This window comes from Crinia signifera, chromosome 19 (genome assembly GCF_055691185.1).
Source record: "Crinia signifera chromosome 19, ASM5569118v1, whole genome shotgun sequence".
Taxonomy (NCBI): Eukaryota; Metazoa; Chordata; class Amphibia; order Anura; family Myobatrachidae; genus Crinia; species Crinia signifera.
This window is the reverse complement of record NC_139226.1, coordinates 21,759,170-21,903,348: the sequence shown is the minus strand read 5'-3', so window position 1 is coordinate 21,903,348 and position 144,179 is coordinate 21,759,170. Positions and strand designations below refer to the sequence as shown.

The window sequence follows — 144,179 nt, the reverse complement described above, 5'->3', positions numbered from 1 at the left end:
GGGTTGGGTTCGGAGCGTCATCCTCATGAAGGAGGGGGCAATGATGTAAATTCCAGAACACTCCCACCCCTTGGTTCAACCCCCTGAGATCGGAAAAATAAAGTGAGCAATTAGTGAAGCATAACTTTAAATGTATAAAATATCTGTGAAAAAAACGTGAAAAAAGTGCACTCATGAATAATTAAAAAGCATGAAGAATAGTACATCCTAACAGTATTTAGCATTCAATAATTCTCTGTATGCCAATATATCTCAACCAATGTCTGTATTATTGTCTGGTATGGTTCCTCAAATAAATACATTACAAGAGAATTTTTCATTTAGTCCCTTCGGTGCTACAGTATTTAACAAGTATATCCATTTGGACTCTGTTTTTGTCAACTGGCGGTGTCGATCACCCCCCCACGAGGAGGTGTCGGCACATGATCGATTATTTTGCACCGGAGACTGGTTAGGGAATGTCCACATAGTTTAAAATGTTTCGCCACGGGTTGTTCCATCGGTTTACCCTCGATTGCGGCTTTTATTGCTGATCGGTGTAAAGCCAGACGTGTACGTAAGTCTCTGATTGTCTGGCCAACATACACTAGCCCACACGGGCAGATAATTGTATATATAATGAAGGTAGTTGTACAAGATAGATGGTGACGGATTTTATATTTCTTTCCAGAGTGTGGATTTTTGAAATAGGTTCCTGGTTCCAGGTAATTACATGTTGTGCATGATATGCATTTATAGCATCCCGCTGTTTTTTTTGTTGATAATTCAAGTCTGGGGGATACATTGGTTTTTACCAGAATGTGACAAACTACTGCCATTCAAACACTCTGAAATTTTACCAAGCTTCAAACGTGGTCGCAGCTTAAAGGACATTCTGGTAAAAACTAGAGTGAGCACCTTGGTCATCTAGGACTATTTTTTGGTTGACCCTTGATGTTAACACCATTTTACAAAAGGTGTGGAGATACAGAATTTCTGGAGATTTGCCATTGTTTATCTATTTCCATCTACATTTTTGAATGGTTTGGCGATATATATGCATCTGTACAATTCTTGTTTGTGATGTTCTGACAATTACCGCTTGTTGGGGACATTCTAACATTTACCGCTCCAAGAAGTGCTTTCCGCACGAGTTTTCAATCAAGATATCAAAACGCCCCTGATGAAGTCACATGGTTGACGAAACGCGTTGGGCCTTTCTTCAGATTGTAAAACTGATTGTGATATCATAGTGTAACTTTGCATGATATTTACCTTTAGCCATTGTTTGGCATTTTTATATTAAATATTTGTACCTCTGAATCATTACCAGTTGTATGATTTACCTTAGCGCACCCTGATTCTTTGTATTTATATATATATATATATATATATATATATATATATATACATACAGATGGAGCCATCCTCATCTAGCCCTTTAATAGGATTAAGTGAGTAATGGGATTACTCTGCTTATCCCCTACTCTATTGTTCTATGTATTGTATTGCAGCTGAGAACAATAGGCCTTGGTTCACCATGGCTATCCAGATACAGCTAGATGAGGCTGGCTCCATCTGTATATATAATAACTGTATTCCGTGTATTTAGTTGCCAGCATATAACTTACTTGTTATTGTTATTGCTGTATGAACAACCAAAGATTATTCATTCTGAATTGTAACATATTTTTTCTATCATTTTTAATACTGTTTTTTGCATCTCTTGAACAGCGCTCTGTGAGACATGGAAGGTGCGTCATTTCCTATAAACGTCACAGACAATATCACAGATGACAGCGACCAGTATGGAGAATATGATCATAGCGAGTATTTTTACTTAACTGAAATTATACAAATCTTTAATATAACCTGCTACAGTGTAATCTTCATCCTGGGGAGTATTGGGAACGGACTGGTCATCTGGATCGCTGGGTTTAAGGTCAAGAAGACAGTTACTATTGTTTGGTTTCTCAACCTGGCCATAGCTGACTTTGTATTCGATATCCTCTTCCTGCTCCTAATTACAGAGAAGGTTATGGATGGACATTGGCCATTTGGACGAATAATGTGCAAAATCATCTACACTGTCCTATTTCTCAACATGTCGGTCAGCACCTCTTTCCTCACGGTTATCAGTATTGACCGGTGCACATCCGTCATGTGTCCCGTGTGGTCAAGAAACCACAAGACCCTTACATTAGCTTTAACAATCTCAGTAATTATCTGGTTATCCTGCTTTATGCTCAGTGCCCCGTATCTGGCTTTCTATGAAATTGATCATGACCCAGACAGCAACATCTCATACTGCAGTCTCATATATGGCGAAGATTATCATACATACAGGATGAGGGAAAAAGCTTTGGTCATTGCCACATTCGTCTTCCTGTTCCTAATCCCATTCTCTGTGATAATAGTGTGTTACAGCCTCATCACATATCGTTTGAGAAGAAACAGAAGTCTCTCTGGATCAGGTCGTCCTTTGAAAGTCATTATTACCATTGTACTTTGTTACTTCTGCCTTTGGTTCCCGTCCCATCTCTGGTCCTTCTTTTTCTACATGGATATTGGCATTGATATTTATGTATACATTGTCATACATAACATTGTTAATTGTCTAGGTTTCTTTAACAGCTGCATAAACCCCATTGTCTATGCCTTTGTCGGGAGAGATTTAAAGGAGAGTTTACGTCAGTCCATTCAGTTTCTTCTGAAGAGCACATTCAGGGAGAGGTATGAGATGGATGCAGACAACCAATGTGGTCAGGTTATGGTGGAAACCTAAAGGGAGACTTATCGTTCATAATTCTTGGGTGGGAGAGATTAATATTCATCTCCATATTCCTCATTTCCATTAATGCAACAAAGTCGTGTACAGTATTTTACAGATTGTACCCGACTAGTATCACAACCACAAAAGTTCTATTATTTGTCTCTTTATTAGTTGTACACATCATAGTACTGCTGCAGTGTCCACGGAACGGGTGGGATATTATACACATTATACTAAGGAGCACAGGTGACATTATGTTGTGGGGGGGTTATGTTGTTGTATACAATATATCATGTGGGTTTTATTTCTGTTCTTGATCAGTTTCTACAGAAGTACATTTATGATAAGAGGCAGCATGTTGGCTAGAAGCCCTATTCCCTGATACATGAGAAGATGACAGCTGTATTATCATATTCTAAACTGAGATATTACTGTATCGTGATTTCCTGCTACACCATCAATAACTAACTGTCACAATTTTAAACCTGCTGCATTTATTCCTACTATAGATCCACCAGTTGCTTGATATACATGAACCGGTGCCAGACATTGGAGCGCCCCAGGCTGGGTGCTCCGGCGCTCACCTGCTCTTCCGCCTTCCGCTCCCAGGGGGGGGGTGTCCGGGGATTGCGGCAGATAAGCTGTTCCACAGGGGGGTGCCAGCGCTCACCTGCTCCCCCGGGCATTGACCAGCCGCTCCACAGGGACGGTGCCAGCTCTCACCTGCTCCCCCAGGCATTGAGGTGGCAGACCAGCCGCTCCACGGGGGGGGGGGGTTGCCGGGTCCTGGGTATTTGGTCCCTCCACACGGGGGGGTGGGTCCAGGTATTGCGGCGGCAGGCCGGCCGCTCCACACCGCGGGGGTGCCGGGATGCCGCTGCGCCGTTCCACATCCAACGGGTCCAGGGTGGGGGGCATGCTGCAAATTGCCACCCTCCAGTGACCGGCGCCCTAGGCAAATGCCTAAGGCTGCCTAGTGGTACAGTGCATGTACTGTTGGTAGATCTTGAGAACAGGTTGTTCTCAAGATCTACTAAAGACCTACTATTGTAAAGCGCAACGGAATCTGCTGCGCTATATAAGAAACTGTAAATAAATAAATAATAAATAAATAAATAACAGGTTTGGCCAACCGTGATATAAAGGCTATCACAAAGCAAAATATTAAGAGATTGTTTAAGCTGTTTGTAACTACACATGTACTTAAGTGTTATATGGTTTGAAGTAAAGGTTATATGTTTTCATAAACCCTACAGTGATGTTTTCTTTATTGAGTATATAGACGTGTCACATTTGTGGTGTTGTTGATCCCTGAGGATGGGCCACACAGCCCGAAACATGTCGGATTGAAATAAAAGATTTTTTTGCACTTTTAAAAAAAATCCTGGAGTGCCGCCTGCTTCTCTACTTTAGTATATACAAGGACCACACGGCCCATACGGGAAGGCGCCGAGTCAGCTATTGAGTATTTCACCTTGGGAGTGCCGGCTCACACATTGCATATGAAGGTATTAGATGCTGTGAGTAATCCAGGCTGGGGTTAAAGTGAGGGAGAACAGGATGGAACTGAGTTCCACCACCTCAAACGGTGAGGTGGAAAACATTTTAACCTCCACATTGGCCCAGAACAGTAATTCTCACAGAAAAGCATTCTAGTTTTAAGGGGGATGTCAAAAACCCTACCACTGGCCCTAATGGGGGGTAGGGGAGGGGGTTTAATCAGGTGGCATAGAGAAATGAGTTTCCCCACCTCTGCATGACCACTTTGAGCCCTGAATCCAGCAACCTTTTCCAGCATGGCACCCTATTGAAAACCTACACTCCTCTACAAAGGGAGAACCTTGCCCCATCTATCTGCAGCATACAGTGGTGGGAAGTGAACGTCTGACTAAGTGAAGTCTGCTGAACTTTGCTATTATGGAACACAGTTTTCCAGGTGTCAGTTTTACACAAATAGACACCCTCGAATGTTTCAGCTATTCTGACAGTGGTGCAGACAATATTTTGCAAGTGGTTTTTGCACAGTCTCAAGTACCAGCAATTGAGAACGAGGACTTATACAAAGACTGGTATTTCCTTAAAAAACGGGAAGTCGATTATATGCTCCAGGCGTCCACCCTGGCAGAGTATTATAAAGATAAGCAAATCCCACGTGGTTCAGGGCTCCGCAATGTCCCCATCATAGGGAGACAGAACGTGGCTTTCTGTAAACGTTGGGTGAGCATATTAAATAAATGCTCGATGGATTTACTACTGCTAGTGGTGTACGAATCATCCAAGGAACTAACAGCCTTGAGAAGCAAGATCGACACATTTGAGTCGACACATATGTCAACACTCGTGGTTGATACCCAAACCCATTGGAGCACCAAGTTAAAAACTCAAATAGAGCATTACCGCAAAGAACTCATCAAATTAAAAAGTGAGAAACGCAGAAAAGTACAGGCTGACTATGAGGCCAACCATGTATACCATTGGCTGAGTACGGCTGTTCCACAAACAAATCCTCATGCTCTGACCAGACAACATCAACAGAAACTGAGATATAATGAGGAAGATGGCACAAGTACATTTGCAAGTGACAGTGACAACTAGCGACTACATTCTCCCTTTATAGGTTCGGGTTTAGGGGTTCGGACCAGGGCAGGTCTAAAACCACCCACGCGGTCGGCAGGCTGAAAGGCAGAGCAAGCCGCAAAGGCAACTGCAAGTAAAAGACCCATTTTAAATTTGTCTAATACACCGCTTAGCAAAGACGAGACCTCAGTGTTATATAAGCGATTTCTTATTTGTCCCTAGTCACATGTCTAATAAGTTTGAGTGGACACTTGACTGCTGCAAGCTTGAACAAACCTTGCGTTTAAGGGAACATTACAGTGACAGACCTACAATGGGCCTTTAAGGGGAAGATATACCATCACAAGTTAGAAAACTACAACCAAAGTCAACTTTCGACCTCCAGATCACAAATCACTCAATTAAGGCGTTTGTCCGCATGATGGAATCAGCAAGTCCCCTAGGACCCTACAATAATTTACAAACACAGGAATGTGACTAAAGCTCTGAACGATGCCCTACGTGGGTTGCAGAGGAGGACGGACATAGTTATCCACAAAGCAGATAAAGGAGGGTCGGTCGTTGTACAGGACCTATTGGACTATCTATCTGAATGCATGCGACAGCTAATAGATGCGCAAGTGTATGAGATACTGCAACAAGATCCCACAATGGACTTTTTGCTGACAGCAGTGGTCCACAGTAATACAATCTCTGAGGATCTGAGTAAAGCACTGCGCACTGAATACACCATTACACCTTTATTTTATACGCTGCTGAAAGTGCACAAGGCCCCTGGCAGACCTATTATATCTGCCAGGAGTTCCCTCTACCAAACAGTATCCACTTTATTGGATGCATTATTGAACCTTGTGTGCAAACGACCAGATCCTATCTGAAAGATACTAATAATCTCCTGGAACACCTTAATGCCCTGGGCACTGTCCCAGACAATGTGTAGTGCAGACGTGGTGGGTCTGTATATCTGCATCCCACATGTGGAGGGGATGCAGGCAGTGGAGAATTTGATAGGGTCCCGTCTGGCATATAAGGGTCCTTCTGTTTCCTCTTTATGGATCTTCTGTCGTTGGTGCTGAATCATAATTATTTTTTCTTCAGTGGTACTATGTATCACCAGCAGCTAGGCATAGCAATGGGGTCAAATATGGGCCCATCCTATGCCAATGCCTATATGAAAGAAGTAGACCAACAACTAATTTATTCAGCACCACATGCGGAGAAGGTGTTACTCTAACTAAGGTATATAGACAATTTACTCATTTTTTGGAAAGGCAGTTCAATGGAATTGAGTAGCATTGCTGTTGAGGATCACTGTTGGATGTATATATATGTAGGGCTGCCATCAGGCATATTGGGGCCCGGGACTAATTTCCAGTCCAGTCCCCCCCCCCCCTCCTCAAATGACTTACTGTAAGCTGGCTCCTGCGCACCCATCTCCGCTTCCGCTGAGCTGCAGCCCAGAGGTCCCGGAGCGTATGCTTCTTCAACTCAGGATGCCGGCGGCCAATTAAAATGCAGCACCATCTGGTGAGCTAATCAGAGCTCGCATACCGGCAGCCACTCTGATTTCCTGCCAGTACACGAGCTCTGATTGGCTCAAAGGCCGGTGCAGCATTTTAATTGGCCTCCAGCATCCTGGATGGAATAAACCTGCGTTCCGGGACCTGCTTTGTTCAGCATACTGAGCGCAGCAGAGGCAGTTGGGAGGGTTGTGGTGGGCAAAATGAGCTACTCGAGCCCTTACAGAACCCAGCTGTACTCACAGTATCCCCAATTGGCAGCCCTGTATATACGTGTCATCTTACATATGCCATGTAGTGCTGATGCTTGATATGCATGCTGTAATACTGTAAGTCGCACCGTAACGTACTGAGACACTGGAAAGCCGGGGGTTATAATACAACTTTTTATCCACCAGATGCTGCTTTTCCTAAGCTACACTGCACATACATTAAATATAGAACAAAGGTGAACTAAAGAAGAGTGCAAGTGGCTTAGACATGCAGCTATCCGAGACACTTAGGGGCACATTTATCAAGTAATATTTGTGGCTAAAGCCCCGAAAACACCCGTTTTCGGGGGTTAACCGCAAATATTAAGTATCAACTAAATGTATTAAAGGGGGACCGCAGCAGGAATCTCCGATCTCTACTGCGATCCCCCTGTGCAGCGCCGCCGGCCGCATTCCCCATAGGTTTCTATGGAGGATGCGAGGCTGCCCAATGTATCAACATCGGGCAGCCTGGCTTCGCACCCTACTGTGTCCAGTACCCAAATGGGTGATATGCTTTAAAAACTTTTTACTATGTGAGTGCACTGAACAAATTGTTTTCCTAGCTTCATAAAAATGGTATTTGCACTATATGTATCTCTGTTGAGCCCAATATAGGAAGCAAGGAGCCGGTTCCAATATTGTAGGGAAGATTCCTGTCATTTGTGATATAAGCACTAACTCCTATCCTTTTGTGAGTGGAATGCAAAAAATAAATATATTTGTTTAATATCTTACAATATTGCACTATGGATTTTTGTGTTTAAACTCTTTTCAGAGAGAAAAAAATCTCATTTATTCTATGCTGTAAAGACCACAAATGTTCAGCAAATTAATTGTGTAAGAGACTGCATGTTATATAATCTTTCGCCAGGTGGTGTCACTATATTTCTGGTTTTCTACATTGCATTAGAGCTTATTTGGTGAAGGCTCTTTCTGTGCCACCCTGGGCAGAATAATTATAAAAAAGCGCTCTAAGCATCCCCCGCCGGGTTACCACGACGGGGGGCATCGACAGAAAAATCTGGTGATGCCCCAAAGAAGCCTATGGGCCTCTAATGCGACCCACCGTCACCCCTGTGTTCTGGCAGCACAGAGCTGTTCTGCACGGAACTGTGACCTTCTCCTCCCTGCACTATGATCCTCTTCTGGGTGCAGGGAGGAGGAGAGCCCAGCGCAGCAGCAGGGGCGCCGGGTAAGGGAGGGAGAGGAGAGCCGCCGGGACCAGCTGGGACCCGCTGATTCTCACAGCAAAGGACAGCTCTTAACGCAAGAGCTGTCCTTTGCCATAATTATCGCATATGTTAGAGCATATGCGATAATTATGTATGCGATGAGCGGCGAAGGGGGCGGAGCTGGGCTGCAGATGTTTGAACATCCTGCCCATAATGTGTTTAGTTGAGGTTCCGGTCTAGTGTTTTTGACAGTTGGATTTGGCGGAGACCAGATAGAAGCTGGGATGGTTGATAGTTCTTCCTCATATGTCAGAGCAGAATAGGTTTATCAAAGTGGAATATACAAAATAGTGGCGCTCGTTTGATGAAAAAAGATCAAATGGCTTTATTACCAACAATTAATACATACAATTACAAGATAATAGAAATAAAGATAAAGCGGTATCTCCCTAAGCAGCGAAACGCATCAGTAGTCTATCTGGACCGGACCCCAAAGCTCTTTTATTCACTTGCAAGTATTTTTGTGACCCTTCTCACTGTTGGTGTGCCATTTTCCTTTATCTCTGCTGCTGACCTCAATCGCTCACCAGCATAGTGGTATGGTCTAAAGCAGTGGTAGCCAACCCTAGCCCTCGAGAGCTACCAACAGTTCACATTTTCCAGACAACCTAGCTGCTGCACAGCTGCACTCATTAATCACTGACACATTTTAAAAGATCCACAGATGGAGCTAATTAGCTCACTTGTGATTCTGTGAGGAGACCTGCAAAACATGCACTGTTTGGTAGCTCTCGAGGACTAGGGTTGGCTACCCCAGGTCTAAAGAAGCCGTTTTTCCCAGTTACCTTTTTGGATTACAAAATCTATCCATGGATCCGTACCGCCTATCATTCTGAGGACACTTGCTGCAATGCTATCCTGAGGGAATGGAATCCTCTAGCGGCGCTGGGTAACTATTAACTATTAGCCCAACTGGGCACCATCAATGCTATAACTTTCGTTACGCACCTTAAAGAACAACAGTTGAGACGGGACACTTACCTAAAAATCATCTTCCCTTGCAATTCTTGGTCCGGGTCCAATTATTACAGTGTTTTACATTTTTAAGCTTTATTTTTATTTCTATTGTCTTGAAATTAATTAATTAATAAACACATTTGATTTTTTTTTTCATCAAACGAGCACCACTTTTTTTGTATATTCTATTGTCTGTATATTGGAATGACAATCCCACCTCTCAGTGGCAGCTATTAGCAGAACACCCATGGTAGTGCCAGCCCACGCTACTTAGGTAGAATACCCGTTTCAAGGTTGACATGTCTGAAGGTCGACATGGGGTTGAGTCAACAGGGTCATTAGGTCGACACTTACATTAGGTCAACATGGGTTAGGTTGACAATCAAAAGGTTGACATGGGGTTCTAGCAGACATGTTAGGCATGAAACACCACCTCTCCTAACATGTCTGCTAGAACCCCATGTCAACCTTTTGCCTATGCCTAAGTCGCACATATATTCATGCTGCATATCATTTTAATCATCGGAAGCTCATTGTGTGTCCTGGCCACATAACAATGCAAATAAGACAAATTTTCAGCAAAAAAGGCACCCAACGTTAGCAGAACTGGCCAGGAGCTGCATGGCCTATTGAGGCAAGATGTATGAGGAAACATCTGTATCCAAGCAGAGGCAGAGGTCACAGTGTTAGCGGCTGTGCGAGTGCTGTCTGCGGGTGGGTTGGTTGTGCAATAGTGTTCGGCATATGTTTAAGGGGCATTATGTGTGTCATGTATAAATGCATTAATAATGTGCAACATATGTGTAATGGGCATTATGTGTGTCATGTGTATAAGGGCATTAATAATGTGCAACATATGTTTAGGGGGCATTATGTATGTCTTTATGTGTATGAAGGGCATTAATAAAGGATGGCATAATGTGTACGGGGCATTATGGTTATAAGGACATTAATAATGTGTGTTATGTGTAAGGGGCATTACTGTGTAGTATTATCAGGGGTGCCTAGAGAAAGGGGTAGGGGGTACAAATTACCCAGTCTGATGGAAGGGCCCAGTGGGGGCCCCTGGGCCCCCTCCCCTTAAGTGACAGCAGCAGCTGCAGCTCTTCTCCTCTGCCCAACACACACTGCTTTGTGCTGGGTTGCAGTGTCGCCATGAAGGTGCTTAAAATACAATATTTTCTCAGGATTTTTTTCTAAGGGTATAATGTGAATAATGTGAGGAGTAATGTACATAAGGTAAAGTGGTACTACTGTGTGATGTAACATGAATAAGGGACACCATCGCATGATATAATGTGAATAAAGTGGCACTACTTTGTGGCATAATTTGAATTGGGGGTACTATTGGGTGGCCATGCCCCTTCCCAGCAAGAACACACCCCTGTTTGGGCAGCGCATGTGTGCACTGTTTCTATTTCAAATATTGCTGGTAGGAGCACCAAAATGATGACTGCTATGATGAGGGTTGATGGTGCTGGAAAAGGGGAGAAGGGTCATAGACGGAACTGGTGGCGGTGCCAAAATTTTGCCTAGGGCATCATTTAGGCTAGGGCCGGCTCTGCATGCCTTACCATCCACTAGGGTGTGGAGAGAGAATAAAATCATGTGCCGAACGTAGCGAGCCATGAGAGGGGACACGGTGCACTTTTTTAGTGTCCGTCAACTGTTTCGACATTCTGGATAAAAAAAAGTAAAAAAAAACATGTCGATCTTTTGACTGTCGACTTAACACATGTGTTGACATAATGACCTATCGACCTGACCCCACGTCGACATTCAGATATGTCAACCTTGATGAACGTTGACCTATAGTGGTTGACTGAATGCATGTTGACCTTTGTGCTTTCGACCCTATGACCCATACCCGCTGGTAGTATGCAGGTTCATAGATGTGACAACACAAGATAAGTCACTGGTAGGACAACCCCGGAGCTAGGGAGAACTGGCATAACTGGTAGCTGGGTAGCTAATGACTAAACACCACAGATCCAAAATAGCTGGACACTGGGATTGAACTGGAATGCAGGAGATATGGGGCTGGAAGCAGAAAGGCAGGAGCAGGGCCGGATAAAGGGTTCCAGCCGCCCCAGGCTAATACAGAAGAGGCCAGATAATTATCTATAGCATATCAATTGAGCTAGAGACACACATTTACATGGGGGGGGGGGGGGGGGGTCAAGTTCAGAGATACAGTATAAGGTGCCAGAGATATACTGTACTGTAATTACATGTAAATATACAATAATTCTTGTTTCAAGGTGCCCCGTCTTGTCTGGTGGCATAATCAATACTAATAAATTAGGAAATTGCAAAACAAAAAAATCATATTCAGGATACATTGATAACAGTTCTAAAACTGACCACAAGATGGCACTAGAGAACATATAATAGCGGCGCTTGGCTCCTCAAACTAAACTTCTTCAAAACTTTTGAATGGAAATAGTTAAGACTTTTTGATTTCTGGATCATTATCTAAGAGATTTTGTTTTGGTTTGATTTTTCACAGAGAAATAATTTTATACATATTTGAAGCATACAGCCCCTGTCATCTTTGCTCGGCGCCAGCCAGAACACCCCCTCTGATTTTGGCAAAACCAAACCCAATGTCAGCATTCTGCTCTGATATTTTGCAAAATTCCTGCCAACCCCTTTCTTCTGACAATTTTTTCCACCATGTCACTAACTTTGTGGGTAATTCAGACCTGCTCGCTAAGCAGTGTATATTTGGAGGTTTGTGCATGGGCAAACCCACGCCATTGGCCTGGGGGAGCGAAATCGGACCCTGTGGGTAAAGGGGGTTATTCAAACTGACCGCTGCTGTGCAGATTTGCATGGCGGCCAATTATCGAAAGACTGCACATGTGTACGTATCGTACCACACAGCAGGAGGCCTATTAAACTCATTCTGAAACTCATTCTGAAAAGCTTGTTAGCCTGATATTCCAAATGTGATATTGACTGTTCATATAGCACTGTATTATAAGATTCCCAAAGCACTAACAAAATAATTAGGCTTTAAAGGGAAATAGAGGAAGAGGTATAAAGGTGTGCGGAATCAGAGGCAGAACTCTGGGAGGCAATGGAGTCATCTGCCGCCAGGCTCCTGCCCTCAAGGGGGCACCTCTCCACCACTGCGCGTTTAAATCCATTAATTGAAAGCCATCAAAGTTGTTTCTGTGGCTGAGTTCTGAAATATATATGTGTTCTCCCTCTCTTTTTGTGTATATATACAGTATATAATATATATTACATAACAGACTATATATTTTGAATAACGTTGGTTGTTTGTGTGTGTGTGTGTGTGTGTGTGTGTGTGTGTGTGTGTGTGTGTGTGTGTGTGTGTGTGTGCGCGCGTGTGTGGGGGGCACCAATATTCATCTTGCCTCTGGGACAAATTTACACCACTGTACGGAATTAGTCACACCCTAAGAGAAAGATAGGAAAAGATATATAAATCCTGTGAATATATGTATTATATGCCCTCCTAGATACATGTAATACAACAGTGCTACACAGATACCCCTTGATTACTATATAAGTGATCCCGCTCATTGTTGTATAAGTGATACAAATTGAATGTAATATACTCAATAACCAGCAGATACTCCTCTGAGACTGCTACATAAATGATAAAAACTGAAGGCAATACACTCAATAAACCAGCAGATAGTACAAAGAGATTGCTGTATAGATGATAAAAACGGAGTGTAATTCATTCAATAAACCAGCAGAGGGTACTAAAGGACTGCTGTACAAGTGATAAAAATTGAATGCAATTTACTTAACAGACCAGCAAATGGTATAGAAGTTTCCTCACATATACCAATAAGACAGAGGAATTATATCTGATGTGTTCCTTTGTTTCGTGGGGGTGCCGAGGCCAGAGGCTGCATCTTCCAACATTATAGGACAGTGGAGATGATGCAAGCCAGATAAATCACTGTGAAAGTTCCACCAGGGCCACAATTGTTGGGACTCCGATAAAAGGCGCAACCAGGGTTATTCCCAGGTCTGTCCTGGGTTGCCTGCAGCATGGAAAGTGCATCCTGAGATTTCAGACCCTGGTTAGCTTTCAAAGCTGTTGATTGGCTCTGCACTCTTGTCCCAGTGCACTCCATCCCTGGGGGGTGATGGGATGCTGTTGAGCGCTTTCTATGGCTACGGTCATCGAGATCCCAGATGCAGATCCTCCTGAACCAACAGTGCTGACATTCCACCCTCCCATCCTATCTGTGCTGAGGAACTTCACTCTAAACTGACTTTTATTAGAGAATGGCAGAAAAACCATTTGATGGTGAGCGAGCACATGCTAGCGAGGGGATTCATGTGTCATGGGGTTGATAGTGTTTACCTGTTTGCTAGGCTGCAAACACACGCAGCCTAGAAACCAGGTCTAAATCAGGCCCTTTCTATCCTTAGTGTGTAATGCTGGATCAAATAGCTCATGAGAAAGGTATTTGATTGGAATGCAAAAGGTTATGGATTCGAATCCTGTGTGTGGCAGTATATTGAAATTTGTTATTAACTAAAGGGTATTTAACTGAATAAACTATTGTCAATTTGTTTCGTGACAGATTTAGCTACCTTCTAATAAAGTAAAAGTCAATTAACGTTTTTTTAACTTTTTGAGTCTATTGTAAGTATAACAGAATGCAAAATAATTAAAAATAATATTTAGCTTTTGTTTCCCTTTTCCAGAGGCTCAGTTAACAATAACATACAGTAGTTAACTGATAATAAACAAGCAGCAATGACATACTGTACTACAGACGTTATTAATGACCAGACTAGCAAGAAACATGTTGTGATGTTTTCTGATGGGACAAATCAATAGCCTGGAATATGCGATTCTTCTCTATTCTCTTGGTATATCCCATTACAGTATAATCACAATGGGTCAGTGGCGTAGCTACAGGGGTCGCAGCGGTCGCACCTGCGACCGGGCCCCTGAGCCAGGGGGGCCCAACCCCCGCCACTGTCAGAGGCGTAGGGACGGCGGAGCCGCGCACCGCAATGGCATCCCTGCCCTCCCTGTGTGCCGTACGCCTTAACTCCGCTCTGAGCCTGGGGAGAGCAGCGGCATAAGTTAGTGGACCTGCTGCCGCTCTGTGCTAGCGGCGGCAGCAGGGAGAGAGAGGAGAGCGCTGCTGCCGTAATGGATAGGAACAGAGGGGGGCTATTAATCACCTCCGCCGTTCAGCGCAGTTACTGGCAGCGCCGCAGCCACAGCAGCATGCAGAGGAGCTGTGCCGCTGGGAGGCGAGCCCGCCCCTCTCACTGGCTCCCATCCGACCCCTGGTAGTGCGCTTGGGATCCATGAGCTTTGGGGGTCCGTGAGCCCAGCCTACAACCCCCTGCACATTAACAGGAAACAGGATGGTGCCGACTGCCGACCCTCCCCCTCTTCACCAACCAGCCAGCGGCAGTAACGGGATGCACGGGAGCTGGGGTGGAAAAGCACATGGTGCAATTATAGAAGATGAGGAGTAGCTGTACCTGGGGAGACAGCAGTGTGATGCCATTACAGCTTACAGGTGAGAACTTGCTTCCGCAGGGCTCCTGTGCTGTATGTGGGCAGAATGGGGTGTGTGTGGTGGGGATTGAGGGTTATTGGGGGGATTGTTGGGGGACGAGAGCTGAAGTGCAGGATGTGTTTGGGGTAGTGGTATATGGAGTGTTTGTAGGAGATTAGGGTGAGTAGGGTATGTTGGGGGTAGAGGGTATGGGGTGTATTTGGGAACACATGGGAAATAGGTTATGTAAGGATATGGGGCGTATGTGAGTGGACAGGGGGAGTAGTGTGTGTGGTGGGTATAGGGGTATGGAGACAGAATTCATTTACAGGTATGAGGAATCAGCCATATTTTGAAGCGAAATACATATGGGAGATTACAAATAGAGTATTGAAATATAAACAGACAGAGATTTTAATTTTGTTGTATGTAGGGGGGCCCCAAGCTGACCTTTCGCACCAGGGCCCATGAACCCTTAGCTACGCCCCTGCAATGGGTCGTCTATAATACAAGATATTACATTGTCACAATCTATTCTCCGCAAATTGTATGGATTACAGTACAATCATCCTTTGGCATAAAGAGAATATCTTATTATCCCAATTGGTTCTTATTGCTTAGTTCTCAGGAGATATTCTGCTCTAATAAACTACTTAATCTATCCATGATTTGTTATTGCAGTAACAGTTAGAACCGGCTTCAGCGCTTGTAGAGATTAATGTTATTGAGAGTCATTTTAGCTATTGCTATTCTTGATGTTATCTCTTTGGTGTATAGCAAATGTACTTCCTGGCACATATTCATATATGAAGTATATATTTCTTTGTTATTACTATATAGTCAGAATATATATACATAGCTTATAGAAGTGTTTTTCTTTCTACTCAGTTATATAACTGCCTTCCTCTGTGCTAATTTGTCTCCATTTTTATACAGAAAGTATTCATATATTCTTGCAGGCTAATTTCCAATTTAAGCTTACCCTCTTCCTACTTCAGGAACGCAGCTGGGGGTGGAGCTCCTCTGATGCTGCATCTCCCTTTCTCCTCCTGACACTGTCTCTCTCTCTCTCTCTATCTCTTCCTGTCCGACACTGTCTCTCACTCCCAATGTCTATTTCTTTCTGTCACTTTCTCCCCCTCTATCTCTTTGATACTTTCCCACTCTTTATCTCTCTCCCTGACACTGTCCCCCCCAACGCTGTCTCTCCCTCTCTCTCTCTCTCCCATTCTGACATTAATACTGTCTCTCTGACGCTGTTTCTCTCTCCCCAACACTGTCTGTTGCTCTAACACTGTCTCTCTTTCTCTCTCTATCCCCCTCCCTGACACTCTATCTCACACCCCTCTCTTTCTCTCTCACTTTGTCCTCCCCTGTCTGTCTACCTCTCTCTGGCCCTTATTCTGGTTGGTGCGGTAATATCCGCGTGCGTTCGTGCCGCCGATGTTTTGTGTCTGCGCATGTGTAGAGGCATCTCTGCGCATGTGCGAGCCGGACGCATGGCAACATTCCGCATGAAATGTGTACACTACGAACAGGGGGTGGAGAGGGGCGTGAAGGGCAGTTTGGGCTCATTACCATATGTTTACACCCCGCGTTTCATGGGCGTTCCCATGAAAACGCTGGGCGTACGTGTGGGGGGCGGACATATGACATTGCCGGATGTCAGCTGCCCGCCCAGATCCCTGCTTTTGCACGGAAAAATGTCCATGTGGTCTGAGGTTGCGGGAGCTGGTGGACCACTCGGTCCTGCATTCGATGGTCTGCGACCATCGAATGATGGGGGAGGTTCCCTGAGATGGAGGAGGCGTATTCCGTGAAAAATACACATGCGGTCCGTTCGGCCAGCTTCTTACCGCATACGGACGGAGTTGGTGATCCGTATGGAAGGCGGGGTTTCGCACGCACGGTCCTGGCCGCATATTCGGATCTGGCCGCACCGATCAGAATAAGGGCCTCTATGACACCCCTATCTCTCCATGATGCCCTCACTCTCTCCCCCCTCTCATTGCTTTTTTTCTTTCTCCCTGACACGTTCTCTCTCTCTTTCCCCTCTCTCATTTTAACTTTTTTTTATGAAACTCTCTCTCCAATAAGATAAAATGTATCTAGTAAATGATATAATGATATCTAGAAGTTGGTTGGTTGCTGTGGGCAACGTTACCACTTGGTGTTTTTAGAAGGTTTGATATGTGTACCTCCTAGACTTGAAGCGGTAAATTTACTAAGATGTGAGTTCTATTGCAGATGGGATGTTACCCATAGCAACTGAACAGATTCTATCTATAATCTTCTAGAAGTTGTTAAAAAAAATACAACATCCTATCTACAATAAAACCTCCCATCTTAGTAAATTTCCCCCGAAGCATTTGACAATAACACCACATGATATTTCAATGAAATGTTTAAAAAAATGTAATTGTTTAATTCAAATAACAAATCTGTTATAATTTATTTATGGTTATGTCTGTTAATGAAAGCACACATTGTACCATCCTTCTGTGAGGTCGGAATAAGGACTGGGATCGGTAAAAACTATTCTGGCAACCATTAATATACGGAGAACTCAGTAACGTGCCGTTAGGTTCTGAAATCCCTTCTAGAAAAATTTAGCTTCATTATCTTTTACAGAGCAAAAACTAATTATAAAACATCCTCACTCATTTGTTCAACTGGATCAGTTTATGACATTTATGATTAGTGATCATAGTATATTTTATAGATGGAATAATGGTGTCTACAGTATATTAAGTATAGCCATGTCATTTAATAATCTTAATCATTTTATAGAGATTGACTTTGGTTTTTGGATATTTAGGGTGAGATTTAATAGGATGAGAGATTCAAAAAGTGAGAGATTTGGTAAGAAATCTCCAGTTTTTTTTAAAGCGGCAATCATTTACACTGCAAAAGTGTAAATGATTGCCGCTTTAAAAAAACTGGAGATTTCTTACCAAATCTCCCACTTTTTGAATCTCTCATCCTATTAAATCTCACCCAGAGTGTTTTGTTTCTAAAGTTACAAGCTGAAACAAGAATGTGGATGTGCAAATTATTGTCATGTCGGAACTGTTGACATGTCAACATTGACAATAATGACTTGATTAGTATGTTGATAAAACATTACTGATAGTCTAGTACAGGTAAAACTACCTGTACTAGATCTACCAACAAGATCTACCAACAGTCCACGTTACAACTTCTTTCTTGTGTTTTTTCGACAATTACCCTAAGATGGATAGGATAGCACCCCCGCTACTGAAATAATTTTACTGCAGTCTTGTTACCCCTCCCCCCCCCCCACAATATGGGGCATTAATATAGTTGTGTGCAGATCTCAAATAACCCTGTCTTTGTATCCAAATCCTCACCCTCAGATGCCGCATTATAATGTTAGCTGTCCAGGCAGAATGTCCCATGTTCACAATTCGCAGATGTGAAAAGTTGCATCTCACTATTTCAATAATTTCTGACATCACAACTGTAAACATTGCATTGTTGACATTGTAAATGCTGTCTTATATCATGATACAGGATTTACAAAAAAATTTAACATCATTCTGGGTAATCCTGTAGCTTTTTTTATTTATATGTGTATATATATATATATATATATATATATATATATATATATATATATATATATATATATATATATACAGAAACTTCTGTGAGGGAAAACAGCACTCACCAGACTTCAAAGCATCAGAGATTCTCAGGGGCACGATGTCCCGTTTTAATGGGTCAAATATGGAGCCTGCCAATGTTTCAGTCTTACAGGACCATTCTCAAGGCAGTGAGGTATCCAACAGGTACTGTAAAACGGTCATCACAGCAATAAAGGTAACAGGGACTGTTACCGTGTTGAACGTGTTACCTGTTGGATACCTCACTGCCTTGAGAATGGTTCTGTAGGACCAAAATGTCGGCAGGCTCCATATTTGGTAAAGAAAAGGGGAGGGTGAAACTGCGCTAAAACTGAAATATGCAACAGGTGTAAGTAAAAGTACCATCATCTAATCCCAGGTAGAGCACCTACCTAACATCAAGGAGCTCCCTGGAGTGGAGATACTATTCTCCTAATCAAGTGAATCGGGACAATACTACAGAGGCAATCTAGGAACGGACTCAGGACTGTGCAGCACATTGTGGGTGACTATAATCTCACACATTACGCATATGGTACTCATGCTTTTATGGGATATGTAATCCCGCTTTATATATGTTTTATATTCAATATTTTATATTAATAAATATTTGTACTTTTACTTACACCTGTTGCATATTTCAGTTTTAGCGCAGTTTCACCCTCCCCTTTTCTTTACCATTGTTGTTTGGGACTGACATCCCATTTTCGAAACTGCAGCTTCTGCGACACAACTCCTCCAGGCGCACTCTAAGGCCACAGTAGTGACCGATTTTTCTTCCATTACATATTTTGTCACAAGATAGCAGCCAGAATGAGTTGTTTCGCTAGCTATGAAAATAGGCTGAATAGGAGACAAAACTATTTCTCCACCTGGGATGATCCAGGTATGGAGACCAATATGGATAAAATTGGGTTGAAAGAGGAATTTGTAAAATTGGAGAATTTACTAAGAATTGAACTAAAGCATTGGCTTGATAGCACCAACCTACAAAAGTACTGGGACAAAAAAATGATATCCAGGGGACTGAGGCTGTTCAAACCTTCAATTTTTCCGCCTGATACCGAATACCAAAAAGAATGGGAAGAGACACTTGACAAGTGCTCATTAGAATTAATGAAAATTGTGATAAGGTATAGAAGGATTCAGGCGGAAAAAACGGAAGTGGAGATAGAATCTTTAAAACAAAAGCTGGAAACAGATAGAAACACATCCGAATTTAAAGAGAGAGACATACAGGTTAATGAGAAAATTTGTAAATTTGAGCAATCAGTGATAGAAATGAAATGCAAAAAATACCAAAGGGATCTAGATGATTACAAAAATGGAACAGTTAGAACATACAGAAATAACAACAGAAACAAAAGGAAGGATACTAATACTAGGAGTGAAAAGAGAGACTATGAGAAAATAAAAACCCCTTACAAACAAAATAAAGGTTACTATAGGAAACCAAGTGGGAATTTTAAAGAAACACCAAAGAGGAGGAATTACAATGAGGACAATGCCAGTGGACGTGCGGAGAGACGGAGGGACCACTCCGATCCCCGCATTACCCAGAGACCTTGTCCCGACAGAAGTCCCCCACCTGACCATAGGAACCAGACAACTCCTAAAATATTAGGGGCCCGTCCGAAAGATAGGGACCCCTCCACCAAATCCTTAAAAGATCAGAGACCTAGACACTCAGAGGTTTTTTTAGAGAAAAGACCCTATATAAGAAAGAAATCCAAAATTTACCACCACAAGGATCACGAGACAGCAAAAAGAGGGAGAAGTATAGATTCCGAGGAAGAAGAGGGGGGAAAAAGACGAAACAGAAGAGATTAAAGAAAACCAAAAAGATCAGTCAGGAGGATACAAAACAAACAGTATACAACTTGTCGTCGAAAGAGTTATCCCATGCTGATATGTCCCTCCTAAATAAGGGGCTTAAATATGCACCGGTTACCACTCCCAATATTTTTAATTTGTTTGTTGAGTTAAACCGTTTTATTAGGAGCCTATGTCGCAAGAGGTACTTTGCTAAACAAATTCTTAACAAAAACAGGGATGAGGCAGCCGCCATCATTCTGGATCAGGGTGACCTTCCAGCTCTAAACGCTCTTACCGAGCTCCTGGAAGAGTTTGAGATGGAAACCCCTGAACCCAGAAAGATTTTTGACATTTCACGTGACAAATTCCGTGCCAGATCAGACTTCTTTCCCATTAAATCAAAAGGGTCCAGTGTGGAAACTTTTTATAAGACCACCCTTGATGATTTTAAGAATCTTTGGAAAAAAATTGAACAAAATTCCTGTTCTCAAAAAAAGAAGTCTAATTTGAATAAAAAAGAAATACAGGCCTTGCAAAGACTAACCAAGGATACTTCCTTGGTCATTAAGGAGGCAGATAAAGGAGGGGGGATTGTCGTCCAGGACAGATCAGAATACGTGAAGGAGGCATTTCGCCAATTAAAAGATCCACGTTTCTATACGGTCCTGGACGGCAACCCCACCCAAAAGTTTGGCCTCAATCTGCTAAAGTTATTGAAAGAAGCTGAACTGGACGGGGTCATATCCAGGGAGGAACTCCGTTTCCTGTACAACGAGCACCCCACCACACCGATTTATTATCATTTGCCCAAAATACACAAAATTCGGTACTTGTTTCCTAGCACGGCCACAATCGGGAGTGGTCGTGGCTCTTATTTAGTGCACTTTAAGGGCCGCGATCACCCCCGACGGACGCGATTCTCTTGATTTTTTGTAATCGTGTGTATCGTGTACCATGCTTCAATTACCGCGACACGACCGACGCGATAATTGAAGAATTTCCCGAAATCGGGTGGATTACCAGATATCGGTCCCATCGGGAGCACTAAATGCCAGTATTCATTGTCCCCGACGCGACCGACGCGATAATTGAAGAAATCACCGATATCGGGTGTATTACCATATATCGGTCCCATCGGGAGCACTAAATGTCAGTATTCAATGCCCCCGACGCGAGCGACGCAATGTTTTTTATTGCAAGCACCCATTTCATGGTTTCACATGGCTGCTTCCAATTGAACCTCACATTTACACCCACAAATACAGTTTGCACCCTATTTCTAAGTACACCTGAACTATCGGTCCCATCGGGAGCACTGAATGTCAGTATTCAATGCCCCTGACGTGAGCGACGCAATGTTTTTTATTGCAAGCACCCATTTCATGGTTTCACATGGCTGCTTCCAATTGAACCCCATATTTACACCCACAAATACAGTTTGCACCCTATTTCTAAGTACACCTGAACTATCGGTCCCATCGGGAGCACTGAATGTCAGTATTCAATGCCCCTGACGTGAGCGACGCAATGTTTTTTATTGCAAGCACCCATTTCATGGTTTCACATGGCTGCTTCCAATTGAACCTCACATTTACACCCACAAATACAGTTTGCACCCTATTTCTACGTACACCTGAACTATCGGTCCCATCGGGAGCACTGAATGTCAGTATTCAATGCCCCTGACGTGAGCGACGCAATGTTTTTTATTGCAAGCACCCATTTCATGGTTTCACATGGCTGCTTCCAATTGAACCCCATATTTACACCCACAAATACAGTTTGCACCCTATTTCTAAGTACACCTGAACTATCGGTCCCATCGGGAGCACTGAATGTCATTATTCAATGCCCCTGACGCGAGCGACGCAATGTTTTTTATTGCAAGCACCCATTTCATGGTTTCACATGGCTGCTTCCAATTGAACCCCATATTTACACCCACAAATACAGTTTGCACCCTATTTCTAAGTACACCTGAACTATCGGTCCCATCGGGAGCACTGAATGTCAGTATTCAATGCCCCTGACGCGAGCGACGCAATGTTTTTTATTGCAAGCACCCATTTACACTTTACACCCTATTTATAACTACACCTGAACTATCGGTCCCATCGGGAGCACTGAAGCACCCATCTCATGGTTTCACATGGCTGCTTCAAATTTAACCCCACATTTACACCTGAAATAATAAATAACACGACACATGATAATAGATTTAACCACTTTTATTGAAAAACTTTTTTTTTTTTAAGTTTATTTTTTTTTTTACTTATTGAAAACCTTTTTTTTTTTTTACGTTAATTTTTTTGTTACGGCAACATTTTTACCATTTCTTTAATTTTGACCATTACATACAAAAAAATATACATTAAATACAGCTTTATTTTAAGCAATAAATAGAAATATTATGTTTTTTTTCTTTTTTCTTTTTTTTTTCTTTTTTAACAATATAAATGTCATTTTTTTTATATCTTTTTTCTTTTTTTTTTTTTTTTTTAACAATATGAATATCATTTTTTTTTTTTTTTTTTTTACTTTTTCACATTTTTTTCAATTAAACACACACAATACAAACTCAGAAGAAGTTGATCGATCAGTACAAAGAGAATAGATGCCTGGCTATCACAACCAGGCAAATTGAAATGAGGCATGGGAAGATCACGGCACACTACAAAACTGTGCCCACTAATGCAAACAATCACATGAATCCGAAAGAAGTTACAAATATGCAGAACAGTGGTTAGTGAAGGAGCAAAACTAGTACAGCCATCGCAAAATTCAGGAAGACCGCACTGCAACGTTCACCAACCAAAATTGTAGTACATGACTAAAAACTGATTATTATAGAGAACTCAGAAAGGAAGAGAAACAAGAACATTGCTGCCAAATCATAAATTAAAAGTCAAATTAGCCAAATTAATAATTTAAATAACGCTCTTCGCCTGGGGTGGGGGTCTGCACATTCCGCAATGCGGAGTACACAGTCCCAGGCAAAGTCGAGGGATCAGTGGGAGGTGGCATAGGGGGTCCCGGCGCATAGTAAGGGGCAGGCGGAGGAGCAACCGGCGCACTGAACATGGGGGGGTGATGTGGGTGTGGGCATGGTGGCTGTCTGTGCGCATTGCGGCATGACGTTCCGTTGCAGTCAGCACAGATATCATCCTCTGCTGCCTGCAACATCAGGCCATACAGCACACGCTTAAAGTGGTGTTGTGTTGAACCCTTCCACTTTCGCATTTCTGCGCACACATGATTGGTAAACATTTTGCAATCATCTGGGGGATTGTTTACTGCTTCCTCCTTGTAGGGGCAGCAATATTCTTGGCCGGTAGCAGCAGGTCTTGTCGCCTGTCTCCTTCTACGCCTCCTGGGGGGAGCTGATGACGTGCTCGCCACCACAGGAGGCGCCACCTCCGACGACGACTCACCCTGCTGCGTTGACTCAGAGGGAACTACCTAAAACGAAAAAAAAAAAAAAAAAAAAAAGTTAAAACATTGCATTTCACTTACATTTACATGCAGAACATTTTTGAACTAGATACTTACTACGTCAGCACTCTCCTGTGCACTGGATGAAGAGTCTTCATCCGTAGCAGCTCCCTCTGTTTCCCTCCTTCCTTGATCCTCCACAATAAAGAGCATACGGTCATAGTACCACAACTTTGGCTGGTACACATCTGCAGGGTCAGTTCCTGAAGATCGCGACTGCTGGACCCGATTGTGCTCCTTCACCAGCACTGTCCGCATATTAGTAAACTTCTTTCGGACCCACGTGACGTCTGCATTAGGGACACGTCTCATAGCGTAGGCCGAGATCTTCCCAAAGGCCTCATTCCTCTTTGCCTGGTTGTGAAAATCTATGTGATCTTGTCGCCACAGACATCTATTCTCTTTGTAGAGATCGATCAACTTCTTCATGAGGTGTTTATCGACCTGACGGGCCATTCTGTAAAAAAAAAAAAAAAAAAAATTAACGCACTGCACTGTTATTCATTAACACACTACAAAAAAACGACTAATATTTACCTCAGTCAGTAGCAGGTGTAAAAAAATGAAGAGAGTTTCAAACGAATTCCCTTAAAGGGCCAAAAAATCACAATCAAACTGAAATAGAATCCGAGAAAAAAACAAAGCTTTTATCTGAGATATTGATAGCATATGATATAATAAATGCAATTTACACCACATTTGACAACAGAAGTAATTATATATTTGTGTCCCTCCACTATCCACACGCACCTGAAGCGTTGCAAGCGCAGTGAGCCCCGCGAGGGGACGCAAATACCTTCACAGGTAAGCGCGTCCCCTCGCGGGCTTCACAGGTGTCCACATCACCACGGACACCTGTGAAGCCCGCGAGGGGACGCGGATATCTTCACAGGTAAACGCGTCCCTTCGCGGGCTTCACAAGTGTCCACATCACCACGGACACCTGTGAAGCCCGCGAGGGGACGCGCTTACCTGTGAAGGTATCCGCGTCCCCTCGCGGGGCTCGCTGCGCTCGCCACGCTTCGGGCTCGGTGGCTCGCTGCGCTCGCCACACTATTCTGTTCTCAACTCCACGCCGACGTGGATAGTAGGGCATGAAAAGGTCGGAGGACGCGTACCGCCGCCCCTCGCGGGGCTCGCTGCGCTCGCCACGCTTCGGGTTCACGTGGATAGTGGGGGTGGTACACTGAAAAAAAAGGCATTTTGAGGAACATTAACAAATTAATTAGAAGCACAATTTAAGCACAACTTACATTATTCGGTGCAGAACTGGAGATATATATATTTATTTTTTTTGGGGAGTCAATTCACCAATAACAGCAACTGCAATTCCACATAAAAAATAAAAAAAACAGCATTAATCAAAATCCAATGACATACAAATCCACCCCCACTATCCACGTGCACCCGAAGCGTGGCGAGCGCAGCGAGCCCCGCGAGGGGCGGCGGTACGCGTCCTCCGACCTTTTCATGCCCTACTATCCACGTCGGCGTGGAGTTGAGAATAGAATAGTGTGGCGAGCGCAGCGAGCCACCGAGCCCGAAGCGTGGCGAGCGCAGCGAGCCCCGCGAGGGGACGCGGATACCTTCACAGGTAAGCGCGTCCCCTCGCGGGCTTCACAGGTGTCCACATCACCACGGACACCTGTGAAGCCCGTGAGGGGACGCGTATACCTGTGAAGGTATCCGCGTCCCCTCGCGGGGCTCGCTGCGCTCGCCACGCTTTGGGCCTCGGTGGCTCGCTGCGCTCGCCACACTATTATATTCTCAACTCCACGCCGACGTGGATAGTAGGGCATGAAAAGGTCGGAGGACGCGTACCGCTGCGCTCGCCACGCTTCGGGTGCACGTGGATAGTGGGGGTGGTGTTAACAATTGTGGGGGCCATTTCACACTTCGATTACCAACCACTTTACATGCACATTACTATAAAGTAGACACAGCATACTGCCTGCTGCACCATTTCAATAACAAGCACAAGACACGTCAAACTGCTCTATTTTACAAATATGTACCAAGAAATCATTACAGTCTATGTCACCATGCATTACTATCAGAAACAACAGACTATTCTGTATGTATTATAACACACAGTACATCATTTCCAGGCACATGATATCCTCTGCACATAAACCTGTTTTATCCAGATTATCATTATTGCCATGACACTAAAGTCATACACTTCCTAAACTACTGCACATAAGCACTTTCTAGCTATTTAGATAAGCACTACCCCTTGAACATAAGCATTATCCACTCTATACAGCCAATGCTAACCCCCTAATCCTCAAAAAAATGATATATGAACAGGGGTTAAAGTGGGCCGGAACGCACCAGAACTGAGTTCCGGCAGTTCAAATTGAAGCCGGAACTCAGTTCCGCCTCCTTCGCCCACCCAGCCTGCTGCTGCTGCCGCCCTGCCGAGAATCCATATGGATCTCTCAATGCGCGGGGACGGGACACGCCGATGTGGGTGCTAGTGCTACTGCTGCGGCTGCCGTGACTGTGTCTATGTGCACCGCTTGGCGCTCACAGTCACAGCCGCCTGTCACAATAGAGACTCTATTGAGTGACAGGCGGCTGTGACTATGAGCGCCGAGCGGTACACAGCGCCGGGCGGGGACTGACCTGACTGCCTCCCCCTCCTGCTGTTCGGATTGGCCACCAAGGGGGGACAGAGGAGGGACCTGCGCTTATGCGCAGGCTGTCACGGCTGCAAGCTCGAGCGTAGTGGACGCTGTGTAGCCTCGGTTCCAGCGCTTACCACACGCTGCCTCCGCTACTAGTAGCCCCCGCCAGGAGACATCATACATGTTGGACAAGTTGTTCAACTATATTACCCCCCCAACAAGTAAGTCTGTGCTTTTGGCTTCTGTGGGGAGGTGGGTGGGGGACGCGGAGGGATTGAGTTAGGGAGGGGGGGGGGGGGTGGCGTTGGCGGGCCTTTTCTCTGGCCTCGGCGCCATTTTCCATTTTACTGCGCAGTGCGCACTCAGTCTGCTTCTCCTCCACCTCCTGCTCCAGCCTCAGGCTCTGTGACCATTACCATTTTGTTGGTGAGTTAGTGTACAGTACACTAACTCACCAACAAAATGGTAATGGTCACAGAGCCTGAGGCTGTGTACTACTGACTGCACAGCTGTTATCTCAATGATGTGGGGCCTGGGGGAGCAGCAGTATGTCCAGATCAGTGCAGGCCAAAGCAGCGGAGAGAGCAGGAAAAAGATCAAGGTGAGGGGCCCTGTGCTGGCCATGACATCATTGGTTTTATAATTCTGTCACTTTAACACATGTGCCAATGTTGTATATGATGTCCTTATTCTGCAAATGATGTCATGTTGGGGTGTGATGCAGGGTATGTGACATGCGGCATGATGTAGGGAACGGAACCTTGCAGCATGGTGTGGGGTTGTGCAGTGTGATTTAGGGGATGGAGATGTATTGCGTGATGCATGGGGTTGGAGATGTGTGGCGTGATGTACTGTAGGTGACAGGGACATGCAGTGTTATGTAGGCGGTGAGATGTAGAGTACATAGACTTGCAGTGTGATGTAGGGTACAGGGATGTGCAGCGTGATGTAGGGTACAGGAATGTGCAGCATGATGTAGGGAATGGGGATGGGCAGCGTGATGTGGGAGACTCGGACGTGCGGTGTTATGTAGGCGGTGTAATGTAGATGTGCAGTATGTAATGGCTATTACGGTGTGCATAATCCCCATGTTCCACAAAGCCATGCCCTAAATTTTTCAGCGCGCCTACGGCGCGCATTGTTATGGTTCTTACTTTTTTGGGGCTTGTTTGCCACTTTTCACCATAATTTCAATTAGAGGTGGCATTATGTGCCCCACATGATTCTATTCATGGGTGTGTGTATGATAGACCAGAAATGTAAAGCTTGTAGGGTGGCGCTAACACCCTAGCACCCATCCTGGCTGTGACATATATTGTTGGGGGGGCGCGAATGGCAGCAAAGGTGAGTTCCACCACCTCCCCTGGACCACTTTAAGCACTGTATATGAAGGACACATGTATAACCACAGTAAGCGCCCCCACCCCTCCAAATCCCCCCCCCCACCCCCTCCCACCCTCCCAAGCCTGTATATATTCCTCACAAACCCAAAGGCCCACCTATGCTCAGTAATTCTCAAAATCTACTTACTGTTTTGTGCAGGGGCAGGGAGCCAGACACAGCTGCTGCGTATTCTGACTGATTACCATCAAAATGGCTGCTGATGTCCTTCCCCAGAGTGCTTTTGGCGCGTTTTTTCCGGCAGGCAGAAATATCGCGTCGGTCGGGGGGTGATGTTACGCTCACGACAATGCATAAGACCGACCGACGCGATATTTCTTTGTATATTGACGGTGTAGCGCGTAATACGGGGAGTTACTTCGAAATTGATCGGTCGCGTCGGTCGGAGCCATTGCAAAATGCTCCCGACGCGACGGACATGTTAAGAACAGTATTAAGCACTGTATAGTGCTTATACTGATCGATCGCGTCGGTCGGAGCCATTGTAAAATGCTCCCGACGCGACGTACATGTTAAGAACAGTATTAAGCACTGTATAGTGCTTATACTGATCGATCGCGTCGGTCGGAGCCATTGTAAAATGCTCCCGACGCGACGGACATGTTAAGAACAGTATTAAGCACTGTATAGTGCTTATACTGATCGATCGCGTCGGTCGGAGCCGTTGTAAAATGGCCCCGACGCGACGGACATGTTAAGATCAGTATTAAGCACTATATAGTGCTTATACAAGTACATGTCGGTCGGCAGCATTGAGCTGTTAAGCTCACAGTACATTGCGGCCGACGCGATATGCTTTTAAACATGTCAACATGTGTATCATGTCGACATGTCGACTAAACATGTCAACTTCAAGTTGATCATGCTTAGTATGCTTAAAAAAAGTGGGTCTCTGTGTCCAAACCATGGTGAGGGCCACAAGCCCCAGAAGCCTATGCAAATTATAATGTTAATAACCCACACACGCTTCTTGGGGTTTGCTGCGCTTACCACGATTTTGACTTAGTGGTCCACTACACTCACCCATAGCATTCATCCATCACAAATCATTCACCTGAGACAAGAAACACAAGTGTTTTAAAAGCATTTGTGAAATTTTACTTTTCAAATGAAAATAGAAAAACTGTATATAAGTCATTGCAAACAAAACATATTACATGAGCATTAATGGGGGAAAAAGAAATGGGGGTAATATCAAGAGTCCTTGGGCAATAAAGTCAAGGCAAATAGTATGCGGGCAAAAGGGTTATCTTGTCCCAGGCTCTTCCGCCACATGAATTCTTCAAGATAGCTCTGGAGCATATGCCTGGCGGTGCCCCTGTGGCGTTTATTCCGCCACTTGCATGCCCCCCACATCCTTTCCACATTCTGGGTGTGAACCCCTGTTGTAGGGTCGACAAAGTTATACCGGTGGTTCACCTGGGCATGCTCATATCCTGCAGCATTCAGCTGGGCCGTGCTGTACGCTCTCCAGCAATCAGTGTACACATGAGACCCCGGCTCCACAAACTGCAGGATAGCTTCCATGAGGGTGTTGGCGTCCCGAGTGGCAACCTTGGTGGCGAAACACTGCCCTGTTTCTCTGCATATGCCACCAAATACCCATTGCTGAGGCAAAACTCGGCCAACATTTGCCTGCCTTTTCACGAAGAGGGTCTCATCCACCTCAACGATCATGCCGGGACCTCCAATCCGGCGCTGCGGCTGCGCCATGAGGTCCAGCAGGCAGGCCTCCCTCATGTACTTATTGTACAGGACAGCCGTCTTCTTAGAGAGGGACAAATTCTTCTCGCAGTAGTCAATGCTGGTAAATTCCTGCACCCAGGAAAATATGAAGCGGACCAGCGTTAAGAAAGGCAAACGACAGCCAGGAAAGAACAGTCCTGCTCTCAGACTCCTCTTCAAACGGCAGTCCCTCACATTACAGCGCCACATGGTCTCCTTCAAATTCAGCCGCATCGGATGACCATTGTCGCACGTAGCCTCTGATGGCAGCAGATGATGGCGCTGCAGAAACGCCACTGCCTCCTCCTCACTTGTAGGCAGTGAGAACATATTCACTTCAGCCATCTCAGAGGTCACGAAATCACCCACAGAGCACTCCACAGCAGACCAATCCACAGCTCAGGACTAAAGATCAGCACGGCTCAGGGTCAGAATCAGCAGAAATCAATCGCAGAATAATCAGGATCAGCAATAATCCACTCGATCAGCAGCAATCCGCAGCACAAGGCTCAGGAACAACAGCAAATAGTATTCAAAGCACAAGATCAATCAGGGAGATATCACCAGCAAAGGATCAATCAGCCAAGAAATCACCAGCAACTGAATACACGTCTCACTCCTACCGAGACAAACCCACAAAGGCAGTAGGGGAAAATAAAACAGAAGGGGCTGTCAAAGTAAGGGGCCGGACTATCACAATAAATATTGACATTGATGCTGTAACTGAGCAGATTACAGAGGGAAGATTTCATATTGACATAGAAACACACATTCCAACACATTAAAACATATGGTACTAGGGAGATTTTATAGGGGGTTGGACTATATAGATTAATTGGGCCTATTAAAAAGGGCCTAAACAGCGGGAAAATCGTTGGGCCAATGGGACAGATGAAAATCGTGTGCATCGTGAGCATCGGGGGGTTTTCCTTAAACATGCGACGCGACCGACGCGATTTAATAGAAAGATCGTGAAAGATCGTGAGAAAAGAAGTAAATCGGTAGTATCGCGTCGGTCGGGGGTACACAATTGAAAGGGCCCCGACTCAATCAACAAGATGCCGATATGAATACCGACGCGAAAAAAAGACATCGTGAGCACATAAGTATATCGGGGGTATCTTATCGGTCGGGAGCATCGTAACCATACAAAAAAACCACCGATGCGACGCGATGCTCAAGACTGTCAAGATTGATATCGGTGTGGCCGTGCTAGGAAACAAGTACCCAAAATTCTCACTTCACCCCCTGGGCGTCCTATAATTTCTGGAATTCAATCACTTTCATCCAATTTATCATTTTATGTCGACTCACATCTTCAACCACGTGTCTCTACCCTCAGGTCCCACATAAAAGACACTATACATTTTTTACAGTTAATTAAAGACATCCAATGGAAGGATACTTACAGATGGGTCTTTTCCCATCTTGGCAGGGGATGGCGCTGGCGTCGCCAGCCGCCATCCCCCGCCAGCGCCATGGCGATCGTGAGAAGGGGACGCGCGCGCACGAGAGGCGCGCGCGTCCCCTTCCGACGGCGCTTCCATACGTTTCCCCAGGTCCCCGCCGGCTTGCCGGCGGTAACCCGGGGTCCCCGCCCCCTGCCCGCACCCCCCCTAACCCCCCCCCTAACCCTGTCCGTCTCCCTGAGGCGGAGACGGACAGGGTTTCCGTCGCGCTAGCGACGGAGACTGAGACGCGCGTGCACGTGAGATGCACGCGCGTCTCAGTCTCTTCGCTGGCGTGGCTGCTGGCGGGTCGCCAGCGCGTACGTTCTGGCGACCCGCCAGCAAGGATGGGACCTGCCCCATCTGTATTCCTTTCTAACTTTGGATGTCACCAGTCTTTACTCTAATATTCCACATGAAACAGGACTACAAGTTATCACCCGGAGATTATCCGAAGATGGGGACCTGGGGGAGAGACACCAAAAATTCATAGTAGACTCAATTGCATATATATTACGGCACAATTATTTTTTGTTTCAAGACACTTTTTATTTACAGGTGATGGGGACGGCCATGGGGACCAGGTTTGCCCCGAGCTACGCTAACCTATATATGGGGGAGGTGGAGCAGCGGTACATCTGGGGTGGCGAGTTCGGGGCGAATCTGGTCCTCTAAGGCCGTTATATCGACGATTTATTCATCATCTGGGACGGGGATCACACTCAGGCACTTTCTTTTGTTGATCACTTAAATTCCAACCCTTATAATTTACAGTTCACGCATCACTTGGACAGGAAACGGACTACCTTCCTGGATCTGACTATTGAGACACAAGGCCCCAACATAATTCCATCTAACTTCATCAAAGAAGTGGGCACAAATGCCTATCTTCATTTTGATAGTGCACACTATCCTCCTTGGAAAAAGGGGATCCCCAAAGGGCAGATGATGCGGCTATATCGTAACTGCACCAGCAAAGAGACGTTCGAGAAACAGGCAAAGGAAATGCTAATCTCCTTTACACAGAGGGGATATCCTGAAAAATTTACAAAAAAAGCATATGAGGAGGTACTATCTTTGGATAGAGCAACACTTCTCCAAACCAAACCTAAACAACCCGTAGAAAAGAACCAACAAATAACTTATGTATCCACATTCAATAGTCATTCGGACGAAATTAGAAAAATAATAGGAAGAAACTATAGAATACTAAAACAGGACCATCTTTTGGCAGACGTCATCCCCCCCAAACCATTGTTTGTATTTAAGAAAAATAAATCCATTAAAAGTTCCCTGGCCCCCAGTTTTCTTAAACCCATTTCACCAGCACAAGATGTAGAGGGTCCCACTACCTGGCTTGGAAACCAACCTAAAGGTTTCTTTAGATGTGGTACATCAAGATGCACCACCTGTGAATACATCGAACACAGGAATTGCCATGACGAAAAAGATAGAGAGGGCAATAATGTCAAAATTGACAGCTTCATAAATTGCAACACCAGCTATACCATCTATATGTTGAGCTGTGAGTGCAAACTCCTCTATGTAGGACGAACTACAAGGAAGATCAAGGTTCGGTTCCTAGAACATAGGCGTAATATTATGAAACATGTACTAACACATAGTGTGTCCCGACACTTCCATGAACATCATGCAGGGGACCCAAAAAGCCTAAGACTAGTGGGCCTAGAACACATTAGGAGGACCCTGAGAGGGGGAGACCGTTACAAAACATTATGCAGGCAAGAGGTGTATTGGATGTACAGGATGGACTCCATATATCCAGGGGGACTGAATGAGGCCGTGGAGTTAAACACAGTAATCTAGACATCCTGCACAAACAATATACCCAGATTAATAGATACAGAGTACATCTAAGACCAATGTGTACATCATCCGTATGTATCTCCCGCCCACCCCTACCCCATTTGTCCATAGACTGATTTGTGTACAAAAATTCCCCCCACTTACCATGTGCCCCCCCCCCCTTTATATTAGTATTTTTTGGTGTTCTATAGTGTCTTTCCAGTTTCTTAGTATCCTTCTAGTTCTCTGTATATGTCCGTGTACATATCATCCCTAGATTGTAATCTAACCAAAAAGAATATCCCTTCTGTATGAGGATATAGTCTTAATTTTGACCATTTAAAATCATATTAGGTCTAAAATATATTCTAACGGTATAGAATCATACAGGTCAGAAATATATGCTATCGAACTATATATATGCCCATTTACACAGTACTAACCAAAATATTATATCATCATAGACATATTCAGTCCACTTTCTAATTATTCATTTTTTGATTATATATAAGTACAGCCTTTTGTACCTAATCTGTCTTTTGACTGTAATATCGTGTATGTCCATGAATATCATCTAAGACACGCAAATAATATGCAGATAGCTAATATAGCGAATGAACAAATCCCTAATTTCTGATATAAACTTAATATCCTCTATAACTGTTATGCTTAATACTATGTTATATATGTATGCTATGCTGAGTGGATCTAGGTACTAATAATCCACAAGTATCCCGAATGTAACTATGTACAACTGCACATGCGCTCCCCGAGTGGAGAGACACTGCAGATAGGAACATAAAGTTCCCTTCCATCCGTTCCCCGCAAAAGGAGGACAGATTACTGGGCAACACGCAGTATAAGCTCAATAAATCCGGGAAGGAGCATATCGCGCTGTGTAGCACCCGGAAGTGCGCTCCGCGCCATCTTTGTTAAGGGCACAATAGGCTGTAATAGCAGCTAGAACGCTCAGGACTGGTGGAACGCATGTGCGGTTCACCTGACCCGGAAATGAGGTATCCGGATATCCGGAAACGGGTCTGATGTATAGAAATAAATGAACTTCATTTTTATGTACTTTATAACGCTCGTTTTTGCACAAAAAGGTTATCAATAGTTATAGTTTTGTCTCCTATTCTTCATGATAACTCTAGATGTGGAAAATGTTTATGAGATTAGCTCTCAGTAATTAACATGCAACAGGTGGTAATTACTATCTCTATTAGAGAGGGTATATAAACACTACTCCATGATACCAGAAGCATCACCTTGATAAAGCTTATACAGCGAAACGCGTCGGTGAATGAGACCCTAGGACACCCACAGCTGATTTGCAGTCATCACCTCCATCCTGTGACCGAACCAGCCTTGGAACTTCTTCCCAACAGTTTGCAATTGGGGCCATAACATCCATCACCAGGTAGAGCATCTAATAACAACATCTGGCGCTCCCTGGTCCCCACCAGCATCCACCTATATTTTGGGGCTACAACATCTACAACCGGGTAGAGCACCTAACAACATCTAGTGCTCCCTGGTCCCCATCATCTAATCCCAGGTAGAGCACCTACCTAACATCAAGGAGCTCCCTGGAGTGGAGATACTATTCTCCTAATCAAGTGAATCGGGACAATACTACAGAGGCAATCTAGGAACGGACTCAGGACTGTGCAGCACATTGTGGGTGACTATAATCTCACACAAAACGCATATGGTACTCATGCTTTTATGGGATATGTAATCCCGCTTTATATATGTTTTATATTCAATATTTTATATTAATAAATATTTGTACTTTTACTTACACCTGTTGCATATTTCAGTTTTAGCGCAGTTTCACCCTCCCCTTTTCTTTACCATTGTTGTTTGGGACTGACATCCCATTTTCGAAACTGCAGCTTCTGCGACACAACTCCTCCAGGCGCACTCTAAGGCCACAGTAGTGACCGATTTTTCTTCCTTTAGGCTCCATATTTGACCCATTAAAATGGGACATCTTGCCCCGGAGAATCTCTGAGGGACACACCCGCGTCATGGCCTCCTCAGCATGAGAACGCCCAGCGTTCTCATGGGAACGCCCATGAAACACTGAGTGTTCCCATATGCTAATTGAGATGCCCGCCGACCTACACCCCGCTTTGTCCCCCACCCGTTGTCCTGGGTGCGTGCACACAGTGAACAGTCTACTCACCGTGGGTGCACACACGCTACGTATGCACATGCGCAGAAATGCGCACAGCTCCACCATCAGTCCCCGTGCGAACGTATTTTTGTTGCGAATAAGGCCCCAAATCTCCTGCTCCCACTATGGTGGAAAGATAAAGTATAGCAGCCAATCATTGGTTGCCATCAGTGGCGGTTTTTACCTATGGGCTGCAGGGCTGCAGCACCCCAAGGTAAAATCTGCCACTGTCTCTGCCTAAAGTGAAGCCAAATGCAGTCTGTGAGACTGCTCTGGCTTCAATGTGACTGGCAGTGACTCAAGGCAGTCACATTGGGAGGTGTTCCCTCCCCCCGGGATGCCTCTCTGTGCACAAATGCACGGCAGCCCCCAAAACGGGTTCTGTGCATGCGCAGTACAGCAGAAAATACTCCGGTGCGCCGAATCTGGGAACCTGATTAAGCCTCCGGCGCTGCTGCAAAGGCAGCCCAAGGAGGCTTGGGCTAGATCATGCGCATTATGTATGAATTTACTGGTGGCCGGACCAGGGAGTGCAGCGGCAGCGGTGGGGGGGGGGGGGGGGGATTTGGGTGCATTGCGGCAGCCCCCCTCCTCCAAAAGGGTAAGAGCCACCACTGGTTGCCATAGGCAACTTTTCCACTGTATCTTTCTCTAATCTTTATCTATCTCTGAGGTACTGAAAAGCTCATTTATTTTTACAAGTTTAATCTGGATTTTCCTGTCTTTGCTCCCTCATATTATATTGGATGTGCTGCAGCTGTCCGCTGCACTGTATATTGGATCTGAGCGGTGTTCATGTTACCTGTTCTGTTGGTAATACAAACACTTCCATCCACATAATCTGTGTTGTAATACCAGGGATTTAGAGTTGAAGAGAGAGATGCAAAATAAAATTGCTGATACAAAATCCTGTCAAGAGCAAAACATCTAATTGGAAAAGATGTGAATTTTCTCTCCACGGTCTCACTAATCCTGGATCCAGTTACCCATCTCAACTAAATCCAGGCTCTAGAGAACACAAACATTGGCACCAGTTTTATCTTTTAACATGTTCACTGCCTGATTCCATAAAAAGGCCTGATATTTAGTCAATGCCTGCTCTCATAAGAAGAACCAGGGATGTGGTCACTGCCTGCTCCTATAAGAAGACCTGATATTTAGTCACTGCCTGGTTCCATAAGAAGACCTGTGATGTGGTCACTGTCTGTTCCCGTAAGAAGGACCTATGATGTGGTCACTGCCTGCTCCCATAAGAAAAGCCTGTGTTGTGGTCACTTCCTGGTTCCATAAGAAGAGCCTGTGATGTGGTCACTGCCTGGTTCCATAAGAAGGCCTGAGATTTAGTCACTGTCTGGCCCCATAAGAAGGGTCTGTTAATTGGTCACTGCCTGCTCCCATAAGAGCCTATGATGTGGTCACTGCCTGCTCTCATAAGAAGGACCTGTGATGTGGTCACTGCCTGCTCCCATAAAAAGGACCTGTGATGAGGTCACTGCATGCTCCCGTAAGAAGGACCTGTGATGTGGTCACTGCATGCTCCCATAAGAAGGACCTGTGATGTGGTCACTGCCTGCTCCCATAAAAAGGACCTGTGATGTGGTCACTGCATGCTCCCATAAGAAGGACCTGTGATGAGGTCACTGCATGCTCCCGTAAGAAGGACCTGTGATGTGGTCACTGCATGCTCCCATAAGAAGGACCTGTGATGAGGTCACTGCATGCTCCCGTAAGAAGAACCTGTGATGTGGTCACTGCCTGCTCCCATAAGAAGGACCTGTGATGAGGTCACTGCATGCTCCCGTAAGAAGGACCTGTGATGTTGTCACTGCCTGCTCCCGTAAGAAATGCCTGCGATGTGGTCACTGCATGCTCCCGTAAGAAGGACCTGTGATGTGGTCACTGCATGCTCCTGTAAGAAGGACCTGTGATGTGGTCACTGCATGCTCTCGTAAGAAGGACCTGTGATGAGGTCACTGCCTGCTCCCGTAAGAAGGGCCTGTGATGTGGTCACTGCCTGCTCCAGTAAGAAGGACCTGTGATGTGGTCACTGCATGCTCTCGTAAGAAGGACCTGTGATGAGGTCACTGCCTGCTCCCGTAAGAAGGGCCTGTGATGTGGTCACTGCCTGCTCTCGTAAGAAGGGCCTGACATGTGGTCACTGCATGCTCCCATAAGAAAAGCCTGTGATGTGGTCACTGCCTGGTTCCATAAGACGGCCTGAGATTTAGTCACTGCCTGGTCCCATAAGAATCCATAAGAGCCTATGACGTGGTCACTGCCTGCTCCCATAAGACGCGCCTGTGATTTGGTCACTTTCTGCTCCCATGAGAAGAGCCAATGATGTGGTAACTGTCTGCTCCCATAAGAAGTAGGGATGTGCACCGGCCACTTTTCGGGTTTTGGGTTTTGGGTTCTGATTACCTTGAGGTTTTGGGTTCTAATGGGTTTTGGCAAAACACCTCCTAAGTGTTTTGTGTTTGGATTTCTTGGGTTTTGGGTTCTGATTTTTTTGTTAAAAAAGCTTAAAAACTGCTAAAATCACAGAATTTTTTTTTTTTTTTGCTCCTACGCTATATTAACCTCAATAACATTCCTTTCCACTCATTTCCAGTCTATTCTGAACACCTCACAATATTGTTTTTAGGGCAAAAGGTTGCACCGAGGTAGCTGGATAACTATGCTAAGCCACACAAGTGTGCGGCACAAACACGTGGCTCATGTAAGAGTGACACTGCAGCGGTAAATACGGCAGTACTAGGCACCAGACAGGTAGATACGGCAGTACTAGGCACCAGACAGGTAGATACGGCAGTATTAGGCAGTGGGCCCCAGACCAGACAGGTAGATACGGCAGTACTAGGCACCAGACAGCTAGATACGGCAGTACTAGGCACCAGACAGTAGATATGACAGTATTAGGCAGTGGGCCCCAGACCAGACAGGTAGATACGGCAGTACTAGGCACCAGACAGTAGATACGACAGTATAAGGCAGTGGGCCCCAAACCAGACAGGTAGATACGGCAGTACTAGGCACCAGACAGGTAGATATGGCAGTACTAGGCACCAGACAGGTAAATACGGCAGTACTAGGCACAAGACAGGTAGATATGTCAGCAATACTAGTATGTGCACCAGCAGAATTTATAATAATTAATTTTATTATTAGGTACTGCTTGGCAGTGACACTCAGTGGCACACATCAGTGCACCAGCAGCATGGAATTATTTTTTACAGTCCCACACAACTCAAGTATTATTTTTTAATTAAATTAGATATAGCAGCCTAGTATGTAGTTGTACTACTAGGTAGGTACACTTAGGCAGTAGCACTGCCAGTGGCAACAGTGGACTGAGTAAATAATACTGGCAACCTCTATTCACAGTATTCAGTATAGGCAGCACCAGTGGACTATATATAATTCAATTAAATATTAATAATATAGCAGCCTAGTAGGTAGAGAAAATAAACTACTAGGTAGGTAGGCAGGCAGGCAGTAGCACTGCCAGTGGTCACCACAAAAGGTAGTTATTATATTACACACCACCAGTAGCTTTATGCAGTGCACCAGCAGAATTTATATAATAATTAATTTTATATTAGGTACTGCTTGGCAGTGGCACACGTCAGTGCACCAGCAGCATGGAATTATTTTTTACAGTCCCACACAGCACAAGTATTATTTTTTAATTAAATTAGATATAGCAGCCTAGTATGTACTAGGTAGGTACACTAGGTAGGCAGAAGCACTGCCAGTGGCAACAGTGGACTGAGTAACTAAATAATACTGGCAGATTCAGTGCAGGCAGCACCAGTGGACTATATATATAATATAATTAATTAATTATTAATATATAATATAATATTACAGCCTGCACAGCACAGCACCAGAGGTAGGCCCCAGCACAGAGGAGACAGTAGTACTACAGGTACACAGTTAGACTGTTCTAAGCAGAGAGGAGAACAGAGTACACAGCAGCACTGAGGGAGACAGCCCCAGCAAATAAAATAATTAATTACAGCACAGCACACCAGAGGTAGACCGCACAGAGGAGACAGTAGTACTACAAGTACACAGTTAGACTACACAGCAGCACTGAGAGACAGCACCAGCGATTGAAAAATATTGCGCTCAAGCTCAAGGTCAAGCTCAAGTTTAAGCCCCAGCAGCAGCACCAACACATCCTCTCCCAACCCACTACTAGACTGGAGTGAAGATGGCGGGCGCGGCAGCCGCTTATAAAGCCTCGCGAAATCCGGCGCCGGGAGATGACGTTCTAATCACGCGGATGGACCCGAGTCAGGTGGGAATCTCCGAGCGCTGCTCGGAATCGGACTCGGAATGATGACGTCCATGGGGGCTCAGATCTCTGAAATCCGAGCCCGCACATCTCTAATAAGAAGGGCCTGTAATGTGGTCACTGTCTGCTCCCATAAGAAGGGCCTGTGGTGTAGTAACTGCCTGGTTCCATAAGAAGAGCCTGTGATGTGGTCACTGCCTGGTTCCACAAGAAGGCCTGAGATTTAGTCACTGCCTGGTCCCATAAGAAGGGTCTGTTAAGTGATAACTGCCTGGTTCCATAAGAGCCTATGATGTGGTCACTGCCTGCTCCCATAAGAGCCTGTGATGTGGTCACTGTCTGCTCTCATAAGAAGAGCTTGTGATGTGGTCACTGTCTGCTCCCATAAGAAAGTCTAGTGATGTGGTCACTGCCTGCTCCCATTAGAAGAGCCTCTGATTTGGTCACAGTCTGCTCCTGTAAGAAATCCCTGTGATGTGGTCACTGCCTGCTCCAGTAAGAAGGACCTGTGATGTGGTCACTGCTTGCTCCAGTAAGAAGGGCCTGTGAAGTGGTCACTGCCTGCTCCCATAAGAAGAGCCGGTGATGTTGTCATTGGGGCCTGTGAAGTGGTCACTGCCTGCTCCCATAGCAGGAAGTGAGCCGGTTATGTTGTCACTTCCTGCTCCCATCAGAAGGGCCTATGATGTAGTCACTGTCTACTCCCATAAGAGTAGACAGGCAGTGACCACATCACTACTCTCGGTGATGTGGTCACTGCCTGCTCCCATAAGAAGGGCTTGTGATGTGGTCACTGCCTGCTCCCGTAAGAGGGCCTATGTGATATGGTCACTGCCTGCTCCCATAAGATGGGCCTATGATTTGGTCACTGTCTGCTCCCATATTAAGGGCTTGTGATGTGGTCACTGCCTGCTCCCGTAAGAAGGCCTATGTGATATGGTCACTGCCTGTTCCCATAAGATGGGCCAGTGATGTGGTCACAGTCTGCTCCCATAAGAAGGGCCTGTGATGTGGTCACTGCCTGCTCCCATAAGAAGAGCCTGTGATGTGGTCACTGCATGCTCCAGTAAGATGAGCCTGTGATGTGGTCACTGCCTGCTCCCGTAAGAAGAGCCTGTTATGTGGTCACTGCCTGCTCCAGTAAGAAGGACCTGTGATGTGGTCACTGCCTGCTCCTATAAGAAGAGCCTGTGATGTGGTCACTGCCTGCTCCTATAAGAAGGACCTGTGATGTGGTCACTGCCTGCTCCCATAAGAAGCTCCTGTGATGTGGTCACTGCCTGCTCCCATAAGAAGAGCCTGTGATGTGGTCACTGCCTGCTCCCATAAGAAGAGCCTGTGATGTGGTCACTGCCTGCTCCAGTAAAAAGGACCTGTGATGTGGTCACTGCTCCCATAAGAAGGGCCTGTGATGTGGTCACTGCCTGCTCCCATAAGAAGGCCTATGTGATGTGTTCACTGCTCCCATAAGAAGAGCTGGTGATGTGGTCACTGCCTGCTCCCATAAGAAGGACCTGTGATGTGGTCACTGCCTGCTCCCATAAGAAGGGCCTGTGATGTGGTCACTGCCTGCTCCCAAAAGAAGGACCTGTGATGTGGTCACTGTCTGCTCCCATAAGGACCTGTGATTTGGTCACTGCCTGCTCCCATAAGAAGGACCTGTAACGTGGTCACTGCCTGCTCCTATAAGAAGAGCCTGTGATGTGGTCACTGCCTGCTCCCATAAGAAGGACCTGTGATGTGGTCACTGCCTGCTCCCATAAGAAGGGCCTGTGATGTGGTCACTGCCTACTCCCATAAGAAGCTCCTGTGATGTGGTCACTGCCTGCTCCCATAAGAAGGACCTGTGATGTGGTCACTGCCTGCTCCCGTAAGAAGGCCTATGTGATGTGGTCACTGCTCCCATAAGAAGAGCTGGTTATGTGGTCACAGTCTGCGCCCATAAGAAGGGCCTGTGATGTGGTCACTGCCTGCTCCCATAAGGAGGGCCTGTGATGTGGTCACTGCCTGCTCCCATAAGAAGGACCTGTGATGTGGTCACTGCCTGCTCCTATAAGAAGGACCTGTGATGTGGTCACTGCCTGCTCCCATAAGAAGGGCCTGTGATATGGTCACTGCCTGCTCCCATAAGAAGGGCTTGTGATGTGGTCACTGCATGCTCCAGTAAGAAGGACCAGTGATGTGGTCACTGCCTGCTAGAGCCCATGAAGTGGTCATTGCCTGCTCCCATAAGAAGAGCTTGTGATATGGTCATTGGTCTATATTATAAGATATGGCATTGTATATCTACCCTAAACTAACTAAAATTAAACTGAATATGAATTAAAGTTATTTATGATTCATGTGACTTAAGAAAATATGTTGATTTGTTTCTGATTGTTTGCGACAAAACTCACCTATGCATACCTCCCAACTTTGGCTGAGCCGGAGGGCATGTGGCCTAATTTCGGGGGCGTGGCCTATACTTGCGGCTCTCCCACGAGGCCACGCCCCCATTTTGGCGCTATGGGGGCAGGACCCAGAGGCTCTGTGAGCCTCTAGCCATGCCCCCAGCCCCCTGGCTGCGGGAATAGATGCTGTGCGCATGCGCACAGCGTTTATTCCCCGCTGCTTAGCAGGCAACAGGGGGGACTCCCAACAGCCCCCCTCACCGCGGGACACTGACGGCCGCGGGAGGGACAGCGGGACAGGCCCTGATAATCGGGACTGTCCCACTGAAATCGGGACTGTTGGGAGGTATGCCTATGTCTGATTGAGTTGATAATAGTAGTGAACTGCACTATAGTATTGTGAAATTGTGCAATATCCCTGGAATCCAGCAGGGGGCAAGTCTGCCTTGAAGTTCCTCAATGTTGTTACTGCTAAGTCTACAAAGGTGTATTAGCTTTTTACAATGAGCACTGTTCTAGCTAATGCAACTTCCCCCACACCCAGCAGATCTGGCTTGGGACCAATCCTTCATTCCTAATGGCTTCCCCATCCTGTCTTTAGCAGATATGCCTGTATCATGGTGACCGCACAGACACAACTCGAAACTGTAACTCAAAACTAATGTAATGTAATGATATGAGGCAGAAAAACTTTCATATATATCCCATGAAGCAATGTAGAGGCAGAGTTTTGCAGACAGTTCTCACAAGTCACGCTAGGGGTCAAGATGGAGGGAAGTTGCCTATTTTGTCAGCCCCAATGGCCAGATGAAGCTGAGGCCTTTTTTTTCTTGTCTTTACAACTTAAAAAAAAAATGATTTTGTAACTGGAGAGGAAGGGCGGCAATGGTCAATAAATTGTGGTGGTGAAGGGGGGTTTTGTTATGACAATCAGGAGGCCGTAACATGAAGGAAACAGTGTCCTGATGGGGAGGGCAAGCAATAATGGTATGTCCGACCCCTAAATGAGACCCACTCCGTCCGTTTTGAATGGAAATTTCCATATTTGAAACCCAGGATTAATCCTCCATGATCAGATCACTTGATGCCGTTTAGGTCACTCAGACTGAGGATATACAGTATAATGCTTGTTATAGGTAGTGATTTTCTGATGGAACGCATTGCGCATGGGGCCTGATTCAGACTTCATTGCAGAAGTGCGGAAATCGCTATTCATCAACTTCCACACTTCTGCGCATGTGTGCCCGCTGGAGCGCACGTGCACAAAGCCTGAAACTGAGATCATAGCTGATCGCCTTTCAGAGCTGGCGCGGACAGCGATGCACCATTGAGGGGTGGCCACCAAGAGTTTTGTGAGAGTGGTCCGGGCAATGTAGCAGTGTCTGGACTGCTCGGTGGAAGAGCAGTGGCTGCTCCGCTAGGTCACACGCAGCCACAGTTACCAGACACACGGCCGGCCTGCACTTTGCCTCACACCAGGGGCAGCTGGTTATGTATGAACACTTTGCTGTGTTGGGAATCCTCGCTAAACTGAGTCTGAATCAGGCCCATAATACGCAGTTGGAAACAGGTGGCAGCCTATGACGTCAGGGGGTTGAGACCTGCCCACAGACGCAAGTGCCTCATATACAGAATTCATGTTACATATATAAGCATACCTCCCAACTGTCCCGATTTCATGGGACCATCCCATTTTCTTGGGTTGGTCCCATGTCCCACCCGGGGTCAGCTGTGTCCCGTGGTTGGGGAGGCAGTTGGGAGTCCTCCCTGCTACCTGCTGCACTGCTAAGAACAGTGAATTATCTTACAGTGCTGTCCATAAAGTCCCGTGGAAAATCGCAGCTTTTGAAAATTTCTACTGAACTACAATCAGAGCACAGACCTCACCCTGCAGCAGCAGCGGTCAATCACACAGCAAATGCCACAGACACACGGAGCTCAGGAGGATTCAGAGGAGGAGTAAGAGTGAACTTTATACCAGATCAGGCAAGCAATAATAATAAGTACACAATACAACTAGCAATAACACTCATTAATAAACTGCATTAGTATTACCACCCCATCCAGTGCTTGCTTGAGTATATTTTTTGATTGTGGGAAGAACCAATAGGAAACGGAGAAACATGGAGAGAACGCACAAACTCCACACCACAATCATCAGAATTGGTCACATGAGAGACAGCAAAGCAAACTGTGCACTGAGCCAGTTACTGTCCACATTATTGTGAATGGATAATGAACCTTATGTACCAAGTTCCAAAAAGGGAAGCTTTTTGGAGCTAGGTCCCAAGGATACTGACATCTGGCTCGGATGGTGTTAGTGGCTTTATGCCTGTGGAGGCATTGTCAGAGGTAAAGGCTATTATAATTTCTCTCCTGTAGTCTTTGGTGGTTATTCTGGTTGACTCGCAAGGCTGCAAATTTGGAACCTTACGAGTCCACCAAACCCCGCTTGGAGAATGCCAGCCCGCCCACCCCCCCTCGCAGCGTGAGGTGGGGCTAGGGGGAACCACCCCCATCATTTACAGGCTAGGGGGAACCACCCCCATCATTCGATGGTCGCGACCATCGAATGATGGTGAAGGTGCATGCATATCTAAGTGACTCTCAGGTCACTTAGATATGTGTGCACCCTCGGGAGGAAGTGAGCGCAGAGCCAGCCCTAGCCTAAATGACGCCCTAGGCAAAATTTTGGCTGGTGCCCCCTAACACCACCACTAGTTCCGCCTCTGACCCTGCTCCCCTTTCCCAGCACCATCAACCCTCATCATAGCAGTCATCATTTTGGTTCTCCTACCCGCAATATTTTAAATAGAAACAGTGCACACATTCGGTGCTCAACCCAAACAGGGGTGTGTTCTTGCTGGGAAGGGGCATGGCCACCCAATAGTACCCCCAATTCAAATTATGCCACACAGTAGTGCAACTTTATTCACATTATATCATGCGATGGTGTCCCTTATTCACGTTACATCACACAGTAGTACCACTTTACCTTATGTACATTACTCCTCACATTATTCACATTATACCCTTAGAAAAAAATCCTGAGAAAATATTGTATTTTAAGCACCTCCATGGCCACACTGCAACCCAGCACAAAGCAGTGTGTGCTGGGCAGAGGAGAAGAGCTGCAGCTTCTGCTGTCACTTAAGGGGAGGGGGGCCCAGGGCCCCCACTGGGCCCTTCCATCAGACTTTGGCCTGGGTAATTTGTACCCCCTACCCCTTTCTCTCGGCACCTCTGATAATAACACACAGTAAAGCCCCTTACACATGACACACATTATTAATGTTCTTATAATCATAATGGGGGAGATTCTCTATGCAAGAAATGCGGTAAAAACCCCATTATCTGAGTTTTTACCGCATTTTGCGATGCTGTAAGCATCCCCCCGCCGGGTTAACACGGCTGGGGGCATCGCCAGAAAAATCTGGCTATGCCCCATAGAAGCCAATGGGCTTCTACCGCATCCCACCGCTGCCCCGCAACAACCCGCCGCCGCCCCGCATCACCCCCTCCTCCCTCACCTGTGTCCGGCAGCACAGCGCAGTGCTGCCCGGACCTTTGACCTCCTCCCTGCACTGATCCTCTTCCGGGTGCAGGAAGGAGGAGAGCCCGGCGCAGCAGCAGCGCCGGGTGTGGGAGGGAGGGGGAGCCGCCGGGACCTGCTGGGACCCGGCGACTCTCACCGCAAAGGACAGCTCTTAACGCAAGAGCTGTCCTTTGCTATAATTATCGCATATGTTAGAACATATGCGAAAATTATAATTGCGATGGGCGGCGAAGGGGGGCAGAGATTTTTAGAGAATCTCCCCCCATGCCCTACACATTATGCCAACCTTTATTAATGCCCTTCATACACATAATGACACACATAATGCCCCTTACACATATGTTGCACATTATTAATGCCCTTATACACATGACACACATAATGCCCATTACACATATGTTGCACATTATTAATGCCCTTACACACATGACACACATAATGCCTGTTACACATATGTTGCACATTATTAATGCCCTTATACACATGATACACATAATGCCTGTTACACATGTCACATTATTAATGTATTTTGTACATGAGACACATAATGCCCCTTACACATATGCCAAACACTATTGCACAACCAACCCACCCACAGACAGCACTTGCACAGCTGCTAACACTGTGACCTCTGCCTCTGCTTGGATACAGATGTTTCCTCATACATCTTGACTCAATAGGCCATGCAGCTCCTGGCCAGTTCTGCTAACGTTGGGTGCTTTTTTTGCTGAAAATTTGTCTAATTTGTATTGTTATGACCAGCACACACAAGCAGCTTCTGATGATTAAAATGATATGTGGCATGCCTATATTCTGTGTACGACTGTGGCTGTACCTGCATACGGAATGCTAGGTTACAGTGATTTCCAGGAATACACTATTTCATATGCAGATACAGCCTCACTCACACACAGAATATAGGCATGCTGCATAGCATTTTAATCAGCAGAAGCTGCTGATGCCCCTAGGCATTCCAAATGCCCTGGGCAATTGCCTAGTTTGCCTATGCCTAAGGCCGGCTGTGAGTGGGCGGGCAGCTGACATCTGACATACCCCCCCACCCACATCACTGGGCGATTAGCATGGGAACGCCCATGAACTACTTGGCTTTCCCATGGGGAAATCACCAGGCCCACCACCCTACGCCCCCTGCCTGCAATCCTGGGTGCTCATTGCGATATTTACCTCAGCAGAAAATAATGTGATGATCATTATAGCATCATTTCCTTTATTTGTGTGTATAATTACACATCCCTTAATATCTTATTCCCTGAAATATTTGTAAACTTTAGGTTTCACAATTCCCACCGGTGCAACAACAAAAAACATGCACTCACTTAAAAAGCATTTGAAGCAAGTTTAAGAATAGTCACCTAAAATGAAAAATGTTATGGTGCTTGGGGCAGGGTTTAGAGTTGTCTGCAAGGCTGCCATCAGGAATTTTGGGGCCTGGCTCCTGCCCCCCATCTACTTCTGCTGAGCTGCAGCCCGGAGGTCCCAGATCGCCGGCTTCTTCAACTCAGGATACCTGCTGCCAATTAAAATGAAGCACCGGCTGGTGAGCCAATCAGAACTTGCATATCGGAAGCCACTCTGATTGGCTTCCGATATGCGAGCTCAGATTGGCTCAAAAGCCGGTGCAGCATTTTAATTGGCTGCCAGCATCCTGGGTTGAATAAGTCTGCGCTCCGGGACCTGCTTTGTTCAGTGCACTCAGGGGCGGATCCAGGATAAAATGACAGGGGGGGCACCATGATAAAAAAGGGTTTGGGTGGGGGAGGGGCTGTGTTAGTGGTGCCAGTGTACATGCTAAGAGAGCATTAGGAGAGGGTGGGAATGGAATTAAAAATAGGCCCTGGCATTTAAAGTACGCAGGCCCACCATGGCGACAAAAGTGAAGGACATAGTTGTGCGCGCGCCGAAGGCGCGCTCCGGAAAAGGGTGTGTGGCCACTCAACAGGGGGCGTGTCAACACCATATACAACTTCTACACATTATGCAACAAAATACTAGACCCCATTATACTTGCCCCTTACACATGATGCCAAATGGAATGAGCCAAAATTCAAATAATGCCACATGGATTGTGTCAAAATTCACATAATGCCAAATGGATTGAGCCAAATGCATAAAATGCCACACGGATTGAGCCAAAATTTACATAATAACACACACGGATTGAGCCAAAATTCACATAATGCCAAATGGATTGTGTCAAAATTCACATAATGCCACACGGATTGAGCCAAATGCATAAAATGCCATACGGATTGAGCCAAAATTCACATAATGCCACATGGATTGAGCCAAAATTCACATAATGCCACACGGATTGGGAAAAAATTCACATAATGCAACACTGATTGAACCAAAAATTCCGATAATGCCACATGGATTGAGCCAAAATTCACATAATGCCACACGGATTGAGACAAAATTCACATAATGCCACACGGATTGAGCCAGAATTCACATAATGCCACACAGATTAAGCCAAAATTCACAATACACTTAATAAACAGGGACATTGTCCACCAAAGGCTCGCATTAAACATTTACACCATAATGTCCATTACACGTTAAATTACACGCCATTACGTATGTCCATTATGTGTAATGCCAAACACCATAATGCCTATTAAAAATTATGCTACATAAGTGCTGCTTCTCTACATGCTCATTGCCAAGGGTTCCATGCTCATTGCCAGAGGTTCCATGCTCATTGCCAGAGGTTCCATGCTCGTTGCCATGTGGGATTACATGCTCATTGCCAAGGGGGAATACATGCTTGTGGTAAATGGGGGACAGCAGAAGTGATAGCCACTGACAGTGGCAGAGCCTGGCTGTATTCAGAGCACTGCAGGTCCCGGCTATTTGAAATAATACCCCTTTCACACCAGAAAATGCATTCCCAGGTTGGATCCTTTTACATCAGCCTAGTCCCTGCATTTTCTGGTGTGAGGGGGAGAGAAAAGCACCCCTCCCCCCTTTAACCAGTTATCTCATTTAACCGCCTTTATCTTCGGAACCAACTGACCCATTTACATGAGATAAGTATCATATTGAAGAACTTTTGAGTGGGCTTTGAATGATTTTGGTCCAGTGAAACTGGAACGTTTGGTTCCAGAGTAATCTGCCCTCAAAGAACATGAACAGCCATGAAATTACATTTCAAAAATAAAAAAATCGGTTTACACGCAATATCTCTGGAACCGATTGACCGATTTGGACCAGCCTGGTATCATATTGAAGGCCCAGCGATTTGGAACTGAATGAAATCAACCACAAGCTTCTGTGATGCCAGGGCGGGAACTGGCAGCCATCGGAACCGGGTGGGGGTCGGAATTGATGGGTCCCATATTATCCTATGGGGAAAAAACGTTACAGGTTTGCCAGGCGATATCTCCGGTTCCCGGGGGGCTAGAGACACGGGGCTGGGCTCGTTGGAAAGCCCTGGTCCTCAGCTACAAAATAAATGACAGGGAGGGCACGTGCCCAGGTGCCCCCCCCCCCCTGAATCCGCCACTGAGTGCACTGAGTGCAGCGGAGGCAGTCGGGGAGGTTGTGGTGGGCAAAATGAGCTGCCCAGGCCCTTTCAGAGGGGCCCGGGGCCCTGGACAGCTGTACCCACAGCACCCCCTATTGGCAGGCCTGGTTGTCCGATTAACTTCATATTTTACATAGGCTCTCAGAATAGCAAAATGAAACAAAATTAGAGGGTGTCTCTTTGATTTTTTCAGACCTTCGATTTTAAGGGATTTGTAGAAGTCACTGATCGAAACTGCCCCCTATCTTGTTTGTGACCAGTCGAATAGCAGATCGCCGAAAACAGACAATCTTTGTAAATTTGCCTATAAGATTTCAGAGCACCTAAAGTCAAGTCTTCACGGGAAAGAATGTTTTTAGTCTTTTCACCATTTTCAGGGAATCAATAGACCTGCAAATATAAAAATGCAATGATTTTGTGTTAGTGTTTTTAGAGACAATGAAGTGAACACTTCATAATGCATTAGGCATATAACAATGTGTCATTTTGCAAAGATAGAACCAGTGTGCAGTAGGGCTGATTTTTTTATGTTGTATATGAGACATAAAGGGTGAGATTCAATAGGAAGAGAGATTCAGAAATTGAGGGATTTGGTGAGAAATCTCCAGGTTTTTTAAAGCGGCAATCATTAACACTGCAAAATCAAACTGATTTTGCAGTGTAAATAATTGCCGCTTTAAAAAAAAACCTGGAGAATTCTTACCAAATCTCTCACTTTCTGAATCTTTCATCCTATTAAATCTCTCCCCATGGTGTTGTTGTTTTATTGTTTTTTTAATAGTATATATTTATTGATGTTCATTAGTGGTAGAACTCTTGCACCTTCAGTGTGCGTACCAGACAATGAATGAAAATCAGTGTGCAGTAGTGTTACTCCCACATAGGATCCTCCCAATACTCTTCATGGTCATCAATGGGTAAGCTCATCAATGGTATATCACATACTGTAAATAAAGATGGCAGGTCAGTAACTTAAGTGCTTTTATTAAAATGCTCAGCAATCAGGTCTGACAAAGTGTCATATTTGGTACTGTGAAATCGCATCTTTATGTTTCTATCTGGTTGTGAATAAATTATATCTTCCATTTCATAACAGAACAGTCCCAGTGACACTATCTTGCTGACTACGCCAATTTATGTCAGGCATCATAAATGACAAAATTACAGTTCCTTCACTACTTCTTGTTACAAGAAACAGTAACTAATGTTCTTCAGTAAACCAATCTTTATTAACATTATTCTTTTGAAAATCTTTTAAACAATCGTATTGTTGGTTTTACAGTGAGACAATGGGGGTTATTCTAGTTCACTCTTTCTGACAAATTCCTTCTTAGATGGACAAAACCATGTGCACTGCAGGTGGGGCAGATGTAACATGTGCAGAGAGAATTAGATTTGGGTGGGGTTTTACTTGAGATCTATATTGCAGTGTAAAAATAAAGCAGTCCGTATTTTCCCTACACAGAAACAAAATAACTCACCCAAATCTAATTCTGTCTGCACATTTTACATCTGCCCCACCTGCAGTGCACATGGTTTTGTCCATCTAAGAAGGATTTTGTCAGAAAGAGTGAACTAGAATAAGGCCCAATGTTCTTTACTGTATGTGCAGCTTTTAGGAACAGCTCATGAAGAAACTAACTCCAGAGTCATTCAAGCTACATTTATATTCACAGTCTCTCAGTATGACAGTTAAGCTGGCCATACATCAGAAAGATCGATCTTAAGATCGATTGCGCTCATGATTGTGTACAATTTCCCTTGAAATTCCCGGAAGTCCTTGGTGGTTTTTGAACACACAATCTACTCCCAATCCATCATACAATCAGTCATACAATCCATCTGCTGCATGATTTTGTACACAAGATGTGCACACAATCTGCATACAATCCATCTAAAGGTGGCCATACATCAGAAAGATATTGTACCCAATCATACAATCTCAATCGATTGTAAGATGGATTGTATGCAGATTGTGTGCACATCTTGTGTACACAATCTTACAATCAATCATAAGATGGATTGTATGACTGATTGTATGATGGATTGTATGCAGATTGTGTGCACATCTTGTATACACAATCATGCAGCAGATGGATTGTATGACTGATTGTATGATGGATTGTGAGTAGATTGTGTGTCCAAAAACCACCAAGGACTGCCGGGGATTTCAAGGGAAATTGTACACAATCGTGAGCGCAATCGATCTTAAGATCGATCTTTCTGATGTATGGCCAGCTTTACAATCAATTGAGATTGTATGATTGGGTACAATATCTTTCTGATGTATGGCCACCTTAAGAGAAATTGAAATGTCCTTCTGCCACCTATTAGTTGATGGCACTGTCTCCAACCTGTAGTTATACAGAAATAAATACCAAGGTTGATGCCTGGCAGCCCACAATGTAGCACCAACCCTGGGCAGGTGAATATATTTTTTTATTTATTTTTTAAAATTTACACAGGGATCAGACACAAATACAGTAGCTGATCATGCTGACCTGTCCCAGCACAGCTTTATCTGTATAGGGGCAGAGAGAGCTGTGTCTGTGTATTTGATTCACATGTGAGCCCTGGGATTTGCCAGCTGAAGCTGCTGTTACTATTAATGACTTGCTACATTTTTTTTTTTTATAAATCTGTCCAAATCACATTTCCCAATGTATGGGAAATGCGATCTGGTATCTAAAAAATGTGTGAATTGAAGGGCTTGGAGACTTTTTCCCCCAAAAAAACAATCCAAAAGCCCTTTATTACATTCAGGTGTTCCTAAAATAATGTGAAAAGGGCGCGAAAATGCTCTTTTTCACATTCGTAACAATAATGTCAATAAATCGGCCTCTAAATCTAAACACAATTCTTGGTTTTAGATAGGCATCTTTCATGAGGACACACTGTATGTACAATAGTTGGGAACAATGGCAAGATACTACTGTAGTTTGTCCTTCTAATTTGTCTTAAAGATAACAATATAAAAATAGGTTTTGGGGATCTAGGCCTCTCAATGTCCACTAGGTACTAGGTGGAATTCTAGGCTGCCTAATAGATGCACTGGGCTGGGATGTGACAACCCTTTTTAATTTCTGTAGCACAGCTGTTCTCAAACTGTAGGCCCTGGCCCCACAGTTGTTCGTGGCCATCTCAGCATGGGGTGAAGACTCCATGTTGCTGACTGTCAGGCTGATAACTTTACTCACTGCCTCTCCCTAGCCACACTTTGCCTTCCTGTTTCTCTCTGCCATCCACTTGTCACCCTCTGCCACTGTCTGCCTCCTCCTGACACCCATTGCCTCTCCTGGTCACCCTCTGCCTCTCCCTGCCAACAACTGCATCAACCTTTCTCCCACTGTCACTCTTTGCCTGTCCCTCTCCCTGCCTTCACAGCAGGTATAAACTTTAACATGAGCATGAATGAATATATATATATATATATATATATATATATATATATATATATATATATATATAAACTCATGCAGGTCAGGGACTCCAAAGGGAGCTTGTCCCTTCTATTGGGTAGGAAATGAAGCGATTGCATTATTTTTGTGCCTCCACAATGCTGACATAAATTTGCCATCTGCGGACCACACATGAGTGGTGACCATTCTGTGGTCCAGTAATAACTTTTATTTGTGTGACGTTGTCCCTGAGCAAAGTAGTCTACGAACCCCTTTGGTCTTACAAACATTTTGTTTTCTTCTTCTCTTTATTATTATACCTTTGATCCTGAAAATAAATGATAAAATTATCAGAGTAAATGAATGACTAATTAATTAGATTTATATACATGCTGTATAGATAATACATGAAATCATTAAAACCATTAGTTACAGGAGGACAAGTTACCTAACTTTGATTATGTGCCGGGGTAATAACAAGCGTCAGTAACCTCCACATATCAACGTAATTGACACCAGTAAGACCCAAATCATATACGAATATCATCAAACACACAGAACATAATGACAAGATGTAGATTCGAGGACTTGCACGTCATCCAATGTGACATTAATATAATGAAATGATGAATATTTTCCAGCGATACAGAAAATAAATCAGTTCTGCTCAAGATTAATAATTATCCCACTTGTTCAATTCAGAAGAAAGTGGAGACCTTTAACAGTGATGAGATGATATGGGGTAATGTCTGAGCCTTGTCGCCAGTCTAGAACGTACATCAGCTAAAACAAGCGTATAATAGAAATACTAACTGTGCCAAGCTTATGTAACAGTATAAGAACATAGAAATAGGATGAAGATTCATGTGTGCATTAGTGCAATTATCGTTCGCTCATAATGTCCTGAAGTCCTAATTTTGGGCATGCTTAAATTAACGTTGATGTTGGACTTCCAGGGTTAGAACACACATTTACTAACATTTAAAAATGAATATAAAATGAATCTGTCAGTAAATGTGTGTTGTAGCCCTGGAAGACCAACATCAATTAAGATTTAAGTCGGTCAACAGCACCTTAAAATGATTCAACTTTGACCTTTAGTAAATATCAGCTCATGTCTGTCATTTTTCAAACACGGCTGTAACATCTGAGTGGTGGATACATTATATAACTAATACAGGTTGAGTAGTACGAACCACGAGCATTTTGGATAAGGGAATTTTTCAGATTTTGGAATATATTTTTTTCCCATACTTACCTGGGCCCCTGGTTATGCTCCAATTGTCCTCCAACATCCACGGTGTCCCCCAGCATCCACGGCGGCCTTCAGGATCCTCTTCAGGGGCATCTCCAGTCCCAGGGTTGCATTGCCCGCGCACTCCCGCAATGCACCCCTGGGATGGAGATGCTGCTGAAGAGGAATCCGGAGGCTCCCATGGACATCGGGAGACAAGGTAAGTATGAAAAAAGAGGTGGGGGACCGCCAAATTATCAAATTAACTTAAAATATTGATCATCATTAGTAACTCATCATCCACAGTTATATTATTATAACTTTGAGTATGTATTTCCCATTCACCTTACTGGCTCATTTTTTAATTTTGTATAATGATAGATAGATAGATAGATAGATAGATAGATAGATAGATAGATAGATAGATAGATAGATAGATAGATAGATAGATAGATAGATACAGAGGCGTACCTACATATTTGTAGGCCCCATAGCAAAAGTTTGTAAGGGCCCTCTATTTAGCAACTGATGGTGATAAATGTATGTAATTCATATTAGTTAGACAGCAAAGATGGGCCCCCTTCAGCTCTGGGCCCCATAGCAGCTGCACCCCTTGCACCTATGGTAGTTACGCCCTTGGATAGATAGATAGATAGATAGATAGATAGATAGATAGATAGATAGATAGATAGATAGATAGATAGATAGATAGATAGATAGTTAGGTAGGTAGGTAGATAGATAGATAGATAGATAGATAGATAGATAGATAGATAGATAGATAGATAGATAGATAGATAGATAGATAGATAGATAGATAGATAGATAGATAGATAGATAGATATGGGTGGAATAGATATAGATAGATAGATATGGGTGGAATAGATAGATAGATAGATAGATAGATAGATAGATAGATAGATAGATAGATAGATAGATAGATAGATTTTTTTAATCCCATCTAAGTATTTTGGCGGATTCTCTTTCATTTCAGAGAACTAATTTTACCTCTTTGTGTGTGTGTTTGTGTGTGTGTGTGTGTGTGTGTGTGTTTGTGTGTGTGTGTGTGTGTGTGTGTGTTTTATTTTAAATGATTTTTAGCATTTGCATTACCAGCAGTTACAATGCTGCATCACAGCTGTTAACAGCTTTTACAATTAGGCACTCTGGCTATGTAATGAGCCATTATCCAAATGATCCTGCTGATGAAAGAGATTTGAGAAGGTGCCTCGTATACAGAGCAAGAAAATCCCCAAAAGCAATTGAAATGTCCTGGATTGTGACTAACGAGGATAAGTAATTGTTGATCAACACGACGAGACAAAAGAATGCAAGATGTATAATAAATAACTCGTTCATTTACTCTTCAAATTTGGAAAATAAAAATTGCAATCAAATTGAAAAGGAAAAAATAAATAAAAAATATAGACTACATCTACCATTATATGAGTTAAGATATTTCATGCAGGTATAACATGTATTTTATGTGTGCTGCATTATACAGCAGTAGTTTACTGGATATTATTGCAGTTTTGGTCATCTAAAGCATTTACATTGCCAAAATAGTTTAAAAGGCAGTTGACAGTTAGTAAATGTAGTTGACAATGGTGTAATACAGTATGTTTACCTGCATTTTATATTGTTCAATTATACATGACGTCCGCAGACTTTTTCTCAAATGTTTTCGCAGTTTTTGAATTATTTATCCAGGCCTTACGGTTCTGCGTGTATTAATTTAATTAGATGTCGCTACATACTTCAGCGCAAACTATATTTCACAACTTAATGATGCATCATTTATTTATAAAAGTTATGTTCTAATACAGGCCCTGATTCTGGTTCACTCGCTAAGCAGCGGTATTTCGCTGCTTAGTGAACCATGTAACGCTGACCGCCGGGCATGCGAATACCCGCCCCCCCCCCCCCTGCAAATATACCCACCGTACTGCAAATGGATTATTTGCATCATAAAGGTTTTGGAAGTTTTATTTGGATCTGATAACAGACGCGTATATGTTACATACTTTAGGCCAGGTGTATACCATACACCTATGTTGTTGGTGCCAATCGGCGCACATAAGGCCTGACTCCGATTCAGGAACAAAAGCAGATGCATCCTGATATTCTCAGCCAACTGCACACTAAACAATGCTATTGCACACTGCGTATGGGCCTCATCATGCAAACGCACATGGTGGATGCAAAGGTGGTTTGCTCCATTCATGCCTGGATTGCTTTCTCTATTTTTGGTCAATAATACTACTTTTACACCACCGCAAAAACCCGGGTCAGCGGCGGGTCAGAGCCGGGTCAGTGGTGGTGTAAATGGGTCACCCCGTGTCCCTGTACACAGGACTTCTACCCAGGTCCTGACCTGGGTTGAACATGGCTAGGACCTGGGTAGAGGGCAGTGGAAACAGGTACGCCGGGTCATCTGACCTGGCTCCGGTTTATATCAATGGGGGACGTCCAACCTCCGGACCGCAGCATCCGCAGGTTGGATGGGGACACACACACAGCCTCCGCTGATGTCTGCTGTATTCTGCAGACAGCAGCGGAGTTAGGGAGGAGGTGTTCTTTAACCGTAGTCTCATATAAAACAACGGGGACATTCCATTCCATTCCTGACACATTATGCCGGAAATATGGCGGAATGGTCCATAAAGACATGGTACAGAAACAGCGGGTATTACACAAGGAAACAGAAAATATATGGAACGCAAACAACTTCATTTGCGTTCCATTCCGCCGGAAACTACCAAGTCCAGATCCGGCATGAGACCAAAAGCACACAGTATGCATGCAGCATCACAAACGTCACATCCGGCCAGGAAGCTGATAGTACATGGAACGCACGCTGCGTTCCACACCACCGGAAATCGTCATCGGTCGAAACCGGAAGTCACAGACCGGACGGCGATTGGACTACAGTGTCTCCATTTTTACAAGCTGTTCTTTTCTATTGGATGGGAGGGGTATTGAAGGTGTAGTGATTGGTCCATACACTATCTCCTTGATAAAGATTGCAGGCAGCAATCGAAAACGCGTTTGGAGTGTTTTGGACTATTTCTTAGAGGACTTCTGGGCCTTTGGCACTTTATACCGGTACCTGGAGGGAGCGTGGACTTTTGGTTTTCCCGGGATCAATCCAGGTCAGCTTCAAGTCTGTTTGAGAACTTTGATAATATCTTTGAAAACATACACGGTATTATGCCAAGTGGCTCCACTTGCCTTTTTATCTGTTTATGTTTATATGTTTAATAAATGGTTTTACACTATACCCCCAATCATTTCTCATTTTGGGTCATCACGATCACCTACTGAGGCTTTAAGGGACGCAGGGTCTCACAACTACTTCCACTAGTGTGACAGCTACCCTTGGGACCTGTTTTGAGCTTTCTATATTCGGAGAAGAGGAACCCCCTCACCCCATAAGGGGCGTACAGTATTTTTTGAAACAGCCTTCCCCAGATTTGGAGAAGAGGATCGCCCCTTGACTCATAGGGACGTATTGTTCGGCGCCAGTGGAGGAGATATTGATATTCTTCCTTTCTGAGGAGGTGAATGGATGCCTGTGTGCAGCATCCATTCACCTCATGGACAGGGGCTGGGAGGGTCCATGTGGGATGGGGGCAGCCCAGCAGCTTACCCCAGCGCGGTGATCGGTGGGGGTAATTAGCTACCTTAGCAATGAATATGAACCCCTGAGTATGAAACTCTTGACTACAAGCATGAAACGCATGGCAATGAGGATGAAACCCCTGGCATTGGGCATGTAGTTGAAATTTTAATGAATGTATTGCGGGAGGGGGGGGGGGGGAGTGTTTTGGCAAGGTGGCTTAAAATGTAAAGTTGGTGCAGTTTAGTCCCATAACCTTGTCTACACATTCCATTGCAGCCTTCACTCCTCTCAGGATCTACAATCCCTTTTTTCCAAATATTAATCTTCTTTTCTACTCTATTCTTTTACATTCTCCTAATGTGTGGGGTTTATTTTGCTTTTTGATTTGCTATTTGCTACTGTACATAGAATAGTCATCTGTGATGTTCATGTTGATAAGCATGGACGGTGTAATGTTAGCATTATTGCCTCACAGTGCTGAGGTCATGGATTCGATTCCCACCATGGCCCTTACTGTGCCGAGTTTGTATATTCTCCCCGTGCTTGCGTGGGTTTCCTCCGGGTACTCTGGTTTCCTCCCACAATCCAAAATGATACTGCTAGGTGAATTGGCTCCCAACAAAATGAACCCTAGAATGTCTGTGTGTGCGTGTACATGTGGTAGGGAATATAGATTGTAAACTCCACTGGGGCAGGGACTAATGTCAATGTTCAAATACTCTCTGTACAGCGCTGCGGAATATGTGTGCGCTATATAAGAAACTGGTAACAACTGTTAATAATAAGCCAAATTATAAACATGCATCATAGATGCCACAACATTACTTATATTATTACAGGATATCTCATTTTGGAACAGTGCAACAAAATATCTCATTGCTTGTTTGTAGACAGATTAAATTATTGACGATTATCTCATCACTAAAAATAAACAGAATGACGAAGAGAGTTTGGGAAGAGAGTGATGTGATAAGGTCAAATGACAGATTAGTGAAACTTGTTATATATAATAGTGGATCTCTTTTCAGCCACAATGTTTAGAGCAGTTTTTGCTTTTGTGATAGTGTCATATGATTGCTTGAGGCCTACACACTGGGCGATATGCCGCCCAGTCAGATAGCATATTGCTTAGTGTATATGCTCGATATGCGCTCTCCTGTGATCGCGTGTGGCAGTGACACCATGCATGTTAATTAAGAATGGAACAGTAGGGGTTATTCAGACCTGATCCTCATTGTGCGAATTCTCATGAGGACCGATTATCGACTGATAGATCACAGTATACATGCGCATAGACAAACAATGACAAATATCAGAGATATTTTTAATTGCAAGCTGGCCACAGTTTGACTGACAGGAAGCCGGTGTTTATGGGAAGCAACCGCTTGATATCTGGGTGTGTCGGGGAAAAGGCAGGGGTGCCCAAGCGTTTTCAGTGAGGGTGTGTGACGTCAGCCCCAGCCCCGATCAGCCTGTTTCTATCGCACAGCAAGAGAAGGTTCTGGGTTGCACACAGACTGCACACATTGGGAAAATTAGGAAAATCATTAGATGGTGAGTTTGTTGCAAATGGATTTGAAACTAAACACATTGGTGAGATTTTTGCAAGCCATTCACAAGCTTGCAAAGGGCGGGATTTCATTCTGAAAGGGCGGAGACAATCTGATCACAGGGCTCTGCAATTTCACAGAGCAGCGATACGGTCTGATCTAATGAGAATGTCTTTCGCAAAATGGCCACCGCCTCATAGAAGACAAATATTATGGATGCTAGGGGAGACAGAGGCCATTGTAGAAGGGACATTTAATTCCTGGCAGACATGACGGGACCCCAGTGGCAGTGGTAGACGGAGGTGGGGCGGAGTGGAGGAAACCAGTGATTCCGTGATAAACTGCCAGCGAATCACCTTCTTATTGCCATGTCACAGGCTGGGTTTAAAAAATTACCAGACCCAGACAAAACCCCGGAACGCCATCCGGACACTACAAGCTCTGGAATGCAGAGTTTGATGTCCGGTCTGGTGTTCCGGGGTCTTTAAGGGTCCCATTTTTACTTATCCTTGTCCCATCCGGAGAGTGTCTTGTCCAGGGGACCATGCAGGGAGGCTGTTTTCTCTCCCTTCACCTCACCCTGGTGACAGATGTCACAGCAGCCGCACCGGACAGGACACCCCAGGCAATGCACAACCCCCCAGACCGGACACTACAAACTCCAGAATGACAGAAATTGATGAACGGAGCCTGTCTAGTCCAGCGTTCCGGGGTTCTGTCCGGTCTGGTTTTTACCCATACCCGGAATAATCCGTTATCCAAAATGCTTATGGTCCGGACTATTTTAGATAAGGAAAACTCAACCTACTCACTCACACACACACACACACACACATACACACACATACACACACACATACACACACCTGTCTCTGTGCATAGTCCTGTATGTGCACCAGTTCCAGGCAACCGTCCTGGTTCCTATGCATTAGGGATGCATTAATCTGTCACAAACAGGCTTTGCAGACAGTGTCAGACCCAGCGCCGGGCACGTACAGTAGCTGACATTGCAGGGACGTGGTGGATAAATAATGCTACAAGTAGCTGTGCAGGATCAGGAGAACCTGTGTAGCATTTATCTATGTGACACTTCTTGCTGAGTACATAACACATAACATGATGTAAGAATGATTTGGTTCATTGCAGACTCATTATATGTAAATTGAATTGTCAGATAAAAGTAAGGAACTTGTGGAAAACACATTAGATGGAACTACAGGACTTGATCAGCCAAAGTCATCTAATTGAGAATTATTCTGCATGAGCACAGAGTACTTAGCTGAACCCAGGCAGGAAAGTGTTACAGGGGCTGGGCATAGAGAATGGATCCTGTACTGGAGATGAGCTGGGAGTTCTCCCTGCTCTTTCCCCAGCTGTCTCAGTACCCTGTTCATACAGTAGTTGGGGTCCTGTGGCTGGGAACACCGGCTGAAGGGGAACCTACTCCTACTCACCCATCTGACCCTCAGGGTTGAATTAAAGGTAAGTGACAACGGCTTCTTTTTAATGTATCAGACTTTGTGTTGCTGTACAAAGCACCCAGAGCACTGACTGACTGAGCTTACAGGCTACACCGTACAGGACACACAGACAATGTACAGACGTAAGGGGGGATATCGTGGTGACGTTACTGAAGGCTGCTTTATTCTCAGCGGAGAGATACATTAAGTGCAAGTATGAGAAATGGGGGGATATTTTTTTAAGCCTGAAAGAGTGATAAAGTTGAAAGTGATAATGCAGCTCCTAACTGTCCAGTTACAGATTAGGTTTGAAAAATGACAGTTGTGAGCCAATCAACTGATTATATCCGGCCACTTTAGCACTTCACCAGGCTTAATAAATCTGCCCCGCTGTGTTACTTTATGGGAATTGTTAGCTGTAAAAATGACAGATCGAGTTGACAGAGATAAAGTACTGCCAGCTCCTAACGGTCATTTTACAAACACCGTCTGTAATAGTGACAGTTTGGAGTTTGCTCGTTGGTCATTTATCTCCGCCCACTTTATCCCTCTCTAAGGCTAAGTACATTCTGTATAATGACAGTTAAGAGTCGATTGGTTGGTTGGCACTTTCGGGGGCAGATGTATTAACAATTGGAGAGTTTGAAAGCGGAGAGTGATAAATAGCCAGCCATTCGGCTCCTAACTGTTATTTTTCAAACACAGCCTGTAACAAGGCCATTAGGAGTGGATACTTTATCTCTTGATCTCTCTTCTACTTTTCACTCCCCACATACTATAATATTTTTATTAAATGATATGCACGATGACATAGTTAATGATATAATGTGCATATTGTCTATTAGTGTGTACTCACTATATCGTTATGCTCCCACGGCTCCCAACTGCCCTCCACCCGACCCCCGGGGCAGTTGATTAATCCACTTTATCATTAACGATATTGTTCAGTGTGTATGTCCTATTCCTCCATGAGCTCCGATGAAATTGTTAATAGTATAGTTGCTTTAGTGCATCAATTCTAAAAATCTATTGTCACTTTATCTCTCTCCAAGAGATAAAGAAAAAAATGACGTTACAAGAAAAGCTTAAAAGATAGGGAGTATTGTGTAACGTGTGAAATGTCACAGACTGACACTGTTAAACACTTGGAGCTTAATATGTAATTTGGCAACAAGCCTATGCGTATGTTTGTTTAATACAATTATAGCACATGTCTACAAGTGGTTGCTCAGCGCACTGTGTCATTGCTGGGAGAAGAGGAAATACACTGTGGAAATGATAAAGTACTGTAAAGTATGTTTGGGGATTTGAACTTGAGATCTGATTGGCTGGGAGCTGGTTATTTCATACAAAAAGTAAGGTGTCGATTATATATAAATACATTACTGAGAGTGGCGGTTTTTACCTATGGGCTGCAGGGGTGCAGCCCCCCAGGTAAAATCCTCCACTGTCTCTGCCTAAGTGAAGCTAGATGCAGTCTGTGAGAGTGGACTGGCTTCACTGTGACTGGCAGTGACTTCTTATTGGAAGTCCAACCTGCCAGTCACACAAGGCAGTCCCATTGGGAGGTGTTCCTTCCCTCTGGGATGCCTCTCTGTGCGCAAATGCGGGGCAGCCCCCAAAATGGTTTCTGCGCAAGCGCAGTACTGCAGACAATACTGAGCATGCGCCGGACCCGGGAACCTGATTAAGCCTCCGGGGGAGGCCTGGGCTAGTGCATGTTCAGTATGTGCAAAGTTATAGTGCAGGGGACCTGCGGTCGGGACTGGAAGGTGGGGGGAGCGCGGCAGTGGCGGGGAGGACTGGGGGACTGCATTGCGGCAGCCCCCTTCCTCCAAAAGAGTAAGAGCTACCACTGGTTGCTGATAACGTTTCTCTGTAAGAATTTCCAACCTTTGCTACTTTAGATGGTCGCAACCAACACCTCCTAAAAATCAATGAAGATGAACAATACAATGTACATTAGCCATACTCTCCATTTAACGCACCCTGTAGAGGTGTCAGTCTTTCACCATGTGTTACATGAACTAGACTAAGGTTTCTCATTGGCTGGCTCATGGAACCGTCATACATTCATCTGGCTAATCAGTTACAGTCTATTGAAAATCATTACATTTCTGTCAGACATCGAAGTGCACCAAGAGTTTAATTTGTCATAAGGGAACCGATTTATCTATTATACGTCTGTTGGAATAATTAGCACTTTTCAATGGCTTTGTTACGTTTTGCCTTATGGAGCTGAAAATAACAAAACACTTCTTACATTCACTTGAACATTTTCAGGAAAAACTTCAGCTCACTGCTCCCAGCCTCCCACCACCACCCAGACTCCAATACCAACTTTTTGGAACCTCAGGTGAACGTGTGGAGGTGATGTCTCAGACGTTTAGCACCTGCCGTTTGCCTTAAGTATGTATCTCATAGGTGAAACTAGAAAGTTGGTAATGGGAGGTCCCAGTTCCAAATTACATAATTTGTAAAGAAATAAATTGTGCGTGCGCAAAAAAGGGGCGGGAATGACGGCCGTCAGCTGGAGTGGCAAGTGGCGGCAGGGAATGGCGGGTGGCGCAGTGGCGGCCAGGAATGGCAGCTTTGATGGATGCAGCGTGTGATACTGGGTGCAGACTGAGACACCAAGGGTGTATAATGCCGGTAGTAGTAGTGCCCAGCAGCAGCAGTGCCATAACTAGACATTTTTGTGCCCTCACCACACAAACACACACCCACACACACACACACACACACACACACATAGTAAAAACAGGGACAGTGTGCACAAAAAAATTAGGGTGTGGCTTTGTGGGGAAGCGGCATGGCCACATAATAGTACTAATTCACATCACACCATACAGTAGTGTCCTATATTCACATTACACCACACAGTAGTGTCCTATATTCACATTACACCACACAGTAGTGTCCTATATTCACATTACACCACACAGTAGTATCCTATATTCACATCGCACCACACAGTAGTGTCCTATATTCACATTACACCACACAGTAGTGCCACTTATACATATTGGGAAGATTCAGACCTGATCGCTCCGGTCCGAATTCATCCCCATCCCCAATGGTCGGGTTTGCGCATGTGCAAACCTTGGGAGCGAACAACTTCAGTAAGTTTCACACTGGCCGAGCCATTTGCTCCAGAAGGGTTAAGGCAGTGAGAAGGAGGAAGCAGGGGATGCCCAGAGTTTTAAGGGCGGTCCCATAAAACGCTGGGTGTTCCCCGGCAGAGGTAGGTGTGACGATGCCTGCTGGGGGTGGGTGTCAGCGCCCGCCCCCTTTTCGGCCATCTCCGTCCTGTATAAAAGTAAGTATAGACTTACTTTTATCCACGAACGGAGGAAACATTTTTCGATGGTGAGCAACCATCGAATTATTTTTACTCCGTGGGGCCACATGCGAGGGGATGTGTAAGCATACACATTCCCTCACATGCAAACATATACGCAGCCTAGTGAACAGGTCTGAATCAGGCCCATTATGCCAGCTAGAGTTTCTTAGACACACTGCACCAGATAGAGCCCATTGGACACACAATGCACGGATTACGCTCACCGTAATGTCTATTAGACATTATATCAGACACCGTAAAGCCCATTACACATTATGCCACACACCATAATGCCTATTACATATTATGCCATACACCGTAATGCCTATTACATATTATGCCACATAAGTGCAACTTATATAAATGCTTGTTGCCAGGAGTTACATGCTTGTTGTCAGGAGTTACATTCTCATTGCCAGGGGATTATTGCTCGATGCCAGGGGTTACATGCTCATTGCCAGGGGGTTGCATGATCCTTGCAGGGCATTTCATGTTTGTTGTCATGGGGGGATACATGCTTGTTGCTAAAGGGAATTACATGCTCTTTGCCATGGGGATTACATGCTCATTGCCAGGGGGTTGCATGCATGTTGCCCATGGGGATTACATGCTCATTGCCACAAGGGATTACATGCTCAAGGGGCATTACATGCTCGTTGACGTGGGGGCGGGGGGTACATGCTCGTTGCCCGGTGTTGCCTTGCAGGCTTGTAGGGCATATGTTGACATGGACACCGTATAAGTGTACCACGTTCCCTCGCATGGCTCCCTGCATTTGGCATGCTATTATATTCTCACTCTATGCCCACTTGGATAGTAAAGTGTGAAGAACCGCCTTTTTAAAAAAGTGAAAAACTAATGTTGACCATGTCCATGTCAACCTTAAGCTTGTGACCTTCAGCCAACGCCAACCTAGGTTATGTCGACCATTGTTAGGTATCAACCTAGTCACTGTCAACCATTATTAGTCAATCTAGTGAATGTCGCCATAGACATCGATGACCCAGGGACCGCATACCGCACAGGAAATTAGAAAACTGACCCTTATTTATTATGTTCTCTGTCACTCCCTAAACTATATCTGTGCATTGAGGGGCTGCCTAGTAATTAAGAACCAGCTTTGCTCTGTAGGAAGTCATTCCAATTTACTTACAGGAACATACATATTATCCTCATGTCTGATCACTGTTCCGTGATGCCGTGAGATCCATACCTCATGCTCGGTAATAATAGTAATTAGTTCTGGAACAAGATTTAATAAAACCGAAACATATATACATGAGGATTGTTTCTGCTGTAGAGAATTCCCATATCATTTACTTTCCAGATTAAGGTATGAGTCTACATTTCTGTGACCACGAGGAGTGTGGTTGACAATGTCTAGGTCAACACCAAAAGGTCATCATGCAGAAGGTTGAAGATGACAAAAGATTGCCACCGTCAATAGGTCTACGAGAAAATGGGCATTGCATAACAAGGTGTCAGTGTGGACACCTGGGCATGCGGAATCCAAATTATCATACTGCATGCTCTCACTTAAGGCCAGGGGCTCAGTCTGCTGCTGCTGCACACTTTACCATTCCCAGTCATAGTCCATGTGGATGGTAAAGTTGAACATTTTTTTTTTAAATACCCCAAAAATCTTGTATCAACATTATCATGTATCAACTATTTGTCCATGTGGACCATATGGTGATGAGCATCCATCTGGATTCTGACCACAGGTCTATCTGAGAATTGCTCCCTTAGAGCGGGATGTACTAAGAACAAAATGCGGTAAAACCCCCGTTTTGGGGGGGTTTTACCGCATTTTCAATTGTACTAACACCCAGCAGCCCGTCTTCGGAGGGCGGGGTAGTGCCCTATAGAAGCCTATGGACTTCTATTGCCACCTGCCGCAAACCTGCCATCTCCACCACAGATGGCGACCCTCTCCCTCAATCTTACCTTCCTGCAGGTCCTCCTGGACCTGGAAGGTAAACGCCTCCTCCCCCTTCCGGCTGCAGGGGGGAGGAGGCGGCACCAGGGACATCTCACGTGAGTGGAGGAGGAGGTGCGCAGGGATGTGATGGAGACTGCCTGCACACCACATCACAGGTATCGCGGGGGGCCTCCATCACTGCACTATGTCAATACATATGTGCAAGCATCGCTGCGGTCGGGTGGCGATGTATTATAATACATCCAGCTCTTATTTATTACCAGATATTTATATAACGCACACATATTCCGCAGCTATTTACAGAGAATATTTGGCCATTCACATCAGTCCCTGCCCCAGAGGAACTTACAATCTATATTCCCTACAATATGTACACATACACACATTCATGATAGGCTTAATTTGGTTGGGAGCCTGTTAAGTTACCAATAAATTTTTGGATTGTTGGAGGAAGCCAAAGTACCCGGAGGAAGCACAAGCTCCACACAGTTTGGGCCATAGTGGGAATCATGGGTCCACCAACTGTGGCCAGGTGACCAATCTAAAGGGTCCCTAACACTAAGGTTCAAGTCCAAAGGGACCAACTGTCAAGTTATAGAGACCAGCGTTTCACAAAGTTCTGCCACCAGGGCCGGATTAACAATGGGCCTGATGTAGCTATAGCTCCATGCCCACTTTCCAAATAGGCCCAATTTGTAGCTGAGGGCAAGAGCTTTCCAACAAGCCCAGCCCCACGTCGCTATCCCTCTGGGAACCGGAGATACCGCCAGGCAAAGCTGGAACATGGGACCCACTAATTCCGACCCCCACCCAGTTCCAACGGCTGCCAGTTCCCCCTCCAGCATCACAGAAGCTCGAGGTTGATCTCAGTCAAACCCAAATCGCTGGGCCTTCAATCTGATACCAAGCGGGTCCATATGGGTTCATTGGTTCTAGAGATATTGCGGGTAAACCTATTTTTTTATTTCTGAAATGTAATTTCATGACTGTTCATGTTGTTTGAGGACAGATTTCACCAAGAACATTCGAAGCCCACACAAAAGTTCTTCAATATGATACTGTTCTCATGTAAATGGGTCAGTTGGTTCCGAAGATATAGCTGGTTTTTTAAGGGGGGTTGTGGTTTTCTCTCCCCCTCACACCAGAAAATACAGGAACTAGGCTGGTGTAAAATGGTCCAGCCCCAGAATGTCCATGCATGATCCTGGGACCATATTCCTGGGTAAGTCCCTGCATTTTCTGGTGTGAAAGGGGTATTATTTCAAATAGCCAGGACCTGCAGTGCTCTGAATACAGCCGGGCAGCCCCCTGCTCTCTGCCCAGCTGTCAATGGCTGTTATTTGTGCCCGGCGGTGGCTGTCCCCCAGTTACCATGAGCATGTATTCCCCTTTGGCAATGAGCATGCAATCCCACATGGCAACGAGCATGGAACCCCTGGCAATGAGCATGGAACCCCTGACAATGAGCATGTAGGTAAGCAGCACCTATGTAGCATTAGGCAAATAGGCATTATGGTGTTGCCATAATACTTAATGTACATTATGGTGTGCGGCTTAACATGTAATGGGCATTATGGTGTAAATTTTTAATGTGCACCTTTGGCGCGCAATGCCCCTGTTTATGAAGCATATTGTGCATTATTGCTAAATCTGTTTGGTATAGTGTGTATTTTGGCTCAATCCATGTGGCAAAATGTGAATTTTGCCTTAATCTGTGTAGCATAACGTGAGTTTTAAGTCAATCCGTGTGCCATAGTGTGAATTTTTGCTCAGTCGTGGGGGGAATTTTGGCTCATCCCATGTGGCATAGTGTGTAAGAGGCAAGTACAGTATAAGGGGGTTACTATTGTGTTGCATGATTTGTATACCGGTAGCTTGCGGCAGTGATCCAGGTGGCTCGCCCACTCTGCCGCCGCCCACCACTCCATTATCCGCCGCTGCTGCTTCCCTTTTCCCTGAGGGGAGGAGAGCGCATTGCGCTTCTCTCCTACCCCTCACTGTGCATCCCTGTGACTGGGACGTCCGCCAATCAGAGCTTGTGTGCCGGCAGCCAATCAGGAGCCGGCCCACAAGCTTTGATTGGCAGATGGCACAGTCACAAGGAAGTGAGGGGAAGGAGAGACGCATGGTGCGCTGTGCTCTTCTCCCCTGAATAGGGAAGCAGTGGCGCCGGCAGCATCAGCAGCAATGGTGAGTGTGCTGCTGCTGGGAAACACCTGGCACTGTGGGGGCATACTTATTGCTGGCACTGTGGGGGCATACTTATTGCTGGCACTGTGGGGGCCTACTTGTTGGCACTGTGGGGGCATACCCAGCACCATGGGGTCATAACTTGCACCGTGGAGGTATTCCTGTTTCTGGCACTGTCGGAGCATACCTGGCACCGTGGGAGCATATGTGTATCTGGAACTATTTGGGCATATGTATATATGGCACTGCACTATTGGAGGCATATGTGTATCACACCCCCATATTCATTGGATGCACACATCCAATTTTTGGCGCGTGCACGCAGTTATGTATGTGGCATAGTGTGTCAGGGGCATTACGGTGTGTGGCATGATGTGTAAAGGGCATTATTTGGTTATTAGGCAGATTTTTTTAAATTCTTTTTCTTTAGTAGCCCTCCGGGTGGTTTATTTTGGCGCGAGTAGCTAAAGGTTGGAGACCACTAGTATAAGGGGTATATGGTGTGGTAAACTTAGGTGACCACATAAAAGGTGCTGAAATGTTGTCTACCAAATTTCGGCTTTCAGTATTTTTTTATCACTGGAGTGCCACCTCACCCCGCAAGTATCTTAGGACATCGGCATCCTGCGGGTGCATCTTTGGAGGGCACCCACCAATATATCTCCCTGCATTTTTCCTATGCCTATGCTTTTTCCAGGCATATATAATTAGTTGAAAGTATTTACACAAATACAGACACACCCATGAGCAGACCACCCAACCAGAACACTGGTCACGCCTCCCATATTATTAGGTGCTGGCCACAACCCCTATTATTGCGCTTAATAGGCCCTTGATAATTTTCAGCTCCAGGCCCATTTAGACCTTAATCTGGCTCTGTCTGCCACTACTGTCCAGGATTAAACAATATTCATGCTTGTGTCTAAATAGTTCAATCTAATTGACTAAGGTTCTAATTATAGTACTTGTGCTCAAGGATGGATATCCTTAGAATCTGAACTGTAATGACTGGAAGCAGAAAATGGCAGGTTACCAGCCCCAAATGCCGGCTTCCTGTCATTCAAGTTCAGTCCGCTTTGCATTTACAATCCATTTGCATTTTCCGTTGCTACTGTATTTCCACTTGTGCATGAGCTATGCGTACGGAATGCATGCATAGTTATTCAAAAATTGCTCGATTTGCGAATTTGCTGATTAGTGGTTGACTCTGAATCAGGCCCTTAGTGCGATAGATTTTAAAATTTACCATAAGGTATGTTTAAATTGCTGAAGACCTGGAAGCAGGGGCAGACTGGCCCATAGGGTTATAGGGGAAACCCCTGGTGGCCCCTAATGCCTGAGGGTACAGATTATGGGGGGTATTCAATCCTGCCCACTATTGCCTACAGTGGAAATAGCGGCCCTCGTCTATTCATTGCTGTCATTTCTGAAAGCATTGAAGGCAGTTTCCAACAAAAAAAATCAGACTTTAAAACAAGCCGTATCTGTTTTGTCGGACACGGACGCAGATTGTCAAATTCACGACCATTTTTCAACTATCTGCGGACGTTTTTGCCAATCCTTGGACTTTTCGACACTCGACAGCCAGAACATTGAATTCCGGCTGTCGAGTTGCAGTCGATGGAAATGAAAACGGCCCGGGATTACCACTGTCAGGATGTTACGACAGTTGGAATCCAGGTTTGAATACCCGCCTATGGCGGGTAAATTATCATGCATTTATTAGCAGTATTTATTATATTTATTTAGGGGCCTAGTTCATGTTGTCTCTAATTATTAGTCAAGACTCTATGGTAGCTGGACAAACCCCCTATAGAGGAGGGCCACACTACTATACATGAGGCCTTAACATTGCAGAACCCCAAAGATAGCAAATCACTCACCATTGGCTGTATGAATGCTCTACTGACAAGGCTGGATACTATGGTCATTGCTTGGACATACTGTACCATACCTCCCAACTTTCTGACTTCATGCAGAGGGACATCTGCGCGCCAAAGGCGTGCGCCTGAAATTTGGGGGTGTGACCAGTTGTGAAGAGGGCATAGCCTATAAATTGCATCATCCTGTGAGGCCGCGCCCTGTTTTTATGCTGTGGGGGCATGGCCCAGAGGCTCTGTGAACTTCTAGCCAAGCCCCAGTCTCTCCGGCTGCGGGAATAGACGCTGTGCGTATGTCTTGTCACCACTGCTCAGCAGGTGAAAGGGGGGACTCCCAACTGCCCCCCACCACGGGAGACTGCCGGCCCTGGGCGGGACAGTGGGACAGTTGGGAGGTGTGCTGCACCGTAGTTGGTACCTTCTCTATTGTATTCTTCCACTAATTTCTCTTCACATTTTGTTAGATTCGCATTAATGAGCTTATCTCTGGTAGAGGGAAATCGTTGTATTTCCTTCAGAATACTTATAATTGGATTTGTGCCTCATTTGACAATTTATTACGTGATATGAAGACTTCTTCTGTTCATAAGAGAATTCTTTCGCATCTCCATACAAGTTATTGAAGTTAACGGTGCTAGACTAGATTAATACAATTTCTATTCGCATCTCTTCAGAAACTCATTTGTGTCCAGAGGTATTAAAAATCACATCCAGGACCTGGCTTCAATATGAGCACATTCCAGATATGTTTAAAGTAAACTAACGTGCATGGTCATTAGCTTTCACATCCAACAAAAGGCTGTTTCTTGGGAGGGATCCAGACAATCCCTCTCCCGGTAAATTGTTTTATATCTAATCCATAGACTACAAGGGCCAACGCTATGGCTAGTGACACGGGATAGATATCTGCTGTGGAACTCATGTATATTCATAGCCTAGCAAGTTGGCCCCGCCAAATGCCCCAGCGACCTAGTCCTTTCCTGGAACCTTTCAAATATTTTTTTTGGGGGGAGAGTGAGCCGTCCCTCACTACCACCCCCCACCCCCCTTCCCCCGGTACCCGCCCGTGCGGAGACAGCTGAGCTCCAAACCAGTTAGCAAACCTTAAATTTAATTATGATTATTTAATTCCACAGATTATGTGCTCAATGTGGCCTCCGCTCTTTGCAACGTGTGTACCGCTTCCCTGGAATTGTGTCTATATATATCACTGAGTTAATCTGTGAATTAGCGCCAATTCATAAATCGTCTCTTGCATGCATGGAGTGTGAGACTAATTAGTTAATTCTATGCTGCGATCCGTACAAAATTAGAAACTCTGCAAACAGATGGAACGAAACAACAATACACTTAGCACAGTAATGAAAGTTGGCAATGATCGCTAACCACAACAGGAGGAAAGGAAGAGTGCGACAGGAAGATAAAAACAAATAAACCGGACAGCACACACAGAATAATAATAAAAAGAAAACACTTTGGGGTAATTAGTACGTCAAAGTCTAATTAGGATGGTCAGCATGAAAGTAATTAAAATTAACATAGATCTTTAGAGGAATTATGTTGTTTGCGATTAAAATGATTCCTTTGGTACAAGGGACAAAAAGTCCCTGTCAAGCGTAGCGCTCAACGTGCTCTGTAGTGGACGGATGCCAGGATTATGCAGTCAGCAGCAGGAGCACGAGCTCGCCAGTATTTATCTGAAAAATAACATTATTTATCATCTTAGCAATGCGTGCTTGTCCTCTCCTGCTGTCATGATGTATTCTACGTGTAGTGCTTCAGCAGTGTATCGCTGATTCCCTTAGGGAAATAAAAGCACTCTTATTCGACCAAAGCCTAGATCTAATATACCATATATCTTGCAGATATAACATGTAGTACTAACCGATGAACAACAAAAACTTCCATAGAAAAAATTCACCTTGTTTCGTGTTTGTGTATGTTCCCCATTGCCTCGGAAACCTAGAGATGGAGCCGGTGTCATTCAGCGGGGGCCTGGCGGTCAGATCGCCAACTGCCAGAAGGGCACGCATGCACGAGAGGCTCGAGCGTCCCTTTCCGACGGAGCTCCCCGTCGGTCCCCGCCGCCTCTTCATCACTGTCCGCCGGTATCCACACGTGTCCCAGTTTTCGGGCAGGGTTCGCGTCCCCCAAAAACTGGGACACATGTGCGTGTGAGACACTCGTAGTCAGATGGAGCGACTCTCCACCAGCGCTCGCCAGCTGGTGCATTCTGGCGAGCCCTGGCGCTGGCTGAGAGGCACTCCATCTGTACTACACTGTAATAAAAATTTTATTTTGTGGCAACTTTGCTCATTTTAAATTTACACTACTAAGCCTTGAAAAGTGATAAAATGGAGAGTGCTAAACCAACAACCAATCAGCTCCTACCTGTCATTTTTTAAACACAGCCTGTGACATGACAGGTAGGAGCTGATTGGCTGGTGGTTTATCACTCTACATCAATTTTCAATCTTGGTACATATGGCCTCTACTGTAGGATGTATTAAGTAACCTGTATACTTAGCGATATATTTTGACACCTGTCACATACATAACCACATTTATTAATGATGGTATGCATGATTAATTAGCTGTAAAGACAGATGTTCCAATGAAGAGCTGCCCAGGCAAAGTATTGACAATCAAGTTTATGACCTGGTAGTCCTATTGCTCATCTGAGGCCAATGGCCTGTACATATACAAGCCACAGGGGGAAGAAGAAGGGTCCTTCTGATCCCTTACACTTCCCTCTCTTGACCCATAATGAAGCAAAAAGGCTTGTATAAACAATTCCAATATATAGATGGTGTTGCTTATTGAAGCCTTTTTACTTACTTCCGAATCAAGAGAGAGGAGAGGGATCGGAAGGATCCTTCTTCAGAATCTATAGAAGGTTATTCTTTCAGGTGCTTGCTGCCAAAAGTGGAGAAATGAGCCAGTAGGAAAGTGTGTCATACAACCAAACAGCTGCTACGTATCATTTTATAGATTGCACTTAATAAATGTTACATGAAAGAGGGAGGCAGTTGAAAGTCCCATTGTCACTGGCTGATTGTATGAAGCTTGGAAAAGTGGTATCTATTATGTGCAAGGTGATAATGCTCCAACCAATCAGCTCTTAACTGTTCATTTACATATTGGAGCTGATTGGCTGGAGCATTATCACCTTGCACATAACGGTCTTTATGGGGGATATATACCACTTCTCCAAGCTGCATACCCCAAGGTTCTCTACCGTTATTAAATAGGCCTGTTACTAACATACCCCCTGAGAGAATGTCCTACCTTTTCTGCCTGCTTGGAGAAACACATTAAGTGATTGAAATACTTTTACCCCCACGAGCTGCTAATATTCGGTGAGCGGCCGAGCATGACAAATGCAGCGTTCTGTTCATTTGCCTCATTCTGTCATAGAAAGGAATTGAAAACATTTATTTTTTTAGTCGCTAATGTGTACATTGAGCGGGTGCAGATGTGTGCTGTCCGCACAGCAGCGCCAGCCCCTAATTTTATGCTGGAACAGGCCACCAGCATGTAACTAAAGACACCACAATAGGATGTCAGGGACACAGTCATTCAGGGAATAGAAACATGTACAATGCTAGTACAATTCTCACTGCAGCAACCTGTTAGATCTATCATGTAGACTGTAGTGTGGTTACTGCCTGGAGTTTATCTGGAAACAGGACACAATGGAATCATGCCGGAGTCCAGTTACTCTGCCCAGAGCCATATATAGCGTTACCAATAGATATTATGGCTGGGGAACTTGCCAGTTATCCCAGACATGCCCAGGGTGGTTCTCCTGCATCTTGAAACCCCTGTTTCCATACTTGCCTACCTTCTCGGAATGGCAGAGAGTCTCCTAAAATTGGGTCTCCCTCCTCGCCTCCCTGGAAGGTGGGCAAGTCTCCCGCATCGCCTCCGCACCCTCCTTCTCCCCTGAAACAAATGCCAGATTTTGTAGGGAGGGAGCTGGGCTAAAACACATTTCAACAAACCAAGCACTTCAGCAACACAGGTCACTTTGGTAATTGAAGTGATAAGGTTATGAATTTTGTGTAAGAGAGGAGGAGGCCTGTGTGCAGCCTCCTCCGGCTGGGCCCCCTCCTCTCTGGCCCCAGGAGTAGTAGGGTCTGAGCACTAGAGCACTCAGTCCCTAATGCACATGCATGAACCTCTGCAAAAATGATGCGGCGGACATTTTTCACAGTGCTGTGGAGTCTAGCACTAGAACGCTCAGACTCTACTTGCACAGATCACCAGAAAAATGTCCGCTGCTCCATTTTCCCGTCAATTTTGGCCTCACTGCTGCCGCTGCCGCATGACTCCGGAGGGTAAATATTACAAAAATGGGTGCAGTGTCCAAGGTTTAGGCCTTCCCCCTGTGACTCAGGGGCACGTGTTCACCATTATAGATGCGCCAGTCGGCAGTGCTGAATACAACAGGCGCAATGCAGTGCCTAGGAACCAGCATGATTCACACACAACTAAGACAGCCCCGGGAATCCCATTGGCTATTTCTCAGGAGCCTGGGGGTGGGCTTAAAAGGGTGTGAAATATTATGCTGTTTACCGGGAGCCCCATTGCATCTGATGTGTACAGCACTGCTGATCCCCGGGGAGGAACCATTGAGCACATATATATTAGATACATGATCACATGTGGAACTAACATTGCAGAGGTGGAACTAACATTGTTGCAGCAGGTGTAGTGCAGCTGGGATCCTGAGGACCAAAGACCCCTTTTGCTGCCCCTGACACCCTCTTCCTGTCTCCCTCTGCTATTCCCTGTCACACTCTGCCTCCCCCTGTCACCCCCTGCCTCTCCTTGTCACCCCTGCCTCTCCCTGTTATCCGCTACCTCTCCCTGTCACCCCTGCCTCTCCCTGTCACCCCTGCCTCTCCCTGTCACCCACTACTTCTCCCACCCCTGCCTCTCCCTTTCACCCACTGCCTTTCCCTGTCACCTCTGCCTCTCCCTGTCACCCTCTGCCTCTCCCTCTCACCCCCTGCCTCTCCCTGTCACCCCCTGCCTCTCTCTCTGATCCCCTGTCTCTCCCTGTCACCCCCTGCCTCTCCCTGTCACCCACTGCCTCTCCCTGTCACCCCTGCCTCTCCCTCTCACCCCCTGACTCTCCCTGTCTACCATTGCCATGTTGCATATTAAGAGCTTGGGTTGGATTTTGGGGGGGGGGGGGGGGTGGTGTTGCTGGATTTTCCCCATGCTTTGTTCAATAATCGCTCAGGCTGCAAATTCCCAACCCAGCAAATTGATCTGAATAAGCCCCTACAGTAGTCTTAGGATCTGTTTATTAAAAGGAATAATCATATAACTTTATAAATTCTTACACCATTCGTTCCGCAGTCTAATGCTTTTGGGGTCACTGATCAATATAAACGGGAAGCGGTCATCTATTAGAATGAACTTAGGTCTACAGTCATTAGGTCGACCCCACTAGGTCGACTGGCAGGAAGGTCGACCTGACTTAAGGTCGACATGGGCCAAGGTCGACATGACTTAAGGTCGAATTTGCATAAAGGTCGACATGAGGAAGGTCGACTGGTCATAGGGTCGACATGGGTTTTTCACTGTTTTTTGAGCCGACATGTGCCGACAGGCGGTATTTCATGCTCTACCATCCACTAGGGCGTGGTGGGAGAATAAAATAGTGTGTCGAGCGCAGCGAGGCACCGTGCCCGAAGCATCGCGAGCGAAGCGAGCGATGTGAGGGTCCGATTCTCATTGCCAACTGTGCCCATGTCGACTGTGTCGACATTCGGATAAAAAAACAGTGAAAAACCAATGTCGACCTTATGACCAGTCGACCTTCCTCATGTCGACCTTTATGCAAATTCGACCTTAAGTCATGTCGACCTTGGCACATGTCGACCTTAAGTCAGGTCGACCTTCCTGCCAGTCGACCTAGTGGGGTCGACCTAATGACTGTAGACCTAAGTTCCTTCTGACAGATGTCCCGATTCCATATAAACATTGTCCTCTAGATACATTGGTTTAATTTAAGAAATTAGGAATCTGCTTTTTGGGAAAACATAAATTTGAGTTAAAGAATTAAAGTTGTAAAAGATGGTAATGCCATGAGAAAGGCAGGACTCGTGGGAGACCTAATCAAATGGTCCATTTTACTAGCTGAAACTAGTTGTAAGCTCTGGGATTTCCGGCTGACTGTAGTGAGTAAAGAGAAGCAACGCCAACACCCCCCCCCCCCCCCTTCCTCTCCCAATAGTTCCATCAATCATCTTCAGTGTTGAAATCTTGATCTGAGAACAGGACTGAAACAGCTGGAATGAATAAGATTTATTTATAAACTTGTTAAATATTGTGCAACATAGTGCACTGGGGAGAGAAGATAATCATTGGTTACGGTACATGAAAATAGACAAGACGAATGGACTTAGGGCTAGTGTTCACGCTAGGCTGTTTTAGCCCTGCCTGATTTTTAAAGGGAAAACGCACTTTGCAACCCATCTCGTCCGTTCCCGCTGTGGGCTTATGGAGGTCTATGGAGCAGCACAGCACCCACGTTGGTGCCGGGCACGCCCCCAACATAGACTTAGGAAGACGGGCCTCCACATTGGGGGCATTGGCAGGCGGGTCCCCCAACACTGGTGACATCAGCAGACAAGCCCACCCACATTTGTGACGTCGTCAGGTGGGCCCATTTGTGACGTCGGTGGGCAGGTCCGCCCGCAATTGTGATTTTGGCGGGCCCACCTTGTCGCATACAAAGTGCCCCTTGTCCTTCAACACCCTCCTGCGATGCTAGAGGGAACACTAAGAGCCTTGTTAACAAAAAATGGGTCGCATGCCATTTACGACCCATTTCATTACCCCACTATCCACTAGGGCGTGGAGTTGATTTTATATAGTGTGGCGAGCGCAGCGAGCCACCGTGCCCGAAGCGCGGAGAGCGCAGCGAGCCACGCGATGGGACAAGGATGTTGTTTCAGAGCAACTAACGATATCACATGCCATTTGCATGCAATTCCGTCGAATACATTTCGTGGCCGCTCGCCACACTTCGGGCTCGGTGGCTCGCTGCGCTTGCCACACTATTTAAGATTAACTCCACGCCCTAGTGGAGAGTGGGGTAATGAAGTGGATAGTAATTTGCATGCGATATCGCATGTCAAATCACATGTGATATCGCATGTGATCTAGTGGTGCCGTGAAACTACACAAGTACCCAAAAGTTTGTATGCAACTTACACACCTTACACCTATGGGCCACATTGGACATGTGCGACAACTTCCAGAGAAGAAATCCTGCTACTTTTTCTATTCCCAAGTTGTACACCAGTTGATTGACAGGAAGTAGGTATCTGTGGCTGGGAACCGGATGTTCCATAGGAGTGCCAAGATAAACCCAGACATGCCAGAAAAAAGCTGTGAGTGCCTGGAAAAATGCAGGCGTGCCTGAGTTTTTTTGGGAAGGGTATGCCTATTTTCATCGCAGCCGCCCAGTAAGGGGGCCTGCAGTGACTGCGGGTCCATGGATTGGGGAGGGGCTAAAATGATGTGAAATTATGCTATTTGAATAATTTTAGTCACTGGATCTGCTACTAGCGCTAGGGCTGTTGAGCCTAACTAGAGATTGGACCTGAAAGGGTTAAAGAGTGATCAATCAGCTGGTAAAAATGTAAGTGATCATTTCAAGCTGCTGGTCACAAATGTTTAGAATCTCTTATATAAAAATCTTAATAACAGCTCGTTTAACAATCATCTATGTGGGAATTTTGATGAAAAAAATCCAAAGGAGGTAAATTCATGATGAAATAAAAATGTTGACATGCCTGCTGCCAATAAGCACTTACTATTAAGGAAGCTATTAAGGAAGCTCTTCTTTCCGATAGTGAACCCTAATTCATAGTCCAAAATCCACAATCAATGACTTTGTATTCACACACACAAACTAAGCACTTCAGCCTCCCTATACAACTATTCATGTAGGTTGAAATGTGCTGGCTGGCTCCCCCTGCAGTCTTTGGCCACAATTGTCCGACAATCATTACACAGTCATAATTTTATATCAGCGAACGATAGAAGAGCCAATTTTATATTAGAGAAAATATGTCTACAATTGCAGCACAAAGCAGGATAAGGTCATCGGCCTCATGACTCAGATGAGGAGAAGAGGCTTTAAGACTTAAGGGGACCCAGAGATTATAATATGTAACTTCTCTAAAACTTTTACAGAATAATCTATGGTCATTTAATTTAGAACAATCACACAACTAGGGCCTCATTCATATACTCGCAGCCTAGCAAACAGGCAAGCATTGCCCGCGGTAGACATAAGAATGCTAACATGGACTTAATGTTGACAATGACCATGTCAGCATTTACATAATTTTGGCATTACCCACATCGACGTTCACATCGACGGTCCCTTCCCACCACATGCCTCCCTGGTCCCTTCCCACCACATGCCTCCCTGGTCCCTTGCCACCACATGCCTCCCTGGTCCCTTCCCACCACATGCCTCCCTGGTTCCCTGGTCCCTTCCCACCACATGCCTCCCTGGTTCCCTGGTCCTTTCCCACCACATGCCTCCCTGGTTCACTGGTCCCTTCCCACCACATGCCTCCCTGGTTCCCTGGTCTCTTCCCACCACATGCCTCCCTGTGTCCCTTCCTACCACATGCCTATATGTCAGCAGCGGGGATTATCCGGACAGCGGTGGACAGATTGCCTTGTAGCGCTATGCCTATGTGCCGTTGGGGTGGGAAGCACTGCTGAATTTGAAAAGACTGGCCGGACGATGATTGGTTGAATTCTCTCAGCCAATCAGCGTCAAGACAGTCTTTTCAAATCAGCAGCGCTTTCAGCACCAACGGCAAATAGCACTAAAACCTGGGTGTTACAACTAACAGCGGGGCTCCGGAGAAAAAGACCGCCCGCTGTCACTGACACTGTCAGCTCAGCCAGCGGCACTGCAGCAGCCTAATGTCAGTGTGCCACAAACTGCATGGCTGGACACAGTGGCGTAGCTATCCTGTGCCGGGCGCCCACCACAGACCCCGCTGGCGCCGCTCCCCCAAGCCGCCACGGGGTCTGCCACACAATTGATACTCCACTGCACTTAACCCTAACAGTAACTCCAACTCTAAACCTAATCCAAACACTAATGGTAACTCTAAGCCTCTCCAATGTTCATGGTCATCTACAATGTTGACGCTCTGTCAATGTTGACGTTGCAGCTCTCGAATTAACGATTTGTTTAACAATTCTGTTTCATTTGTGCCTATTTGTAGACTACGCTGAGTTATTGGTATAGATTAGAATGGATTCTGTCTGCTGCTGCTATGTATAACGTGACTGCAGCGGGCAGAGACTGCCTGCAGGCAGCAAGCAGCAGGTCTGTTATTAGAACAGTACTGGCATTTAGAGGAATAGCAGAACCGTTGTGCCACTCTGCCAAGTCTGCTATGGTCACTGAATGTATCACATACAGCTTGTGCCCAGTCCTCATCTATCTCTCGCTCCCACACGCTGATTTGCTTACCTTACAGTTATAAACAGATCAGGTACACTGCATTCTGTCCCCATACAGAATCATCCGCACTGCCAGCTTTGTCCTGCCTCCAACACTGGCAGTGCCTAGATAATAATACATAAATATACTGCAGGCATTTATACATTGTTTGCCATCCAAGTAATACCCAGGGCTTCACGCCTGCCACTTGGAAAGATTTCATCTACAGTTTCCATAACACAGATTGATGGAAAGTTTCCACAAATTGTTATGTTTTATGTATTGGATGGATACAGATTCGGTCTGCGTCCTCTCCCACGCTGCTACCAGCCAATCGGGGCTTGTAAAAACCTCTATGTATTTAAAATGTGATTTGTTTTGGTCTTTTTTTAAGTGAGATGATTGTTATGAAGCTCTGGTTGTATCGGCTATTGTCTGGGAAGTAGTTGTGTTCACGCGGTTCTCATTTGGATTTACAATTATAGGGCGAGATGTACTAAGCCTTACAGTGATAAAATGTACAGTAATAATACAACAACCAATCAGCTCCTACATGTCATTTTTCCCAGCCCACTCTGTGACATGGCAGTTAGGAGCTGATTGGCTGGTGGTTTATCACTCTCCATTTGATCACTTTTCAAGCTTAGTACATCTGGCCCACAGTAAGGTAATTTATATTACCGACGAGAGGATTTTCCTGTTTGTTTTTTTATATTTGGTTGTTTTTTACAGGACCCGCATAAGTCATCTCTAGGAGGAAAAAATATATATTGTTATGTTAATATTTACCATAATTGATCTTGATTGGTCTTGATAATTAGAATTGGCAATCATTGCATATTGCGGCACAGATACAGTATGTCTTCCCTTACTGGTGGTCGTTAGGTGGTATGGCATGAGATACATGTAGAACGTTACAGGTGAAGTACAACAGATTTCTGCATGAAGAAAATTTCTTGTTACACAAATACCGCAAGCCCCAGTGCCCAGTGCGCCTGAATCGGGATCGTATGAAATCCCGGCCCTCGCAATCCCGACAAAGGGGGGACGTGGATCGCACCCCCTTGCGGGCTCGCTGCACTCGCCACACAGCGGGCCCGGTGCCTCGCTACGCTTGGCACACTAATTTATTCTCCCTCTATGGGTGTCATGGACACCCATAGGGGGACAAAGTGTCGGGATTTTGGCGGTCGGGATTCCGGCATCGGGATTCCGGCCACCGGGAATCCGACCGCCGGGATACTAACTGCATCCCCCTGAATCAGCTATTGGAAAACATTTCACTACTGCATAAGTGCAACCACCTCAGCTTGTTAATGAAATTGTTTTTTAAACCTCTAATAAGTGATCATTATCATTGTACAGTAATACCCATAAGTAAGGTACAGTAACTAAGCATAATGGTTTTATATGAGTACTTTATTTTCTACAATACTGTTTCCATTTCAATTTCACCTATCCAAACTCTGAGCCTTATTTAAGTAGCGCACAAGGATCCCACAATTGCACCAAAATTGTGGGCATGGACATAAATGTGCAAATGCCGTCCCCTTTTCCAATCACTAGAGGTAATCGGCCTTAGTCACTATGGGGTAAAGATTGGAATTCTACTGAAGATGGAATTTTGTCTATCGCTGGGATGCAAGATTTCGGAGATCAGGTAAACGCCGCCCCGCCGCCACACCGACCGCATTCCCCATACCTGTGTGCCCATTAGAGGAGAACCGTTCAGAATTCACTCACCATGAATGGTTTTCCCCTCTTGTCTCAGCGCTGAGTAAGTCTAGACTTACTCAGTGCTGTGATAACCGCGGGGAGAAGGAGGTCAATGGTGAATGTCGGTGGCGCTTCCTCCCAACGGCCAGGGAACCCTTGCATTTTCCTTGACACTCCTAAAACACTCTGCGTTACCTCCCCCAAAATACCCGCAGTGCGTCAATCATCCTGCGGGCAGCGGCTCCCTTCGCACAGCGTACTGTCCTCATGCGCGAACATTTGCTAATCGCCAGGGCTGCGATTTCGCAGCTCTGGATTCCAATCTGCATCTGGCCCACTGTCTGACCATCCAAACCGCAGGCCACCATGTTCCGCAGGGGCAAGGTTGGAAAATCTCCCTCTCAACTGCTGCAAGACTACCCACTAAAAATGTAGTGAGGTGTCCTAATGTACAGGTGGTGGTGGTGATGGGGGAAGGGGTTAGGGCTGGATAGGGGGTTGCAAATGCCCATTTCAATCTTTCTTGACACATCCATGTTTTTTCCTACTTGAAAATGATATTTCTGATTGGTAATTATATAGGAAATGTTGGGTTGTTAGTAGTGACCGGTCACGTTTCCTTTCATTTTCCAAGCTGCGCCATAGAAACGGCTGTTATAATCTGATTGGTTGCCCCAGACACCTTCTGTTCTGCAGATTTAATAGACGTTCCCATTTGTGGCTATGGAGGTACAGACAGGTGTCTTCCTGGTTCATGAAAAAATCATCACAAAAGAGCAGAGAACAGAAGACATCACGTATTCTGATTTACAGGAGCCTTGTGTTCTGATCCTCTCTCATCCTCCTGCTTCTGTTGTCATATTGCCTCGCCAAGTACATTCTCATCTGTACGAGGAACAGAGACCTGCGGGGAGCAGCCTGAAGTAGTTACAGAGAACGGAAGGTTATTAGGTGCTCCAGTCAGTCCATTAGATGGAGGTGAGCAGATGCTGCAAGATGAATATTTCAATACAGGAACAAATGTTAGGGATAAAAAAAACATCCCGGTCTGATCTGTATTGTGTTATTACATTATCATTTATATTCTTATCGTTCATGTTACTTACTATTACTAGTACTCTATAAACGACACAACAAAAATATGAATGCAGCACAACTGCAGAATTCTTCAGTCATGTTCTGTCTCAATAATTAGGGTAGGGTAGGGATGGCTATTGACCATCAATGATTCAAAATCATCGATGGTTTATGACCGATATCAAATACTTTTGCCATTGATGGCGGAGAACCAGATGGTTTCCCTACATTGATGGCATAGTAGAATCGATCTTTTCTTTTTTTTTCTTCAAGGTGCCGAGATACGGAGCATAGTTCCACCCCCCGACAACCTTGAAGCCCTGCCCCCACTTCCTGATTGGCCTGTGGGCCAGTCAGTCAAAGAGAATGGATAACCATTAATAGCTAAAACTATCAATGGTTGTCCATCACATAGTTTTTAACTGTTGATGTCTGGATGCAGAATCACCATCAATGGCAACCATCGATGGTGACTGCACCAATGGCCATCCCTACAGTAGGGCTTATTTATAAATGGCTGCTGAGAGAAAAAGTGGAGAGAAACAAAGTAACAACCAATCAGTTCCTAGCTGTTATTTATCAAAGACAGCCTATAACATGATCGCTAGGAGCTAATTCGTAGGTACTTAGCAAATTCCATGTGGTCTGATCATCTGCATGGAATCTGCAGAAAAAAGCCCTCCAAAAATGGCTGCCTCCTTGGAGGGGACAAATGCTAGAGGCCCTACTGGACCTCTAGCATCTGCCATGGAAGCGCAGCACTATTCAGGAGTGTTGAATTCCAGGAGCACTGGCGCGCTGTGAACACCTTCCCCCTAGCAACAAGCCTGAAATCCCTTTGCAATGAGCATGTAACCCTGGCAATGAGCATGGCAACACAAAAATCTGCATGTATTACTGATCCAATCTGCAACACCCTTAAATGGCATGAGTGACTCACGGGGCTATGTAAGGCCCACTAAGAGGCCACAAAATGCCATCCTATGACGGAGATAGATCCTGTCCTTATCTCTCCAGCTCAACTTCACTGGTCACCCCATTCTCAATCCAAATGGCATCAGACTGTTAATCACTGACCGTGTGATGTCGCCCTGCGTCCGCCATCACAGACTCATACTTCACCTGCACAGTACGTGACCGGCAATGCGGCCTGGCCACTCTAATTCTGTCATCACCACCCACTCCTGCTCAGAGGCCCCTAGAATTGTGGGGCCCTGAGCGACTGCCAAGTGTGCCCTGCTTTAAGATGTTCCTGGCACCGGCCTGACACACAGAAAGACCCATCTGGGCATGGAAAGGTGGTACTAGTTATGGATCACAATAGCACCAAACACACTTATGCATGTAATATACTGACAATGGCGTGGCACTGAAAGCAAAGATTGTTCTGTCCAGACAAGCTATGTATGACATTATGCAGTAATTGTGCGTTTGCATTAATACTTAGCATGTAACAAAATGAAATATTCAATCAAAGGACAAAGGATCACTGATGTCTGTAAATAAATGGATTATATTTATCCAATATTACTATAGCAACAAAGAAGAGGCTAATGTATGTTTACCTTGAGTTTGTCAATCTAGCTTTGAATCAATAAAGCATGCCTTGTTGTCAATGTCCTCCATAACTGTAAGATGAATGGAGCAGCTCTTGCTCGCAGCCTCCTGTGTGGTACAGTAGGCAATGAGCGTGTACTGGTCTCACCCTTTACAATGAATGCTCATTGGCTACATCTTCCCTGCAGTAGTTTTTGTATAAAATCTGCATCCGCACGGGGGACCTATTGTTTGCGACTGCGTATGCGTTTTTATGCGCATGTGCAGACTTTGGGCGCGAGTACCCACAGTGCAGGGAGGGGCGGCGGGCCAGGAAATTTGCATATGGGAATGCCCATCATTTCATGCACGTTCCCATGAGAGTGAAACTACATCTCTTTCTCACACATGCACAAACACAGAAGGTAGCAGACTAGCTTTCGAAGCTTTTGCTTCGAGCGGGCTTACCAGTGATAGAATCAGATAACAATATAAATATTATATTATCTATGCAATGGTGAAATCCATTTGATATTTTCCATAGATAGTTGTTGCGATCAGATAGTGTATTTGATAATGTTCCTCTTTTATACAGATATATATCAGGCACTCCGTGCGTCAATGGTCAGACATCAATATATATCTGTGCTGAGTACTCTTTGGCTCTGTGCCCAGACATCATTGACTTGCAGTATTCAGACAGTTCATAAAGTTTCATGGTAATCGTTGAATGTGCAACAATTGCAAACCAAATATTGCTTTGGTTTAGTGCCCAGGCAGAAATAAATTCTTTAGCTGATATTCCGGTGATTATATATCATTCATATCGGCAGCTATATATCATTGGTTCTTTCATTTAAAATATTATTGGAAATGTAATCTTCTGCAGTGTGATATAATTCCGCCCCTTCCGAGCCATGCAGAATCAACCGCATAATCTAATAGGCTATGAACATCGCCACTCCAACATGATCTAACGACACACACGATCAGAACAGGGACACTGCTGCATCCTACTGGTGCTTTGAAAGGCTAAAAAAATCTTATCTAAGAATCTTATGCAGGTACAGAATTATACAAAGGCCTCAGTCAACTCTAGGGTTGGTGGATGAAAATAAAGTGATAGAAGGAAATGGCAAAAAAGTTCCACCGAAGGCAGAACATCATCTGGCATGCAGGTGGAGTAAGAGACTAGCTGGACCTCCTCAAACTATGTTAGTAGTGCCATTGGGAGCGTGGGGGTAAGGAGAAGGTAGATACATCTTCCAGGTTTGGTATGCTCTTTAGAGGTCATAGTAGGCCAACTACTCAGGCTTCTGAAGAGCTAAGCGGAGGGTCTCTCAGAAAAGCACCAATATCCACCCCCAGTAGGCTTTGTAATCCATCATGTGATGGCACTAAGCCATCAAACGGCATGTGAGAGTAAGTCCACTATTGGGAAGTCTGAAGAAACATCCTCTGGGGGAATATGCCATCATGGGAGCCCATCAATGAGCAATGAACCAGGAAATGGGGCGAAGGGTTCCTATACGATAGACCAAAAATGGGGCATGTGCAATATATACAATAGTCTTTGCTGTAACCATGAGAGGCAGGGCTGAGTAAGGCTTCAACTGCACCCCCCTCAACCCCACACTGCCACCAATATCTACTTTCCAGACCCTCAAGTGAAAGTATCTTAGAAATTCCACAGCTGCCACCTGAATTAAGTGCAATAGTGGTCCTCAACCCTGGTACTCAAATACCCCCCAACCGTTCATGTTTGCCAGATCAGCTTTGAATTTTAAAAATGTGACAGTTGGTTATAGACAGTGCACCGACTGGGTGACTTGAAAACCTGCACTGTTAGGGGGTAATTGTGGACCATAACCCCCCACCCCAACTAACACACATACACACACACACATACACAAATACACACACACCTTAAAGGTCACAGCGTCCTAGGCAGCTACCTATGTCATGAATAACCAAAAACTGTTTTATGTATTGTTGGGTTTGCACCTACTTACATATAAAATTATAGTTAAAGCATCTGTCTCTAAAATGGAAACTGTGGGGAAAGAATACAACCTCATATTAACCATGTATAAATCTAGTGACAGCATTGAAGAGGGCTTACAGTAGAACAATCCCGACTTTAGAAGCTGTTGGGCCCTTTCTGCCGATAACGTCTGTGGATTGTCGTGATCCCGGCCACCGATCGACAATGCGCGGCCGTTATCGCGGCCATGCCCCCTTTTCACCAATCAGCTGAATTCATGTATGTACACACTTATGGAGGTATGCAATCCAGGATCACGGCTGCCGATCCCTCCTGACAACCATGATCTTGACCCGTTTGCGGTTTGCCCAACAGCAAATCAGCAGGCGGGATTCAATGTCCCGTTTGCTGATTTGCTGTCAGGCAAACCGCAAACGGGCCAAGATCACGGCTGCCGGGAGGGATCGACAGCCGTGATCCTGGATTGCATTCCTCCCTAAGCATGTACAGTTGAAGCCCCACTCAACTTTTGTTCCTTAGGTCGTGGCTCACCATGGCTATCCTATTGTTCTCAGCAGCAATACAATACATAGAACAATACAGTAGGAGATTAGCAGAGTAATCCTATTACTCACTCAATTATATTAAAGAGCTACAGTAGGAGCACATGTCATCTATCTTCCTTAGGCCATGGCTATCCTATTGTTCTCAGCTGCAATACAATACATTGAACAATAGAGTAGGGGATTAGCAGAGTAATCCAATTACTCACTTAATCCTATTATAGGGATAGATGGCAGCGGCTCCCACTGTAAATGAGGAAGGCTCCATCTGTACATCCACAAATTCAGTCAATAAACCAACACACCATGTACATATAGCTGAATCTTGCGGCACCAAGTGTCACTTAATAATAAAGTGACCTGACATAACTTTTATCCACTTTGTATCCAATAGAAGTTGCCATAGAAATATCTCCCAATAGTTACTCCATAGAAGCTGTTATTATTCATGATGAGGACAATGGTTGGGCTATTGGTGGTTGATGTTCGGGCAAAATCCATTGACTGCTTATTTCTGTGTAATTACTTCTTACATTCAATTCACATCAAGACGCGGGATTACGCTGCTGGTATTGGCCAGTTACAGAGCACTTAGCAGCTCGTTAAACTCTTATGTGCAAGGCTTTCATCAATTGTGTTCATTAGGTGGCCCCTGTTGAATTCCCATTGGTAGAATTGTTTGGAGCATCAACAGGTTCAATAAACCACTATTCTAGGATTGTGAACTCATGTGATGGCATATTCTCCAGCTCAGCTGCAAGTTCAAATGACCAATTCATTTCTGAAGGTGATTCGACCTTTCAAGGATCTGTATTGTGTATTTTTTTTTTTTTTTTTTTTATTATAGGACTTGCTTGGAGTGTGTGGCGTTTTGATTAAGCCAAATACAGATAAAATAATTTATATTATCTTGGTTTACATATCGCAAATAATGATCCTCATGATCTTTGACTCTATTTTACTATAAATGTAGGAGACTATTTAAAATGGGACAATTACAGTATGTTGAAGTAGGAGTGTACTTCTATGGATATTCCATATTGACTTTTAGAGGGAGGCTTCATTCCCTAACCAAGATGGCTGCCTTACCAATTAATGTGCATGTGTGGCTCCACCTGTGGTAGAGCACAACAGTGGAATATGGATGTCTTCCACTTCCAGGGCTTGATTTGCACCTGATTGCATGGCTGCAAATTTGCTGGCTGTGCGGCTATTGATAGATCTGGGCCGCAGTCAATCAACCCTGAAAGTGCTCTTGACCTAAACAGGTATTAATTAATTGAAATCAACATACTAACCCCTCTGGTTACAGGCAGCGTTGTAGCAGTACCATGGAGAATGTCTGCAGTGGAACCCTGTGTTATCTGAAGGCTAAAGGCCCCCATACACCTGAAAGACATTGCACCCAATCATACACTCATCTGTGCACACAATCGTGCAATGCCGGCCCCGGGGGGGGGGTTAGGAGGATTGGTCCTCTGATCTGACCTGCTGCACATCAAATCAGTTGGGATTGGGAGCAGATTGCATGTGCATTCGGTCATTAGATGGCTCATACAACTGGGGTTATTTGAGTACATCATGTGTCCAAAAACCACCAAGGACTGCCGGGGAGTTAAAGGGAAAGTTGGACACAATCCTGATTGTAAGCAGGTCTTTCTGATGTACAGTATGGCTACGGAGTGGTTCTGACATTCTGTCTTATTTATGTGCTTGATTAATCAGTGAACATCCCAGCTGTCTGTGTAACATGCGTCACCTTTGTACAACTGAAGGCTTTATTACAGTGATCAGCTGGCTGTCATTGTATGGTGCTGACATTCCTGTAATGTCAGAAGGTTCCTCTGTGACATAGAGACAGGAACCTTATTCAGAAATAGATTCATTTTCCAGATCTGGTCAGAGAAGAAGGAAACACACCGGTGGCTTACCGTATATAGTCCTTATTCTTAACCCTGTGTTCCCTGAATTCTAAAAAAATTTAACCTATTTTTTTTTTCAAAGCTGATATCACATGGTCCAAGAAAAACTAAAACGAACGAAGATTCCCCAGGACTACAACAACAACAACAGCAAAATAATGGGTATGTCTATAAACAATATACTGGGAATAGGCTGCAGAATAGTATTTGTTTCCCCCACACAGGCAACACACCATGTTATACAGGGTAAAGGAGTTTCTAGATATTGGTACTTGTTGAAGACAATGGGGGGTTATTCAGACCAGATCTCACAGCTGCAAATTATCAGGCTGGGCGATTATCGATACACTGCGCATGTGTACGGTTCACTGCAGGTGAGCGTGAGGGTGGTTGTGCCTGTGCACACTCGGCACACCCCCTGCACATGTCTATGTTGCTTAGCATAGGAGAGGGGCATGGAGGTGGTGGCCCGGTCACGTAACGTCTCATATTAAATCTCATCAGGGCATGGCTAAATGATGCGATTTAACATAAATTGCATCATCATCCCGCCCACTTCTACTGAGTGAGCCAATGAAGCCGTGGGTGAGCACATAGATCAAGTGGGCAGATTTAGGGTGCAGGGGTGTGATCAGGATGCGGTAGAGTTTCCCAGTTTCCTGGGGGCCACCAAATTTTCAGGAGCTTCCCAGTCATTCTGGGAGAGTAGGAATATTGTGGCCATACGCTGTGACATATATCACAGTACATGGCCACTTGATACCTGCGTTCGTCTCCTGGGCGGAGTTATTTCCCTGTTCCTCCAATCTGAAAGAACAGGGACATTTTGGGCAGTCGGAGGTGGCAGAAAATACGCTGCCAATGATCATCACTGATCGATCAACACCAAATGACCCATGGACAAATTTCGAGAGATCTGAGCACCATTTGGTGCTCAGAGTCAATGCAGTGGGACTCCGGAGAGGTAGTGAAAAAATGGGTGCAAGTTGTGCGGTGTGTGCCCTTCTGCACCCATTATAGATACAGCACTGGAGGTATGGGTCCATGACAATGGAAGGTAAGAAGGGTAGCGGCTAGTTCCCCTTTGCCATAAGGACCTGGGGAGGAGAAGGGGTGGGGAGAGGAGGAGCAATGTCGGAACAAAGGAACCAAACAGAGTCTCGCAGGCTCGCTTAGCTCACCACACTGTAGGCACGGAGGGCTTGTTCCTTCACTATCCATGCCACCACTAATTGCCTTTAACATAGCGATTGAAGCAACCCCGCGAGGCTCCGTTTGGGTCCCTTGTTCCGACCTTGCTCCATCTCGTCTCACCCCTTCTCCTCCCCAGTCTGTACGGCGAAGGGGAACTAGTCACAACCAAGGTAGAAGTTGCAGGGGGTGGAGCCGCGGGAAGGGGGCAGGTCTATATAACTAGGCTGCATAATTTAGCTCCTCACCACAGATTCCTTATCTTAGGGGCAGGGCCTAATGCTGAGACTGTTAGGCCCCACCCCCACTGAAGTGCCCTACACTACAGGCTTCTCCTAGAAAGCAGACTTACGGAGTAGCTAAGTGTGATATAACTGTACATTTTATATTAGGCTTTCACGTGAACAAGTAACTAGTTAGCAAGAAGAAATAATAAATTATGAGTTACCAAACATGGGCAAATGCACCGAATGACTGTGCTGCAACCAAAGCAAAAATAATACCCCTATGAAACGCCTGTGATTCAGACTATACTGAGATGACTGAAATTGCTTCTGACAAAAAAAAAAAAAGATATATATTATATGTGCCAGCTTCTGTCGGCCTAATCTGTAATTGGGGTTGTCACGTGTAATCCTCATAGTATCACTGTGTTATGCAACATGAGAAAGTATTTTGGCAGAAAAATGCAGTGCTTAAAAAAAGCCTAAATACGTCCGGTTCTAGAGTCAGAGCCAGGGGCGGCTCCAGAGTCCAAAATTCAAACAGAAGAGACACACCAACTGCTGGAATGGCAGTTGGTGGCCGTTACTGTGACTACCCTATTTGAAATTTGGACTATGCTACAGCCCCACTTCTGGAGCTTCCCATTGTTGTCTTAATGCTTGCATCAACCTTCCAACCCTGTCGACTTTAGCCATGTCGACCTACAGTAGTTTAGGTGTCAACCTAAGCCCTGACAACCTTTTATGGTCGAACCCAAACCCTATTCTGTGACTTGTGGTTTAACCAGCACCCAGGGGATTCTTAACAGTGAGTTTATGGCTACAGCGACCAATAGGTTGGCAGCGGGACGCCGGGCACCGATGATAGGGGAACCAAAACAGGACTCTGCTTGCTGCATAACTGGGGTGTCAGCCTGATATAAATGTGCAGCCCAACAACGCAGTGGAGGTGTTACCTCCATTAACCCTATGAGTGCTAACATCTCTGTGAGAGATGGGCAAAATATCCGCTAAAAAATACCAGCATCGCTCACATTTGTTATATAAATTCAAATAAAAAAATGTGTCAAAGAAAAGGTTCTATTTCCTATATAAAGCTAACATTACTGGTTATTATGACAAATACAAATGTTTGCTTGGCAATTTTCACAGCTATTTTGACAAATTCACTTGGCACTCAAAGAGTTAATGACATTTAGGGGGGACAAAGGGGTCACCTTTCAAAATAATTTGTATTCTCCTTCAATCATCTATTGATATATGTGGAAGAGAGAGAGAGAGAGTTTAGGTTCCGCCTCGTTGTGCTTCAACAGCACAGCCCGACCGGTGCACACCATTTACTGTAATACAAATGCCAGCTCCCCCTTATGGTTAAGTGGTCTGCTTTTTCTGAGGTTCTTTGAGACGGCTGCATTTGATTAAAATTACAGCCGTAGTTATTTCCAAAAATATATATATTACCCGAAAAGTGCATCTATCCCCGGCTTAGTGTGTTTACATCGATTTTGTTCCATTTCATTTCAGAGGCAATAAATAACTCTAGAAATACATCAAATCCACCCCCCCCCCCCCTCCGCTGCCGCCGCCGCCACCACCACCCACTTTCATGTTGCTTACTTGATCGACCCTTTAAATCGTCTGTGATGAATGAGCAATGTGCAGATCTGACATGCGGCAGTTAAGTGTTTGGGCTTTTTGCAACCTGCCTCTTGGCAGAATCGCTCCAAGACATAACAGCAGAGTCCCACCCAATGTTAAGGGAACGATTCTGGGGCCACAGAAGTAGGAGCGGAGAATTACAAAAAAATAAAATCATTTTAGATCATTTAACCCTAGTCACTGACCATCAAATTATTTTTTTCCCCATTCGCAGATATAAGTTAGTGTAGACCTTGATCTTGGCCAGAGATGGCCGAACTCGGGGCCGGCGCTGACGTCTGCCACCCACCATGAGCAAGCATCGTTGCGCATGTGTTCGAAGGGGAATGTCCAAGGGCTCACCCAGGGCCGGCGCCACCACTAGGCAGCTCTAGGCATTTGCCTAGGGCGCCGGCACCTGGAGGGCGGCAGTTCGCCCCTCACCCCCAGCGAACTGTGTAAAAAAATTGCTGCCCGGCGTCCCTGCAGTGCTGGGGCGGTCAGGGGTGTCTGTGCCGTAGGGGTACCTGCGGCGCCGTCATATGTATAAAGCTGGCTTAGGCCAGCGGTGCCCCTTTAGTGAATAGCAAATAACTAGCGCTATGCGCTATGCTATTCACTACAGGGACCCCGCCGGCCGCAGTCAGCTTTATACACATGACGGCGCCGCAGTTACCCCTTCGGCACGGACACCCCTGACCGCCCCAGCACTGCAGGGACACAGGGCAGCAATTTTTTTACACAGGTACCTCCCTCACCCCGGCACTGGGGCGCTCCGGTGCCTTGCACCGGCCCTGGGCTCACCCATAAAACGCTGGGGGGGGGAGCAGGGGACTTTCCGATGTAACATATGCAGAGAGAGAGTCAGATTTGGGTGTTATTTTCTTTCTATGCAGGGTAAATACTGGCTGCATTATTCTTAGGCCCCTTTCTCACTGCTGGCGTCGGACTCTCGCGAGTTGCCCAGTCTTTAAAAGCTTGGTGTCCCGAGAATTTGGCGCCATTTCACAGTCACACTTCCTGCTGTGCATAGCTCTGCTGTTCACGGCGGTGACGGGCTTCTGGGGCGTTGTGTACTGGGGTATTTTAAACTTTAATTGAGGGGTGTTGATCAGACTGCAGAGGGGTGATGTGCAGTGCAGAGTCAGACAGAGGGCTGTTGTGTACCGCAGTGCATGCAGAGTCAGACTGCAGAGGGGTTTGGCACTGGGGTGTTTAACTTGAACTTGTACTTGTCATCATCAATCACTCAGAGTCATTAGTGTTCAGAGGGGTGCTGTGCAGTGCAGAAAGAGGGGTATTGTGCAGTGCAGACAGAGGGGTGTTGTGTGCAGTGCATGTAGACTGCAGATGGGGTGTTTGTACTTGTTGTCATCAATCACTCAGTCATCATTACATTAGTGTGCAGACTCAGAAAGGTGTTGTGCAGACTGCAGAGGGGTGCTGTGCAGTGCAGACAGAGGGGTGTTATGAACTTGTGCAGTGCAGACTATACACCATATATAGGGGGAAATTTACTAACAAAAGTTTGTGAAAAAAAATCGTATTTTCTTATGAAAATTATTTTTTTTTCGGCATATATGTATTTTTGGCATTTACTATGCCAAAAATACAAATTTTCCTTTCCTTATTGATGGCACATTCGTATTTGTATTTACAAATACGAATGAATACACCATCGAAAGAATACGACAGAAATCACCATTCAAAAGAATGGTGGTTTCTGATTTACTAAGCGGCCGTATTGAAAATACGGCCGCTAATTAGCGTGAAACAGCCGCGAATATACGGCAGGAAAATACTCTTTATTTTCCTGTCGTATTTGGCTGCACGAATTCGTATTAGCGGCCGTACATACGGCCGTTAATACGAAATAATATGACATCGGAGGATTACAAAGCAGTCGTGTTTGACTGCTTTGTAAATTCCCCTCCGGAACATGACTTTGCATACGGCTGAAACAGCCGTATGCAGTCGTAGTCATTCGTATTAAGAATACGAATACCATTTTTTGTATTCGTATTCTTAGTAAATTTCCCCCATACTGTCAGAAGAAGCAGAACAATTTCAGTGTGTGATTATTCTGCCTCCACGGTCCATGCAGTGTTATCCAAGGGCCGTCCGTAAAAAATAAGTACAATATATAAATACATTTTGCTGTTCTTTATTTATTTTTTTTGCTGTATACTGCACCACAATACTATACACCACAAAATGTATGTGTGATTGTTCTGTGTCCAAGCATCGTTATACAAGCTGTGCATTAAAAACAAATTAAATTTAAAAAATCCTAATCAATTTTTCTCGTCTTTAATTATTTATTCTTTGTGTGTAGTGCACCCATAGTATATACTGTAAGAAGGTGGGTGTGTGATTGTTCTGTGTCCAAGCCGCGTAATACAAGCTGCGCATTAAAAACAAATAAAATTACAAAATCCTAATCAATTTTTCTCGTCTTTCTTTAATCTTTCTTTGTGTGTACTGAACCCATAGTATTTTTTGGCCATTTTTTTACAAGTTAAGGGTGCGTGGGTGGGCCCAAGGACAATTCCATCTTGCACCTCTTTGTTTTGCCATTATGTGCTTTTTGAGGCCTACTTTTTCAAACTGCCACCCTGCCTGCTGCTGCAGTGCCACTCCTACATGAGCCACGTGTTTGTGCCGCATACTTGTGTGGCTTAGCATAGTTATCCATCTACCTCGGTGCAACCTTTTGCCCTGAAAACAATATTGTGAGGTGCAAAGTGGTCAAAATTGTCTAGAATAGGCTGAAAATTTATGTTATTGAGGATAATATTACTCTAGGGACAAAAAATTGCAAAAATTACGTGATTTGGGCGTTTTTTTTGAACATTTTTCAATAAAATCCAAAGCTTTTCACGGCCGTTCGACAAAGCCAAATCCAAATCTCAGTGACAAATCCAAATCTTCGCTCATTCCTTGTACTAATTACACAGGCCTGAGTTGCTGGAGAGGCCCAGTGGGGGCCCTGGGCGGACCCCTTCCATCCTTCCCAGGCAGCAGCAGCAGCACACACCTACTGCTTGTGCTGTGCTGACAGCAGGCTCAGCATGAGCATCTCACTGAGCCAGTGGCGTAAGTTTGTTCCAGTTGCCCGGAGGCAAGATATATATTGATGCCCCACAAACACACACACACACACACACAAACACACACCCCTATATAACCTTATATAAAATATATATTTCTGTTTAGATAGATAGATAGATAGATAGATAGATAGATAGATAGATAGAAGAACACATATATATCAGAACTCAGCCACAGAAGGAATATTGTTGGCTTTTAAATAACTGATTTAAACTTCCAGGGGAGGAGAGGTGCCCCCTTGGGAGCAGGAGCCCGGCGGCAGATGACTCCATTGCCTCCCATAGTTCTGCCTCTGCACTGAGCTCATGCTGAGCCTGCTGTCAGCACATCACATACTGTAGGTGTGTGCTACTGCTGCTGCTGAAAGGGTGGGGGGGTAATAACACTCCCCCCTCGAATTTAGAGGGTTTTTTCACTCTCACCGTAACATTTGGGGGTGTGGCCTATTTGCGGGAGGTCTAAACCCGAAATTGGGATTGGACACTCCAATTCTGCGATTGAAATCACTGACATTTTATCATACCTCCCAACCTCTGTAGGATAAGATCCGGGACTATCGTGCTGTGCTAAAAAGGGCTGTGGTCTATGTAAATAAGGGGCGTACCATATGCAAATGATGTTGCCACCGGCCCACGTGCCCTTTTCGCCCTCCATATCGCTAAATAGACGCTATGCGCATGCACACAGCATCTATTCCTTCAGGCTGTGGGGACTCCCTTCTGCCCCCCCCCCCCCCTTTCCCACCGAGCAGGGGGCGGGACTGTCCCCGAAAAATGGTGCAGTCCCACGAAAAAAAAAGGACTTTCGGGAGGTATGATTTTAGGGCCAAATCCCCAGATCCCTCTCCGATCCTGTCTGTGACTCTGTCAGTTTATATGATGTCCCGATGTTTTCTACAGGTACACCAGCTTCATACCACTCTAATCAGCTGCTAATTGGTTAATGTGTGCTTGCGTATTAGACAATGTAAGCTCCAACGTGGCAGGGACTGATATGAGTAGTAAATATTCTCTTTGTACGGTGCTGCGTATATAAATAAATCTTATAACACAAGGCACACCTGCTCACTAGTGCTGCCCACTGAGAAATGGGCAAAGACAGATCCCAGGCAGGATAGGTGAAACGCGTCCCTTCTACGCTATGACAATAGTGGATTCTATGTCAGCACCGCATCTGTTAGTGGCCTATCCCAGAGGAAGCACGCCTGCAGAAACTTGTATTTGTCAGAGGAGGAGGTCACTGACTTCATTATTTTAAGGTGGACAAACGGTTTTTCACCTCTTCTACGCTCTTCAGACATTATGGTAGAGGTCCAACAAGAACCCATTAAACTGAGCTGATGTTCACTCTTGTTCTTATCCGCACCTGCACCCTGAGGACCGCAGACACAGGTACACACTGGAACGCAGGCTTAGGCCAAAAGTAATATGATGCAAGAGTTTTCCCATTTTTTTAAAGCGGCAATCATTTACACTGCAAAACCAGGTTGATTTTGCCATGTAATTCCCGGAGAAGCCTGTGGTGTTCTGACTCCTCAGTCCTGTTATTGTGCAGGGGGAGCAGCCTGTGGTGTCCTGTTATTATGCAGGGGGAGCAGTCTGTGGTGTCCTGTTATTATGCAGAGGTAGCAGCTTGGGGTGTCCAGTTATTATGCAGAGGGAGCAGCCTGTTGTGTGCTCCTGTTATTATGTAGGGGGAGCAGCCTGTTGTGTCCTCCTGTTATTATGTAGGGGGAGCAGCATGTGGTGTCCTGTTATTATGTAGGGGGAGCAGCATGTGGTGTCCTGTTATTAAGCAGGGGGAGCAGCCTGTGATGTCCTGTTATTATGTAGAGGTAGCAGCTTGTGGTGTCCAGTTATTATGCAAGGGGAGCAGCCTGTGGTTTCCTGTTATTATTTGGGGAGCAGTATGTGGTGTTCTGTTATTATGCAGGGGGAGCAGCCTGTGGTTTCACGTTATTATGCAGGGGGAGCAGACTGTGGTTTACTATTATTATTATTTGGGGAGCAGTATGTGGTTTCTGTTATTATGCAGGGGGAGAAGTCTGTGGTTTCTTGTTATTATGCAGGGGAAGCAGCCTGTGGTGTCCTCCTATTATTAAGCAGGGGGAGCAGCCTGTGGTGTCCTCCTGTTATTATGCAGGGGAATCAGCCTGCGGTGTCCTCCTGTTATTGTGCAGGGGGAGCAGCCTTTGGTGTCCTTCTGTTATTATGCAGGAGGAGCAGCCTGAGGTGTCCTGCTGTTATTATGCAGGGGGAGCAGCCTGTGGGGTCCTTCTGTTATTATGCAGGGGGAGCAGCCTGTGGTGTCCTGTTGCTATTTTGCAGGGAGCAGCCTGTTGTGTCCTCCTGTTATTATGCAGGGGGAGCAGCCTGTGGTGTCCTGTCTTATTATGCAGGGGGAGCAGCCTGTGGTGTCCCACTGTTGTTATTATCATTATACAGGGGGAGCAGGGGGGTTCTCAGCAAGTTACAGTAGTACAGCTGGAGCTGCTCTCTGCATTGCCGCCGGTGCGCCATCAGCAGGTTTCTGGCAGATGGCTAAGTGACGGACGGGGATGTGAACAGGCGTCGAAGCCAAAGTGTCTCGTGCGCTCGCACGTTCATTGTTGAGAATGGGGCGCGCGACTGCCTCCATCTGAAATTGTTACTATAATTTTTGTAACCACTTGTGAACCGGACCTCCGTAAGACGCAGCAAATATAACACAGAACTTACAAAGTTTGCTACTTTAAGATAGAGTAGATTCTTCTTCTTCAAACCCGAGGTGCGCTGCACAGTTGATAACCTTGAATGCTAAACAGCACAGTGACTAATACATGGAAATTGAAAATGAAATTGCGGTTTCTAAAGAGCATTTCCTCTTTCAATACAAACCTGCTAAATTGCTGCAGAATGTTATTTATTTCCCCTTTTTGGCCTTCACTTTCACATTCAGCAATCTCATCTTAGCTGTTCACGTACATTATATTAAAGGTTGCTTTTGGAAATCTGCCTGTGCACATAAGTATGGCTTGTGATACCCTGTGCTATCAGCATGCATAGGATGTGGTTATACGTCTCCGGATAAGGTCAGCAAGACCTCCCGGACCAGTGCAGTCATGGTTATTGTTGTCACACATGAGAACGCTATGTAACCAACATTAAAAATAAAAAACAATGTTTGTGGCGTGTGAAGTAGACTTTGGCTTTAGGCTGCCCAGCTGGCGCTATAGCCAATGTCAGGGCCGGTGCAAGGGTGTCCGGTGCCCTCCTGCAAACCATAAATTTTGCGCCTTTTCACATTGCCATTGCAACAAGCTGCAGCCCGATTGTGGGAGCGTATGCAACATGCGATCCTACGGAGGACCTCGGGTGCATGTACATGTATGCATACACCATCTCAGTGCTGTGTCCGTAAAATGCTGCAGGCACTAAAGGTGCCCATACACGCTGCGAGAATCACATACGTTATGGGCTAGATTGCATCGCACGGCATGCATACAATGTGTGCGCGATGCGATCCGAAAGCAGTACAAAAAGGATGTTCAGCGCATACTTTTGTACTGTGCAATGCGATGCCCGCAGGAGCGCACATCACATCGCACGCTGCTATTGCAGCGTGTATGGCCACCATTAGGCACATACCCCAGCCCATTATTTTAAAAGTGTCTAAAATTCATATTAAAAAAATCAGTACTTGTGTACTTTCACGGCACCATGATGGCGCCGTGAAACTATACAAGTACCAAAAAATCTACAATTATTAAAATAATAAACATGAAATATAAAAGACTCATTGTTTTGCTGTTGAACTCTTGTGCAGTCCCTCCTTTTCTATCTGCGTAGGCAGGACGCTGAGGATGCCATTGCACCCCTCTCGTGACTGAGGGGGACAGGAGGGGAGAGAAGGAGGAGATTGAAGAAGAGGGGCTGAGATAGAGGGGGCGGAGTGTTGAGGACTGGCAGTGGCACTGGCACAGCACACTGAGAAGAGGGAAGGAATGGCGGAGCTTCTGCCTGTTCGTCATTTGTTTGACAGCTGACAGGCGCAGGGAGCAATGGGTAGGGGCCGGATCCGGACATGACATGTTATCCAGGCATTCACAGACAGCGCTTCATGCCTCAGTGTCCATGAGGAAGAGGGGGCAGGTCACAGGAGGAGGACAGTGTGTGTGTGTGTGGTGTAGGGAGCAGCTCTTTATACTGCCGCCCGCTGTCAGACAGGCGCTGCGGGCGGCGCGCAGGAGGCAGTGACAGTGAGGGCTGAGGCAGCTGTACCAGAGCAGGGAGGGAGACAGCGCCTTTTCAGAATGGCGCCTCCCTGCTTTGCAGGAGCTGCTGAGTGGGTAGCGCCGGCCCTGCCCAATGTAAATAAAGTAATGCTTCCATCAAAACTGGGCCATTTTGACCAGTGTGAAGATGGATGTGGGGGTTGCCCTTGGGTGACGTCACCACGTCACCCGCGACTGAGTGGCTTCAGCAAGGCGGTGGGTGGAAATGGCCTTAAGCTGGCCATACATCAGAAAGATATTGTACCCAATCATACAATCTCAATTGATTGTAAGATGGATTGTATGCAGATTGTGTGCACATCTTGTATACACAATCATACAGCAGATGGATTGTATGACTGATTGTAAGATGGATTGTGTGTAGATTGTGTATCCAAAAACCACCAAGGACTGCCGGGGATTTCAAGGGAAATTGTACACAATCATGAGTGCAATCGATCTTAAGATCGATCTTTCTGATGTATGGCCAGCTTTAGGCAGCGTGGCACTGAAGCCGGATAAGTGGCAGTACCCCCCAAAGCCAGGACATTATTTCTCCTGGGCCGGATTTAGTAACCAATCCGCCCCTGAACATACATGGGCACAGCCATCTGGCAGTCACCTTAAGAATATTACTCCCACAGCACGGGTGATAGCTAATACCCCTTTCACACCAGCCTAAATTCCCAGGTTGGGCAGTGAACAACCCGCGACTAGCACTGGTGTGAAAGATTCCCTGGCCAAATTCCCAGGAACAATTTGCTGGGTTTTTAACCCTGCTAGCTAGCAGGATTGCTCTCGGGCCCTTCCCGGGTTACTGGCCATGTGAAAGGAACTAATGCGGCTTCCCGGGTTGATGGGCTGGAAGAGAGCACTGCCACGTCACTGCCTGGGGACCCCTCCCGACGCAACTCAACGCTGGGGGAAGATGCCGGGTCACTGCCTGTCTGGGAACACTGGGTAACTGCCAGCCTGCTGTGTCTACTCCCTCCTGCCGCTAGGGGGAGATGTCGGGTCACTGCCTGCCTGGGGATAGAGCTGCTGTGTGTCCCGCATCTGCCTTCAGGTAATGTGCCATGGAGGGTGGTTCTCTCCCCCTCAAACCAGAAAATGCAAGGACTAGGCTGGTGTGAAAGGGGCCACACCAAGAATGCTCCTGCTTGATCCAGGGATCATATTGGTTAATCAGTCACCGCAACTGGTCAATTGAGTGAAAAGGTCCATGTTCTGTTAGTGTCATCTTGTATGTTTCATCATCTAAAACCACAATCAGCAGGAGAGTGTACCCCATCGGATTTGCTTTGCAACAAGAAAAAAAACAACTTCTTGATCATTTGTGTGTCAAATATTATTGTGTAGACCTGTTGACCCTTTTGACCTAATGTAGACCACACATAGGGGGTTATTTTGGTTCACTCTTTCTGACAAAATCCTTCTTAGTAGGACAAAACCATGTGCACTGCAGGGGGGCAGATGTAACATGTGCAGAGAGAATTAGATTTGGGTGAGTTATTTTGTTTCTGTGCAGGGTAACTGCAATATAGATCTCACTTTGAAGAAAAACCCTACCCAAATCTAACTCTCTCTGCACAAGTTACATCTGCCCCACCTGTAGTGCACATGGTTTTGTCCATCTAAGAAGGAATTTGTCAGAAAGAGTGAACCAAAATAACCCCCATAGGCCCGTATTCAGATCTGATCGCAGTACAAATTTGTTCTCAAAATGGGCAAAACCATGTGCACTGCAGGTGGGGCAGATGTAACATGTGCAGAGATAATTACATTTGGGTGGGATGTGTTGAAACTGAAATCTAAATTGCAGTGTTAAAATAATGCAGCCAGTATTTACCCTGCACAGAAACAAAATAACTCACACAAATCTAACTCTCTCTGCACATGTTACATCTGCCCCACCTGCAGTGCACATGGTTTTGCCCATTTTGAGAACAAATTTGTACTGTGATCAGACCTGAATAAGGGCCAACTCACTGTCGGCATAATATACTGTCGTTTTTTTCAGGGTTTTTCTATGGAAGGAACATGGCAACACCTCCAGGATCCCCCTCATCCCCTTCTTATTTGGGTGCTGTTAATGGGCCAGATGTATCAAGCTTCAAAAAGTGATGAAGTGGAGAGTGATAAACAGCCAGCCGATCAGCTCCTAACTGCCATGTTACAGGCCAGGTTTGAAAAATGTCAGGTAGAAGCTAATAGGCAAGGGTGGCTGGGGGATCCGGTTTTTGGGAACCTCCTGGCCATTCCGGAGGGTAGGCAACCCTCAATAAAGCTACATAAGGTACTTTTACATACTGTTATGCTCATGCCCAACGAGAAGGGCAGAGACAGAGGTTGTGCCAATATTTATACTGCAAGGATCAGCATTCCTGAGACTGGTCCTTCAAGCGTTTGGGCAAAAATACAGAAATTACAAGATATTTATAAACCACTGATTTGATTTATGGCCAATGTTAATAGTGGTAGAACATATTATTTTGACATTTAAATTGGGGTGAGATGAATAATATCACTGCAAATATGAGCTTGAGCCAAATACAGAGATACTGTAGATGGCCCTGGTACTGTGGGCCTGATTCAGCTATGCTGGCTATGCAGCAGTCGTTCACTACTTAGCGAGGCATGTTTATGCAAAGTTTGCGACATTGTTCTGGATACATTATAAGCGGATAGAGGGGTTTCCCGACATAAACAAACCAAGTTGTAATGTACGGCCTGACTGCTCTAATTAAGGCTTGTGGGGGGCGGGGCCCCAGGGCACCTCCAATAAAATAGCCTCAAATATGGTGACCGTGCCCCCACTGTATTAAACATAGTGCATATAAACATACATGTTATCACCTATATATATAAAAGGCTAACTACTCTTCACCTCTATGTGGTGAAGTACACCACTGACCACTAGAGGCCACTCGAAGGGACCAAATGACTCATTTGTGTGCTAAAAGATGTCATAACAGAAAGTGAAAGCAAATTTTGCAGGGACACTGATCTGTTCCAGATTTGCTAGATGTGAAAACAGGGTGATGTGACGACAGCGACTGAAGGTAGGAGCAGATAGGGACTTGGTGTAGGGTGGAGAGTTTGTGGACTAAAAACTGTCACAGCTCTCAAAGTTAAAGTAAAAACTGTCGCAGCTCAAAGTGAAAGTACTTTGCATCATTTTTATGGGCTTTTAACTAGTGTATGTAATATATGTGCTGGATGGATTCCCCGGTGATCAGAAGGCCTCTACACATTGGGTCTACTCCAATGAAACTAGCCAATGGGAGTGCGGGGGCAGGCTTAGCAAAAGTGTGTGATGTTACACATACCTGTGTACAGCAGTACAGAAACACGTAGACCATAGTTGCCTACATTCAAAGTCTCCCCGGAGAGGAGACTGTCAGCTGCACTTTGGGGGCGGGGTGATGTAGACATCGTCATACAATTATGCTATTTGCATATTTAGCCCTGCCCCTTGCCCACCAAAAAGCCTTGAATCGCGGTAAATTGCCAAGGCGGCAGGGGAGATGCGGGAGGACCAGCAGAATCCGGGAGGATTGCCCACCTTTCTGGGGGACCGGGAGGGAGCCCCGATTTCTGGGACCCTTCCAACCAATCTGGGAGGGTATGCAACCCTGTCTCAGACCAAGAGTCTTTATATTGTTTTCCTATCCATGATTATTGCCTGATGACTAATACTATACTTAATTATCATCTCCTTGTCCAGTTTAGAAAGTGTTCAGTCACCCATGAGAAACTGTAATTAAAGCACTGAGGTTCCACAAACAGAGGGTTTAGGGACCCTAAATTTAGCCTGTGGAAATGGGATATACCCAGGAACTATTACACTAATTACTGTATGATTCGTTTTACCCAGAGGATTCCTTATATTACCAGATGTCTGGGAAATCGCTGCCAAACATCCCCAAGATATGAGGGGATTGCTCTCAGCGTGGTTCATGGACATTATATATAAAGTAACAGCGATAATTATTATTTCCTGTTTCTTCTGTACTTTCTGACTTTGAACCTGGATTAAGAACATTTCATATCTCTGAAGGACAAGGACCAGTGGCGTAACTAGCTTTTGGGCGCCCCCCCCGCCGTTAAAGGGAGGGCGCCCACCCACGCACCCCGCCGCACCACCCACCCACGCACCCCGCCGCACCAACCCTCGCCCGCCCCGCAGCACCAACCCCCGCCTTGCCGCCCATGCAATCCTCCCCATCCCCTGCAGTATTACCTACGCTCAGTACGCGCTGGTCCCGGCTCCCTTCTTCTGCTATGAGGACCACCACAAAATGTCCGCCCCCATGCAGCAGACAGTTTCAGAGAACTTTCTGCTACATGGGGGCGGACATTTTGTTGTGGTCCTCATAGCAGAAGAAGGGAGCCGGGACCAGCGCGTACTGAAGTCTGACAGGTAAAGACTGTGGGGGATGGCGGCGGGGCGGCGGGGTGTAACTATAGCACCGCAGCCCCCGGCGCCCGCACATGCACAGCGCCCCCCCCCCCCCCCCCCCCGCCCGCGGTTGCGGGGGCTGCGGTGCTATAGTTCCGCCCCTGACAAGGACGGTTATTTTTATTAACTTCATGTGAGATGCTTAGGGGTACATTAACTAAAAGCGTATACAAATGAAAATAAGTGATGTTGCACATATCAACCAATCAGATGCTGTCTATTATTATCTAGGATGCATTAGAGAAATGACAGCCCTAATCTTATTGGTTGCTACGGGCAACATCACCTCTTTTTGTCTGGAAGCTTTAGTTAATGGAATCCTAAACTCTTGCATATTTAATTGATGCTTAATTCTTGCTTAGGGGCAAATTTGAAAACAAGTGAAATTCTTGTTGTCACACGTTCTGAATCTTACATCATGCTTCGACCAGTAATACTCCTGAGTGGTTGTCAAACACATGACAGTTAGGGGCTGATTGGTTGGAGCACCGATCAAGGTTCGTAACGAGTGATAACAGGAATATTGCTCATTATTAAATCTTCTTTCATACCTATTCCTCCCAAAAGTTCTGGGAGAGTTGATGAGTTGACAGCTCACCTGGATGCAGTGCAGTTCTCCAGTATAGTTAGCGTGGCACTGATGTAGCATTTTGCAGAGAAATACATGATCACAATCCTCCTATGTGATTGCATTCAGTATATTAACAAGATCTACTGTGCAGCCCAGAGCAGGCAGCCTCTGCACCCAGGGACAGTGCTGCCCCCTCTTGTGGTGAATAGGGCAACGACACCTGCAGCTCTCGATATCGAGGTGTTGGAATAGTCAGTGCTAATACGTTGCCCCAGCATATCGGCTTGCTATCTTGCAAATGACAGCGCTGATAATGATACGGTCACTTGCCGCACTTCTCCTTCACACATAATGGCGCTGCTACTACTTCTCAACCCATGAGCCTTCTCCCATTAATCAGCTCCTAACTGGAATGTTACAAATAGTGTTTGAAAAATGACAGTAAGTAGCTCTGGTTGGTTGTTACTTTGGCCCTGATTCTTATTTGATCCCCCCCCCCCCCCCCCCCCGATGTGTGCATGTGCAGGGCTTCTGTACAGGTGACTTCACAGACCTGTATTGTCATTGTGGTGCTCACACAGAGGGGTGGGGGGCACTCCAGCATTTCATGGTCGTCACCATGCAAATGCTTGGCGTTCCCATGTAAATGTGGAAATGTGGCCATGACGCTGTCTGCAGGGGGGGGGGGGGCTTCATCGGCCACATGCCCTGTCTTCCTCCCAGAGCCCACAAATATAAGTCGGTCTCCACTGACTTATATTTGCGAGCCCAGGAGAAATCATATGTGAGGGGATGTGTTTTCATAACACATCCCCGAGTGTGGGGGGGGGGGGGGGGGGGGTTGTCCGTTGGTAAGCTGTGAGCTTCAAGCTTATGGAGTCAACCAGAATCTCTGTCCACTTTATCTCTCAATGGGGGAGATTCTCTAAGCTAAAAATGCGGTAAAAAAACCATTATCGGGGTTTTTACCTGGTGGGGGATGTAAGCATCCCCCACCAGGAGATGCCCCAGAGAAGCCTATGGGCTTCTACCGCAACCCTCCACCGCCCCGACCCACCGCCACCCCGCACGGACCCCCGCTGCCCCGCATCGCCCCCCCTCTCACCTGTGTCCGGACAGCACAGAGCTGTGCATCCCTGACCTGTGACCTCCTCCTCCCTGCACTGATCCTCTTCCGGGTGCAGGGAGGAGGAGAGCCCGGCGCAGCAGCAGCAGCAGCGCCGGGTAAGGGAGGGAGGGGACAGCCACCGGGTCCCCATGGGACCCGCTGACTCTATCGCAAAGGACAGCTCTTAACGCAAGAGCTGTCCTTTGCCATAATTATCGCATATGTTAGTGCACATGCGATAATTATGAATGCGATGGGTGGCGAAGGGGGGCGGAGCTGGGGTGAGGATGTTAGAGCATCCCCCCCTATGAGACTTACTACAGATAACATTGTGTACTAAAATTGATTTTGAGCCTACAGTATTTCCCTCTTGTAAATGACAGAAGATAAATAAACAGGATATTTGTGATCTGTTGACCATGAGAAGCTGTAATTACCAGGGAAATCACTTAGAAATCAGAAGAGGAAGGAAAAGGAGCCTAAATTTAGCCCGTGTAAATAATGTGCAGCAGTTATACTGGGCTCTGCACATACTTGCCTACCCTCCTGCAAAGGCCTGGGGAAAATGACACGGCAGTCATTTTGTCTGGCACGTCGCTTGTATAAAAATCTCTGGGAAAATGGCCACCGTACCATAGAAGCATACTTACCTAATCTGTGCAGCATTTCTAAAGGGTGGGGCTTGGCATCATTAAGCCATGACCCCATTAAGACCCACCCCCATTCCATTAAATGCCGCAATTTGCTGCTCTTCGAGGAAGGGATGGTACTAAATGACACAATTTGCATCATTTTAGCCCTGCCCCCAACCGAAGAGCTGTGAATGCCAGTATTTGATTGGTAGAGGGAGGGGGTACAGGGGCTGATGTGGGGGGCCGGGAGGGAAAGTATAAATAGAAGTGCAAGATCCATTGGACAGGTGCCGGGACCTGGAGCTGGCATCTGTCTCCCCCTGCTAAAAGTAGACCCCTGCTAAAAGTAAGTAGGAGCCGTTGGGTGCCGGACGAGGTCCTGACAGTCATTTACCCGACGTCGGGATCCCGACTGTTAAAACACGACCCCCACGAGGGAGAATAGAATAGGTGGCGAGCGTAGAGAGCCACCGTGCCGAGCTGAGCAAGCCCAAAAGGGGTTTGTTGCACTCGCCATGCTGTCTGAGTCCGGCCAGTCAGAACCCTATACCACACCCGGAGCCGCCACTGCTCAAACTGTGTATTGCATGCCGGTAATTAAAACAAAACCAAAACAGTAAACTGGTGCCAATTAAAAAATGACGGTGCAAATAACGAACTGGTTGCCTGCTGCTTCCTATGCCGCAGATTACTCACCCCTTACAGGATAAATACAATCAAGTCAGAAAGATCTGGCAAACAGTTTAAATTCATTTATTCAAAGTTATCACTTTAAAATAATTAATTTGATTAAACAATTACCATCCAGGTCAGAGATGAATGTTCCACAAGGCAACCTAGGTGCCTGCCTAGGCCCCAGCAAGTCCCAAGGGGCCCCATAAAGATATCCTGGCCATCAAAACATTCCCACGTGACACATTATGACATCACATGGACCCGCCTACACTCTTACAGTCCCTTTGATGTTCACTGATAGGATAAAACATGTTTGGACACACAAATTGGTTTCATCCGCTGTATGTGGGCTGTGAATTCGCAGGCCAGGGGGGGAACTCCCACATCTTTTGATGGTCGCCGACCCACATATGCTAATGGGGCTGCTCGGCGCCCCATGCCCCTCTCCGCCTCTTAACCCGCTGCCCTGGGTGCATGCATCCGGCGAACAGAAATGTGCACAGCGCGACCATCGGTTCCCGTGCGACCGCCTGGTTGCAGCGAATGGACTTGAATAAGGTCCCTGGCCCAGCTACACATTTCAAATCTACATTAAAACATTATTGCTCAATTATGACCATAGGCCAAAAATCCTTTCCTACTACAACTACGACAGAAGGGAAACGATCTTAACTTACGTCCCTTAACGGAATAGACTTCTGCTTTAATGGTTCATGGGTATTTCCCCACATTAATGGTACACATTTATGGTGTTTGCATTTCACTGTGAAATTATTTTAGTTCCTCTAAAGTGGAATACCCATGTGTTACCTCCAGTACAACTGCTTTAAGGGGTTATTCAGACCTGATCGCGTGGCTACGAATTCACAGCACGAGGACATCCTGTGATTAAAATCATGCAACTTCTTTAATTGCTGGCCGTATGCAAATTGTTTGACAGAAAGCCGCTATTTGCGGATGTGACCTGGCCATTTTCGGGGTGTGTCAGGGCATGCCCAGGGATTTGCAGGGAGGGTCTGCACTGCAGTGATCAGGTCTGAATAACCCCCTTACTCCAGTAATTCAAATTGTAGCTCCCAATAGCTTGTAATGCTGGTAGAACAACAGGAAATGCAACATTACAAATGTTGGGGTTTTAACCAGGGCTGGATTTCCCACTAGCCCCATGAGGCATTTGCCGTTGGGGGAGGTCACGAGGTAGGGGTTGTGAATTTCTGGAGGGGGGGGGGGAGTCACGGGAGGAGCCACAAATCATGGGATGGGGTTGCGGGGATGAGGAGGTGAATCTCTGCACTCTCTTTCTCTGTACCCCATCTCTCTCTCTGTGCTCATTCTCTCTCCCTTTATCTACACTCCCTCTATAATCCTCTCCCTCTTCCTCTCTCCCTCTCTCTCTTTCTCACTCCTTCTCTTTCTTTATTTTTCCCTCCCTTTCTCTGTCTCTCCTTCCCTCCCTCTCTCTCTATGCCTTTCTCTTCCTCCCTCCCTCCCTTTCTCTCTCTCTCTCTCTCTCCCTCCCTTTCTGTTTCTTGCTTCTTTCTATTCTCTTTTTCTCCCTCTCTCTTTCTCTCTCTCTTTCCCTTTCTCTTTCTCTCCCTTTCCCTGTCTCTCCTTCTCCTTCTCTCTCTCTCTCTCTCTCTCTCTCTCTCTCTCTCTCTCTCTCTTGCTCCCTCACTTTCTCTCTCACACTGTCCATTATTACATTTCAAATTGCTGAAATACCCAGGAATCTGACCCATCACCTGTGGCATTACAGTCAGACACTCTTTGCAGTAATTTTCCTACCCTGCATAGAAAACATTCCACCAATGAGGGCATGCATCTTATGTCCCTAGAGGAAAAACAGGAAAGGTTCGCTCTGAACTAGTCCCATAGTCACAGTAGATTGCGTAGCATTATTTCTTATTGTACAATTAGACTCATGTCGACCATCTGTGGTCTCGACCATTATCATGTCGACAATTGGACTATGCCGGCCTATTGACCATGTCAACCTAAAGTCCGGATCCTTTCATGATATCAGTACCCTATTATTCAGTCTATTCATAAAGACTTATAAAAACATATCTCCTGAGATAGTATCGTCATGGGTGTTCTTAATTTTAACTGAAAATGAGTGTGACTCCAATCTATCTTCTGTGCTTTTGGTAAAGACTTCTTCAAAAATGGACAGTGTAGACTTCTTGAACACCTTCTTAAAGTTTTCCACCATGAAAAGGTACAGTGTTGGAGTAAAGCAACTATTAAAGCAAGCTGTACATACAGTAACAATCTTCAATGCTTCTAGCGTAGGCTGTCGAAATAGTCCTTTCTCCAAGCTCATTCCATACCACACATGATACGGAGTCCAGGAAATGAAGAAAGATATAATAGAAATCGATATGATCTTGTAAGGCTTGCTGGATTTTGTTAAGTTCTCTTTGTTAACCTTGAAGGCAATGCTGAGGTAGCAAACTATGATCAGAAGACACGGGAGTAAGAACCCTACAACTAAACGAAAGTAAAACATGGCCCATTTGGTCTTGGATTGAAATTTTGGATCTCCATCCATTCTGCCAGTGAGGGTGTAATCGTTGATACACAGGGATATGTTGTTGTTCTGTAGAACCTGACGAAAGACAAGATATGGGGAACTACATGCAAAAGCCAACCCCCAAAATACCAGACAGATGACAGAGGAACGGTGAGCATTCATGTGTCTTTTGTAAAAATGGGGTCGGAAAACCAGACCATAGCGGTCAATACTGATGGCTGTAAGACAGAATACCGTTGCATACATACTAAATGACAGAAGAAAGTTTATAAATTTACACATGAATACTCCGAATACCCAATGAGGGTACATCAGGAAATAAACTGCAAGAAATGGCATGGTGAGGATGAAGATAAGGTTGGTGATGATAAAATGGAAGAACCACGTGTTACTGACATCCCTTTTCATCCGGAAAAACAAGACCCAGAGATAGAGAGTGTTGATGACCAGTCCAACCAGGAATGTTGCCAGAAGCATTAGGAAACATATTAGCTTGGATGTGCTTAGTCCGGTATAATTCACTCCACTTGTCGCATTGAAGGTGAGATTTGAAGACATTTAGTCCAATTAACTACAAAAAGGAGAAAAATGATTTATGAATAAAAACGTAAATGACACAAATGAAGGATGACCCTGAGAGAGGCACTATTGTTAAACTTAATGCAAATGGCAGGTGTGAGCTTCTAAAATGCCTCTAGGGTGGCCAATCCTGGGATCAGCAGGATCTAGGGATTTGGCCCCAAAATTGGCAGGATTTCAATCCTGGGATTGGAGATTTCGGGATTAGTCTGTGCATGTGCTGAGTATTGCCGCTCAGACGCTGCCCGACAGCTCCCGACCAGGCTCTGAGCAGTGTGACACGGTTAGAGGTCACACTGCACAGGCCACCGCCCACCCGCACTGCCCGGCCACACTGCCCACCCACACTGACTGCCAGGCCCCACCGCACACCCCACCACCACACTCCCATCCACACCTGCCTGGTGAATACTTGTGTGGGGTGGCCGTTTTTTTTTTTTGGGGGGGGGGGGGATTTTTTGTTTTAGGGAAGTCAATACCGGGATCCCAGGAATCCCTAGATTAAGCATTTTTCGGTACTTGTGTACTAGCACGGCGCCCATCGCATCGCAGACCATAAGGCATGCGATGGTATGCGATGGCAGCCGATGTTATACAATTTTAAATTGTATACCATCGAATTGTATGCCATTCTAGCGTATTTATAATGGTATGCGATTTACAGTAAAATTGTATAAGCACCCTAAAGGGTTTTCCCATGTTAAAAGTGGCCCCTATAAGTTAATTAAACGTGTTGGGTGCTTACTATGTTAAAAGCACCCCCAACGGTACCCCCACTATCAACGCCAATTTGAAGCGTGGCGAGCGCAGCGAGCCCGCGAGGGGCGGTGGTACGCGTCCTACAACCTTTTCATACCCCCCACTTTCCACGTCGGCGTGGAGTTGATTTTATATAGTGTGGCGAGCGCAGCGAGCCACCGAGCACGAAGCGTGGGGAGCGCAGCGTGCCCCACAAGGGGCCGTGGAATACATGTAAAGTAATACGCTTCCGCTCGCGGGACTTGCTGCACTCGCCATGCTTCGGGCTCGGTGGCTCGCTGCGCTCGCCACACTACATAAAATCAACTCCACTCCGACGTGGATAGTGGGGGTATGAAAAGGTCGTAGGACGCGTACACACGCCGCCCCTCTTGGGCTCGCCACGCTTCGGGTTGGCAAACATAGTGGGGGTGGCGTGGGGGTGCATTTAACATTGTAAGCCCCCATTAGGGTGCTTATACAATTAAACATCGTATAGGGGGCTTATACAATTTAAAATGGCATCACAGTTATCGGGTGTATGCCATGCGATGGCATGCGATGCGATTATATGTCGTGCGACCTAATATCGTGGGCCCCATGCTAGTACACAAGTACCCATTTTTCAATCCCAGGATTGAATAAAATGCCCCGGGATTGACATCCATGTATGCCACCTTAACACTTTCACCAGAGGTTCTGGAGAGTTGGTACTGGTGTGTGGGTGGTGGTGGCACCAGTAAGCCTAGGATACCAATAATCCTTGCACTACCCTGTTAACATGAAATCTAATCTGTCTACTTCAGTGGCAATCTAGGCTCCATTGTGGCTTCACAAAAAGCAGATTTTGGGCTAAAAATCCATGGTGTTCCCATTGAATGACTTTTCCTCTGTGCAGTCGCATGCGTGTGGATGTGCATCATAGCGCGGATGGCGTGCATTCGGTGGAGCCGCATTTACCTGCTAATATATGCAGCCTAGCAAAAATTCTACTTGTGTAAACATCCAAGTGGTTACAGTTGGTTATTGCTGTGTGACGGCCATTTCATTACATCTCTTCATAGCAAGTGACAAAGGGCTGCTGGGAGACAATGATGGTTCAGAACTTAGCTTATATATTAAGGGATAATTATTATTCTCTTGTTATATGCAACAATGTAAAAATGAATGTTCCGTCGAGTTAAGTTCCAAGTTAAGATCTTCTTTATTATTTCCTTTATATATATGCTACACACTAAGGCCCTTATTCTGGTTCACTCGCAAAGGCAAATTCCTTCCCAAATGGACAAAACCATGTGCACTGCAGGTGGGGCAGATGTAATATGTGCAGAGAGTGTTAGATTTGGCTGAGTTATTTTGTTTCTGTGCAGGGTAAATACTGGCTGCTTTATTTTTACACTGCAATATAGATCTCACTTTTACGTAAAACCCCACCCAAATCTAATTCTCTCTGCCCATGTTACATCTGCCCCACCTGCAGTGCACATGGTTTTGTCCATTTGAGAAGGAATTTGCCTTTGCGGGTGAACCAGAATAAGGGCCTAATTCACTATATCAATTTATATGGATAGATTATTGATAAAGACCCAAGTTTGGAGCGTTCTGAATTACAGATTCCATACTTATGTATGCTGTACTTATTATTTTGTAATGCAAGCACCTAGAGGGGGCTTTATGTGCTTAACATTGAATGTCCCCTTTCTGTAAGACACTGAAACAGCAAAAATACAGCGTTCCGCCACTGGCTTGTCTAAAATGAATAAAAATTAATTTTGAAAATCATTACCATTACTCTATCGGAGAACGCCAGACTTCAGCTGCAGTTAAAAGGCTGCAACATTGTCCTGCTAACAACACAGTTGTTTCAGTTCTGACAATTGTTACCGCAGCATAGTTGCCTTCCCTCCTGCATTCTGCAGGAGACTCCCTGAAATAGTAACGATCTCTCTGAGAGTGGGATGTACTAAAGGGAAAATGCGGTAATACAGGGGTTTTACCGCATTTTTATATGTACCATTAGCCGTCTGCTCCGTCAGGGTGGCAGGGTAGCCGTCTGCCCCGTCACCCTCTGGGTGGCGATACCCTATAGAAGCCTATGGGCTTCTATCGCCATCCGTGCGATCCCCCCTCCCTTCCTCCTTTGATCTCCTCCTCCCCCAGCAGATGTCACAGCCGGGAGGACATCCGGCTGCAGGGGGGAGGAGGAGACGCAGGGGGACACTGACAGCCGCCGGGATGTGACGGAGACCCCCGCACACCACATTACAGGTATCGCGGGGGTCTCCGTCACCGCAAACCGATGCTAGCCGCATATGTTAGTACATATGTGGTAGCACCGCGGCGGCTGGCAGGCGAAGGGCGGCGATGTATATTAATACATCCCGCCCTGACTCCCTGAATAATCTAGCAACTTCCCTGCTTTCACCTAACACAAAATATACAGATGTTATATTTTGAAGAAAAAGAAATCAGAGATACAGTAATTCAATTGGAATCCTCAGTGCCATTTCCCTGCATTGGTAATGCACAATAATCAATATGGCTAATTGCATTTTAAATAAGGTATCCTTTGGAAACTTATATGGAACCACTTGTAAAACAGTATATATGAACAAGCCCTGACATGTACAGTATCAGTGTCGATTCTTCAACAGTAGATCTTACTAACTGCTTTGGGGCTCATCTATATTTGGATGTAAGTCTTGCATGACACGCCCCTCAGATTTAGCAGTACACGCCCACTGCGCTTCTATGTGCCACCTTCACAATCTCCATGACATCATTTAACAAAAGTAGGCAAGTACAGTATATACTGCAATTGTTCCATGGGTGGAGATTTTTATTAATTGATTGGGATTACATTTCTTTCAAAACCATAAAACTGGAGAAGGCTCCAGAGAAGGGGCTGCAGCACAGTTTAAATTTCAAATAGATGAGCCACACCCACTGCCACCAACTGCAATTCCAAACTGTCTCACTGGCAGTTGGCGTGACTCCCCTATTTGAGTTTTGGACTCTGCTACTGCACACACACCCCAGCCACCATTGGTAGTTATATAAAAAGAACAATGTGCAATCAAATATATTCATGCTCTATATTTAAAACATGCTAGTATAATTGCTGCTAAGAGACGTAATCTGTATCCATAGTATTGAATACATACCTTGATTAAGAAGGGATTTGCCCAATTTTGAACATCCAAGCGGCAGCTGAGTAATTGTTCAGTTTTATAATAATCTGTTTATCGCATTTCACAAAATAACGGTGTAAATTACTTTGTCTTCTCTGGTCTAGATACTGTAAGACCAGCTTGTTCATGCCTTTACGTTTATATTGCCTTCTGCTGTCCGGATCTGCTCTGTAGCCAAAATAACCACATTGTTGTCAGTGGGAGCTAAAAGTATCTAATAAAAATGAAGCAGGTACCGATGTTACAGGAAATTAACTAGTTTCATTCCTGTAAATACATTAAATAGGACCTTGTGGTGAAACACACACTTACTTGTACTTTCGATTATGCTCTAAGTTTAATGGCACTGGTAGACAATATCTTCAGGTAGCCGCAATGTATAAGCACAGACATTAAACTGGAAAGGTGGGCGGAAAGGTGGAAAATGCAGTTTGACGTTGACAAATGTAAAGTAATTCATTATAGGAACAAAAAATAAACAAGCTACTTAGAAGATAAATAGAGGTATTGTAGGGAATTCTGCAGTGGAAAAGGACTTGGGGGTCATCAGAGATGAAAATTTGGGTAATAGTGCACACTGCTCAAGTGCAGCAGCAAAAGCAAACAGGACACTGGCATGCATTAAAAGGGGAATGGATTCTAGGGATGCCAATGTGATAGTGCCTCCTTACAAGTCATTGGTCAGACCACACTTGGAATATTGTGTTCAGTTCTGGGCACTACATCTTAAAAATGACATAAATTAATTAGAACAGGTACAGAAGGGCGACTAGGCTAGTAAAAGGTCACGAATCACTAGTATACAAAGATAGGTTAACCAGGCTGAATATGTTTTCACTGGAGAAAAGGAGGTTGAGAGGTGATATGATTAATATGTTCAAATACAGGACTGGGAATCATATGGAACTGGGAGATGATTGGTCACTAACTGGCCTATACTTAGGACACGCCGGCATGTACTGAGGCTCGAGGAAAATAAATTCCGTACTGAATTAAGAAGAGGATTCTTTACCATTAGAGCAGTAACATTCTGGAACTCATTGCCGGTGGGGGTGGTTACAGCGACTACTGTTAATGAATTTAAATCAAAACTGGATGCATTTTTGGCCACTAAGGGAATCCTATAGATATGACTTACTGTAGTCAGTAGTTACAAGTCAAATAGGTTTAACTCGATGGACTAACTTAGTAATTTCAACCTTAATGACTATGTTACTACAGTATGTTACTATGTTACATATGCATTGCGGCAAGCTGCACTATATGCCGGGCTGCTACAAGTCGCATCACGTCAGCTGCCCATAGAAACACAGGGCTCAGCACTTACCCTCATAAATTTGCTCACCATTATAAACAGTGGGGTTTCAGTTACTGCATTAATCAATGCTTTCAGCTCACGTCACTGGTCCCCATTTTTTGCAAGTCTTTCTCTAATGATAGATTCTTACTATAAAGGCCCAATACAGTGACGGAACGTGTGGGTGGTGAGCCCAGGTGTAAAGATATAATTTAGGCCCACCTCCTCCACCCCAACCCAAGTTCATAATATGCAACAAGGCAGTGGGTGACAGCGAGAGGCAAAGTGTGACATGCACAAACAGTGGGTGACAGGAAGAGGTTGACAAGTGCAGCAGTGGGCTTCTTAGTCCTCAGGGGCCCGGGTGCACTGCCCCTGCTGCACCAATGGTAGTTACGCTTCTGCCCTCATACACCTGATCGAGATTGTACTCAAGCGTACAATCTCGAGGGGTTGCACGACAGATCGTGTGCACACAATCATGCAATGCGCGGTCCCGTGGGTCAAATGGTAGGTCCGCAAATCAGACATGCTGCAAGTCTGATCAGTCATGATTGGGACCAGATTGCATGTGCTTTTAAGCACATTCAACCAGTTATTTGATGGGTCCACTGCCATCCTCCACCACGACCTTACCCCGTACTCCTCTGCTCACTGTGGCCTTTCCCTCCCCAACGCCGCACTCCTCTGCCTCCTCGGATACAGATGCTAGAGATCATATTTGACCTCTAGTGTCTGACAGGGATCAGAGCGCTATGTGCTCCGGGTACTTTCAGGTAACACTGCAGCACTGTGTCCTCTGTGTCCAAATATGACCTCTAGCATATGTCTCCTCCAAGACCCCTTGGCAACGAGTATTAAACCCTGACAATGAGCATCAACCCCTGGCAATGAGCCAAAACCCTTGTCAACGAGCATTAACCCCTGGCAACGAGCATAAACCTTTGTCAACGAGCATTAATCCTTGCAATGAGCACTGACCCTTTGGTTGTATGCAGCAGCAGGATTGTATGATGGATTGTGTGCACATTGTGAGTACATTGTGTGTCCGAAAACCACCAATTCTGCTGGGGAGATGGAGGGAAATCTAGACACAATCATGATTGTGAGCATATCTTTCTGATGTATGGCCAGATTTAGATTATATGTCCAATATTTCTGGTTGGAGAGAAAGCCATGTTCCCAGAAGCCACAAATTGATATTTCACTAAATCCAATGGAATTAACTTTTTTGTCTAAATGTCCATTTTTGTCTGTTTCTCTGTGTTTGGGAGCAAACGGTCAATTATCATTTGCTCCCATACATTATCACGCAGGTTTTCAAACTCGGTCCTCAGGACCCCACGCAGTCCTCACAGAAACACAAGTGAAGTAACCTGTGGATCTTTTAAAATGTGTCAATGAGTAATGAATGCACTTGTGCACCTGCCGGTTGACCTGGAAAACGTGAACTTTGTAGGGTCCTAAGGAGAGAGTTTGAGAACCCCTGCATTATCAGTTTCCCAATCCAACCAGAAATATTGGACAGATAAGCTTATAGTGTGTATCCAGCCTACCACTCACCATTCTAAACCTTACCGCGCTGCCAGTGGCATAACTACAGGGGGTGCAGATACTATGGGGCCCCCAGCTGTTCCTAGGGCCCGTGACTCCCCCTGAACCCAGACATTGGCTGGTCCAAAAGCTTGCTGGCTAGCGCACCCCACCCGGCGTTGCCGCATACACAGTAATGCCCTGCACCCCCAGTCACGGCTCTAGCAGCAGGGAAGCACCAGGCTGCAGAGGCACTCTCCCTGCAACCCGGTGCAATCCTCACTCCTCCATCACCCGCAAGTTGCACAGCAGTACACACCCATTCCCAGCCTCCCGCCCCCGCTGAAGGAATAGCTGCTGATCTGATTCCTGTCTGCACCTCACCTGGGCATATGGCAAGAGCTGGCTCTGTGATTTCTGTCTATGGCCCCCGCTACTGGAATTGTAGAGGGCTTGGGGGACATGAAAGGTTGTATGACTGGGCTATTGTGTGCGTGCCCGTGGCGCTGCCGCATTGGAACTCGTGGCTACATTCAAAAGCCTCCGAGGCTAGTGCTGCTGGGATGGGTCTACTGCTGCAATTTACTGGTCTACCTGTAGTGTACTGTGGTACAGTGATGAATATTTGTTAGAACATTTGATATTAGATAATGCTAGAATAAAACCTGCCTGGTTCTAGTCACCCCCACCCAGTGCAAGAAATGTTTTTATTTTGGCCCCATACTGTACCTCACAGTGCATCCCACACAGGGCCGGCCCATCCTCACACTCAAACCTGCAAGGGTGCCGTCTCAATGTCTCAGTGCAGGATTGTTGCCCCCCCCACCCCCCCCCCACCCTCTGTGTCACTGTGTGTGTGTGTGTGGGGGGGGGGGCTTTCAATAATTTTCTATGGGGCCCATGCAGTTCCAGCTACAAAGGCAGAGCCACGCCCCCTCCAGCCTCAAAGAGGCTCCTGCGATGCACAATGGGACATGGCCACACCCCCCATTCTTATCCACGCCCCCTAAAGTGATGTGGCCCAAACTTCTCCATGGTCACCCTGCATAAAATGATCTCTATACATTCTTACACGTGCACTTACATGATGTGATGGTCTGCAGCAGCTCAGCTTAAGGAGAGCATGGGCTGCTGACTTTTGCATAGACTTTGGTAATAAAATATAATTTGCATATTAAGCGAGGATAATAACACTGATTAATTGGCTCTGAGTTGCTTAGTTATCATCTCTAATTGTTCACTCGCCCATTAATACTCATCAATAGTTACATCTGCCCAGAAGGTGGTTGGAATCACGCTGACATACGAACGGTACACTTAGGAAGAATGGCGCGGCGCTAAGACACACATAACAAACATATGTTTATTTATCTGTCGTCTTTCCCGATCTGGATAATTACGTGTTGCTGCGAGTAGGTAAATGTCTCTCTTTAATGTGTTCATTAAGGTAATTACGCTGCGGAAAAATAATGGCCAGATGCCGCTTCATAGAGTTATTTATGTTCCTGCTCCAAGGCAAACATGATAACTCAAGCGGTTCGCTGATTATCATAAGTTATTCAGGAGATTGTCTAATAATGAGACGCATGGGCCGGAATTTATTTGCATTCCTAGCACATTCCACATTCATTTTAGTCAACTCCATGGAATAGGAAATAGCGCTGTTTGGGTACCGACAATGTTTCTGCCAATGGCCACGGCAGTTGTCTGTCAAATGGGAAGGGGAAGGGGGCGGATATCACGAGCCCTTTAAATCATTGTAGAAGGTGGGCTTCCAAGTACATATCTGTTTTGTTCATTCCGACCATATATCTAAAATGTGAGAATTATCTCACATTTCGGAGTAACTGAAATAAAGCAAATACATTGTAACTATTCCAAGATATTGGGCAGGGCCGAAACTAGGTGTTTCGGTGCCCGGGGCGGCAGTCATTTGGTAACCAACCCCCCCTCCCCCCCCCCCCCAAAAAAAAAAAAAATTACTGCCTTGGGGACAGGCAGCGGGGGACTGGAGAAGATTAACTCCGGCTCCTAGCGCTGCCGGGCGGTGGGCGGGAAGCAGATTTTGAAAAGACTTGCCGGACGCTGATTGGCTGAATTCAGCCAATCAGCGTCCGACAAGTCTTTTCAAAATCATCAGCGCTTCCTGCCGCCAGGCAAATAGCGAGCAGTTGTGTATGTGAAAGCCACCAGGCAAATAGCGACAATCCAATTATTATTGCAAAGCACAGCTCATGCGTTAAGAGCTGCCTTTTGCGTTGCGCTGGCGATGTGCAGCGGGTCCCCAGTGGCTCCCCCTCCCTCCCTTACCCGGCTGCTGCTGCGGACCGGCTCTCCTCCACCCTTCACCTGGAAGAGGATGTACAGTGCAGGGAGCAGGGGGTCACTGGTCTGGGCAGCATAGACAAAGGTGAGGGCAACCACTCTTGGGAACCACTCTTGGGAACCACTCTTGGGAAGAAACTATTTTTTAGTATGCTTGTTTTAGCCATAAGGCATCCAAAATGCCTTCAGGACGGCAAGAGTATTAACAATCTCTGTGCCGGGTGAGTCGGATCCTTCAGAATACTGGGGGTGACTCCAATTCAATCAGACAGGGCTGAATTTGGCCCTGTTCAGATGTTTGGGGGAATGTGCTTGCGCATGGTCTTTTATGCGCATGTGCAGCTACCCTTTTGCAAATGGCTTCGGCAACTTGCTCAGTTATCGAGACATTTGCAAGGGCCGGAGATGGATGGCGGCAGGGATGGGGGTTGCACATGGGAACGCCAGGGTTTTGTTGGGCATCCCCATGAAAATGCTGGGTGTTTCGATCTTCGCAGCTTATGGAGCCAACCAGAATTAGGCCCATTACGTGTTCGTGGCAAGTAACATTTTTTTCTCAATATCCGCCACCATCGGAAGGGAAGTCTCTGCAATTCGTCAGCTGTCTTTACTGCCTGCTGAACCACCTTGCGCTCCGCTACTATACAGCTACCATGCCATACCATAGCTGGTCAGGATATTTTCAATCGCACATCGATAAGGTTGAACTCGATGGACGAATGTCCAAAGGTTGAACTCGATGCACCACTCACCCTGGCACATCGATAAGGTTGAGCTCGTTGGACTAAAGTCCATAGGTTGAACTCGATGCACCACTCACCCTGGCACATGGATAAGGTTGAACTCGATGGACTAAAGTCCATAGGTTGAACTCGATGCACCACTCGCCCTGGCACATGGATAAGGTTGAACTCGATGGACTAAAGTCCATAGGTTGAACTCGATGCACCACTCACCCTGGCACATGGATAAGGTTGAACTCGATGGACTAAAGTCCATAGGTTTAACCCGATGCACCACTCACCCTGGCACATGGATAAGGTTGAACTCGATGGACTAATGTCCATAGGTTGAACTTGATGCACCACTCACCCTGGCACATGGATAAGGTTGAACTAATGGACTAACATCTTTTTTCAACGTTAATTACTATGTTACTATGATAAAAGTTCCTCAATATATGTACAGATAAGCGGTGCCCTTTTCAAACTCTCAAGAAAAAAAGCCGGTGATGAGCCCTTTTAACCAATCTCCCAGTATTAACAGACCAGGACAGGTCCTCTGAAATATAAGTACCCAAAAACTTTAAACTAGAACACGATCAACATCAGTTCCGTCAATTTGAACAGTAACATAATGTATCTGCCGTAATCTTCTACAATCTACAAAAAGCTCTTTGGTTTTACTGATATTGAGAACCGTTATTATCATTACCCCAAGTAGACAAATGCTGTATCTCTTCCCTGTAAGCTGTCTCATCATCATTATTGCTAATGAGTTCAACAATCGTTGTATCATCAGCAAACTTGATGATAGTTTACAGTCAGAGGTAAAGATAGGATAGAGGAACGGACTCAGCATACAGCACTGGGGTACTGATGTACTAAGTGTCAGGTTAGAAGAACAGATGGATCCTGACCTCACATCCTGGGGTCTGTCGGTCAGGAAATCCATAATCCTATTACACATGGAACTATTGATTCCTAAATCTGAGACTAGTGTTTAACTTTGCTGGAATAACGGTATTAAATGCAGAACTGATATCTATAAACAATAATCAAACATATGAATAACTTTTCTCTCAGTGTGTTAACCCTTTGAGTGCCAACATCTCTGTGAGATATATATGCAAAATATTGGCTAAAAATACCAGCATCGCTCACGTTTGTTATATAAATTCAAATAAAAAATGGGTACTTGTTTCCTAGCACGGCCACACCGATTTGTATCGGGGTGATTGTGTCGGAAAAATTGCGTGCGACCAAATCGCATGCGATGCGACCGACGCGATTTTTACATTGAATCAAATGTGGATAGGGCCCCTGGGACCCTATTTTACATTGGATTCAATGTAAAGTATTCCCCAGACCCCCAATTTTACCCCCTCAACGTCACCCCACGATTGACGCCAACCCGAAGCGTGGCGAGCGCAGCGAGCCCGCGAGGGGCGGCGGTGCGCGTCCTCCGACCTTTTCATACCCCTACTATCCACATTGGCGTGGAGTTGAAAATATAAAGTGTGGCGAGCGCAGCGAGCCACCGAGCCCGAAGCATGGCGAGCGCAGCGAGCCCCGGGAGGGGACGCGTATAACTTCACAGGTATATGCGTCCGCTCGCCACGCTTCGGGCTCGGTGGCTCGCTGCGCTTGCCACACTTTATATTTTCAACTCCACGCCGATGTGGATAGTAGGGGTATGAAAAGGTCGGAGGACGCGCACCACCGCCGCTCGCCACGCTTCGGGTTGGCGTCAATCGTGGGGTGACGCTCACAATGGGGTTGCGTTACTTTTACACCATGACGGGGCCATATACAATGTGAAATGGGTCATATTGACAAATTTCACATTGTTTCCTATGTAAAATGGACTTAATCAAGTCCATCTCATCTTGTGCCATTATAATGGCACAAGACCGATGCGATGCTCCCGATTTCAATGTTAAAAATAATTTTAACATTGAAGCCTATGGCAAAATCGCGTCCATCGCGTCGGTCGCGTCGGAGGGCCATGTTAATGCACGCGACCGACGCGATGCCCCCGATTTTGCCTTTGCCGGCAAAATGGACCTGATTTCAAAGGAAATCGGGTCCATCGCGTCCATCGTGTACCTTTACTTTAAGGTACACGATGGATGCGATTGTGGCCGTTCTAGGAAACAAGTACCAAAAAATGTTGTGTAAAAAAAGATTACGGGTGACATTTAACAGGATGTGATTTTTAGTAAGGTTCTGAAATCACAAAATATCGCATCTTCCGAAACCACGAATGTTTTGAAAAAATCTACTATTTAATGGGATGCGAATTTGGGGGTGAAAAGCGAGATATCGTGCAATATGGTGCGATTTTTACTCATGAAAATTTGCAAATTTTAGTCATGAAAAAAAACATTTTTTAGACATGTGCGAACTTTAGTCATGAAAATGTGTGATTTTTAAAAAAAAAATGGTGTGGGGTCCTCCCTCCTGAGCATAACCAGCTCATTGAGCCGGACCTGGTTCCAAAAATACAGGGGACAAAAAGAGTAAGGGTCCCCCGTATTTCTGAAACCAGCCCCGGACTTTTGGACTGGTCCTGGTTCCAAAGATATGGGGAACAAAAAAAACTGGGGGTCCCCCATATTTTGGAACCAGCACCGTGTTCCAACAGCCTGCAGTGTCATGCCACAGCCAGGGAACACATTTTAGGTAAGGTCCCCTGGCCGCATCATGCTCACCGTGACTGGTCAGCCCTGGACGGGGTACCTGGGGGAGTGGGGACCTTGGCAATAAAGGACTTCACCCGTCCAGGGCTGATGCCCGAGGCTGTCCCGGTATCCCTAGGCAGCGGGACGCCGGACTGATATGTTAAAACTTTTAAAAAAAATGCTTTTTACAGTCAAACTACATGCAGGCCTCCCCCGCATGCTGGGACTTGGCGAACCATAAGTCCCAGCATGCGGGGCATTAATGAGCCTTTTTGGACATGTAGTTAACCTGTAAAAAGAATGAAATAAAAACCCAAACACAGAGAAAAGTATAACTTAATACAAACACTAATTTTACACCAGTATACAGAACATACCATTCCTGGCTCTAGCAGTAATGAGTATCCCTGCTGTCATCCTGTTATAGAAGCACTCAGCCCTGATTGGCTGAAAGCATCTCCATGGAGACACTTACAGCCAGGCATGGATTTAGGGGGGGGGGCAAAGGGTTGATCATACCCCCCCCCCCCCCCATGTGGCTACAAAAACACGTCTTCCGTCAGCAAGGACACCATGCAGTTGGTCTGTGTAGTGATGTCACTGGCAGGCGGAGCACTGGGTTAAGGAGGAGATGTAGCTGTTGCTGGCCTCTCCCCTCACTCTCCAGGTTGCCACCTCCTCCTCCACTAAGAGCCAACTGCTGCTCCTTCCTGCCACCAGCGTGTGATGCTGGTGGCAGGAAGGAGCAGCAGTCAGCTCGCAGATCTGTATCGGGACACAGCATCACACACTGGCTGCCGGAAGAAGCAGCAGTCAGCTCTTAGCGGGAATGGAGGTGGCAACCCTGAGAGTGAGACCTGGTGGTAAGTGTGTGCAGTACTCGCGCTGGAGGCATTCCCATAGTAACAGGTGTCTTCCTGTCAGTCACAGAGCTGATGAAGCCCCATAGTCAGTCCCAAATCACACAGAGCATGTGCCAGCATAACTCTGAGTATTTATGGGTAAGTGGCAGATTTAGGCAGGGGGCAGATAGCCATGGGAGTAATCCACCTTCCAGGGGAAAGTGTGGGCTCCTTGCCAGGTTCAGCAGGATAAGGCCAGATGCACAGGAGACAATGTGTTGAAAATGGGAGGAGCCAATCCAAAAAGTGGGAGGGGTAATGAGTAGAGGGTATTTTTCAAAATGCCCCCCCATATGTACAGTCTAGATCCGCCCCTGCCTACAGCTAATCAGGGCTTTGTGCTTCTATAGCAGGGCGGACTCTTCTATCAGAAATAGAGGTTGACATGTAAAATAATATCCACGTTTCTTAGTGTTGTCAATGAAAACTTGAATTTTTAATTTAATATATATGTGTTTTGGTTTTGCAACTAAATTTCATTTTTATTCTTTTAGAGAGACTACACGGTAACCTTATTCACGTGATGAACTCCACTTTAGACTCAGATACTGCTGAACTGCGCCGTGCTGTGCAAGTGGTGGCCACTGTGACCTTCAGTTTAATCTTCCTCCTCGGCATGATGGGAAATGGCACTGTCATCTGGATAGCAGGCTGCCAACTTCAAAGAACTATCAACACGGTTTGGTTTTTCAATCTGGCACTGGCAGATTTCATCTCCACTTTCCTAGTCCTCGTCACCGTCCTGTACTTATTGCTGGACCTTCACTGGCCTTTTGGGCCTATTTTCTGCAAGCTTGTGAACTGCATCTTTGGCCTGAGCATCTATGCCAGCATTCTTCTACTGACCGCAATCAGTATCGATCGCTGTGTTCTTGTCCTCTTCCCTGTCTGGTGCCAAAACTATCGCAACCCCAGATTGGTTTCAGCTACATGTCTGGTCATTTGGATTGTCTCCATTGCTCTGGTACCAGGTTCTTACACCCTTTCAGAGATGTCTACAGAGAGCAACCGAAGTTCCTGCAAGAACCTAGATGTATTTGAGGACTGGGAAAGAAGAGAAGCAGCCATCTTTACCGTTTGCATTTTTCTCTATCAGTTCTTAGTGCCACTGACTATTATTCTAATTTCCTATGCTATTCTTCTAGTCACACTCCGTAAGAAAAAACTGAACAGGTCTAGCAAACCATTTCTGGTTGTCACTGGAGTGGTCTTCTCCTTCTTTTTATGTTGGCTCCCTTATCATGCCTTGGCACTTACACGTGTGTCTCTTGGTGGATTGCCTCTTTTGGTCAGCCTGGTGGCCGTACCGCTCTCCAAGTGCTTAGCTATGTTTAATAGCTGCATCAACCCCATACTTTATGTTTTCATTGGTCGGGAATTCAAGGATGCAGTGAAGAGGTCACTGACCCAAGTTTTTAAAACTGTCTTTGAGGAAGTACCACACTAAAAAGACAATTATCTATTACTGAGCTGTCTCAGAACACTAGGAGTTGGAGTAACATTTGAACTGGAAATAGTATTCAACTAGTTGAGCTAAAGTGTGTTCTCATTCCAGATACCAAACACTAAAGCTCATGATGTGGAAACAGAAAACCACAAAACCACAAAAACAAAAATATGCTAAATCCAATAGCTGATGGAAAGCCGATCAATGAAGGCGAGGGAGATGTAAATAATACTGGACTCCATATATGTAAAGAACCATCACCATCAGGGTCTTCAAAAATAGAAGGGGTCAACAGGAAACATAAAACAGTGTTACACTATTAATGAAAAGAAAACAGATTACACAATTACATAAATATCATTAGAGATGATCGGGGATCATTCATCAACGCATTTTGTTACCTGCTGCATTTCTTTTTGAATTTTTTTTTTTTTTTTTTAAGATTGTTTGTTAAACAGAAAAAACTAAACTGAGCCAAGACATTATGTACAATTCATTATTTCTGCCAGGAAGAAGAAATAGTAATTGAAATGGGCTAATTCATTATATTGTGCAATAATCCAAATAATTACAAGCTGAAACCGTGGGTTTAAGTGAAATAGTCATTAAATTACTACCAAAAAGGTTCCGCATGCATCAAGTATATTTTTAAATATAAATAAAATATTTGTTTTAATGGAATAATGATTATAAAATAAAAAAAACATATAATGACTTAACAGCCGGCTACCACGAAACATTACTTGTGTATCAAAGAGAGAGAATGATTAATCATGTGTGGACAATGCATTGGTTTAAGCAGATATATTCAATCACCTCATGCCATCCACAGAGAAGTAGCACTTGAATGCTAAATTATACCCCTTTTACACCAAAAACCCTGGTCGGACCCTGGTCTTTGAACGCTGGAGTTTCCAGGGTCTGACCCTGCTTTATACCCCATTTACACAGCACTTAGACCTGGGTCGGACATGGGTCTGCACCATTTACACTTATTTACACTATTACAGCCTGTAATCTGGCTGTACTAAAAGAGAAAAATAAGACTGCAAACACTGTTAGCCTTGGTGTTTGTCATGCGGTCTAATTACTTATTGAAAACTTCCAGAGTCCTTTTAAAATAAGCTTATGAAATAGTACATTTGGTAAAAAATGTGCCCCCCCATCCCCAATCTCAAGGAATTCTGGTTTGCAACTAATCAACTCCACCATAGAACCTACTTCAGTAACGAACATATCCCACCTGCAGATATCTTATTTTCAAGCACAGCTAACTTCAAAAAGAATTTAGTAATAGTAACCCACAGCAAAAAAATAGTAACCCACTGCAAAAAAAAAGTAACCCATGGCAAAAAAAGTAAACCCCAACTAGAAAATTAAAGTGTAAAAAAGATTTGGTGTAAAAAAAAAAAAAAAATGTTATAGGTACTCTGAACTTGACCATTTGTTGATTGATTCCACTGACCTAAACCCATTGTTTTGGTTTGTTAAAAGAAGCTTGGAATTTTTGTAGAAGGTAGGGCAGTAACATAGGCCTTTGCATAATGTATACATACCTGTTTAGTTTTTGGTCATCAAAATGGAGACTAAGGGCCTAAAGTACAATTGAATACACACCAGTGCCTATGTCAAATGAATTTACCCTGTTAATTCTTTAATAATGGACGCTGCAAATCCAGACGATCCAGAGTTGTATACATTCCAAAAATAACTACACAATCAATCAACGAGGTGAAACTGGATTGTAATGTGACTACCTCACATAGGCAAAGTTCAATGTGATCCCAGCAACACAAAGGTTGGCTATGTAGGCCTCGGTGTACAGTAAGTATAAATACCCTTGTTTGGAAGCATAGCTCTTGCGATAAAATGAGCGTGGTTGATTACCAGGTGCCCAAATACAGTAGTTGTGGTTGCATCTCAAGATAAGTACAGCTTGGCATTCTGGAGAATATACAAATTTTTCTGCTTGAATTCAAAATATGGTCAAACCTTTCATCTGGTTCTACAGTAACTCTTTTGGCTACCCTGTAAGAGGACAGACATGAACGTCAGATGACTGCTTTGGCAATACTCTGATCCTTCAGTCCATGTCTCTGACGGGATACAATTCCATTTCTGCTCTTATAATGACATAAGATGAAATGTAACATTGCAAACAAGTTTACATTTCAAGTAGTCCAGAGCCCAGACAAAACGCGGGAAATTTTATAGGATGAGAGATTTAGAAAGTGAGAGATTTGGTAAGACATCTCCAGTTTTTTTTAAATGCGGCAATCATTTACACTGCAAAACCAGTTTGATTTTGCAGTGTAAATGATTGCCGCTTTAAAAAAAACTGGAGATGACTGACACGGTATGGTGTGATGAGTACCTGGACTCTGGACTTGCCGGCTTCAGATCTTCACAGCCTTTTCTTGGATGAACCTGTGGCAGGGAATGGCACAACCCAAGGAGGACCCACAAAAGCAACAGTACCACAATTAGCAGCGACAGTAATTTTATTTACCACTACACTGACTGGCCGCTGCAATATTTCAATAAGTTGCAAATGATGTAACAAATACTCAATAAACAGGCATTTATAGTAAAGCATAAAATCAAACAATAATCACTCTCTACTTCAGCAATCAATTTAAATGATTCAAAAACTCAATATACTCTAACAACAAATCATTTAACATACACTGCCACAGAATACCAGTCTCTGGCTCAAACCAATGGTCCCTCGTCGACGGGTCCTCAAACATATAAGTGTATGTCCCTATGATAGTGTGCACACTTATTTATGATTCCTAGGGAAGGGTGAATGACAACAACAATCCTCACTGAGGGGCAGGCAGATTCCCGGCTCAGGGGTAACCTCCTGTTTGTAACTGTAAAACAGGCTGCAGGGGTAGCCTCAATATAGAGCTGTCCTGGACAGGGTGAATCTAGCAGGCACTTCTCTGCCCTGCTTCTATATACTTTTACTGGGGTTAGGCAGACCTTGTCCTGTCTGAAGGGCTCAGTAGGGTACTAGCCTTTGTAGTGGGAGTCTATGAGGTGGCTCTATTTCCTGATATCCCCTTACAAGGGTGCAGATGCTGTCTCAGGGGGACTGGATCAGTACCTTGGGTGTTGCTGGCTTCTGCCACATGAATCTCTGGCTATACTGCTGCATGCTGTCTGGCCCCTCTGCTGGGTGCTGCAGTGTGCTCCCTCTCTCTCTTCCTTCTGCTCATACTTGGGACAGCAGCCTCCTTCAACTTCCTTTCACATGCCTCAGTGCACTTGTTCCCTCTGTCTTTAGGCAGCACTCTCCTTTTCTCTCTGACACTGTAGTTGTAGCAGCTCTTCTTCACAAAGCTTTTTCCCTCTCTCCACATGTCCTTTCTCACACACTGCTGCTGGGATCCCCTCTGACCTCCCAGCTTCCTGTCACATGTGCAGGGACACTAGCTGAGTCTGTTAACCCCTCACAGCCCTGCTGACAGGGGAAAGGACCTGTTCTGGCAGCATTGGCTGCAATGTTAACTCCCTGGGGGCACAGGAATAAAAGGGGTGGAGCGGGGTGCCACATACCTCCATGCTAGAAATTTGCCTGTCCCCAGGCAACCAACCAGGGGCATTCAATCCTGAGTACAGTCTTTCAATGTCCATGACAAATTATTTGAACGGTCAAATAAAACAGGTACAATTATACATTCAATAACAAGTACGCATTACTACCTTTCTGCTGTCACCTGGCTATCTAAAGTGGGCTCCCTGGGTCAACCATCCCTCCGCCACAGGACTCCCATCCCTCTGCGGTCCAGGTGCTTCACTGTTGTCCATGGATGGTGCCCACTCTCACGGTGTGCAATCGGCTCTAAGCACATCTCGCCTCTCGGTCTTGCTTCTTAGATCTCAGTATCGCCTGCTGGACCCTGAAGGCGAATTCTTCTCCTGATATGGTTGTATATTCTCTGTTCGTTACAGGCTTCCCATTGATGGAACAGGTCTCGGCCTTCACATCTCTCTTCGGCGTTTCTATCTCAGCCTTGGGTTCGGGTGGTGGCATAGCTGGTTCTGCTCGTTCTTCTTCTGATGGCTCCACTGTCTGTGTCGCAGCCATGTGGACCACCATCTCAGGGCTTCTCTGCAGGTCGATCACCCTGGCATTTGTCTGCCTTAGGTTTGCCACCCGGTAGTCGGCATTGTCCATTCTGGGTACGTACTCCCGCGTCGGCTCAGGGGGAAGGTGAGGCCTGGTCACTTTTTGCCAGTTCTGGTGGACTGCCTCACTCAGCACAAACGGTTTCTCGCTTTCTCTCAGCGGTTCACGTTGCCTCGTGACGTCAGGTTCCGGTGGGCGGGGCATCTGTTCCGGTTGAGGAGGGTTGGCGGTAAATCTGTCACTCTTGCCATTTGTTGTCCTGTTGTGCTGGTAGCCTTGCTGATGGTACTGTGGAGGCTCTTTATGGTGCGGGTAGCGCCAATGTTGCTCTGGAGCGTGTCTGTTGCTGTGCACCTGGATTCCATTCGGGCCGGTCACGTTGGCGGCCTTGGTGCCTCTCCTCCCATTCACCAGTTCAAACTCTACGGCTTCGCCATTTTTCAGGCTCCGGAAGTTGTGCTCAGGGTCGGCATGCTGAATGGCGGTGTAATGCACATACACGCTTCGCCCGGTATCTGTGCGTTGAATGAAGCCATACCCGCGTGGTACGTTGAACCACAGGACACGACCTGACATTCTTCTTGGGCCGGTTCGCGGTCTATCCCTTGACTGTATCACACCGGATGTTCTTGCTGTGTTCTGAAACACTGCCGGTGGACCTCCTCTCACGTGTCTTCTCGCAGTCTGTGGGCATACGATGACTCGGTCAGAGGGTAGTCGTTCTGACCTCAATGGGGGATTCCACTGCTGTCTGCGCCTTCTGTCGCATTCGCGTCGCCATCTTCTATGCTCATATTCCTCCTGTTCTATTCTCTGGTCAGCTAGGGTTTTCCTCATCTCCGTCATCATCTTGATGATTCCATCCAGTGCGACAGACATTTCACTGATGGATTGGTCATATGTGGTGGGGTTGCCTTTATGCACTTCCATGTCCGATCCTGTTCGGTATGACGCCAAGTGTGACAGACTCACTGACACGGTATGGTGTGATGAGTACCTGGACTCTGGACTTGCCGGCTTCAGATCTTCACAGCCTTTTCTTGGATGAACCTGTGGCAGGGAATGGCACAACCCAAGGAGGACCCACAAAAGCAACAGTACCACAATTAGCAGCGACAGTAATTTTATTTACCACTACACTGACTGGCCGCTGCAATATTTCAATAAGTTGCAAATGATGTAACAAATACTCAATAAACAGGCATTTATAGTAAAGCATAAAATCAAACAATAATCACTCTCTACTTCAGCAATCAATTTAAATGATTCAAAAACTCAATATACTCTAACAACAAATCATTTAACATACACTGCCACAGAATACCAGTCTCTGGCTCAAACCAATGGTCCCTCGTCGACGGGTCCTCAAACATATAAGTGTATGTCCCTATGATAGTGTGCACACTTATTTATGATTCCTAGGGAAGGGTGAATGACAACAACAATCCTCACTGAGGGGCAGGCAGATTCCCGGCTCAGGGGTAACCTCCTGTTTGTAACTGTAAAACAGGCTGCAGGGGTAGCCTCAATATAGAGCTGTCCTGGACAGGGTGAATCTAGCAGGCACTTCTCTGCCCTGCTTCTCAGTGTTGCAAGTAAGGGGGTACGGCGTGGTACGGAGTACCTGTAAGAAATATGTTGCAGGTATGCAGTACCACTTACCCCCTGAGCCACTGTCAATTTTTTTTTTATTTTAAGTCTAAATATAATGCATCCGCAGCTCGCCCGCCCAGCATTATGATTGGTGCTGTATGCAGCTACTGCTGATTTAGCCTGTCACACTGACAGGCAGCAGCGGCACCAACAGCATGAAGAGTAGGCTCCACAATTGTAAGCACAATCTGCCCGTCTCTCCCCCAAGCAAGAGCTAACCCACCCCCTGACATACCCTGTTTTTCATTCCCTGTCTTCTGATTCCATGCTACTATTGTCATTTAGTCACTCCTCTAGCTTTGTGTGACCACGCCCCCTCATGACACATAACCACGCCCATTTTGGTGGGGGCTGTCAGTACCACCAAGAAAAAAATTCTACTTGCACCACTGCTGCTTCTATATACTTTTACTGGGGTTAGGCAGACCTTGTCCTGTCTGAAGGGCTCAGTAGGGTACTAGCCTTTGTAGTGGGAGTCTATGAGGTGGCTCTATTTCCTGATATCCCCTTACAAGGGTGCAGATGCTGTCTCAGGGGGACTGGATCAGTACCTTGGGTGTTGCTGGCTTCTGCCACATGAATCTCTGGCTATACTGCTGCATGCTGTCTGGCCCCTCTGCTGGGTGCTGCAGTGTGCTCCCTCTCTCTCTTCCTTCTGCTCATACTTGGGACAGCAGCCTCCTTCAACTTCCTTTCACATGCCTCAGTGCACTTGTTCCCTCTGTCTTTAGGCAGCACTCTCCTTTTCTCTCTGACACTGTAGTTGTAGCAGCTCTTCTTCACAAAGCTTTTTCCCTCTCTCCACATGTCCTTTCTCACACACTGCTGCTGGGATCCCCTCTGACCTCCCAGCTTCCTGTCACATGTGCAGGGACACTAGCTGAGTCTGTTAACCCCTCACAGCCCTGCTGACAGGGGAAAGGACCTGTTCTGGCAGCATTGGCTGCAATGTTAACTCCCTGGGGGCACAGGAATAAAAGGGGTGGAGCGGGGTGCCACAGATGTCTTACCAAATCTCTCATTTTCTGAATCTCTCATCCTATTAAATTTCATCCAAGATTCTTATTTTGCTATATTTTATATAATGATGTTCCAGACTTATTAATGATGATAAAGGGGGATATTAAATGCCGTCTTCCCCGACAGCATTGAGCAGGGTATCTCGGCAGAACGAGCCCGACATCACAAGCTGTTGGGCTCGTTCCGCCGAGAACGGCCAGGAAGTGACGAGCTGCCGGCTGCAGCTCGCCTCTTCCCAGCCGCAACTGGTGGCCACGCCCCCTTCTCACTCCCCGGCAGGTGGGACATTGAATCCCGCCTGAATGTTCTCGGTCGAGCTGACCGAGAACGGTACTGGGTCACGGCGGTCGAGCAAGCTCGACTGCCGTGACCCTCACATTGAATAACCCCCAAAGTTACAGGTACACCATTTTGGATACCTGAAAGTAAGTCATAGGCAAAAGTTTACAAAGAGGAAACTTACATACAGAAACCCTGGCACTACTCAAATCTCAATGTACTGTAATCTGTATGAATCAGAGTTTTGGAATAATTATTACATATATGTTTGTTGTTAAAATCTATTTTAAAAAATATATATATATATGACACATGTAGATGGCAGAAAATGCTTCATTGTCATCCACTTTGTCATAGAGGAAGTAATTCATTACACAGGAAGTGCCTCTGCAACCATTGCTCAAAATGATGCATTTAGTAAAGGCACACTTCTGCAGCTCTCCAGAGTCCAGTGGTGATTTGTAACTTTATAAAACTAACAAGGACATTTAAAGAAGTATTACTGTATGAACCTAAAAGGGAATCAATGTATTGTCATTGATACAGTTGTCATATTATGTTGTTGAGTGTATTTGTTTGTAAGTATTGTAAAGATTGTATGACCACGTTTAAATATGTACTGTTGAATTGTGTTGTTTTGTGATTGAATAATAAAATGAAAAGGAAAAAAAAAGTTTAACTGTTTAACAAACATAAGAAACAATTACAGGTTACAGTTGATAAAACATATAATGTTCTTACTTCTCACCATAACTGAAATACATAAAACACACCCTGTTTGTCTGTTTGTTAACTCAATAAATTGGATTTTTTTTTACATATATAATTAAAATTCAGACTACTCCAGTGCCAAAATGTGACATTCGTTATTATCCCTAAACAATTTATCTATAAAATATATGAAATATGAAATATGTCCATTGTCTATGCATCTTTCAGCATAGTAAATAGACAAATTTGCAAAAGCATTTTACCTTTTTAAAAGTAATTTTATAATTTTTTTATGCCCTCAAAATATGATGGGGAATCCCATGTAGTTTATTTATTTAATGTTCTTATCTATTTTATTGGAGACAAAGGGCGATATGATATTTTTTAGACAGCTTAAAAATGGCACCATATCGCACATGTGACGTGGGATTTTCAGATGAAAGTGGACATGCGATAGGGTGTAAATTTTTAGACCAAGCCAGAAGGTTATGACATATTAGATCTACAATGTCCGGGTCTACAGTCATATGGTCGACCACTAATGGTCGACAGTGAAAAGGTTGACAGGTCCAAAGTTCGACCGTGAAAAGGTCGGCAGGGTCTATAGCTCAACAGTCAAACGGTCCACATGGTCAAAAGTTCGAAATTGTAAAGGTCAACATGGAAAGGTCGACATGCGTTTTTCATGTTTTTTTGTGTATCTATGTCAACAAAGGTCGACATGGACACTGTCTAAGTGTACCGCGTCCCATGCTTTCGACGTAGTTATATAATAATATAATAATATATTATATTCTCCCTCCACGCCGTAGTGGATGGTAGTGTATGAAATACCACCCGTCGCACATGTCGTCCTTTTGACCATGTCGACCTATTGACTTCGACATTTGAACCCTGTCGACCATTTGACTGTCGACCAATAGTGGTAGACCTTATGACTGTCGATCTAGAGTCAATCTATCATGAGTCCGGATACCGCCAGAAATCACTTTCAATTTCTGACGATTTCCTAATAATGAGAATGTGTTATTTTTAGTAAAGGTGTTATTTTTTAGTAACAGGATGTGAGATTTCTTTTTATTAAAAGGAGTGAGTGGTTTCTTTGGGGAAACCCCCCCAGCACAACCAGCCTGGGCTATTTGTGCTGGTCCTGTGTTCCCAAATACAGGGTAAAAAATAGTGGGGTTCTCACGTATTTGAGAAACCAGCACTGGGCTCTTGGACTGGCCCTGGTTCGATAGCCAGTAATGTAATGCCACAGCCGGGTGCCACTTTTTACGCAAAGTCCCCCCGGCCAAAATATTATCACCCTGGCTGGTCAACCCTGGACAGGGTACCTGGGGGAGTGGGGACCCCCCAAAAGGGTCCCCCAAGGCTTCACCCATTGTGCTGTCAAACTACAAGTCACAGCAAGCCTCCCCCGCGTGCAGGGACTTGGAGAACCATAAGTTGCAGCATGTGGGGCATTAATGTATCTATATAATTATTTAAGGTAGTGTGTGTGTGTGTGTGTGTGTGTGCGTGCGTGCGTGCGTGCATGTGTGCGTGGATGTGTTGGGGGCACCAATATACATCTTGCCTCCGGGTAACTGGGATGAACTTATGCCACTGTACACAAGGTATATCAATGTATTTTGTTAAAGGTCCACTTATATCATTTGAAAGTCCGAGTTGACCCCCAATCATGAAAATTGTCCACTTTGTAGATCTACTAGATCTTAAATCTAGTTTTATTATTGTTTAATAAGAAATGGCCAGGGACAGATGCCTTACAACTGTCTTTCCAAGAGACTGCTTCAAATTTTCACTCAAATTCTCCAATAGATTCACTGCTAACATAATTGGCTAGCTCTTGCTTTAGGTTAGATTTTTATCTGATAATTATCTTAGTCATCAAAGTATCAGGGTTATTGTACTATGAAACTGTCATCATCTGGTAGGTCATGTAATCTGTGTAATTGCAAATTGTCCTACTGTATTTTTGCTTTTTTTTTTTTTTTTTACCAGTCAACGGATTTCCATGCACATAAAAAAAATCTTGACCAGTTCTGAAATGGAAAGTGGGCTTCAAAACATTCATTAAGTTTGTTTGCGAAGCCCCAATGGATGCAAAACAAATAAAGCTTTGCTTCTTTGATAGTTCAGTCTTTGAAAATGAAACCAGAACTCCTGTGCGTCACGCCGAACATTCTCCATTATCTTCTGAAAAGCCTGTTTGTTCTTTTTTTGTTTGTAGTTTCAGATTTCAATAATTTTAAGGATAATATAGTATGTGCCATGAACATAACAATGACAATCATGTCCAGCTGATTTTCAGTGCTCCAGAACTATGCCGTCACATCAACTGCATTTAAAAAGTATAGGTTTGTCCTCATACACCTACCTTCTATATGTCATAAAGCAGGAGACACGCGGTGCGGAGTAGACTATCGAGCAAAATGAAATTGGAATCCGCAACTGGATCTTTCCCCCAGAGCTGGCTTGTCAATAGAGTGTCAAATGAGCACTGCAAGGTATAAATATGGTTACAATCCGGACCAGACCCAGAACAGACCGCTGCTCTAACCCAGGTTATTCCAGGGTCCACATCATTTCAATTTTGCTGTGAATTTGAATAAAATGGACATTATGTTGATTATATTAGGGCAACAACTGTGGGTCCTGACAATATCTATATTATCCACTTGCATTGTAGCTTGAGTTCCCATTTCTATACATGGTCCAGACGTTTACCTTTCACATATTTTCATTAACTGTATTATAAAGGCACCCAAAATTGTGTTCATCTAACCTGAATCTCTACCAGAAGTGTTCCCTCGGATACCCACAAAAATTAATGAATTACTTTTAATTATGTTATTATAATTGGATTATTTAAGTAATTACATTTTTCATTCAATTTCAACAAAGCCGTAAGCACCAGAAAAGTCCGGTCACACTTCCCTGAGTCTTTTTTTTTATTGTATGCTACAGTAGTACAGAAATGTCCCTTTTAGCATGAACACAACATAGTGACTTAATGTAATTATTATTTTATGATCCGATTAAGTAAAGAGAGGATTTTTTAATCAAAAATCAATAAAGGTTTTATTAAAGCCACAGAAAAGCCTGGTCACACTATCTTAGAGCTATCCCCCTTGGTAACACACTTGGTGTTCCTCCTATTGAATGAATGAATGAATGAATGAATGAATGAATGAATGAATGAATGAATGAAATGTAATTATTTAATATAATTCACAGTGGCGTAACAAAAACATTTGTACCCCCCCTCCCCCCCGGGACAATTTCAGCGCCCTCTCCAGACAGTTAGAAGACAAGACACCCCCCCCAGTTAAAAGACAAGACCCCCCCAGGGAGTTCAGAACAAAAAATAGGTGAAATTATAATTGCGCACATATAATGTATATAAAGAAATAGTATAGTTACGTATCACTGTAACATGACCTGAGGAGAATTTTGCTGTATTGTTCTCTCCCAATTCCTCCAATGTATTTCATACAAGAGAAGAAAAAATATACATAGTGTGATACTGTATAAAATTAAATAAAGTCTCTGATAAAGACTTTGAGGTGGAATAAAATCCTTTCAGTATGGGTCTTCGTGATGCTAATTCTTACAGGATCACCCTTTGTGCCGAATCAACAATGAAGTGCTTACAATAAGCTTACAGTCACAATACTTCATAAAAACATATAATGGTATCTTTAAAATAGATGCTTACTTCATCTCAATGATATATCCTCCTATTCTTACAGGATCACCCTTTGTGCTTACATTCACAATACTTCGGATATGTTATCTTTGCTTCATATCATGCATTATGATTACATTATGATTGCATTATGTTTATGATATGAAGCAAAGATAACATATCCTTTTTTATTAAGGTTGAATTAGATTTGTAAATGTGTGTTTTATGTTTGATGACGAATGTCCTTTACCACACCCAGGAAGGGGAGGATATCTCCCACTCTGGGTATAAAAGTAGCACCCAGCAGGCCTAGAATTTACACCTTGAGGAAGACTTTAGTGTTTAAACGCGTTGGTGTTTTTTTATACTATTTTTTGGAAGGCATTCTACACTTGTGCAGTGAAGCTGTCTGTGGTGAGTCACCAGTGGCGCCCTTGTTGCTCCACAGTCCTTGTTATTCACTCACTATTCCATCTGTGAAAAGTGTCTTCCATTTTATTGTTACATCAATAAATTACCACTGGAACTTTTAATCTGCTTGGGTGCCGGTTCTTCTTTTTTGTCTGGAGAAAAAAACCGAGATAGGAGGATATATCATTGAGATGAAGTAAGCATCTATTTTAAAGATACCGTTATATGTTTTTATGAAGTATTGTGAATGTAAGCTTATTGTAAGCACTTTATTGTTGATTCGGCACAAAGGGTGATCCTGTAAGAATTAACATCACGAAGACGCATACTGAAAGGATCAAGGGTGTAACTACCATAGGTGCAAGGGGTGCAGCTGCTATGGGGCCCAGGGCTGAAGGGGACCCATCTTTGCTGTCTAAAGGCCCCCATACACTAGCCGATTTTGGTCAGATTTCAGCCAGATCAGTCGGATCTGGCCGAAATCGGACCAAAATCGGCTAGTTTTGATGTCCCCTCAGATCCGATGCGCGGTCCCGTGCACATCGGATCTGCGTCGGGTGGTCGGACCTGCTGCATGTCCGACCACCCGACTTGGGACCTAGTGGGGCGGCGCGGCGGTGGAGGGAGCAGTGGGGGCTGGGGACGCTGCGGGGGACACAGGCGGCATAGAGCCGGGCAGGGGGAGCCGGCGGGAGCTGTCAGTACGGAATAAAAAAAAAAAGCCCATACAATGAATGGGCGGCCTGTGATTGGCTGAGCGCTCTCTCAGCCAGTCAGCAATTGGCTGAGAGAGCGCTCAGCAAATCACAGGCTGCCCATTCATTGTATAGGCTTTTTTTTTCTAGCACTGACAGCTCCCGGCTCCCTCTGCCCGGCTCTATGCCGCCTGTTTCCCCCGCAGCGTCCCCAGCCCCCCCTGCTCCCACCAGCAGCCCTGCTCTGTAGCCCCCCCTGCTCCCCGGGTTTTTTACATGTGATAAATCGAGACGATTTATCACATGTAAAAAATGGCACATCAAGTGCCACTCTAATCAAGCTCCCCGGGGAGCAGCCGGGGAAGCTCAGGGGAAGTCGGGGGCGACTTGTCCTAAGGACAAGTCGCCCTAGTGTATGGGGGCCTTAAGTATATGTTTTACAAACATTTATCACCATCAGTTACTAAATAGGGTGCCCTTACAAACATTTGCTATGGGGCCCACGATTATCTAGGTACGCCTCTGGAAAGGATTTTATTCCACCTGGAAATCTTTATCAGAGACTTTATTTAATTTTATACAGTATCACACTATGTATATTTTTTCTTCTCTTGTATGAAATACATTGGAGGAATTGGGAGAGAACAATACAGCAAAATTCTCCTCAGGTCATGTTACAGTGATAAATAACTATACTATTTTATTATATACATTATATTAGGTGTTATTGCTATTGCTGCACAGAGGCGCAGTAGGTACTGTGAAAATCTTTCTTGTTTGCATCATCCCCCTAGGGAGTTGGCAAGGGGGTCCCTGCGTTCAGGGAGAGGTCCCTGCGGCGCTGAGTATGACGTTGCCGGGGTCCCTGCAGTGACCTGGAAACAACGCGCTATCCGCTGTGTGGCGGTGCAGGAAGCGATTCTGAATTTGAAAACACTGGGCGCACGCTGATTGGCTGAATCTCAGCCAGTGTTTTCAAAGTCAGAAGTGCTTCCCACGCCACCACACAGAGGATAGCGCATTGTTTCCAGGTCACTGCAGGGACCCCGGCAACATCATACTCAGCGCCGCAGGGACCTCCAGGCTCTCCCTGACTACAGGTACCCCTGCGCTGCACGGACCCCCCTGCTCGCTCCCCGCTGCACACACAAGGAGGGGGGAGCTGGAGGGGGGGGGGGGGGGTAACAATAGCGCCCGCAGACCCTGGCGCCTAGCCGCCATCGCGGTGGCTGCAGCGCTATAGTTACGCCACTGATAATTCATTTAACTAAACGACTACATTTTGAATCAGTGATTACAACCACAGACACCATAATACCAGAGTAACGCTAGCCTGAATCTCTACCATTTGCTCTAGACAGTGATGCCTGACAATGACACAGGGATAGCAGCGGCAGGCTGGCACAGTGCTCTTTTTTAAAATAACTAGTTAAAAGCCCATCAAAATGACGGCTTAGGCCCTTATTCTGATCGCTTCACTCTGACACGAATTCGGAATTCAGTGTTCCGATATTGTGCGTATACGCATGAGCAGAACCTTTTCTGTGCATGTGCAGGGAGCGTGCGAACTCGGTGAGAAGTCTGATCGCTGAGTGCTCGCTCCTGGCCTTCCGAGCAGGGGGTGGAGAGGGGCATTGCGGGCTGATCAGGATCATTACCATATGCGAACACGGCCTGCGTTTCATGGGCGTTCCCATGTAAATGCAGGGTGTGCGTATGGAAATGCGGTCATGACGTGTGTGAGGGGGGCGGGCAGCTGACAACCAGATATCAGCTGCCCGCCCATATCCCTGCTTTTCTTCGCTCATATGTATGAGTGGTCTAGACCACTCGTGCATGGACGAGTGCTTTCCACATCATTCAATGGTTGCTGACCATCGAATGATGGGGGGGGGGGGGGGCTTCCACAGGCACGGGTCAGAGTGAAGCGATCAGAATAAGGCCCTTAGTCCCCTATCTGCTCCTACTGTACCTCCAGTCTAAAAGAGCAGAGTTGGCCAAGACCCATAATGAGAAAACAGTGCAGGATAGAATAATCTTGGACTCTCACACACAGACCATACATGTACTGTACAATCTTTTTCTCTGAATCCGTTTGGGGACACGTGATGCCATCGCAGTGCCTCTAGTTAGTCCATTTCATGGGCTTCGTTAGTAAGAACCTTTCCAGGGAGTAGCCAGAGACCAACAAGTTTTTAGCGTAGTTGCATAGTGCTACAGCACCAATACATCTATCCCCTAAGGTACGGCAGCGTCCCTGCCCTGCTCCAGCTATAGCCAGTGTCTGTCTGGCACAGGGTGCTCGCAAATGTAAGACACCAGTTGTCTGACATCTGCGAGTGCTGGAGAAACCATTCGATAGTCGGCAACCATTGAATGATATCTTCCCCACACCCAAGGTTGCGAATGGATGTTGACACTAAACATCCAATCGCATACCTGCAGGGCGTCGCAGTGTGGGAGGTGGGGAGGCGGGTGTGCAGGCAGCTTGACAACCACACGCAATGCTGCGAAATTCGCAGCATTGCGTGTGGACCAGAAAAAGGTCCCAAATACATTGGGCGCTTTCAACATGCTCTTGATTGCTTCTGCCTACATGTCGCAACATAGTGCGTGACCTTGTATCGGTTCATCAAATTACAAGCTTATGTGTATTTAATTTTCAAGAATTAAGTCGTTTATCCAGAACTTTCTGTCGTTCTGAATAAAAGGGAACAGAAAGAAGAAGAACATTGCGGCTTTATGTTATAGATGTAATGAAATGGTAAATCGCAATCAGCAATATAAGAAAACAGCTGATTGGGAATTTAAGGAACAAGACGCTTGAGAAACTTGGCGGTACTTGTTTCCTAGAACGGCGCCCACTAGGCCAATTGCTTAGAGGGCTATTCAGCGTAAAAAAATTGCATCGCATCGCATGGGCCATTTTAGTGGCATGCAAAGCGATGTGCAGCGATTTTTTTTAGTTAATTTATTCACTGCTCTTCTGTCCACAAGCCCATCTCATCGCATGGCATCGCACCTCCCGCAAAATCGCATGTGATCGCATGCAATTTTTTGATCGCATGCGATTTTCTGGGGTGCGATGCCATGCAAGACACTTGTATGAAATTAGGTTTGAATGACCCCCCCCCCCCTCCCACTATCCACACCACCCCGAAGCGTGGCGAGTGCAGCGAGCCCCGTGAGGGGCGGCGTAACGCGTCCGTCTGGCCTTTTCATTCCGTCACTATCCACGTCGGCGTGGAGTTGATTCTATATAGTGTGGCGATCGCAGTGAGCCCGAAGCATGGCGAGTGGACACGAAATCCATGTAAAGTAATCTGCGCCCCCTCGCGGGGCTCGCTGCGCTCGGCACGCTTTGGGCTCGGAGGCTCGCTGCGCTCACCATACTATATAAGGTCAACTCCAGACCGACGTGGATAGTGGTGGAATTAAAAGGTCGGGCGGACGAGTTCCACCGCCCCTCGCCACGATTCGGGGTGGCGTGGATAGTGGGGGGTCATTCAAACCTAATTGCATGTCATACAAGTGTCTGGCATGGCATCGCACCCCAGAAAAGCGCAGAGAAGTGAATAAATTAACTAAAAAATCGCATGTGACTTTGCGGGAGGTGCGATGCCATGCGATGAGATGGGCCTGGGGACATAAGAGCAGAGAATAAATTAACTAAAAAATCGCATCGCATGCGATTTTGTGGGAGGTGCGATGCGATGAGATGGCCTGGGGACATAAAAGCAGTGAATAAATTAACTAAAAAAAATCACATCGCATGCCACTAAAATGGCCCATGCGATGCAATGCGATTTAGCTACGTTAACGTACGTAGCAAATCTGGGCACCGTTCTAGGAAACAAGTACCAACTTGGCTGACCAGGAAATCTGACACAATTTATAGCAAATAAATACTTGTTCACTGGTTGGTTGTCTTATAACAAGTGCAACAATGAATGAGGTTAGGGTTTCCAGAAGGTTAATGCCTATTCCTCCCTCTAGTGTCAATGCAGGTCCTCGTGTTCTGCTGCTTCTCTTCCTGTGAAGAATGTCTCCCATCTGGACCTTGTTAAAGCCCTTGATATATTTGAAAGTTTCTATCATGCCCCCCTTTCCCTTCCCTTCCAAACTATACATACTGTATTAAGATCTTTTAGTCTTTCCTGGTACGTTTTGTGATGTAGGCCATTCACCATTTTAGTTGCCCTTTTTTGTACAGTCTCTAATGTATTTATATCCTTCTGGAGATATGGCCTCCAGAACTGAACACAATACTCTAGGTGAGGTCATACCAATGACCTATACAGTGGCATTATTACTTCTTTTTTTCTGCTACTGATTCCTCTCCCTATGCAACCAAGCATCTGACTTGCCTTCTTCATTGCTTTGTTACATTGCCTACCTGCCTTTAAGTCACCTTAAATAGTGACACCTATAGATGGAGCCGGCCTGGTTTTTGTAGGGGCTGGCAATATAATCGCCAGCGGTCAGGCCCTGCCATCCGTCGGAAGGGGGCGCGCACACCCCGTTCTGACAGAGCTCCCTGCTGCCATCAGCCGCCTCCCCAATCGCCGTCGCCATTAAGAATCGCGCCCCAACCCACCCACCCCAACCCTGCCCATCTACCTGAATCGGAAACAGGCAGGGTTCCACCGCCCAGCCGCTGAGTGACTGGGACGCGCGTGTGTGTGTGTGAGACCCAGTGATAGCACCTGACGCGTTTCCCTGCTTGATAAAGCTGCTGATACAGCAGGGAAACGTGTCAGGTGCTATCACTGGACTGAGAACAATTTTTACCTTTGGGACCAGCCACTATCTGTACACACCAGGAGGACGTTTGTAAGGAGGACTGTCTCTGTTAGAGAACCTGCATTGTTACCAAGGAGCTGATTGCGGAATTTCACAAGGAGTACTGGGGACTCCTTGTGAAACATCACATTACATTACATTACATCTGTGGCGACCGGCTCGTTAAATATTAAAATTCTCCGTAGACACCACCTACACCTCCATATATACGGAACAATATGGCTATACTATATGTCTCCAAAATGTGGCACTAAAATATACCTCAGATCCCCCCATTTTTTATGCTATTTTTTATTGTTAATCATTTAACTTGTTTTTATTTGTATGAACTGTTTTTATTAAACATTGTTAAACTGTAAACTATTAGTGTCGAGCGCTGCTTTATATATACTGGTGTGACTGACACATCAGCATATTTTTCTTTTTTTGGGGGATTTTTTGAGACCTAAGTGCATAATTTTGCATTTTTTTGGCATTAAATTGTAGTTACCATTCTCTTGACCATTCCTCTAATCTACCTAGATCGTCCATCATTTGTTTCACCCCTCCTGGTGTGTCTACCCTGTTGCATACCTTTGTGTCATCTGCAAAAAAGCACATTTTACACTTAACTCCATTTGCAATGTCTGCAATAAAGATATTAAAAAGCACTGGTCCAAGTACAGATCCCTGGGGTACTCCACTTGTCACCTTTCCCTCTTGTGACTGCACTCCATTTACTACAACTCTCTGTTTTCTGCCCTGCAAATAAGATCTTATCTATCCAACCATCTTAGAATCCAATCAGAGGCGTAACTAATATTGTGGCGCCCCCCCGCCAAAAAATTACCTTACCCCTCCGCATGCCGCCGCCGGCCCCGCATTCAGTCCGGCACCGCAGATAGCCTTCGGGCTCCGTCTCCTGCAGTAATGAAAAATGACACAACAAAATGGCTGCCCCTGTACAGCAGACAGTTTTTTTAGGGATGTTAGAGGAGGCGGCGGCCTCCTCTAGCATCCGTAAAAACTGTCTGCTATTAGGGGGCAGCCATTTTGTCGGGACATTTTTCATTACTGCAGGAGACGGAGCCCGGAGGCTATCTGCGGTGCCGGACTTAATGCGGTGGCGGCGGCATGCGGAGGGGTAAGGGGGGGTCTGACCAGAGTGCCCGGGCGCTTGCTCCCCCAAGCAGCCGCGGTGGCTGCCTTACGGTAGGTACGCCTCTGAATCCAATACTGACCTTTGAAGTTTCTTTGAACGATCAGCGATGTGGGACAGTGTCACAAGCCTTACTAAAGTCTAGATAAGCTACATCTACAGCCCCCCCCCCCTCCTTTGATCTATTACATTAGTCACCCAGTCAAAAAGGTCTATAAGATTTGGTTGACATGATCTCTCCACATTAAACCAACGCACATAAGGATGCGACTTCCTGTTTATTATATCTTAAACTATGGCTACATAAACAAAGGTTGGGCAACAGTGTAATAAATCCTAAATATTTATCTTATAGAGCTTATCAGTTTACAGAGGAACCCCGATCTTCAGAAGACAGGTTTCACCTTGATGCCTTTACAGCACAAATATGTGAGTTCTATTGAAGCTGGGATGTTGCCATAGGCACCGAAAAGGTGGGTGCTCCGGGGCCCAAGCACCCACGGAAATTGAGGAGCACTCACGGCATGGCATAGGGGACAGGGGAGGAATAGGGGAGAGGGGAGGAATAGGGGAGATGGGAGAAATATGGGAGATGGAAGGAAGAGGGGAGAGGAAAGGAATAGGGGAGATGGGAGTAAGAGGGGAGAGGGGAGGAATAGGGGAGATGGGAGGAAGAGGGGAGATGGGAGGAATAGGGGAGAGGGGAGGAATATGGGAGATGGGAGGAAGAGGGGAGAGGGAGGAATAAGGGAGAGGGGAGGAATATGGAAGGAATAGGGGAGAGGGGAGGAATGATGGTGGAATGATGGAGAGGGGAGGAATAGGGGAGAGGGGAGGAAAAGGGGAGAAGGGAGAAAAAGGGGAGATGGGAAGAAGGTGGGAGATGGAAGAAAGTGGGGAGATGGGAGGAATAGGGGAGATGGAAGAAAGTGTGGAGATGGGAGGAAGAGGGGAAATGGGAGGAATGGGGAGAGGGGAGGAATAGGGGAGATGGGGGGAATAGTGGAGAGGGGAGTAATAGGGGAGATGGGAGGAATAGGGGAGATGGGAGGAATAGGGGAGATGGGAGGAATAGGGGAGATGGGAGGAATAGTGGAGAGGGGAGGAATAGGTGAGGTGGGAGGAATAGGGAAGATATGAATAAGAGGGGAGGTGGGAAGAAGAGGGAAGATGGAATAAAGCGGGGATATGGGAGGAAGAGGGGAAATGGGAGAAATGGGGTCGAGAGAAGGAATGGGAGAATTAGGGGAGAGAGGAGGAATAGTGGAGAGGGGAGGAATAGTAGAAAGAGGAGGAATAGTGGAGAGGGGAGGAATAGGAGAGATGGGAGGAATAGGGGAGATGGGAGGAATAGGGGAGATGGGAGGAATAGGGGAGATTGGAGGAATAGTGGAGAGGGGAGGAATAGGTGAGGTGGGAGGAATAGGGGAGATATGAATAAGAGGGGAGGTGGGAAGAAGAGGGAAGATGGAATAAAGCGGGGATATGGGAGGAAGAGGGGAAATGGGAGAAATGGGGGCGAGAGAAGGAATGGGGGAGATGGGAGAATTAGGGGAGAGAGGAGGAATAGTGGAGAGGGGAGGAATAGTAGAGAGGGGAGGAATAGGGGAGATGGGAGGGATAGGGGAGATGGGAGGAATAGGGGAGATGGGAGGAATAGTGGAGTGGGGAGGAATAGTGGAGTGGGGAGGAATAGAGGAGAGAGGAGGAATAGGGGAGAGGGGAGGAATAGGGGAGAGGGGAGGAATAGGGGAGAGAGGAGGAATAGAGGAGAGAGGAGGAATAGGGGAGAGAGGAGGAATAGGGGAGATGGGAAGAATAGGTAAGATGGGAGAAATAGTGGAGAAGGGACGAATAGGAGAGATGGAGGAATAGGGGAGATGGGAAGAATAGTGGAGTGGGGAAGAATAGGGGAGATGGGAGGAATAGGGGGGATGGGAGGAATAATGGAGAGAGGAGGAATAGAGGAGAGGGGAGGAATAGAGGAGAGTGGAGGAATATGGGAGAGGGGAGGAATATGGGAGAGGGGAGGAAATGGGTGATGGGAAGAAGAGGGGAGATGGAAGAAAGTGGGGAGATGGGGAGAGGGGAGGAATAGGGAAGATGGGAGGAATAGTGGAGAGAGGACAAACAGGGGAGATGGGAGGAATAGGGGAGATGGGA

General features: G+C 45.5%; 3 protein-coding genes across 4 annotated transcripts in view; 2 read left to right on the top strand and 1 right to left on the bottom strand.

Annotated features, from left to right (window-relative positions):
* The window catches only part of LOC146041743 (formyl peptide receptor-related sequence 4-like), a 7,032-nt gene extending 3,532 nt beyond the window's left edge, over positions 1 to 3,500 (top strand). The window contains exon 2 of the mRNA XM_083161650.1: positions 1,714 to 3,500. Within this exon, the coding sequence (XP_083017776.1) occupies positions 1,727 to 2,764 (1,038 nt within the window). The 5' untranslated portion in view covers positions 1,714 to 1,726 and the 3' untranslated portion in view covers positions 2,765 to 3,500. The remainder of the gene's footprint in view (positions 1 to 1,713) is intronic.
* A 56,384-nt stretch (positions 3,501 to 59,884) lies between these two features.
* On the top strand, positions 59,885 to 124,099 carry LOC146042233 (chemerin-like receptor 1). 2 transcript variants are annotated; one of them, XM_083162155.1, is made up of 3 exons: positions 59,885 to 60,032; positions 87,745 to 87,824; positions 122,522 to 124,099. In XM_083162155.1, exons 2-3 carry the CDS (start codon positions 87,755 to 87,757, stop codon positions 123,472 to 123,474), a joined length of 1,023 nt encoding a protein of 340 aa, XP_083018281.1. In that variant the 5' UTR covers positions 59,885 to 60,032; positions 87,745 to 87,754; the 3' UTR covers positions 123,475 to 124,099. The 2 variants fall into 2 exon arrangements, with proteins under 2 accessions (XP_083018281.1, XP_083018282.1); XM_083162156.1 differs by lacking the exon at positions 87,745 to 87,824.
* Positions 107,228 to 108,570, bottom strand: LOC146041742 (putative G-protein coupled receptor 33). Its single transcript, XM_083161649.1, has one exon. The coding sequence runs from the start codon at positions 108,534 to 108,536 to the stop codon at positions 107,580 to 107,582; it is 957 nt and encodes a 318-aa protein (XP_083017775.1). The 5' UTR covers positions 108,537 to 108,570; the 3' UTR covers positions 107,228 to 107,579.
* Positions 124,100 to 144,179: the final 20,080 nt, after the last annotated feature.

Bases quoted from the DNA above. Each gene is read 5' to 3' on its own strand.
- LOC146042233 (XM_083162155.1), top strand. From the start codon at position 87,755: ATGGTCCAAGAAAAACTAAAACGAACGAAGATTCCCCAGGACTACAAC. The intron at 87,825-122,521 runs GTATGTCTATAA...TTATTCTTTTAG, and splicing joins CAACAACAGCAAAATAATGG to AGAGACTACACGGTAACCTT.
- LOC146041742 (XM_083161649.1), bottom strand. From the start codon at position 108,536: ATGCTTCTGGCAACATTCCTGGTTGGACTGGTCATCAACACTCTCTAT.